The sequence below is a fragment of the Anopheles maculipalpis genome, chromosome 3RL (assembly GCF_943734695.1).
Source record: "Anopheles maculipalpis chromosome 3RL, idAnoMacuDA_375_x, whole genome shotgun sequence".
Classification (NCBI taxonomy): domain Eukaryota; kingdom Metazoa; phylum Arthropoda; class Insecta; order Diptera; family Culicidae; genus Anopheles; species Anopheles maculipalpis.
In genome coordinates this window covers 87,803,400-87,909,861 of record NC_064872.1, presented here as the reverse complement: position 1 = coordinate 87,909,861, position 106,462 = coordinate 87,803,400, and the positions used below count along the sequence as shown (strand labels likewise).

At 43.2% G+C, this 106,462-nt stretch overlaps 2 protein-coding genes across 3 annotated transcripts; both read right to left on the bottom strand.

Moving 5' to 3' along the window:
* Window positions 1–13,133: 13,133 nt before the first annotated feature.
* Window positions 13,134–20,723, bottom strand: LOC126563075 (neurocalcin homolog). The gene is made up of 4 exons (XM_050219685.1): window positions 20,618–20,723; window positions 15,749–15,867; window positions 13,527–13,715; window positions 13,134–13,336 (listed from the first exon to the last, which is right to left on the bottom strand). Exons 1-4 carry the CDS (start codon window positions 20,685–20,687, stop codon window positions 13,142–13,144), a joined length of 573 nt encoding a protein of 190 aa, XP_050075642.1. The 5' UTR covers window positions 20,688–20,723; the 3' UTR covers window positions 13,134–13,141.
* An 8,038-nt stretch (window positions 20,724–28,761) lies between these two features.
* On the bottom strand, window positions 28,762–90,814 carry LOC126563088 (neuronal calcium sensor 2). Of its 2 annotated transcripts, none has more exons than XM_050219703.1 (5): window positions 90,705–90,814; window positions 67,180–67,293; window positions 54,942–55,085; window positions 34,747–34,875; window positions 28,762–29,055 (listed from the first exon to the last, which is right to left on the bottom strand). In XM_050219703.1, the coding sequence occupies exons 2-5, from the start codon at window positions 67,288–67,290 to the stop codon at window positions 28,879–28,881; spliced, it is 561 nt and encodes a 186-aa protein (XP_050075660.1). In that variant the 5' UTR covers window positions 67,291–67,293; window positions 90,705–90,814; the 3' UTR covers window positions 28,762–28,878. The 2 variants fall into 2 exon arrangements, with proteins under 2 accessions (XP_050075660.1, XP_050075658.1); XM_050219701.1 differs by lacking the exon at window positions 90,705–90,814 and adding an exon at window positions 78,788–78,859.
* Between the last annotated feature and the right edge of the window lie 15,648 nt (window positions 90,815–106,462).

Below are 106,462 nucleotides of genomic sequence, written 5' to 3'. Positions count from 1 at the left end.
GTTCAAAATCTTTTACCTCGCCCTATTTCGCTCTCTAATCTCAAAAGGTTTTAACCTGTCCGGCTACCTTGACGTTACTCGCAGCGAAGATAGTTAATACTGTGGAAAATATGGCTTAAAATCATGCAAAAAAAAGCCTTTAATTAGTCAGGTACAAAAGGAACGCTAGATTGTCGTTAAAATATAATTCACCGGTTATTTTAAAGGAAACCAACCATTTTCTAGGTAAACGCTCCGTGGAAGAACAATCGTTCCGGGTAGTTGCATACATCTAGGAGGCTGTTTTTCACTTTTGCAAAACTATCTAACTAACTCTAGCTCTATCAAGAGGTGCATTTATACACCTCAATCCATTTCTAGAATTTAGTTTTGCAGTTTTTTTCTTGAGCAATGGAACATAAAATAAGGTAATGAGACTGACTGAGGACTCCCAGTTGCAGATTAATCTGTCACCGGCCAGCAGGACCTCACCGGCAAGAGAACCTACAGTCTTAGAATGATTAATCTTTCTCCTTCCTCGCCAGAGCAATTATGAAACGAGCGCGAGCTTCGTTAGATGTCTCGTATAAAGCCTCCGATTGCACGATGAAAATCTACAAGCACAGTACTACAGCTACAGTTGAGTTTGTCAATTGCTCCACCCTAACCGATAAACGAGAAATGGAGGAATCGAGGAGATGTGTTGGACAGAAAAATGCGCCGTCCAAAGACGCATCCAACCATATGCAGGTCTCCGATCGGACAAAAAATGAGCGGGAATGTTGTTGTTTTCCGCAATAACTGGGCGGGGGGTGGAAAAATCGGGTTGGGGTGTTCATCAAGACGCATCTAACGTTATGCCGGACGCCAGAATCAGACAAGGAATGACGGAGTTATCGTCGATTTTCCATGAGAATGCTGTTTTTCCGCTATAACTTTGCGGGGAGTGGAGGGATCGGGTTGGGGTGTTCGGCAAAAAAACGCGCGGCCTCAAGACGCATCCAACGGTATGCCGGACGCCAGGATCGAACCAGGAATGAACGAGTTATCAACGATTTTCCACGGGAATGTTGTTGTTTTCCGCAATAACTTTGCAGGGAGTGGAGGGATCGGGTTGGGGTGTTCGGCAAAAAGATGCGCGGCTTCAAGACGCATCCAACGGTATGCCGGACGCCATGATCGAACCATAACTGAGCGAATTATCACCGATTTTCCATGGGAATGTTGTTGTTTTCCGCAATAACTTTGCAGGGAGTGGATGGATCGGGTTGGAATGTTCGGCAAAAAAACGCGCGGCCTCAAGACGCATCCAACGGTATGCCGGACGCCAGGATCGAACCAGGAATGAACGAGTTATCAACGATTTTCCACGGGAATGTTGTTGTTTTCCGCAATAACTTTGCAGGGAGTGGAGGGATCGGGTTGGGGTGTTCGGCAAAAAGATGCGCGGCTTCAAGACGCATCCATCGGTATGCCGGACGCCAGGATCGAAACAGGAATGAACGAGTTATCAACGATTTTCCACGGGAATGTTGTTGTTTTCCGCAATAACTTTGCAGGGAGTGGATGGATCGGGTTGGGGTGTTTCGGCCGGCCCGAGCTACCTACTCGTATGCATGCTCTCCTGTTATTATCAGTCGCTTCTGGTCGGATTTTTGTGCCAAAATTGGTCGGTTTTCGATGCGGCAAAATTTGAACAGGAGTAACAGGAGAGCATGAATTCGAGAAGGTAGCAAATGGAAATTTTAAAAGTGATCAGAAAATTATTTTCCTTCCGTCATGACAAATATTTTTCCGCTCAACTTAAGACTGTTTTCCACATTTCCAGATGTTCATCCTCAATTTTGTTTCTTTCTTCAAATATGTTTCAAAAAGCTCCAAAACCTGATTTTTATTATCGAAGAGGACTAAGGGGGATTTTCCAAAACCCGGTGGTGGGGGAGGAGGGGGAATTCTGCCAGAAGCATTTCTGTGGAAAATAGGAGATAACTCGTTCACTCCTGGTTCGATCCTGGCGTCTGGCATACCGATGGATGCGTCTTGAAGCCGCGCATCTTTTTGCCGAACACCTCAACTCGATCCCTCCACTCCCTGCAAAGTTATAGCGGAAAACAACAACATTCCCGTGGAAAATCGTTGATAACTCGTTCATTCCTGGTTCGATCCTGGCGTCAGGCATACCGTTGGATGCGTCTTGAAGCCTTGCGTCTTTTTTCCGAACACCCCAACCCGATCCCTCCACTCCCTGCAAAGTTATAGCGTAAAACATTGGAAAATCGGTGATAACTCGCTCAGTTATGGTTCGATCATGGAGTCCGGCATACCGAAGAATGCGTCTTGAAGCCGCGCATCTTTTTGCCGAACACCCCAACCCGATCCCTCCACTCCCTGCAAAGTTATAGCGTAAAACATTGAAAATCGGTGATAACTCGCGCAGTTTTGGTGGTCGCAGGTCGATCGTGGCGTTTGGCATACCGTTGGATGCGTTTTGAAGCCGCTCATCACCACTCCGACCCCATCCCGATCCCACCACCCACCATTCAGTTATTGTTAAAAAATTGCGGGGACTAATCAATACAAAAGTTATTTATGTAATCCAAGTACTTTCTTTTTTAATGTTATGTTGTTATCAATAAACAGAGAAAAAGAAAATTTTCATTGCTAATTGGATTTAATATCAAAAATGAAAGAAAGAAATTTTTCATTCCATTTAACGCTTCAATTTGCAGCAAAATTATTTCCTCTCGGCGTTGAGAAAAATATTCCGATCTCAATAAGCGCAATTTTGCACCAAAATTTGATTTCGAGTAACAGGAGAACACACAGTGCAGGAGGTTGCAGTTCGTCGAAAAAACATCGAATTGCGTTGAGCTGGTAGAAAAAAAACGCCGCCTTGTGCTTTGCGCATTGCATACTCTGCGGCGCATTAAAAAAGCTTAGAAATTACAGCTCGCTTTTGAAACGGCCTTTTCAAAGAGCTTTTGAAATATTTCGAATTTTAAAATTTTAAATTTTAAATTTAATTTCGAATTTCAAAATTTGAAGCCTTCTACCAGTTACCTCCTCGAATGCATGCTCTCCTGTTACTACCAAACGCTAATGGTAGGAAATTAGTGCAAAAAGAAGCAAATTATGATGCAGCAAAATTCGATACCAAGGTTGAATGCGTCTTGGAGAACATACCGGGCGAAGAGGTAGCAAAGCGAAATTTGAAAAGGGAACTGAGAATAATTTCTTTCCGTCATGGAAAATATTTTTACGTTTTGTCTAAATATGTTTTGAAATTTTATTTTATTTGTACGCATTGTTTGAATATCATCAGCAGCAATGTCCACAACGTATTTTCTCAAGCCGGGTTTCTTGCAACAAACTTTATAAATATTTGATCTGTTTTCTCTGATCGTACTAAACAAATCCGAAGCCGGTTAAATATTACTTAACATAAATATATGAATACCTGCTTTTGTTAACGATACGTTAACCCCTAAACGATACGAAAACACCAGTTTAAAATATTCTTCTTGCCAAATGTAAAGATTTAAAAAAGCGCTCAAAAAAACAGGTATAACCCCGATTGCATGGCTTCACATGGGTAGCTAAAATCGAGCACTTACCGCACTTAGATTCAATGTGATGGAGGCAGGGCTTAGATTCAAACGGGCCGTTTAGTGCACCTCCAAAAGGCAAAATCTGTCACTGAAAACGCCCACTTTTCTTAGATTTTTTTTCAAGCAAAGCTTCTAAAAGGGTACAAAAAATGTCATCAAGATACCTGTGGACAAACATTGACAATACGGCACAAGACGTCATACTGAAATTCAATAAAAAATAAATACCTGTAGACGAACTATAAATAGCAATAGCTGCTGATAGTTTGTACTCAATCATTCACGAGCAGTGAACAAGTCTATAGCACCTCTGTCTCCAAGCTCGTTCATAGCTAAAAGCAATCTAAGTAAACAATGGAATTGTCAAAGAAAGTGTTGAACATTGGTTCCAGCGGAATTGTGTCCGAGCAGCGCGCATCAAACTATTTCGAAGTGGACAGCTTTCGGCGTAGATTAAAATCCCTCGGAGAGTACAGCTTCATCGGTGGTAATGCATCGTTTCAGCGCAGCCAAAACACACCACCTATCAACGCAGGCAGACATCAAACAACCTACAAGGAGCTTCTCGAGGAAGCGCTGATTCATAAATCACACCGATCGAACATTCGTCGAACGCTTTAATCAACCGGCGGGCGGTGTGTTTTAGCATTAAAAAAATGTTTCCTTACCTAACACTTAATTTTAAAACCAGTAAGCTAGCAGATTGGAGTAGCTAATTTTTAATAATAACAGCTCGTTTCATCTTCCAACACGTTATATGAGTTTTATTGATTTTCTCCGTTAAATTGTTTAACATAGTCGATTTGTTCAAATCATCAGCGCCATTTGTTTTGTTGCCGCCATTGTGTTTTTGCTGTGGAACGTGTGTTTTCGTGTGTTCTTCTTCCTTTGTTACGCTTTACGTTTCGTATCTGTTCACCTCGGTCTGTTTGAAAATTGTCCTTGTCTGTGACGCCTTTTTAGCATGAGCGTGAGCGCCCGTTTAAGAGATTTGTTTTTAAGAAACAAAGAATTTGTGCCTCTTATTTGATCGTATTTTTCTTTTTCCATGACAATTGTTGTACTCTCGAGTTGATTTAAAGTAAAAACGAGACTTAAAATTAAATATATAACTTAATTTTGATACGAGAAACAATATAATGACCAAACTAGGTGAAAGCTGAGTACAAATAAAGCAAAATATATAGATTGCACGGCTTTCTTGGTGATTTTCTTGGTAGTTTTTGCTGTTTTACTTTAAATAAAACTTTCATCTAGTTTTAAACTAACTTTTAAATCAGCGGACCTCTTGAGGACACATTTCCCTTCTCTTTTAACTCCTCGAGAGTTAAATTTCCGTTCTTCAAAACTCTTTTAGGCAACCCTTTCGTCCTGTATTCTTCGTCGTCGTCCTCAAACAGCTCAAACCGCTTCAACATCTTTCATTCCACAGCACTAAGCTTAAACATTATACACACACACACACGCACACACGCACGGTGAACGTGTTGCATCCCCACATTCCTCCTGATTTCTGTTTCCTTCATCCGACATTAAGTGGTTGAGTTTGAGAGAAACTGCCTTGCCTTGTCTTGTCCCCTTTCCCATACGAGCTTTTTTGTGTTTTAGCATTATTTAAAAATATTTGCCTTTCGATAAATCGGTTTCACACTTGTGTTCTTTTTTTTTTGTTACTGTTTTTAAAGGAGTTTTTTGCTTCGTTTTTCTTGTTTGTTTGTTTGTTATTGGTTTAAGTTTTTCTGTTACATCTTTCTGTTTTCGTTAATCTCTATTTTCTTATCCACCAGCACATCTGGCATTCTACTACACAATGCTTCTTCATTCTTGCAAACGTTAGTTAGCTAGTGTTTTTTTTTTGTTGTTTTCTTTTGTTTTAAGTTAGTTTTGAAAAGTTTCGGAAGAGCTGTGCCTTAGATATTGTGCAAGTAAATATATAGAGTTGGTATTTGTTTTTGTTGTTGTTCTCATTTTGTCTCAACGCGTTCGTTACACATTTGCGTTATTGTTTAAGTTTTCTTCTATTTCTTTTTCGTTTTGTTCGGTACGAGTATTGTGGTCAGTAAGTTTCCATTCCTTGTCTCATTTCGTTTGTGTGTGTGGCTATTTGTTTTATTTTTTCGTCTCGTATTAACGTTTGTTCACTAAATCTCTAGGCAAGGTCCTTTCAGACGGGATTATATCGTTTTACGTGTGTCGCGTGTATTTTCTTGTTTCTTTTTCTTTCCTTTGCTCTGTTTTAGTTTCAAAAAGTTATCCATTGTGTTTGATTTATTTGTCGTTTGTTTTTATCTCTCTCTGTGTGTGTGTACGTGTGTTATCCGATTCAACGCGCATTTCTTGTACTAATGCTAAGACTAAAGGTTTTATTCTTCTTCCGTTGGAACAATAATCGAGAAACAGGTAAAATGTAGTGGTAAAACGATTGGTTGTGCATCAAAAAGGGGTGGATATTATCGATTTAAAGATCTGTTTGCTGCTTTAGCGCTACAATAAATCATCCTCCATTCTGCAAGTCGTACCGTTACCATTGGAAAAAGTGGATTAACTTTATGTGTGTATTTTTTTTATTTTCTTTTCTGCTCTGGAACATTTCTTCTTGTTTTATCGTAGCGTACGATAAATATCAAAGTTTGCGCTACGTTCCTACTAACACTCTTGTCATGCAAAGATGGCTGATTAAAGAGAGAGAGAGAGAGAGAGAGAGAGAGAGAGAGAGAGAAAGAGAGACAGCTAGTTTGCCTTTACGTGTTTGGTAATATGCTGTGGAATATTGGAGCCTCTAGCTGTTTGATGTTGTTTAGTACCATTTCGGTGGGCCATAAGCCTTAACGCAGCCCGCAATAAGGGGAAAACCGGATCACTAGGTAGGAAGAAGGGGATGGGGAGGGTAGTACTACGGTAAGAGTAGCCATATGGCAGGCTAAAATGGCGTAAATCCGATGGCTGGTACGCGATCGTCACAGCCAGTCCAAAATTCCTTCGAGCTTCAACAACAGCGTTCGATCTGGCGTTTACAGCAGTATACACTATGGAGTTCAAGAGTAGTACTTTAATGTCGTTCGCCTATCTATCTAACAAGTGAAGTTTATGTACGTGAAAGAATGAGAAAGAAAATAGAAAAAACAAATAAATTTTCCCTTACATTAAATGAACTATTTCGTTTAAATGAAACACCTCTTGCTGTATGTAAAATATCTGTAAAAATCGTAATGAGCAGATAGCAGAATGGCAGACTCCTTTCTAGACTGCAAAAATATACACCTTAAACTTATTACTTACTTCCTTGCTTTGTGTATGTGTATGTGCCTTCCCGTGTAAGCCCACCCAGACTGGGGCGACTTCCTTTTTCCTAGTTTCGTGTAATTCCTCTCACTGCACGCCCACTGGATCGGATATATAATATAAACTATATAGAATAATGCAGTTTTGCCAACAGCTGCAAGTGTGGTGCACTCCATAAATCAGGTAGTTGTGTCTCGCTCTCGCGCCGCCTGCCTTGATCATAAATCGTTTCCTTCCTTACACTCCGGCTATCTCGCACTGCCGCTACTATGGTTACCATTCAGTGGATTAGCCTTTCTTCGTACTAATGTTACTTCCAAAATACTATCTAAATGCATCTGCACACACGCATATGTATTTACACACGCACGCACACATATACACACGCGCGCAACAATTACATTAACACGAAGGAGCTTTTTGAATGAAGTGCTCTTTTCTTTTCGCTGAAGTGCTCACTTCACGCAGTGATGCGTGCGCAGATATGTGTGCGATTTGTGTGGTAATAGCACGTGCAAAGTGTGCTTGCTTGTTTGTTCTTATCTATTTTCAGTTGTATTCTTCTCTATCTGTTTTTTTTTATTACGTTAAATTCTCTCTTTTATGTGTATATATGTATATTTTTGTTTTTTGTTTTTTGTTTTATTTATTCCTGCCTCATGATGATGTAATGTTGACCAGCTTTCCATACCTGATACCGGGATTTTCCGTGTTGTAAAGATATATTAACAATTCATCCGGCGTTACATGTATGCTGGTCCGGGTTTTTCCTTCTTTCTTCTTGCATATTCATTTTTTTTTTTGTTCTTATGGAGTGTTTGAGGCTCGCATACAGCGGAAACTGTTAAACCGAGTGCAAACTTCTTCATGTGTGCCCGTTTTTATGCTTTTGTTTTTGTAGAAGTGAGTTCTGAGATAATAGTTTCTTTTTTTGTTTAGATATTTCTGCAGCTTTCTCTTGCATGCTTACAGCTTAAACATCTTTGCGTCCTAACACGTCAATCAAATGTCACAGAATTGTGTTGTTAATTAGTGTAACCATCATAATCGTTTGTCTTATTATATGCGTTTTGCGTTTTTTTGTTGTTGTTACTTTCGTTCAATCATAATATTCATAATATCCTTTTTTCTGTTAATAATTTAGGATCATCATCTTAGGCTTACTTCTTTTTCTGCTTTCCCGGGACTAGTTTTAGTTCTACATTGATTATTGATCCTAGCTTTCTTCCGGGGCGTTAGCTGTCCCTCGTGCTTTACTTAGGCTGATAATCGTTTAGCTTAAGTGTTTTTTTTCTCTCTATATATCAACTGCATATCTGGAGGTACATTCAATTCAATTGTATGTCTTATGTATATAAATACTTAACCCTTGGTTTATTCTCGACAAAAACGGTAATTCCTGCACGAAATACCAAACGTAGCCAACCACATTCAAACATTCGTCTATTTGGTTATTTCGTATGCCACACGATCGTAAGACGCTTTTGCTATTTACCACCTCTGTCCTCTGTGTTTTGGTTTTGTTTGTTTTCGCCATTCATTTGTTGATTCATCCTAATGGTTGGTTAAAACAAGCCAGACTTTTACTGGGGAGAATTCCAAGAGCGGATATCCCAGCAAGTTCCAGTAAGGGTAGAACGATCTTCAATAGACACAATGGTGTTTTCCAATATTAAATGCGTATCTTGTTCACCGTCTAATGGGCTTCTTCATCTTTTGCCCGTATCTTTAACTCCCAAAATCTGGTGAAAAAGGTATGCAGAATCTGTCTATTTAAAAACATTCTACATAAACTGAAAAAAGCCTAGGACTTCCTCAACCTGAGCTTTCCAATTGTGGATTAAAACGTGGAACTTGAAGAAGAGGGATAATCGATTCTTTGAACTAGTTTTGGTTTTAAAAAGCCATTTTTTAAAAGACTAACAAAACACGCGAGAAAAAAGCCATTTCATGAAAGAGTACAACATACGAGATCATTCCAACAACAGCGTTAAAATCTTGTTCCGGCTGTGGCTGCTACGTGGTCTGTGAGCCGTAAAGCAAGACGTTGTCTTCCTTTGTTACGCTGATTAAAACTTTGAAATTCGAACCTGACTCTCCAAAGCCATACGTTAGGGGGAGGGGGGAGGGGGGGGGGGGCTAGAGAGAGAGAGAGAGAGAGGGAGAGATTAGTAAGACTATAGGATGAAGCTCGGAACACTCGGAAAACACGCGGTACGTATGTATCGATATGTGATCATGTAAAAGCTCTACGTAAATGTTTCTTTTTTATGTTTCGAAAATTTGTGTTGTCTAATGTTTTTTTTATACAATAACGCAGTTTTGATCAATTTTTAAAGAGGAAAGATAGAGATATTGAAGTAGTGAAAATTCTACTGATAAGAAGGAGATAAATAGTGAGTATAGAGTTAAGGAGTTAAAGATAAAACTCATATCCTTTCTCCAGTATCAAGGTTTGCTTATGAATGTTTGTATGATGTTTTATAACAAATCACTATCTAGGAAATACATATCTGAACGAATAATTCTTATAAAATAAAAAGTACAAGCAATCAAATTATGAAGGCAAACAAAAAAGCCAAAATTTCTTTCATTTCTTACAGCAATAAACAACTAAATCTTTCCCAGCAAACGAAAGCCAGCTAGAAAAAAATAGAAGAAAAACGCTTTAAATAAAATAAAAAGATTTAATGTATAATAATCAAAAGAGTACTGTACAAACTTATATACGATCCGTGTGTACCGTTTGTTATTCGTTCTCTCAATAAACATTGTTTTGCTTGCTTTTTTGTGTGTGTGTGTGTGTGTTATGCACATCGGAAGTTAAGTTGTGTCCATCGCTAAAACCGTGTCATTTGCTGCGTTTCATTTCAATCTTTTTTTGTTAAAGTTGTTCATTTAAATTAAACGTTTGTCTATCGCAACAGGAAAATAAATGAGAAAATCTTTCTATAGCTATTATAGTGTTTGTGTGTGAGTTTCTGCGATAGAGAGGAATCGAGAGAGAGAGATGTAAGTAGAAGAGATGTTTTAAACATTCAAACACAAAGAAAAAACGCTAAAACGCTAGGATAAATTCATAAATTCGTCATAAACCATTTCGTTTTCATTCCTGACTGACTCCATTGTTTTTTTCTTCCTTCTGTCAGATCTGTGCAGTTAAATATGTTATGCCTCGTAGTTGTAATATCTAAACGGTTTTACAGTGCAGCAAATCATACACACAAAAAAAAACGTACATTGGTGCGAAGCTAAATACAATTTAAAAAAGGACAAGAATTAAGATCGCAACGACAAAACCTTACACAATAATCCTAAACAGCGAGCATCGAACTAATTCGTGCTCCTTCTTCATGCCTTTTAAAGCTCAAACTCACTCGTTATATTGTAAACGAACATTGTAAACGGAGCATAAATAATGTGTTTTACTTGCAAAACAAAATAAGAGTACACAAAAGTTGTGAAAAGAACTATATAAGTGAAATCGCATTTACACAAAACACCGTATACGGTCAACGTAAACGTGAACTAAACGATAATAAATAATGGGTTGCAAAAAAAAAAAAACGGCGCACCGTATTCGGTGCCACACTGTTTGCGCAGAGAAATCAGCATTTGGATAATAATTAATGATAATCGTAATAATAATAATAATTGTAATTATAATAGTAGTAATCAAACACGCATGACAACGGCGATCGGCCTCAGTCGCTCACGGTTCTGGCTTTCTGTGCGGTCGGTTGAGAGACACAAGATTTACAAAAATCAGGACAAAACGCCGTAATACAAACACGAAACCTTGGAGAAAGGATAGGAAGGAAGCAGTAAAACTTTTTCGGTTTTTGCGGTTTGAAATAAAACCCACGTGAAATATCGTACCGGGTGGTGTGGTGTGGTGTTATCAAAAAACCATCATCGTTACGTACTACATCGGAAGATCAACGTATTTTTTATGCTTGCTTGCATCAAATCAAACCGTTCTGCTGCTATGGCTCAACTATTGTTCTTGTGGATTATTAGTTCAGACAGGCTTTTGGGCATCACTCGCCTCGAGTCACACGCAACGAAGCAAGCAGCACGCACGATTTCGATCCGCACTCACACGCACAAACGAAGAAAAAAAAATGGTAGCAGTCAATTCCGTACAGTTTCCGCAAGTTGTTCTTCTCCCTATTCGGCCGTTATCTGTCGCTACACAGATAGGGCTTAAGCTGTTATGGTGTTTGGTTTTCCTTCGTTTAGCTTTGTTTGTTGCACACAATTTGATTCGATTGCGAAACAGATCCTGGCGGGTTTTTTTACTCGCTTCATGCTGAGGACACGCTTTCACTACACAGTTGTACTACTCTACCATCGGTTGAATGGTATTGAATGAGTGAGTGGCTTGAGCATTAGCATTCTCGACGCTGCTCGGTTCAGGCCCGTTCCGGGCCCTTTCGATCCATCGGGCGCAGTTTTGTTTTGCTAGGTGAGTTCGCGGAGGCAGCGATAAATTCCATTTATCTGTTCCGTGTGTGTCTGTCTGTTGATAGCTTATGAGCAGTATTTGAGTGATTGTTTGCAGTGCGTGTGTGAGAGAGTAGTGGAAGTGTGCTTGCTTGTGTGTTTATTGTTTCATTAGACGCTTTTAATGCTCTTTTCTGTTTCTGTTCCACTTTCGCGATCATTCTTATTGTGGTTGAGTTGAGTTATGTGAAGCTTCAGTAGAACACAGCACAGCACCGATCACCGACCTTCGGGGCGGGAACGTAATAGCCATCACGATTGACTAAACATTCTACACCAAATGCCGTTAACAGAAACGGTTTAATCGTATGCTTTGCTTATGCTTTGGAAGAAGTAAAGGACTTTAAAGCGTTTGGAAGCGAACGATGTAATGTCTGGAGCTACATTTCACACGTCTCTGAACCATCCCGCTTCGTTAACGTCGTTAACCTCTTCCAGCCAGTACAAACAATTAACAGCTTCGACACTGTCTCAACTCAACTAAAACGAACGAAGAAAGCATCCACAGCAGAAACAGAAAGCCAAACAAGCAACAACGAAAAATCGTAACGATCCACTCCTGATTGCTATTGTTTTTGCCTGATTTTGTGTGTTTAGATTAAGGTGGCACGTGATGGTGATACAGTTTTGGAATTAAAATAAAAAATATTAAAAAAAAACACACATCCTAAAATAGCGAACACGCTTTAACCTATCTTATGTGCATTTGAAATTCATCTATCCTGAGATTATCGAAAAAGATTATGGAAAAAAAGCGGAGCTTAAACCTTCGATTAGCCAATACGCATCATAAAAAGAAGTGAAATTTTTTGTTAATCTAATTAAGCAATGGAGAAATTTGCAAAGAGATTTCAATATCATGCTTTGCGGGTTGAAACAAAGCGTAATTCAAACAAAAAATAATAGAAAGAGAACTTTTCTTTTCTGTTTTTAAGTTGTGTTTAAGTATGTAACGAGTTTCACTATAAATTTTATATGCAAATTTTCTTTTTCTTTATACTAATGCGATTAAATCGCACACAAACGCGCGCGCGCGCTCGCTCGCTCACACTATGGACAGATAAAACTTTCGATGAAGAAAAGTTAGCAAATAAGAAGGGCTATAATTTCTGTTATCATTTCCTTGTTTGTTAAATTGATTACAATTATCTGTCGCAGTCCGTGTAATGGTTTCTTGCTACTGCGCTGGTTTTTTGTTTGTTTGTTTTAAAATAGTTAACCTTCCGTTCCTTTACGGCACACGCGTGCGCGCGCGCCTCGCATTAATTAATAATCATTTCTCGTACGAATTATCATCAGCAATTTACTTCCCGTATGCGATGCCGCCTACTATTCTGTTTTTATCGCAAAAATTTACAATATATTAAAACGTTTGAGGAATTTTAATGGAGTTTAGCTAGCCGTGATGTTCCGTTTCTTTCCTTCTTCATCTCGTTTTCTGTTTTTGATTCATATCAACTCGTACATTATAATGCTTTTAAATGTTAAGTTTTGAGTGTGTAAGGAAAAATTATAGATATTATTTGTATGCTTGTATGTATATACTTGTTGTTGTTTAGTTGCTTCTGTGTACAAGACTTTGTGTTTGCGTGTGTGTGTGTGTGTTGTATTTTGTTGCTTTTTGTTTGTGAGTTTGGAAGTTTTGCGTTTAATAGTGTTTGCTGTATATTCTTCTTCCGCAAGCGCTTCTGTGTCTGTGTTGTATTTTGTTTCGTGTTGAGGTGCACTGTTGTGTGATGTTAGGAGCGGTTTCGGCATGGAATTGCTCACTGCGCCTGCGGATCACATTGCAACAGCCGCACGATCGACGGATCACTCTTCGCTCCCTCGATGAACTCCTCCAGGCTCAGCTTGCCGTCCTTGTTGCGGTCCATCTGGCGGAAGATTTTGTCCGTCCGCTTCTCCGGTGTGCTTTCGTCCTCGGGCATCTTCATCACCGAGCCGACCATTTTGTAGATGGCCTGTTGAGCGCGTCACGCCGCGATCAGGAAAATACCAACAAAAGGAATTGAAATCGATATAATCGAAATAAACGACCGCACGGGGTCGGGTCATGTGTGCGTGATGGATGGATTGAATTTGTGAACAATGGCGAGGAAAGGTAGGCAAGAGGGTAATTGTGTATCCGGCACAATTTGCCGACAGACTTACGGTTACAATTTCCAGCATTTCCTGTCGGGAGATGTAGCCGTTACCGTCCAGATCATACATGGAGAATGCCCATTTCAGCTTCTGCTCTAGCTTGCCGCGCGAGGTAACGCTCAGTGCACACAGGAACTCCCGGAAGTCGATCGTACCGTCACCGTTGGCGTCGAACGTCCGAAACACGTGCTCGGCGAACTGGCGGGAAAGAGGGCCGGAGCGCGAAAAAGGAGTTAAAAAAGGAGAAGTGAGAACACATTCCAAGACATCGAGAAAAGACAAATGTGTTTTACGGTGTGTGTATTGTTCCTTCCCTTTCGTTCTATCCCTTTTTTATCCCTGGTAGATCAATCATCATTACTACTCCAATTATCATCGATTTTCATTTCACAAAAGCAACTGAGGGAGCAACATGATTCCTCTTGTTATGTTTTCCGTTTTTCTTGCTGATGTTAGTTGGGACTGCAGCTTCCTTTTTTATTTTGGTCAACGACTTGAGTAACGACTTGGACTGGCACATACCATGAATCCTCGAAATAGTCTTTACAGTAGAAGGTCACAGAGGACAAGGCCAGCCGAAGCTTTTCCCGTGCGAAAAGAAGGAAAAACGAACAAAAACAAAAATGGAGGATTCGAACGAAATGAACCGAAAAATCAAACCAAAACTCGGCCCAATACCTACTGACCCGTGACCGACAGATTTATGATTTTCGCCCCTTTCTTTAGTGGGGAAAACACGAACCATTCTCTCTCCCCTTCTGTTTTCCTTCGCACCAACAAATAAATTGTGCCTTACCGACCTGGGGGAAGGACTGAGCGACAGGAAATACCGAACACACCTTAACTTTTGGAAGGCCCCGAAAATGTAGTGCCTCAACTCTGGCCGAGGGTAAACATGATTGATTGGTTTTAGTATTTTCGCTACATTTTGTGCGCCCGTTTAATGGGTTTACTTTTATTTTTCATTGTTCGACTTTAGTATTAATTATACAAAACGTGCTGCGTTGCACCGTATCCGCGATGGAGGCGCATGGTGCTTTGTATTAATAAATGAATTTTTAATGTCGTTTTTTAAGGGCAAAAGCACTTAATACTGTACTGGGGATGGGAGTGCGTACATTATGATTTAAATATTCACTGCGAACGGTGACTGCAAATGGAAGAAAAAGAGGTAAACTGAAGGTAAAGGGCTTTAATGAGCTCATAATGGAGGCGCCTGGTGTTTTGTAGATTATTGCAGGAAAATCAACCGAACCAAAAACACCAAAAGGTAGCACACCATTGTCGAGATTTCCATTCCAAAGAATTCGCAATTCAAGGGAAGCCGGAGAGCTAACACATTTAAATGAAAAGTGCCAAAACAAAGATATGTATGCGCTAAATGCGCACATACATTGTAATTGGAAACTGATCCGCCTTACGGTAAAAACGAAAGATAAAAAATAAAATTTAATCTCAACCATTCCCAAAGCCCGAGCTAATTACGTGGCATACGGTTGCAGTCAGATTGAATTGACTAAGACCGCCCCGCCCGGAGGGAGTAACCGCGAACGACAGCGAGAAATCGTGCGAGGAATTAGAACTCCGCGTTTTGCAATTCCACCGGGAGCTTCTTGCCAGTCGCACACCAGCGGCTCCCAGGGAGCGAACTTTTAAGCAATCTTCCACATCCTCTAATCCACTCAATGCGAAACGAACTCGACATTTTCCAGTGAACCAATTGGGGATCCATGGCGATGGTGGGCGGGGGTAGATGGAGCGTCGTGAGCGACAAAGATGGCGGATACAAAATACGAGGAAAGTTGATTCAATTTCAAGCAACAACTCCCGTGACGAGATGGACGGCTTTTGTGGTGTTTTTTTCCTTCTTATTTTGCCAGTGCTTTTCGCTGTTTGTGTAGGCGAACAACCACCTGCTGCTGCTGCTGCTGCTGCTGCTGCTTCTGTTGCTAGAAGATGGGAACAAACATCCCGGGTGATAAGGATCAAAGCGGATCGACAAAGTGGCATGCGCGTGCTTATGATACGAGCGATGGCAGCAACAATCGTGCTAATGTTGAATATTGAAGTTTGAATATTTTATCTGCTGTTGCCACATCTTTGGCGTTCTGTTTGTTGTTCGTTCTCTTGCCGTTCCAACGAGGAAGAGCCCGATCCACATGTAGCACAGTTGCTTTGTGAAACGATCGAATGGGAAGGACAAAAGGGAAAACATAACTTTACACACTCACCTTGCTGGCGTCGCCGTAGGGGAAGAAGTTGCCATAAATTTTCTTAAACTCCTCCACCGACAGATGACCGCTCGGGCAGTCTTTCAGGAAGCCTTTGTACCATTCTTGTATCTCAGCATCTGCAGAAGGAAAGAGAAAGAAAAAGCGTGTCCCGCACAACACAAAGGACACGGCGGCGTGTGAAAATTGTAGTCACAAAACAGCTAACCCATAAACAAATAAGGCAAACGACAAAATAAAAATGGCAACCGAACCGGCACCGGTACGATGCATGCCAAACGGGATGGCCATCCAAAATGCGAACGTTATGCTGACGTAAATTTAAATATGATTTCCAGACGGTAGTTTTGTTGTGCCTAGACTTTGGACCCCTAAAAAAGCCCCTTTTTCCCACCAGCTTCCTAAGCAGGCACACAAACACATATCAAGAAATCGAATAACGATTACGTTGTTTGCACTGCCGAAAGCTCCCTCGGCCACAGCCAGCGCACAGAATCGAATTTTCTTGCCGGTCGAAAGCAAAATGAAGCATCGCACAATAATGGCGTATTAAGACGTTTGGGAAATCGGTTCGAACAAGCAGTAAATTTATTGTTTCGAATTCGATTATTTATTTATCTGCATTCTCGCAAAAAAAAAAAACACTCGCCAAGACACACATCACACCGTTGGCGGGGTTGACTCACGAACAGCCATGGCAGGTTTCTTTTCTGTTAGGCATGATACGCGAGAAAGGAGATGAAAAATCTAACAGAAAGCGAAATAGAGCGAAACCCCCCGTTTGCAACGGTTCAGTCAGACATTTCGTTTGTAAATCTTCCTTCGACGGGTTTGTCTTGTTTGTTTGCGAGTTGTGGTGGCAGTTTTGCTTATGCTACGGTTCCCCGAACGACCAGCAGCTTCATGGTGCTTAAGAGAGTAATCGAATTGCTTCGATAGAGTGGCAAACGGATGGAAATAAATATGTTATTGTACGCTTGAATATCCGCTGCTTCGGAATGGAAATTGTGCTATTACAGAAAATTGTTAAAATCGAGCACGAACTGATCCGCTTATCAGCTCCGATGGGCTCCGAAGGCTTAGAATATTTTTCCGGCCATAAGATAATTGTCCAAAATATTTAAAATAATAGCTGACGCATTTCGTGTCCACAAGCGTAACAATGCAGATGATATAACAATATCAGCAAATTATTTCATACAGGCAAAACAACGATTCCGAAGAAGCGCTAACAAATTCTGAAATCAACTAATTCGGTTGTGTGTCCTAGCGTTGCTTGAAATATTTTATCAATTGCTTCAACTGTAAGCCTTTAATTTATTTTTAATTACTTTTAATAAATAAAAGATAAGCCACCAATTTATTACAATTTACTGTATTCCTTGTCTTGAACACAAACGTTCCAAAATATCAAATGAAGCTATCTATCACGTAAGAAACATATTTCTTTTTATGACAAATTACATCACGGTTCAGTGGCCGGTTCGCAGACACACCACCACAATGTGCATTACTATTGCTCAACAATTTACTTTCACACATATCATCGTACGCCATGCGATTCAGCACGAAGCCCTTGGGCTGTCAGTGTTGTTTTGTTCCTGCTACTGAAGTGCCTACTTTATTTTGCCGCCCTATCACGATCCATTTCTTGAGCACCGAGAGACCGAGCACTCCCCGAAGAGGGAGCCCGTCTAATGTTCCGCCGACGACAGCGTTGCAAAGCTGCCGGAAGATGCTTACACATACGGTTACGTACACCATTATTTTTCACCCAGACCATCCTCGAGCACATGTTCTTACAAATTACGAAATGAAATGAGGCATCAACATGCCATTTCGGGTGAGAGCGCCCTCTGTGTGCACTTTTCGAGCGAGAAGAAAGTAATGTAGCAGCGCCCGAGATCCGGTTGAAGTACAAACATTTTGCTTCGAACTTTACCGAATGGAAAGGAAATTGCACACGAGCAAGTGGCAAATTAGCACGAAACCGTACTAACTCCCAGGATTTCCCCGAGGGTGCCCCTATCGAGAGCCTTGCTAAAACCTCCTGAAGAGGCAGAAAAATAGATACCCGGGCGTGATTTATCCTTTTCGTAACGGAACGGATTTTCGGTCTAAAATAGATCCTTCGCCCGGGCCAACTGTGGGGATTCTGGGATGCGCCTTTGTGTGAAGTAATCGAAAGCATACCTTCCCACTGAATGCTCCCGCATCGGTATCGGTGTCTGTTTCATTAATTTTGCCTTTCCAACCCAGGCGAACCGTTAATTCCGCTTCCTTCTTAATGGAGAGAGGCAAAAACCTGTATTTCTTGAATGGAAAAAAGGAAAGTATGGTAGAAAATGAGGAACAGGACTACAAGATGTACATAACACCCTTCTTGAAATGCTTGAGTGTGTGCTGTCCCCTTAAAAAAAAAAAATCCCTTCCGATTTTCCTTGCCAAAGAGAAAATTAGCCTCCAGTGTGGTTCCATTTCGAGGGCACAAGGTCTAAAGGGTAGCAAAACAAGCCGTGGGATGGAATTACCATAAGAGAGATTCGGAAGAAAAGAAAACACTGAGATGGATTTGTTTTGTTATTTGATGATCCAATTCGTTTTCGGTTCACATTCATTAAGAAAGTTGGTAATTAGGTTGCTTAAAAAGGTGCATCTTTTCGTGGTTCTTGAGCTTTACTTCCAACAGATCTGGTGCATTAAGCACATCTTCTTTAGGGAGGGCAAACAACAAACATCATCCATCGAAAGGCACTGGTATCGAATCTGACCAGAGCCTTTCGAGAGTAAAGTAAAATTAATACAATAAACGTGGCGAAAAGCCGTCACGTTTATGCACGGAATCGATTGATTAATAACGACCCGAAAGATGACCACCACCGGTTCATGATCGTCCATGATTCAGCGGAATCATTAATAGACCAAAAGACGCGCCAGTTATTGCACGCCATTATCATTTAGCGCCCATCGCCTTTCGGATCCACTGATTGCCCTTCGATCATAACGTGAAATTGATGGGTCTCAGCCCTGATGTTATCAAGCGGGGTAAAATGGTACCGTGATTCTAAGACGGAATCGCTCACTAGTCAAAGTAGTCCAAGAGCCAACAAAACGAAGAAAAAAGCTTAACATAACTCATCACAGCCACGACGACGACGACGACGACGACGACGGCACCGGAAGAAGAAATGGTAATAAATGGTTAAGAATGGGCACCATGAATCACCACGCTTGGGAGTCACATACATACAGAAAAACCACAGCGAAACCGATTCCGCGACTCGGTGTGTGTGTGTGTCCGGCTGTATGTTACGACGGGAAGACTTTTATGAGCCCCAAAAGCGTTCGATTTAATGAGCCGTATACTGAAAAGCGCACGACACACGGGATTTTACGGACCAGTCAATATGGAACGCTCAAACCTCCATACGGGATTAACGGAAGCGAGTGAATGCGCAAGCGGTGAAAGCTTTTCTTCGCCCAAAAAAAAAAAAACCCCCACCTAAAACTAAACTTCGTTGTGATTGATGATCGAGGCACGTCTGTGTCTGTTTTATTGACCTGATGGAGAGAAGAAGATGAAGAAGAAAAAACACCCAAACGCCATCTTCGCAAGGACACAACCCACAGAGTCCGGTGCCAACGCTTGTCGAAGGTCGAAGCTGATAGAGAGCGGACTTTTCAACGTAGTATCGTGGTAGCGTGTTAGCTGCCGAAGGTAACGGTTCGTCCCGCGTGAACCACACCGAACGGAAACTGGATTTATTTGATTTGAAGAAGATGTCGTTGCGACCGTCCGTCCTGTTGCGGCCACCGATGTGATACCGATACCGAAAAGCGATCGAAATGCGCTATAGAGCACGGTAGCGGCATCGTACACACGAAACGGAAATGTATTTCCTGTTTGAACCGTACCACGTATCGGCCATTGACGATGGCGCGCTGATGTTTTTCGTTCGGGCGAGCATCCGTCGTACGTTTGGTTGCTGTTTTATCGCAACCATTTCAGAACTTGTTTTAAAGTGCGTGTTAAATAGAGGGACTTTAAAAGCTTTTCCTTAAATTATTTTAAAAGCTGTTCAAATAGTATAACAACCAGATGGATAAGAAATTTACTGCAGCAAATGAAATTGCTGCTGTTACTCTGCTGAAATGAACAGAACGCGACCAAAGTTAAGCCCCTCAAACGAAAAACCTCCGACGTAATTTTAATTGAATTGCGTAGTCCATCAGCGGACATGCAATTGTAATGAGCTTTCGCGTCTCCAGCGCCGGGCTCATTCCCGAACCATTCAATTAATAACATATTGTGCGGATAATGATATGATCAAGCTGCCGCCTTTCACAACATGTTTCGCACTAGCGGACAATTTTATAATTCGCACCAATAATTAAGTTATGCCACGGAATAAAACAAAACAAAAAAAAAGGAGCATTACACCGCCCATCAGTGACGGCATCGGCGCCATATTGTCGGTGTGATGTGCGGTCAAACGGTTGTTTTTCCTTTTTGAGAGAATCTATTTTAGCAGCTCAGTGTTTGTCATTTAATTTTGGTGGCATTTTTGTCCTACTACCGTTAAGGTTAAGGTTCCGGACATACCACTCACTGTGGCTCACTTGGCACACAAAACTCTAACCACTCGGCGGTGGCTTAAGAACGATAAACGAGCCAACGAAAAATGCTTCTGGGATCTGTAATGAATAATAATATGCCGGAATGATAACGTCCACCTTGTGTGTCTCCTTGTGCTGCTGCCGAGCAAATCTTCCGGGACGGGACCGAAAAGTTCGCACACGGATTAAGCCTCCAAAAGCACACATACAAACGGGAACGCGCCCGACTTCACCAGTGCCCTCGAAACCTACCTGAGAATTCTGTGTTCTGCTTCAGGTCTTCCAGCACCTCCGGCTTCAGTTTGCTGTTTTGCTTGCCCATTCTGGCTGTGTGTGTATATGTGTTGAAGGGTGTTGGGAGGGGGATTGGCTGGTGGTCGATGCTATTTGGGTGGTTCGTTGGTGCCGTCCGTTGAACACTCTCCTGGGGCGAAGCGCGATGGTTCGCGGAGGTCGATGAGGGTCTTCGTCTTCTCCTGCCTTTGTCTCTCTAGTGGCAAGGGCTTACCACCTTGCAGCCTGTGCTCGACGAGGAAGAAAAGTAAATTTATCTTAACTTGCGTTCGCTTTTTCCTGGACGTTGCGCAGAATGAGGCTTTTTTTTCAGAACAAAAAGCGGACAAGTGGCCGCGGCACGGTTTGGCTCGATGGTTTCAGCGTGCAAATAGAAATGATTAAAGCACCCGATGGGTTTGGAAAATGCCGGCCCCGGCTAGTGATTGCGCGCGTCTTGTAGCGCTTCGATTTCTCTTGAATTTTTTTTTTCGTTGCTTCCTTTCTCTACCTCGTGTCTCTCGTTGTCTGCACTGTTTGTTGTCTTTTAATGAGGTTTATGTGTTGCGTTGTGTAACTTCTGCTCTCGTTTGGCCGTCCGGGCGCTTCTTTCCGGCCTGTTTGTCTGAGCACACTTTTCAATTTCTTAATTAGAAAAGAATAACAACGATTTATCTCGTCCCCGTCTTCTTCGTCCAGCTGTCACTGGCTGGCCCTTGTCCGAGTGTCCCGCGAATGAACACAAAACTTCACCCCGGTACCACACTCCGAGTCGGGATTAGATTACGCGAGGATGTGAAGCTGTGAAGCCAATCCTCCGTGTTGCGTTGTTCGTTGTGTACTCCTTCTTGCTGTGCGTTGCCTTCCCTCTTTCACTGTTGGTGTGATGTTTTGCAGGCCACGTTGCGAAGCCGATTCCACCGGAAACATGGAGAAATGTGGAAGAAAAGAGAACGAAAAATGATATAAGAAAAGCTTGATTGGTACTTTGCTGTTATTACTCCGGTTATTAATGATTTTCCTTATATCTACTACTCGGAATTCTTTTACCAAGTTCGCAAAAACTTGCTCCACTCGAAACCTATTCCGTGTAGAAGGAGCAAAACCAAAAAAAAAAAATACAATCGTGAATTTCCGCCTGTTCCGTTCATTACATTGGACGTGTTCGGGTTTCGTTTAGTGTCGGCTTTCACACGAACAGTACCGCGTTACTGGCGGTATCCCAAACCACTTCAACAACCAATGCCAATGGTTCCGTTTCTTACTCTGTCGCGTTTAGAATTTCTTTCATTTTCACATTTGCCCACAACTCAGCTTCCAAGCCACGGTTTTACGACCATCAGCAAACGCCAGGATTCCACTCACCAACGTCAGGATTACTGCGAACCAGTAATTGACCGATTTTCGTTTAATCATCGTTCCCTTTTTCGGGCAGTCTGAATTGTGGCAAACTGTATCGGAAAAGCTATTCGGATGAATGGGTATTAAAGAAGCTAATACAAACTTAATGCACAGTAAATTCTTGATCAAAAAACAAAAAAAAATGCCAACCTCTTCTGCTAGTGCTTTATCAAGAAACCTCTCGCACTACAATCTGATGATGGATCGGATGTCGCATCCGTTTACCAACATTGTTGTGTATCCGTTTTCATTTCTCTCCGAGGGCTTACGGGCCCGCTCCTATATCATGCGTTGTTATTGGTCTTTGCGAATAAATTGCGTCGTTCCTAGATGAACGGGTGGGTTAATTGAATCTTTAGAGCATTTCCCACCACCCGGGGCTGAAGGTAAAGTGATGAGCTACTTGCAGAAGCAGAAACGCACCGGAAAATGGTGGCCCACCTTCCTCATTTAGTAGCGGAAAGCGGCAAAAGAAAGCGTTGGCTCGATCTTGTCCGCCTTACGATACTGATGAAGTTAGTTGTCGCTGCTGCGGCTTTGTGTAGTTGAAATTCAATTTCCACTAATAACTACGGACACCGCTACTGAGGGTACCACCGAGGGGAACAAAACCCAATCAATTGCTAATGCATCCGCAGAAGTCTAAAGGGAAATGGAGTTCCCGCTTGTGTGTGTGTGTGTGTTTTTTTGTTACAACACTCGGCTGACTGAACAATCGTGCTGAGGGGACTCTCTAGGGGGACAGGTTTTTATGTTTAGTGGAAGCACTATTTCCGTTCCCCCTTTCTGCAGCAAATATGCACAATAAAGTTAGTTTCCCGGATTGATGGTTATCTTTGTTTTTTCTACGCTGTGGACAGAGAGAGAGAGAGAGAGAGAGAGAGAGAGAGAGAGAGAGAGAGAGAGAGAGAGATAGAAAGAGAGAGTAGTGGAGGCTATTTCAGGAAACTTTTATGTTATCTCGGGATATAATGAGCACAAACATGTCAGAATTAGTTAAGCATTGGTACAACAATCGCTCAACAATCTTTGTGGAAAAGCACAGTTCAATTACTAATTTGAAAATAAGCCTGGAAGTATGCTTTTTTTAACAAATAAACGAATTTTGGAAAACTGTTTACTTAAAATTAAAATTATTCATTCGCACGCGCTGTTCGATTACGGCATTGTATTTTTTTTTATAGTTAAAACATGTACTTTTATTTCGAAAACGATTGAAAACAGGCTTTTTTATTTTGTGGAAAAAGGGATGTTCATACAGGCGACGACAGTAACGACAAGATATCCGGAGCCTAGGAATGTGATTTTCGTCTCAAAACGGCATTTCATCATTACATTCTTAGGGAAGTACGCGTTCGTTATGTATGGCGGGGTGTGTAATGTGTGATGTGTGTTTGTTGTTTGAATTTTCCCTTCTGATTTTTGGTTTTGCTGTAGAGTAGTAATGAGTTTATATAAAGTACAAGAAAATAACCAAACACAGCCAGTAGAAAAATGTAAAAAACTAGCGAAAGCGCAATATTTCTTTGTGTGTGTGTTTTGTTTTAGGAAAGATTTTCCTTACCATTTTAAACTTGTTTTCGCTTAATTGTATGTTACCGTTCGCTTTGTTTTGTCTTGCTTAGTTTACAAATGCTTGAAGTTTTGCTTGTTTTCGTTTGTTTCTCTTTTTGTGTGTACCTGTACTCCAGTAATGCTCTGTTTATTATTAATATTATTTTTAATAAAGAAAAAAAAAACAGAAACTAAAACATCCCATCAACATCACACAATGCTCCTATGCTTAAGTATTTGTAGCTCAATTAACACCTTCCTTGCAATGCTTTTCTTTTTTCTCCTACCCTTTTCACTTCGCTTCTAGCTTTATGGACTCGTTCCTAAATTACGGGGAGTTGAAAATTTGGGGATGTAAATTGTAAATTGCCTTAACCCTTTCCATATTTGCTGGATTGATTTTTTTTGTTTTCTTCTCTCCTTCTTCTTGTTGTGTAAGGAATTGTTGCTTTGCGGGGTTTGAGATTTACTTTAGCTTTTTTTTTTTTTTGAAATATAGTTATACGGGTGCCATCTTTACCTTTACCTCACATTACATATCATACCAAAAAAACAACCGAAAGTTGTATCGTGTTTCGGGATTTTTCCTCCTTTTATCTGCTTATCTTTCCATCATTCTACAGTACAGTATCTCGAAATGGAGCTTTTACACATTTAGAAGTGAAGAGTTTTGCATGTGTGAGTGTTTTCTTTTTAAATGTGCACGCTTGTGTCTGTGCTTCGATTAAATGGTTTGCATATTTTCGAGTCATTCGTCACTGTTCGTCACGATTCGTCAAATCGTGTTGCTGTTATGGCCACTCTGTGTTCACCGTTTTGCTAGCCACCTGTGTGACCTAACCACCAAAACCTATGCTCTTGCAAGGGGAAGGATGTGTTCAGCTTCGCGAATATGAACAGGTGACGTACGGGAATGGTTTTATAGCTGCTGCTTAAGCACGCTCATTAATGTTTTTCTTTTTAGTTTTGTTGGTTTGTTTTCTTTTGTGCTAGTAGACACCAGTTAAACTTGTGCAAAAATGAATATTCTTCTCTTCCATTGTTTTTTTTTGTTATTTATTAGTATGAGCTTGCTCTCGAATTTGACATCTAGTATTTGTTTGTTTGTTTTGTTCCTTTGCGTTCGTATGTGAGTGCATATATGTTTTTGTTTTTACTTAATGCTTTGCTTTTGCTTTTCCTTTTCTTGCCTTATACGTTTAACACACGATTTTCGTTTTTGCTGGCTGGCACGGGGGGGTTTTTTTTTATCCGCACTTAGCCCAACAGCAATCCTTAAACGGGGTAATAATGGTTTGATGCTCTATGCTGTGGTTGCTGACCCTTTTGTTTTTGGGGTGTTTTGTTTGTTTTCTCCTTCTGCTGCTGTTTCTGCATAATATAAATATATCAACAGTAGTGCTCTTAGTTTCAATCGATCGCGCCTTTTCTTCGCCGGTGCAGTTTTGCTGTTTTATTGTGTGTGTGTGTGTGTGTGTGTGTGTGTGTGTGTGTGTGTGTGTGTGTGTGTGTGTTTGTATGTAATATTACCTCTTTTTATTTTACTACAACGTTAAGTTTATCTCTTTACGGCCATCAGTTATGCGAAAGTATGCTCCAACATTTCATGTTTTCACCATTTTTAATAATATAATTCGATTCCATACACACACTCGCACCGTGTGTGGACAAATATGCTGCTAGAGTTAATTCTACCAACTAAATGTCAGCTCTTGAATCAGTCGATCATGCTGTTTCTCTTCGATTTGCAAGGGTTTTGTTTAATAGAAGCACCATTAAAGTATATGTCATGTGACAGAACCAGTTTAGGAACCGTCAGCAAAAAGGTAAGAAGGTAAAAACTTGCAAACCAATGACGAGAGATGAGCGTATGCCTTCAAAAACATTGACTAGAATTGATAACAGCAAAATGTCCTCAAAAAATGTAACAAAACAAACCATTAATAATACAGTAACCAGAACTTCTCGCTTGTTTTCCATAAGCATCCACTGGGAACGTTAATGCCTGGACATTCCCATCGCTTTTAACTGTTCGCTTGAACAGTTGATGACAATTTGAAAATATCATTTGATTGCCAAAAACATAATCCGATTACGATTGCTAGAGAGCATCAAATTTTAAAATCAATATCAAAGCGTGAAAAGAAATCATTCCATTGTTTAGCGTCGTTCAATATTTACAGTACTTGTGGACGAGCAATGCGCAGCTACGGCTAAGACTGTCTTGCGATTATTGGTTGAACAAATAATCTCCGGATTGACAAAACCGCCATTAGCTTTGCTAAGGCGCATTTCGCATGCTTTCACTGTGATTTATTGATCGAAACTATACGATTCACTTTGAAGCTGGCATTAGGGAAATTTTTTCTGTAGTATGTCCATTGATGCGCCGGTAACAGTTTTGAAGAATCCATCAGCTGACAACTACAATTTGGGATGATATAATCGTCCACATAAATAGCTTCATTTTCATCAGTTCAGTAGCGAATAGGTGTCATCATGATGGGAATGTAATCTAAATGTTTCGTTAAAATCACACAAGCTCTTACTATACGGCGGGAAGGATATTGTACGAAAACGTAAAAAATAATGTAACAAATGTGAGCAAAGAGCACAGCTACAGAGCACTAAGCTTCAGCAGGAAGAAAGTCACAATAGAAAATGTAATAAAATGAAGTCTTTTTACATACATGCCTCCCGCTAGTGGTTCCATTAACGCAAAAGCTATGCATTTGCCTTGCAGCCGAAGACGTTCAAATATACATACGAATAAATATGAATGAAGTCTTTCAGTCGGTAAAGTTCCATCGTTCTGTTTGGGGCAGAAAAACACAAATCAAAAGAAAGAAAAAAGAAACTCACGCACTTCTTTATGAAGACCCACCAACATTACAGAAACCATACAAAATGGGAAGATGTGAAGGAGAAAACGGGCGTCACCGCCATTGGATGGAATTCTTTTGCTTGATAATGAGTCCACCCAACATCGAGAAGAAACGATCTTCTGTTCATATCCATACACACAAACGCCCCACAAATAACCACATAAACACACACAAAAACACACACCCATAAAAGTCGCACGAAGGATGAAGCTGTTTGCGTAAAGAAGTATTGACAGCCACCGGAACCATCGCCATTGTCAGTACGGTTTGTTGGCGTACTTGTGCCACCACCACCGGGAACTGTGGAAAGATTTCGGCCATTTTCTACACATTTGGTTTCACGCAATTTCATGGCGTCTTTTTCTGTCCCAATGGTGTGTGAGTGTGTGTGTGTGTGTGTGTGTGTCTGTGGTTGGTTTTATGGTTTCGCTTTGGTGCTTTGTGAGGTCCTTGTTTATCTGTCGCTCGGTAGTAGAAGCTGCCTTTCACTAAGCGCCTTAATGTTTGCTTTTCGCTTTCGTTCACTATCCCGGTGCCGTTACGCAGACAAGGCGACAAGGTCCATATGATTAAAGTGCCGGAGTGCTCCCGGTTTTATGTGTTCATTTGCTCATTACGTCCAGTGCGTCAATTATCGTCACGGTTCGCTGTGATAAATATCTTTATAAGCGTGAAGGAAGCGTACAGAACGGTGTGTTTATGTGGTTGTCCGTACCGGGCGCACTTGTGTGTGTGTGTGTTTATGCAGTTTATTTTTCTTGTCATGGGTTTTGTTTTCTTTTTCCGACTATAAAATCCCCATCTTCTTCCACACCAGAGCACACGGCGGCGGCGACGGCGGCTTGTGTCGATTGATTTCTTCCTATCGATGACTAACGAGAAGCTTTGAAGCATGCACCACCCCCACACACGCGCACGCCCCCACACTGTCCCGCACATATCTATCCTAAACGCTTCATTAAATCCCCCCCTCCCCCCCAGATTGGCCTGATTTTACAGACAGCGAAAGAGAAAAGCACACAAAAATAAATGGTCCAATAGCTTTTCTAGTTGTGTGTGTGTGAGAGTTTTTTCCACAAATCAGCTTCTGAGCAATCGCTACTCGATGCTCCATCGGGCCCCAAAGAAGCGAACGAACAACGACGACAAAGCTGTCCTTCCTTTTACAGCCCCGACATTTATCCTAGATTAGATCTTAGCTCTTGTAGAGAGGGGCATTAGATACCCTTCGATTGACTCGCGCGACTAAGAGACGTTGTGGACGTTGTGCTTGCCGGCATGTTGCCACCCGCCTGGGTTCCACCACCAACCGCCCGCAACGCTCTTTGTATCAAATTCTCATCAATATATCATTACATCGTAGTAGCATCAACATCAGCAATGGTTTAAGGGTTTTTGGACGCTTGGCAGGACGTGAGTACTATTACAGCTAGATGTGGTTAGGCGTTCGCACGCATAAATTCCCTAAAGGTTGTCTTTCCGTTCACGAATATGCTTCCCACATGTCGGGAGTCGGGACATTCCATTTTCTTATTAAATTTTCATCGACCCCAACGATACTGGTACACCAAGACACAGAAGGAGGAGAGCGAGAGAGCGAGAGAGAGCCAGCATGCAAAACGCGCGCAGGGAAATGTGTTCCAGACCACACGCACCATCCACCCCAATCACAGACTATGTTGGGTCTATGGTCTCCGTCCACGAACGGGGGATGAGGATGGATTGAGACTAGAGTAAAGCCAAAACACAGATTGAGAGGTGCTGGTTCCCGTAAATGTTTTGCTCCCGTAACACTTTCGGTTCCTTCCTGTTGACTAACAAAAACAAAACCAAACCAAAAACCACACACTGTCACACAGATCGTACAGAGTTGGGAGAGAACGAGCTAGGGTTTGGAATGAAAACACTAAGCCCCGTTTTTTCGTCTGCGATTCGAATCGAGCGCGTGTATCAGGACACAACTGCTAATTGTAACGATCTGGGACGTGTTGCGTGTCCTTTTCGGTGTCGTACCGGTGTCTGCTCTATCATTTCGTATGATGGTTCGAATGGATCTCGTTGCGCTTCCTACATTTCGTCTAAATATATATATATCTCTCTATATATAGTACTGTCATCTTGCTATATTATGCTTTATCTCTTCCCTATTTACTCATACTTCCTAGTTTTCGTAAATGTTCTCTGCCTCTGAATAGTTTTTCCCGTTTTGTGTTTGTTTCCTCCTGTCTTTGCTTTCGCAAATGTTTGCGCTGCTGTTTCTCTGCCTGGCTTGTGGGTTTTTTTTTCTTCTTTTGTTTTTGTTTTGCGCTAGGATGTGTGCAAAAAAGTATGATTGTATGGTGTCTTATATATGGCAATGATGAATGGGGAAGGGCTTTCTCCGTACTCCCCCCTTCCTGCTTAGGGTGCGAGCATTTTGGACAGTTCCTCGTCCTGCAGGCAACCCTTCAGGAACTCGTCCTGCGTCAGCTGACCGTCGTTATTTTCATCCATCTTTGCGAAGATGTTTTTCGCGCGCTCTTCCGCCGAGTCGGCCGGTTTGTTCGACGAACACGCGCCAAGCATATCGTATATTGCCTGCAGGAAAGAAGGAAAGCAGAAAAAAGAAGAAATGTTGCATTAATATCAAATTTGCTTTTCCAGTTTATACATCAGGCATCATCGAACAGAAGAGTGTGGTCATGTTTATCAAACCCCCGGTTCTATATTTTGGTACACAAATCCATCACTGTCGAACGAGATACAACAACAAAAAATGTGTGCGAAGGAAAGCCTCCGGAACTCCGCAGACATAATAATGGTTTTCCAAAATTTTTCTTTCAAGCAACCAGCAGTGATGACCCCCACAATGTTCTGCTAATGACATTCAGGTAGATTGGCGCCGCGAATCGAAAATTTGCCCGTCAAAAACAAATTCCACCAGCCCGCCGGGCATATCATCAATCACACACAAGCGCTTCAGTTCATTGTGGAAAGCACAATCTTTTGGTAAATATTGCACACAGGTCGTCGCGTTCATGGTTGATCCTGTACTTGATCGATTGTAATAGCTTTCACAAGTTTCGAGAGGCTTGAAGGCCGCTACTACGTCAAAATGGCGTCTTCCATGCTTGGGTAAAGCGCGCCAAGTGTGGAAAAGGTTGGCAAACTTTTCGAAACCTTAATAACTTCTACATGAGTTGAGCTTGACAGTTTGGCGCCAGCTCGAAGGACAGTTAACGTAATCGCAACGCTATTTTAGAAGGAAATCCTTTTGACTGTATAGTTACTATACAGTGGTTATAGTGGTTAAGGGAAGTTCGATGAAGGGGCGACAGAAGCGCCGATCTTCACATTCCTGTTCATATTCAGTTTTCCACTTTAATACGTGCTTTAAACATACCAAAAAGCTAATACTTTACGAATTTAAAGCATCACATCATAATCAAAGCAATACATCAACATTGCAACCACAATATCAAGAATATAAATAGAAGCAGCAATACATATTTCCCACATATTTATTTTTAGCTTTGACAGCAACAATTCACAATTACATCGTGATGAAAATGATGCTTCATAATTCATATCCCGCCGAACAGGAAGATTGCAAACACGCACACAACAAACAAACAAAAAACTCGTCCACTGAATCATCGACGAATTACTCAAGATTTCCGCCGAAACAAATATTCTGGCCCCTGTTGCCGCACACACAAACACCGAAGCGGTACGGTTGTTTGTTGCGAGCGGTACTGACACGATACCGAAACAAGAACCATGATTTATGATCGCTGTTTATCTTAATTACACGAGCACTTCGTGGCGTTGGTGTTGGTATGGTGAGGTGATTGCCGTGCCACTGTACTTTACAGAAGGGCTTTTGCAATAAATTTCCATCGTCTTCATCGATTCCGTGTGCGGGTGTGCAACGCATTCCGAAAAAGGGTTTCACGTTTGCCATCCCTCGTGCAGGTGAAAGTAAATTTTCTAACAACCCACAAATAAGTTCTGAGGTTAAATTACAACCCATTAAAATGGTTCGTACATAAATTCATTCACGAGTGAGTGGGAGGGTACGGACTTTAGCGAAGACGGACAGATGAATGTACAGATCGGTTCACGTGGACGGGTATGTGTGTTTGGCTAATGACGACGAGCTGAAATGTGATCTGCAGTGCAAATGTACAGATATACGGAATCCCAAGGCGAACGATGAAATATGGATATGGCGCACTGGGTTACCTTTGATGAACGGGAAAAGAGGGTCAGAGACGAACGGGCGGATAAGCTCGGTTGTTGAAAATGCATAAGCTATATTTAAATTAAATGTTCTGTTTTAAAATTCATGTTATAAAATAGCGTTCGAAGGACCACCAACACACAAGGCTAGGTTTTTCGTCAGTTTTTCAACGATGGGATCTGTGATGACCTAAATCTCGTTTTCAGAAGACTTTTAAAACACAAAACCAGATGATTTGCTTCAATCTGTTATCCAATTTATTAACTATTATTTAAGCATTAATTCCTGTAAATAGTCATTAGATTCCAGAACAATCTGGGCACTTTTTAGATTCGCAGAGGTTGTCCGGTATCGTTCTCATGACGCAATCAACCAACCCTATCTGTACCACCTTAAAAGCCACTATTTTGTCACACACAAATAAAACAAGTTTCTACTTGTTTTCTACTACTAAAACAGTATGATTTCCTGCGCCACGGAACGCACAAAAGCGTGCACACAGTGTGTGGCACGGGCATGCATACTTGTTCCTCAGAAAACACGCCATAATAACAACCTAATCCCTCGGTTTCGATCAAATAGCGAAAGTAAAAGCTTTTGGCACACAACCTGAACGGCATGGCAATGCAGGCACGTACGACACAAAAACTTTAAGAACCATATTACAACCGTCCGATCCAATCGTAACTTGTCATGGCAGCAGCACTAACGGACGGGAACCGTCCCCAACAGACTCGCTACGGCTGGAGCATTCCGGGAGGAAAGCCCCGTAACAGGATGCAATATCGGCTTGAGGAATTAGCTTTTAAGGGAATCTAGTGCTCTCTCTTTCCATTTATCTCTATTTCTCTCTCACACACACACCGTCAACTAGTAGTACACTTACCAAAAGAGCTTTTTTCCATTTCACAGTTTATTTATGTTTTTTTCTCTCCTCTTTCCTCGCTCCCTCTCTCTTTCGCATGACCATTTCCGTTTTGCTAAGGGGTTTAGTGGCGCACGGTTGAACGGCCGGCCGGGTAGCTCTTCATGTCATCATGCTATCTTGCATGGCCGGTGCAATTACAGCACCGGTCGCCTAAAGGGTAAACCTAGAACTCTATGCTCTGTCCATTTTGCGAATGAGAATTTAGATGCACCTGCCACCAGCCAACTGACTGCCACCAAAGCCAAGGTACCCTCACAACTCCATCCGATTCGAGGCTAAAGAAGCTGTTAAAGAGGGTATTAGCTGAGTAGACACGAAAGAAATTGCATGTCCTGCGGGTCCGGTAGTACCGTTGACCGATTTGAGATCACCGAGTGCAATGCATTCATAATTCATTGATATCTATGCATCAGGTGGCAAAGGGGCGAAACGTTCGTTTATGTGTTCACGTTAAGGGATTTAGAGTTTTAACTTGTTTTGCAACCGAAAACGAGCAGCCAACGAATAAATGTGAATCAAATGCAATCGAAAGTAATCTCGAAACGTTGCTTCACGATAAAAATACATTCCGAAGAAAGAAAAAAAAGTGCAGACAGAAAGAAGAAACAGAAACATTACAGCAAAACCCTATTTCTTCAACACTGATTGCGAAAAGAAAACAGAAACCAATACGCTTGTACTGCTCTGCAAAATCAACCGAACCCTTGATAAAAAGCTCTTCCGTTTCCTCGAAGGTTCTGGAGACCCGTACCGAGTTAAAGAACATTTGGCCATTTTGCATGCTTTTTACAATCCCTTTTCTATCTACATCCCAGCACAAACCATAGTCCCGCAGATGAATCAGGATTTCATCAACTATTCTTCTGCGTCGCCATTGCTCTGCTTCTGCTTGGTTGTTGCTCAGGTTTTTCTTTAGCTCGCCAGGTGTACCGGCATGATTTTGCGGATTTTTTACCACCATATCCGAGCTTTTGCACCTTTTTTGTCAGAAATCCATAAATTTTATCCAACAAAGAAACAACGTATAATCCTACGCAGAGGAAATGAGTTCTCTGAAAGGAGTGAAAATCTTTCATTCAGCCCTGCTTGGGTGACAAAAAAGGGTTGATGGTTTCGATTGCGAAACACAGCTCCACACATTTATTTTATCGATAATATTTTGGCCTTCCCTACATGGAATGAAGTCACCGCACAAAGTAAATGCATTTAGTTGCTGATCATACACAAAATGTACACACAAAAAGGATTCCTTTTTTACAAAACATTTGTTAGAAATTTTCTCTTGCCACATTTCAATATCTGAGCTGGTTTGAGGTGAACGACTGCCTGAAATCTGTACCACTCAATTCCAGAATGCTGACTGCTTAAATTAAATTATCTTCCCCTTTTTTTTTTGGAAGGTACGAGTCCACCGTGCGCTGAATAAAACGCCCTGATTCGAATGCGAAATTGCAAGTGAAGTGAAGTAATCGAAGCGAATCGATGGAATTCAAATTTGTTTTTTCCCCTCTACTTTCGTTATTTTATGCTCATTCGAATGAAGGTTTTCCTTCCTTAAGCTTGCTCGCTTTTATTCTTTATTTATAGGATTGATTTTTCACGAGCGGGAACAGTTTTTTTTTCTAACGACAAATGAAGAGTGTGTAGCGGTAGGAGACGATGTGATCTAACTGCCGGGAGGAAATCAATCTAATGCATCGATTTTCCTTACGATAACGTGCAAATCGGAGGCTCATTGTCGGTCGGAAAGAAGCGAAAGCAACGATAAACTAATGAATATTATACGATTTCAATCACGGTTCTGGTGGAGTCAAGTGTGTGTGTCTGTGTGGAGCAGAAAATGAAGCCACTTGATGAACCGCAAACGGAGTTAAACCCTTCATAAAGCAGATCGTCACAAGCGATATGAATTTTACTGCCAAATGCATCTCTACCATCTGAGCTGATAATAAGTATTATAAGATCTGGCGAACCTGACAGGAAGACATTTTATCATCCTTTGAATAAATGAATCTTAATCAATGCGACTGACAACCACGCACACATACATCCACCCCACTAGACAGAATTCAATAAAATTCAATTCACTTCATTGCTGATGCAAATGGTATGCGTAAAAGTGCATTCTTCTGTACGCCCTGTAGCTCCTGTTTCAAGGTGAAGTTTTCCTCAACACACTCAACACAATGGCCGTCTTTCATGGTGTGTTTATACCGAAGGGGTTCACCTTTTATTCATCACCACGGCGGTGGTTTACGACGGTGAATTACAATTGCACCAGGAAAACGCATAAATTTTGCAATCAGCTTTAGCTTCAGAATGCACCTCACTTCGCCGTACCTTTGTTCGATTCTAAAGCGTCGCGTGCACGATGCCTTCACCGTAAAACCTCTTTTTTGTACATTCCTTTTGGAGCGTTCGCGTAACAATAGAGCGAAGCCTGACTGTTGCGGATTTTCACGCGCAAAAGGAGAACCTTCCCTAAAGGTGCCTGTTTCCGATTAATACATGATAGTGAACGAAACCAGTGTGTAATACATTCCTGGTTTTTTTCACTTGCCTTACACTAAAACCACTTAACCGCAGGGATGAGTGGTAAAGGACAGAAGTAGTAGCAGTAGTAGTAAGTGTAACTCGCACTGTTGCTCAAAATGGCGCCACCGTGTCTTCGGGGGGTGGAAACTATCGCACCACCGCCATCTATCGACCGTCATCTAGATACATTCACTCCTGCATAATGATATACACCTCCATCGATCGCAGCACACTAGTGCAGGGATTGATTTTAATGGAACAGGAACGGACCAAAAAAAACCAGCGCTGACCATAAGTCATTAAAACTCCCTGCTTTAACCGGGTGCCGAACGCCATTTTTAATTGTACCGCGATGGCAAAAAAGGTTTATGTATTTTATATTTTACTACACAATTATCCTGTACGCTTTTTTTCACCTATCGGTGCCTTGTAATTATGACACCGACTTTTTTGTCCTTCTCTCTCTATCGCCCTAAGTGGTTCGACAAAAAGTGTTTTGTGGAGCGGCGATAATAAACATGACTTCACTTTAAAGGTGGAAATTTACACCCTTGTTTGTGTACTTGGTAAAGGTGAAACTTACCTGCACTATTTTAGTCATTTCTTGAATGTCTATTACGCCGTTACCGTCTACATCGTACATCCTAAACGCCCATTTTAGTTTCTCTTCCGGTGTGCCACTCGAGGTTACATCAATTGCTAACAGAAATTCCTGCAAAGAAAGAACAGATATTACGAAGGCCATTAATAACACACTTGCAAGGGAGAAATCATACTACAGGTGTGCCATTATCAATAAAACCGTTGTAGAAATATTTAACATACTTTTTTATTCATTTAGACAAGGAAATTACAAGAGATAAAGAAATAAAACAAAAAACAAAAAAAACCTCTTGAACGATAATAAAACGGTAATAAAGTGGAAAATTTTGCATAAACAAAATAAAGAGAAAACGGACTACAGATGAAAATCTCGTTGAAAAAGTTTATTATACACCACAGAGGAAACTATGAAGGAAAATAATCTCTTTTTTTTGCAAACGATCATAAGAAAGCAAACCAAAAGCAAAAACTGAATCACAAAGACGCTAATAACATTAGCGAAAGGCGTGAACAACTAAGTCCTAATGAAATTTAATTTAAGGAAAACATTTTCCGTAATTAAAGCGCTCAATTATGCAGATGTGCTTCAATGTCTGTTCCTTCAACGTACGCCAGACAGCAAAGTCCGATATCGACAAGGTTGAAAGCAGTGCAAGGATCTTTGCATTTACAATGCCACAAACAACGGTTCTCTGCTTCTGCTGCTGCTTGCAATCCTGATTGTTTGCCAACCAACAGAGCAGAAATAAGAAAAGGCTTGGTTATTGTGGAAACTTCTAAAAGATGCCGTGATTCATATCAACCACTGCTGCACGAGAGGAAAACGAGCTCATGAAAGCACAAAAATCCTCACAACGAACCTCTTTCCACAGTGCTGTTGTTTGTGAATCGAGCAAGCAAGAAAGCAACGGTGGCAAACATTGGCAAGGTAAACAGCGCGACCGACCGAAGTTGTGTCGAATGGCTTCATTCTCTGGCTCTTTTGCCAGAAGAAACCCGATTACCGAAAGCGATCGGAAAGCGATGTTTGTGGCACTGTGGCAAGCTATCAAGGATTGTGGTCGATGAGTTCTGAGCTGCGGGTTGCTTCCTTCCAAGACGGGCGAAAGCCATTTGCTCTCTTCTATTGCGAGTTCAAGTTTATAGTGACACGTCTTCAATATGGTAATGCTGGCTCGTCGTAGCTGTTCGGTGTCTTTGATTTAGCAAATCGACTTTTATTCCTCGAACGCCCGAAACCCAACCGATGTGATGTGTGTGTCTGTGTGTGTATGCGGCTTCGGCCCATTCGGTGGGTGAATCATCGATTGAAGATATCTTCCATCCTACCACCCGGAATAGACAACTATCCGGTGCCGATGATGCGATGGTGTTTGATCTGCGTCAAACGATGTTATTGAGCAGATTTTTCCAATTTCCTGACAAAGCTTTAGTCAAACAAACGAAGCGAGACAACCGAATTTCTAGATCGAATCAGGGCTTTTGTTGTTTTTTATTGTGGAAGCACTCGGAGTGAATTTTCTTGGGAAGACTATTTTCAACCCGGAATACAAAATCCTATCACACAAAGCGTACCTGAACCGTGGTTAAAGTTTATTTACTCCACAAAAGAATCAAGACATCAGGTGTATAATTTTGAAACAGTAAATAAAATACTGCACGTACCAGAAAGCATATGCATATCAGAGAATGGAATGTTGCACATGCAATCCCGCTTTTTCCTACTTCCAGTGCCACGGTGCACGTGGAAAGCAAATAGCGAAACACCAGCGCACACGATAAGCTGCCCGTTGCATATTTAACATTCACATTTTCCATCCCATGAATATATCCTACACGACAGGACATCATACTGTAGTTCCGAGAGATAGGGAGGGAAAAAAGAGGTTTATGTGCAAAACTATGGGGAACGAAGCAGGGCAAAGTTCACCAGCATCATCACGAATCATGTTCTTGGTTCTTGCTTACTACAAACCGGGCACCACAAGTGAAGTAACCCTCTCTCTCGCTCTCTGTCTTATGCCACCCTTCTCAGCAGTTGGTCCCAGCTGTTATGGATATTTACGCTTAAATTCTGGACCTGCACCGTAAACACCAGCTACGGGAGCACATTCTGGACGCTGGAGTTCTTGAAATAAGCAGATCGGAATGTACACTGAGGAAGATTTTGGAGGGTTTTAAAATTTTTCATCCAATATCCGGCTAGTTACCGGCTTAAAGAATTGCTTCGCGTGGTGGTAGAAAATATGCATCAAAATCGCCAAGGCACATCCTCTCGTCTACTGCTTCTTTTACAATTCTAAATGGATATTATATTCCTCTATTCTACCAACACCACACACTAGTATCTTGACGGCATACTTACTCTCGCTCAGCTTATCCACTAGTTGGTTTTATTTACTCAATTTTGTTTCATATCTCATCCAAACCACTCCGCAAAGCATGTGTGGCTCTAGTGGAAGGTCTTCCACTAGAGCCAAAAAAAAGTCAATTCCGAACAAAGCGAGTTACCAGCTTGGTGGCTTGGTGTCTTAGGAGAAACACATTATTCTCATATCCGTAAGCTTCTTTTGCAGCTGCAGCTACATTCCAACAGACAGAGCTTCACAAAAAAAGCTCATCCAACAGTGTAGCCCTGTGCTGTAGATGTTCTTCAGGAAATGGACTCGTGTTTTGCTCATGATTGCAAGATCCCATTTCGAACACTCGATGATTTCGTGATCCACTTTGAGCTATTATGTAAACGTTGGAAATACGTTTTACGATCGTAATCGTAACCACGAAACGTCTAACTTCAAACACTGTTTCGTGTCCTTTTCGGTTGTGATGCGCCCGCTTGACAAGCGTTTTGAGGTGTCGAGGTCACAGCTATTGCAGCACGTTCACAGCTTATTGATGCTGACAAATGAAAGGCACGGTGGAAAACATATTCCTTCACTCCATCATCTTGGGATCTCTGTGTGCGTGCGTGTGTGTGTGACCCGGGGAACGTTTTCTCCTTGCCGAGAGGCACGCAATTCTTCTCCGGTGCGCCAAGCAGCCAGTTGACTACTGCGTGGTGTGCTTGTGCGGCAGAGAAGCGCTAGGCAGAAAAGCCGAAAGATCAAGCAGCTCGCCCGGCATGAGTGGTGCACGGGTGTACGAAAACAAAACAAGACCCCACGCGAAGGAATAACAAACATGCTTAAGAGGACATTCTTCTGCTACGATGCTGCGCGCGTCATACTTACTGCTTGCGAGTGAGTATTTTGGAGTACGGTCGAGAAATCTCGGCACCGCGCTTCCAAGAAGTGGAACACGAACCACACACGCGACGGATAGCTTCAGCTTTCAAAGCCGCTCTCCGCTGTGGCATGTGCAACATCACACCAAAGGACAACAACTGCTGGGAAAAGATGCTTATTAGCGTTGAGTTGTTACAGCATTTGCATACATCGCGGCGCCAGCGTGGTTGGACGGTGCACGACGCCTTGGTAGACACATCCTTCCACCACACAACACACAAACGCTCTTTCCATTCAGTTGTCCTATCCACGGTCACTGCTAGACCGTAGACGACGACCAGCAGCGTGCATGGAGAGTAAAACTCTTGGAAAAATGGTCCCATTTGTAAGGAGTGTAAAAATGCTCCTATCTATTCCCGACCTCCGACCACAGCGCTGTGTGCTGTGCAGGAAAATCTGTAAACCAGAGCATTTGTTTTCTTTTGTGCTGCCTTTTCCATGGTCCACAGTTTCCTCTGTTTACCAGAGTTGCTCCTGCTGCAGAATCCGTGCCACCAGCATCCGAAGGGAAAGTGGTTTCGCTTGTTTTTGCTACTTTTTGTTCTACTCGCTTGTTATTATTTGTCCACAGGCTCTTCTCGAACACAATAGGAAAGTTCCCCAGTACCACATACACACAGACAGACGTATTCTTACTGTTCCATTTCGATGGAACGAGCGAGATGCGCGGTCTAAGGAACGGGCGAGAATGGCGGGCTGAGGAAGGAGAGAGAGGTGCGGGGTGAGGAGCGAACGGAAGGCTGTCCGAGTGGCATCTGTTTTGGCGACAATTGTCTGGAACGGCGGCACCCGCAATTGTTGTTCGATCTCATCGACACCGGCCAGGATTCCGCGAAACCCACCGTAGAATGCAAGCGGGCGGCTTGTGTGGTCGGACGGACCAGAGAAGCGAGGCAAGCGAGTTGCGGCTGTTCGCCGGACCACGTTAAGGGGGAACAGAGAGGGAATGAAGAGATAAGGAGAGAGTGAGAGAAGAGAGGGAATTATGAAATTTATTTGTGACCGAGTGGAGTGAGTCAGTCTGATGAAAACCGCGAATGAGTTAAGTCGCAACCAATAAAGTTGTGCGTACAGGATTACCGTGTTCAGTACATTGCGTTAGGTTATCCGCTGAGATATCACATTGGTCCTTCGAACCGGATATTGACCCTTTGTGCTTTGGATATCGGTAAAAATCGCATCATCATGACTCGAACGCCTCGGACGTCTCGCACTCCAACCGTAAAGCCTGCGCCACAACCCGGTTGGGTGGATGTAATTGTTGCTGTAAGGCCGCATGTGCACATGCGTGACCTTGCGTATGGCGAATTGATTCGCATAAGGGACAACATTGTGCAGGCGAAGGAAGAGGGAAAGGCGCTGACCGCGGTACAGTGCAAAGTGTTCGGGAAGAAGGCAGATAGTGCTTTAGAAGAACACAACAAACATTATGGTGAGATCATAAAACATGACGAAAGTGAAGTGCATGACGACAAGTTTAAGGAGACAGTGAAATTGCATGAGGAGGTGATGATGGAAATAGAAAGTGCATCTGAAGCCCTTGCGGCACAGTCCATTTCACCAAAAGCATTGATACCTGCTCCTAGCGTTTCGTCAGTGATTGTGAATGCTCCGCTTCCTCGGCCAATACCTTCGTTCAGTGGCAAGTATGAGGAGTGGGCGCGGTTTAAAACAATATTCAAAGATATTGTTGACAAAAGTAGTGAAGATTCGCGTATCAAGTTGTATCATCTTGAAAAGGCCTTGAGTGGTGAGGCTGCCAAGGTAATAGATGAGAAAACAATAAACGACGGTAATTATGAACGTGCGTGGCAACTGTTATCCGAACGTTATGATAACAAACGGCGTATGGTAGACTTACATATTAGTGGACTTTTGAATTTGAAAAAAGTGAATGAGGAAAGTTATGTAGGTTTGCGCGGTTTGGTTGAATCGGTTGAAAGTCACGTGGAAAATCTAAAGTATTTAGGTGAAAACTTTACCGGTCTGTCGTGTGCGATGGTGATACATTTGATAGCGAATGCGTTAGATATTGAAACAAAGAAACTATGGGAAGCGAGTGTCCCTAGAAACGAACTTCCTTGTTATGAAAAAACCTTGTGCTTCCTAAAAGAAAGAGTGTCGGTTCTAGAAAGGTGCCAAGGAAATGTTGCAGCAGGGCAAAGGGGACGTTTTGTTTCGAAAGGGCCCAGCTCAAGTGGTGTTACGCCTATGAGATCGAATGCAGCTACAACCGTGTGCAGTGTAGTTGTGTGTGAATTGTGTAAGGGTGCCCATGAAACGTTCAAGTGCTCTGAGCTGATGCGACTGCATGGAAAGGATCGGGAAAGTTTTATTAGATCGAAGCGTCTTTGCTTAATTTGCCTAAAACCGGGACATTGGCGAAATCGTTGCAAATCGCATTTGAAATGTAACAGGTGCCACAGACCACACAACACGGTATTGCATTGGGACAACGGTCCAGAACCGGTTTCAAGGGAACCCGAACAAGTGAGCGCGAGCCAGCATGTGAACAATACCGATGCGGCGGGAAGTATTGTTCTCTTGCAAACCGTCTTGCTTTACGCGGAATTACCAAACAAAGAGGTGTTGTTGTGTCGTGCGATGTTGGACAGTGGATCGCAAATCAGTTGTGTGACTGAAGCGCTTGCAACGAAATTAGGCGTAAATTTGGTAAACGTGAACGTACCGGTTAAGGGGATTGGCAACGTTGAATCTTCGGTGAAGAAAAAGTGTACTTTTACAGTGAAATCTCGGTGTAGTGATTTTGCTATGGACGTGACATGTTTTGTGTATCGTGAAATAACAGGTAGAATACCCTCTGTGTATTTCGATACGTCGAAGTGGAATTTGCCTGATAAATCGATGTTGGCCGATCCATATTTCAACAATCCAAGTTGTGTAGACATTTTATTGGGAATGGATTGTCTTTCGGAAATAATGGCATCTGGTTCAGTGAAATTGGCAAAAACACTTCCCATGATGACGGACACTCATTTCGGATGGGTGATAGGTGGACGTGTTGCGGAAATACACAAAGAGCGTGAGGTGTACACAAATGTTGTGACAAAAGAAAATTTGGAAACAATAGTGCAAAGGTTTTGGGAAGTTGAAGATGTGACAAGTGAGCGTTCCGTGAAGGTGGAAGACGAGATATGTGAAGAACATTTTGTGAAGACACATTATCGTGAATCCAGTGGCAGGTATGTTGTGCAGTTGCCTTTAAGGGAATCGATAAGCCAATTGTGTTGTTCGCGAAGTGTAGCGCTGCGTAGGTTTTATTTGTTGGAAACAAAACTGTTGAAAAATCCATCGTTACGTGAACAATATCAAGCGTTTATGAGTGAATACGAGGAGTTAGGGCATTGTAGAGTGGTTGATGAAAGTGAGGACGATGGCTCCGTGAAAAGGTGGTATCTGCCGCATCATGCTGTATTGAACCCGGCCAAGAACACTACCAAGTGCCGTGTGGTGTTCGATGCTTCGGCGAAGGTAAACGGCTTGTCTTTGAACGACGTTATGATGACCGGCCCTAAGGTACAACACGACTTACTTTCCATCAAGCTGCGTTTTAGAATGCCTCGATATGTGGTAAGTGCCGATATATCTAAAATGTTTCGACAGATAAAGGTGGATCCCTGCGACAGCCCGCTACAACGAGTATTCTGGAGAGCTTCGCCGAATGAACAACTGCGTGTGCTTGAGCTTACCACGGTGACCTACGGAACGGCAGCAGCACCTTTTCTAGCAACGCGAACGTTGTTGCAGCTAGCGAGAGATGAACGAGAAGGTTTTCCCTTAGCCAGTCGCATTATTGAAGAGAATTTTTATGTCGACGATGGATTGTTTGGGGCAAATGATATCGAGACTGTCCATGCTGCACAAGTGCAACTCATTGAGGTGTTTAGAAAGGCGGGTATGACACTTCATAAATGGTCAGCGAATGATGAAAGGCTTTTGGAATCGATACCATTTGAAGATCGGGATGCTCTAACAAAAATCGGCGATTGTGAAGCTAACGAAATCATCAAAACGTTAGGTTTGATGTGGAATCCGATGAATGATGAATTTATATTTTTGACAAAGGTACCGTCTAAGGGCAGAACACCTACCAAACGAGAGGTTCTGTCTGCCATTGCAAAAATATTTGACCCATTGGGGCTTATTTCTCCAGTGGTTGTGTTGGCAAAGATTTTGATGCAAAAGCTATGGTTAGCAAGGTTGGACTGGGATGATCAAATTTCTGAGCCGTTGATAGAAGAATGGGATAATTTTTTGGAAGCATTGCCAACAGAAAATCAAGTTCGAATTCCTCGACATGTAGTAAGTACAAATGCAGTTTCATTAGAGATCCATGGATTTGCGGATGCTTCTTTGAAGGCATATGGAGCCTGCGTCTATATAAGATCAATAGAGAGGAATGGTGAAGCGCAATTGAGATTAGTGATCAGCAAATCTCGGGTTGCCCCTTTATCGAACGTGACAATTCCTAGAATGGAACTGCTTGCAGCTTCATTGCTTTGTCGTCTAGTGAAAAAGGTACTGGAAGCATTAAAGGATTTTAATTTCGAAACGATTAACTTGTGGTCGGATAGCCAAATAGTTCTGGCATGGTTGAAAAAGCCGATAGAGTGCCTGAATGTTTTTGTACGAAATCGTGTAGCCGAGATCAACGAGAACCGAGCGTTCATTTGGCGTTATGTTCGGACACATCAAAACCCTGCGGATGTTATATCAAGGGGTCAATCGGCGTCGCTACTGGTTTCAAATGAGATGTGGTGGAATGGTCCGGAGTTTTTACGTACTTGTGAGATACCAAATGTTTGCATCGATGAACTAAATGATGATGAAATTCCGGAATTGCGCAACGAGGTTATCTGCAATGTTATCGTACCGCTGAAAGTTCTCCCAATTTTGGAGAAATATGAATCCTTTAGAAAGACACAAAGAATACTTGCCTACATCGTGCGGTTCAAACAAAACACAAAGCGTCGCAAGGGCGAACGCATTAATGATCCAAACCCTACTATTCCCGAATTGCGAGAATCGATGCGTTGGATCATTAGAGCAATTCAGCATCAGGATCTACCGGAAGTAGTTTCGGCCGTAAAAAATAGCAAACCGTTGCAACGTTATCAAGACCTTAACCTTTTTTTGGATGGTGAGTTACTGCGGGTAGGAGGTCGTATAAGACATGCAAATCTGGCTTTTGGAAACAAGCATCAACTTCTTCTTCCAAATCGAAATGTGATTACACATCGTTTAATTGCAACAATTCATCGTGAAAATTTGCACGTCGGGCCATCTGGAGTGATTGCGATTCTTCGTCAGCAATTTTGGGTTGTCAATGCGCGATCAACGGTTCGAATGGTTCTGCATAAATGCATTACCTGTTTCCGAAGCAAGCCAACTACTTTGGAACAACAGATGGGTGATTTTCCTAGCTACCGTGTAACAGCTGCTCCTACCTTTCAACGAGTTGGGCTTGACTTTGCTGGGCCAATTATGCTGAAATCCGGTATACGTCGTGTTGCGGCAACAAAGGGATACATATGTGTATTCGTGTGTATGGTGACTAAGGCGATCCATTTGGAAGCAGTGGAGGACTTATCAACTGGTGCCTTTCTCTCAGCTTTGAGACGATTTGTATCAAGAAGAGGAATACCTGAAGAAATCTTCAGTGATAATGCGACAAATTTTGTCGGAGCAAAAAATGAACTACGAGAGCTGTATGAGATGTTTAGGAAGGAGGCGACAGGCCAAGGCATTTTCCAGTATTGCCAAGAAAGGGAGATCGTATGGAAAATGATACCCCCTGGTGCCCCTCACTTTGGAGGAATCTGGGAGGCAGGGGTCAAGAGTGTTAAGAGTGTACTGAAGAAGATTTATAAATCTGCATCTCTAACAATAACTGATTTTAGCACGCTTCTATGCCAAATTGAAGCCATCTTAAACTCAAGGCCATTGTATGCTCACTCAAATGATCCTAACGATTTGGAATGCCTTACTCCAGCTCATTTTACAATTGATCGTCCCTTGATTGGAGTTGCAGAACCATCCTATTTAGATATGCCTGAAGGTCGCTTGAATAAATGGCAGAGAATCCAACAACTGCGGCAGCAATTCTGGAATAGATGGCAAAGGGAGTATTTGTGCGAACTGCAAACTAGATACAAGTGGACCAAAATAAAGGACAACGTAAAGGAGGGAGCATTGGTTCTAATAAAGGAGGATAATACGCCCCCGCAATTGTGGAAGCTGGGACGCATTGCAAGGGTGTTCCCGGGCGAGGACGGATTGATCCGGGTAGTGGATGTGAAGACAAGGAGTGGTGAGTTTAAACGTCCTGTTCATAAATTAGCTCTTCTTCCAGTTATAGATCCGTAGCATCAACCTGGCCGGGAGGATGTTCCATTTCGATGGAACGAGCGAGATGCGCGGTCTAAGGAACGGGCGAGAATGGCGGGCTGAGGAAGGAGAGAGAGGTGCGGGGTGAGGAGCGAACGGAAGGCTGTCCGAGTGGCATCTGTTTTGGCGACAATTGTCTGGAACGGCGGCACCCGCAATTGTTGTTCGATCTCATCGACACCGGCCAGGATTCCGCGAAACCCACCGTAGAATGCAAGCGGGCGGCTTGTGTGGTCGGACGGACCAGAGAAGCGAGGCAAGCGAGTTGCGGCTGTTCGCCGGACCACGTTAAGGGGGAACAGAGAGGGAATGAAGAGATAAGGAGAGAGTGAGAGAAGAGAGGGAATTATGAAATTTATTTGTGACCGAGTGGAGTGAGTCAGTCTGATGAAAACCGCGAATGAGTTAAGTCGCAACCAATAAAGTTGTGCGTACAGGATTACCGTGTTCAGTACATTGCGTTAGGTTATCCGCTGAGATATCACACTTACCTTGTAAAGTTTCATTCTTTAGTAAAAGTGTGTGTGTGTGTGTGTGTGTGTGTGTGTGTTTTGAAGGCACGCTCGGTTAACACTTGGTAGAAGCAAAATATTTCTTTAGTATAATATTTTATAATATTTGACAATACGGCATTGGACCGTCATAATCAATTGTAAATAAAAATTTTATAATATTTTGAAGCCGTGCCGAAAAATCCCTTCGTTTGTTTGTGAAAACAGTGAGCGGGCAGCAGAATTGCAATCCGCTTCATTGGCATTGACACAGGGCTTTCCTTTCGTTCAAGATCTACACAAAGAATAGCATCCCACCTAGAATATACATCCAAACATACCACCTTTTATCGATCGTGCCCTACTACTATCTATCCAAAAATTGAGTTCCTCTTCAAACCATTCACAGCTTTAAACACTTCATTCACGCATGCGATTAACCACGCTGCTGCTCGGAGCGTTAAATCCACTGCCATACACCAAAATCCTTCTCCCGGTGGAACACGTCAATTTAAACGCTCTTTCCACTCGGAAAATCCACAGCCTTGGACGAGTGCGTGTACGGATCGTCAAAAACATCAACCCGGGGCCCGGGGACGCTATCTACATCTTTCGTCCCATTATTTTGCCGTAATGCGAAACGCACACAAAACCACACACACACACACACATATGAATGCACAACCATCATGGGAAGGGTCTCGCGCGACCTGCCCGCCGGCGATGAAAATCCGCACCGATTCTGATTTCATTTTCGCACCGACTAAAACCTCTCGAAAATGTCGTCGCTCTTCCCTCGGGTGCTATCCAGGAAATCTCAGTTCTTGTTTTTCTTCTGCCCGGTTTGCCGAGATTGGGGCGAGCTTGGGATTGGAATGTCAACCCGGCGTAGGATGTGCTTATATCGGTGTATCTGAGTGAAGGAATAGCTTTACACGTGCGCCTGGTAAGAACACACGTGGGAAGACACACAAAACGAATTGATACGTCTTCATTTTTGTGTCTTTTTTTCTTAGGTAGATCGATTGAAAAGTTTTCTTCAAATACTGTCACGAAAAATCACGGTAGCAGGCGTATTAGCTCATGCTTGCTGAGCCAGTAAAGTTTTGAACGAACCATCGCCAAATAATAATGCTAGAAATGAACCATTTTGAAGTGCTTGCCTTGCCGAAACAGTAAGAAGTCTGTAATACTATGACTGAAGAAACTTGGCAAAGATATTCGACTAATATTGAACTTTTTACTATGTAATATTTTAAGGGTTTTTTGGACGTAGTGCATGAATTCGCAAGGGTATCCTTGCCAGCCCCACAAGTCACTCGGTTGTACTTATTTCGCACAAGCTCCCTAAGTTATGCAATTACAGAAAGACATTCTACTCTACGCGTTCTCGACAGGAGAGAGTTTTTTAAATTTTAAATCGTGTCAAGCATGAAACAACATAGAACAAACAGAGAAAAAGAACATATAGCTGCCTTGAAGATTAACTCCAGTTCCACTGGGTCAAGTGATGTTAAACATGCTTGAAGCAAATGCCGTTAGGACACTAGGAAATCGCATAGTGTTACCCGTACAACCGGAACCTCCTGTTGACCTTGAACCATCTCAACATAGATATTTCAACAAGCAGCGGAATGGAACAGGAACAAGCCCCCTTCCCTCACACACAACATTTCAAACCTTGATCATTGCTCGATGCTGTGTAATCGGTTGCGTGATCTATATTTATGAGCCACAGCACCGCAACATGTACGCCTCGTCTGTTCCTTGTCCAATAAAACGGCATTACCGAACGCTGATGGTTGCTGCTCCAGGTGATTTCAGTGCCTCGCATCAAGCTACTGCCTGTAACAACCTGTAACAATCGCAATCAATGTCCTGGAAATGGAACGCCTTTTTGCGACTCCAGGGAAAACGATGCCTTTCCGTCTTCCTTGGTCATTTTCCGGCTTCCCGAGGATATTAGTTGCTTCGGCACCGATTCCCTCACACAAGCTTATCGAAAAGTAATAAAACTTTCCTAATCTAAGCGGGAACGCCAGCAGTGACACACACACACACGCACACTAGCACTGGGCATGCGAACATAAAGTGGCCTCTCGACCTTCCACTAACCTCAGCTTAAAGGCACAAACGATTTCGCTGCGTCGCTGCGGTGCGACAGAAAAAGTTTACCTTGCCACCATTAGGCCATCCTACACGGAATGGTTCTCGTATGAATTCCCATCCGGCAAGAGGCAACATATTATGCGTCGCAACAAAACTTACCACACGAAATCGTCCAAAAGTTCTATTTCAATTCCACAAGAACAATCTTCCAGCTCACTACCTTGTTCTCGGCGGTGTTTTTCTGTGTGGCAGGGCTTTGTTCAATAAGTGTTTTCTATTCGGGGCGAATGTTTTGTGCAAACGAGTCTAGGGAGGTTTTTTTTTTTGGCGGGTTCGATTTTCCCATCAACGGTGTAAGGTGAGGCGGATGAAGATTACAGCCAAACTATTAACAAACTAGCGACAACTTGTTAAACTTTACTTCGTGTGGTGTGCGAAAGTTTCTCGATAAGTTTCGACAGTTCGAGAGACCGGTAATGAAGCAACACTCGCCGAGGTTGTACACGGCCGTGCCAGTGTCAAGAGCAATCGTTTGCCAAAGTATCGGATTTTGGCTACGTTAAGCTTCACCGCAACAGTGCGCTTGGAGCTGTGAATATCGATGAATAATTTGTTTGCCTTTCTGGTGCTACAAATAGCTTTCTAAATGGAGCACATTATTAAACAATTATAATGCGAAAACTGCTAAGAAATAATAAAATGCCTCATAAATAGTAAACTTTACACAGTACACGATTGAGAATCGATTTCAAATTTTATTCGACATCCGATGTAACCGCGACATTCGAGGATGTACACGAAGAAGCCCCCAGCGTGGCTTCTCCCATTTGTCATTATAATTTGTGCAAACTTGGAGCAAGAAATATGAACCTCCATAATGTGGTGTCGCTGGTGCTGATGGTGTACAACATGCCCGTGAACAACGAGGAACGTGCGGAGGAACAAAATGTCTCAACCACCCATCCATTCAACCATGAATCATTTGTTTCACCGCAACGGCTGTCTGGGCAGCTTGAGCAAGAAGAGATCCCTTTGTTGTAGAGCTGAGATACATCCCAGGATAAAGTAGCGGCACATTTTTGCGTGTCAAAGAGACTAGAATGGTGGAAGCACCGTTACCGGTAAGCAACTGTATTGAGAGTAACACAATTCTTTAGAAATAATGCTTTCTTTTTATTTGTGGAGAAATATCGCAAGGCCTCTGCGATTCGTGGAAAGCACGTCGCTTTTTTGGAGGAAAAATATTCCCTGCACCAGAACCACACTCGGGCACTCATAGAACTGGGAAATAATTTACAACCGTTCTGCTCTACAGGGGTTGTCCTGCAAATCAGTTATCCATCCCATTCATTCACCCACAAAATTTGAAGCATTTAATGTCTTTCGACGCGGCGCGAACGCGTCGGAAAATTGGAGACAATAGACAGGAAGGGACGCGTAACGTGCTTTTCATTTTTAAGCAGCAGCGTCCCTTGGAGTTATCGTCATTCGGTTTCGGGCGACGGTCACCATCATATCTTTTGCCTGAATTGAATAAATTAAAAGCCCATCCTTTTGGGAGCGGAGGGAAAGGTGGAAGGAAAATAAATGGCACTGATGCTGATGCTTGGATGGTCCCGGATGGCGTGTTTTGTTTTAAAGGAACGCAGCAATATAACGCTTAGTGACGCTTGTTTCTACGATGGTACATTTGGTCGGTTGTCACGATGCTTTTCGTCGGTGTTTTGTTGCGCTCCTCGAGAGGATAGCAACAACCCATCTGTCTAACATCGCACCGAGAGTTTTGAAGCAAACAAGGGACAAACATAATGCGAATCGCTGGCGAAATAACGCTTTCCACCCTACGCATGGATCATAAAATTCTCTTTGATGTTGTTTGCTGCTTCCCAGAGAAAATGGTTCACAGAAAAGCACGCTACTTTCTTCCAGAACCGGTCGTCAAAGCAATCGGTTCAGTAGAAGAACATTGAGCCGCAACTTGAAATCCGACAGACAAAGAGGATGGCGTCTGGTGAGGGCGTCTGTTATCTTTAAAATTATGGCTTTTTGATCGATGTGTCTCTAAAAGCCACATTATCATGCCGCACAAAGCGGAACGAGCTGAGCCGGTATTAGAGTGATGTGGGAAAACGGTGCCAAGACTACGGTGAAAAGCTGGCAAAGCAGCGGTGCAAACACATCCCATCGCAATGGCGGGTTTGCCACAGTAGGGTGGCTGTGGAGCTTAAACACGGTTAAGACATTTTTGGGCAGAAATTGTTCGTGCGCTGATTGAGGACACTTGAGCCGCGTTTTAGCGTTAGGATTTGGGAGGCGGAGCCATATTCTTCTTTCTGGCCGTCTAATAATAATTCTACAAAAGCACGGGATACGTCAGCCGGTGATTTAAGGCGAACAAATGCTGCCTAATTGAAGGATTTCAACGAAGAACACGAAATTTTGTAGCTGTCAGTTTGTTGTCACAATTTGAGCTTAACAAAGGTGTACTTAGCCCTTTGCCTTTGGTCCTAAGAGACATTTCTTAATAAAAGCAACTCTAAGCAATAAGTCAACTTGTCTTGCCTTCTATTAAAATTCCGACTCCTCCATCTATCGATTTAAATCACTTTCCAAAAGGATGCTGCCTGTTTTATATCTGAAGGTATGTCCCCCTTCATGGCAACACATTTCACATTGCATTACGGCTAATTGAAACATTCTACAGCGAACGATCAATTATTCATCCTTTATTGCATAAAGATGCTCTCCTGCCGTTTAGTGAATAAATTTACCAGCTTCCCGCAGTGTTGGCGACCTTTCGAACTCATGAAAAAGCAGCACGGAGGAACGAAACAAAATAAGGGAACAGAAGTTGAACGAAAAAACAGTCTGATATTACAGAAACGGGGAAAACAAGCGAAGCAATAAAGCCATCCTGTGTGTCTGTGTGTACCCTTACACGGGCAACATGGACGAATGGCGAGGAGAAGCTTGGAGGAGGACTGTACCGAAATCCTCCCTTTCAGAAAGCCAATTTTCAACGTTGACACGGTTGTCGAGATCGTCGACGATAGGCGGTGTTACTAAAGGGTCGCCTAATGGTGGCCATTTCTTTTTCCTCTGCTACTACTCCTATTCTAAAGCAACATTTCCCGTAAGCGTGCGATCGGGTTCATTTCTCCCACGGGTGTACCATGTAAGCAGATGCGGAGAGGAAAGCTTTAGCCGTGACCCTCGCCAACAAGATTGATTGTTGTCTGGATCGGGTGACGTGTCTACAGGCGTACGGTTGTACATGTGCCCGTGAGTTGTTGATCCTTGGAATTTGATGCGTAGGACACATTGTGAGCGTTCAATATCTAACCCATCGCGTGCTTGATTCATCAATCCTTTGACATCGACCCAAATCCATTTTAGCCGTATCTTTCGTCTACCATCTCCAGCATTTTAGACTTTTAAATGTTGCTTTCTTTTTCTCAGATTTTTTAATATTACATTTCTCACCACAAGTTTGTCATTACAGTGACGAAGCGAAGCATCGAGAGTGAGCAAAAAATCCCCTTAAGCAAGCATTACACTTCATCAAAAACAGCTCGCATCCCTCTGCTAGAGAAAATGTCAAATTAACAAAAAGACTCAAAAGCATTTGCTCTCGATCATTTTTTATTTTGCTGTCCCCGGTGAAACAAGTCCTTCCCAATTAAACTTCTAATAGAAATGGTACTCCCTCACTGGATGGACTACGGGACTGTGGACCACCCGTCTCCACAAACAAACACCAGCAGCAATGGCCGCGCTCGCGCGCGTTCAACGATGGAAAATGGAATGAATTATTATTGTTGTGTTGCAAGCGACCACAAAATTAATTAAACTTAGCCTTGAGAAAAGCTCGGCAAGACTAGCTTGGCCGGCTGCCAGCTACAGCTTTCCTGCGCGCTCTTTCGCTGTCCACACAAAGGCACTGGATTGGACCGTCCCGTTCCGCGCTGTTCGAGAGTGAAAAGCCACTTTCACTTTCACCACCACCACAAACCAAGCTGAGGTTTGTTTCTCTTTCATTTGACTTTATACTTGCGTTCGCTTTACATCCTGCTTGTGTGCCACTTCTCGAAAGGACAGAATCCTTTCGGTTGAGGTTTTCCATAACTGGCGCTTTGTGTATGTGTGTGTGCAGCTGTGTGCCTTTCGGAGTGTTTGTCATTGGTTGAAGAATGTGTTGCGGTGCGAAAACTTTATCCATCCTGTCCATAATCAGTGGCCCACTCCTTTTTCGGAGAAAATACGGAGTGTTTTCACTAAAATCGGACACAACAGAAAGTCATCGAACTCGTGGTGCCCGTCTCGAATGATGGTTTCGAGTGATGGTTAAAAGATTCTTGATAAAGTGCCAGATTTTTCATCTCAATCACTACCGTTTTGAGCAATATTATTTATGATTTGCTTATGATTGTGACTAGACAGCATTAGCTTGTCGGGAAAAAACGGGAAATTAATTTCAACTTATGGTAGTGGAACAGTTCATCATGATAAACCCCTAAAGGTTATGCAATGTGCACTACAAAGTGGATTTATTAATATTTAGATTCTCTCGTTTTAACCAGGACAAACAACCATGCTCAAACATTAAATTATCTGACAACCACAGAATCCCAACAAACCACATCAGACAAAAACAAATGACACTCCAAAAAATCCCATGACATAAATGTTCATCCAACGACCACAGTGTGACAAACTAATGGCTACCAGGTGAAAAGATGAACCTCAGCTCTGCCATCCAATCCGCCACACGGTTCGTATTTCCATAAAAAGTTATTTTTTCCACTGTTTACTTATTGGTCGGTTTCCCGAAAAAAAAAAACAGATTCCAGGCCAGTGGGTCTCAATTTGTCGACATCACATGAAAGTGTCATGTTTTTAGTTTGGTGCGAAAATCGTCACACTTCTCGGTGCAGTTGACAGCACAAATGGATGGTAAGTGAGTTGCAATCCCGACGTGCTGAATTCTCTGGTACGATGGAGCATATAGAATCGTCTACCTTTCTTCGTTCATCGTATATTTCCATCGATCGTTTTTACTCATTCCCGTGCCCGGGACATTTATATATTTTATGCAGTTTTTCAAACGATAAAACGACACATCGAAGCTGTCAAAATAGCAACCCAACTGAGTACTGCGGATACGTTCGTTAAAGCAAAGACTAGCTTTTCGCTACCGTAAGGAGTAATTTTTAAATTTTGTCCCCAAGTGAAACGTACCTTCACTGGGGTTTGCAACATATTTCAACTCGTTTGCCATCCATCGGTAAGCCTTTTCAGCGGACATTTTGGAGCATAGCACCACAGCGAGAGCAAGCAAACCCCGCCCCCGTTGGGCTTAAACATTACGCTGTTACGTTCAGTGTAAAACCGTGGTACCGGTCATGAAGCGTCCGGTGCGTCAGAAAATGAAATCTTTTTCCAGCCCGAGTTTGCTAACGAGGAAAATGTCGCATAAACTTTTATTGCATTTCGCACCTTGACAGCTTGACCCACTTTCCCGACCCCCTCCCACCCTCGGTTGCTGCCTGATATTTAGCAAAAGGTTGCAACGACCAACCGAGCTGTCCTATTTCAAAGCAAAGCCAGCTGCGAGAAGCATTGGGACGAAAAATGGAAACAATCTCTAAACCGATTATGAATAATGACAAACGGTGAACGGCGTAGCTGTAACTTCCGCCGGAACGAGTGAGGAAGCAAATTCCGACCTATTTTTTTCTTTCAGCACAAAACCAGCTTCAGTGCGCAGCGAAAAATAGCCGGGATCCCTCGGTGAATGTGTGATATTATTAGGAATAAAATCCAGTTATAAGGCTTTTGCTGCTCAATTTTGTTGCCGGCGCTGTTTTTGTGTAAGTTTTGCTCAATTTTTACACGGATCGTATGACGTCCTCGTGCTGTGCGAGGTGCGATAGGACCTCGAGTTGATGAATTTCGGCCCGGTGAGGGGAAAACAATATATCTCGCGTCGCCGACATTGGGCAAAATGGGGGAGGGGGAGGAGGCACCGTTGCGGGATATCGTTTTTTTACGGACTTCATTCAAGCCGACGTTTTGATGAATGTCATTAATCAGTGTGACCGGCGTCAAGCGTCACACTCGGAGCAGGGAATAAATTGAAGTTTAAAGTACATGTAGTGTGTGATAGAAGTGAAGGGTACGTTCTTGGCAATATAAAACCTTAAAAAGTTATATTAAATTTAAAAACTCCTATGGTATAAAAGCAAATACAAACTAGCAATGACTTTGCGAAAATGCACATTCAAAAGGATTGCTTCCTTCTAATTCTGCACAAAAATCACTGCCAATACAACCTTCACTGTACATTTGATAATAACAATCGCTATGCCTATGTTCCATCAGCTTGCAAACATGGCAGTACGCCCGAAAGCTATAATACTTTTATTATCCATGCTTGCTTTCCTTTGATTTGCTTTCCTTCCCGTTGTACGCTTCCCTCCATACAAAGAGCCGAAACAAGCGGTCAAGCGGCAGTCCAAGTGAAAGCAAATAAGAGCGTCCCTCGCGGGACAAAGCGCGAACGGATGCGAGTATCAAAAACAGGCAATTAAAAATCATTACACGTGAAAATGTGAAGCGATGGAATTTAAAATTTTATTCCCATTTCCGGTTTCAAGCTGGCAAAACTCCATTTGCTGGCTCCAACAGTGCTCTCTGTCTGATGTACGGTTTGGTTTAATGATGTGCGCGAAACACGTTTCTACTTTGAGCCTTCGCACGGAAGTGAAACATTTCAAAACCTGACCATATACGACCGTTCGCAATTTTCATCGCATCGTTTTTATGTCGCTTTTTTATATTTTAAACATTTTTACAGCGACGATGAGATCATCACGACCGTGTTCTACGATCCAGCGAGAGAGAGGGGCACAGTTGAAGGGGAGGGAAATGGATGTTTGAATGGAGCAGCAGATGGCCATTATGAGGGGAATGTTCATTCGACCTAAACCGAACCACCACCGGTAACAAGATCGAAGACGAAATGGGTAACGATGTCGATCACCTGGCGCCTTTCAACAGAGCTCCGATGTGCGGGAACAACGAGTGACTAGGTTTTATTATCCGAACACACATGGCTTGGCAGGGCGTAGAAAAGGATCTGCCATTTTATAGCATTTGGGAAGGGAGCGAAAAAAAAAGAATACTTTCAAACCAGGCAGAAGCAGCATGCGACAAGGTGAAAATGGGCCCTTAAAGATGGTGCACGGTTATGCTGTATGCTTCATCGCTTGAATAGCGAACTTTGCGAACCATTCGGTGTACTATGTAACCGTTTTTATTACACTTTGAAAAGCAAACCGACTGCATACTGTCGGTGGGAAAATCGTTAAATTTTCCGGATCATATGCTTCGTATTTCTGCGCGAGCCAGCGCAACGATGCTTCGTGGCGATCTTTGTTTTGATGTTTGGAAAATTTTGACATTCTCCAGACCAGAGATGGTGGAACTTTTCTCAGTCTATTGCGCCGTCTTTATGGTGCTATACATTGCATAAATATTAAACAATGTTTCTAACTGTTAAATGGTGCCATAAATTTACGATTGATATTTATTTCTCATGCGAGGTTTACGATCTAACTAATAAATTGGTAAATGAACTCCACAAACATTGTTTCCTGAATGTACATCTTGACTAAAAATGAATTTATGTGCCAATTAGAATGCAATTAGAGACTCAACACGAGATCAGTTACTACCACGTGAAAACCGATTTCAAAATTGCATACTTTCAGCCGTTATTAACACAAAACTTCCAACCAATGAATATCTTTTGAACAGAAATTATAGAATTATACCAAACAATAGTTTAAAAAAAAAAACATCAAAACAATTTAACAACTTACCTTAAAATCGATATAACCGTTCTTATCCATATCGAACGTTCGAAAGACGTGATCGCAAAACTCTTCTGCATTGCCCGACGGGAAGAACATTTTGTACATATCTACAAACTTCGCTGGCGTTAGCTTGCCGTTTGGACAATCTTGCTGCAAAAGGAGAAGAAAGAAAAATCTTTAAAAACTAGTTCATTCAAGCCGGTGCATAATAAGACAGTCATTATTGTTTGTAACTGCTGTTCGAAGCTTTTCCAACCGCGTCCTATCAGCGTTGACTTGTTTTTTGCCCGTAACGTTAGGGGAAGGCAAAGTTTCTTCTCAAAACAAACCCCGAACCGAAGGCACGAACGAAGTTTGGCGAAAAACAACCGAATTTTATGACCTCCAATTTTAGGTACGGAGCAGATTTTCCACGACCGCAGCGTGCAGTGCTTGTTTCAGCTTTTTGTTTCTCGTTTGCCGGCGGAAGGTATGTAAATGTAAAGCATTAAACGCTGTGTTATTGCATGCCGGCCTTCTCGTGGGCTGAGTGTTTTCTGCGAGAAGATGGTTTTCGAAGTTGTGGCTTGAGAAACGTGTGCACAGTTTCCTACTTGCCGCCGGCCAAAACTTTCACTACGAAGGAAATGCGCAACAAAACTCTAGAAGAATGTCACTAAATGGTGCACAAAACCGCCGAAAAGGAACGCTCAAAAATGGGATGGGAGCGAATTATACCAACACCACAGCGAGATGCCAGGCCAGTCAGAAAGTTTCAACAGTTAAAATAACATTTTCACAACAACTTCTGGGCAAAGCAAGATTGAGAGGCCGAGAGTGAGATGTAGGCGCGTGGTGATGCAAATTGTATAAAATTTGTGCGCCTCCTTGACGCTTCCCGCTGATCGCTTAAATTTCCTTGCCGAGCGTAAGGAAACAATAAACAAGCCTCCGGTTTGCGTTATGCTAGCTCGTGCATTAAAGTTTTCTCTTTATCTCGACCGATGCTGCTGCTGCTAGTGTTAAAGGAGAAATGGTTGAAAAATGGCAGCAAACCATGTGGGTTTGCATGGGCCGTTGGGCTTAGACACAGACAACGCTTTCCCGCTTTGCACACCGAGCCGAGGTTGATAAACACGTTGTGCTTGGAAAACTTTATAGTTTTCCACTTTCATCCTTGTGCTGGTAGCGCTGGAAAGCGCCTGAGGCAAATTTGAACCCCTCACCACACCAAGTGTGCGGCAAATGGGCATGACGAAAGTACGAACGTCCACGGGGTTATGCAATGTGATGTAATATTTGCGGGCTACGGAAGTGTACGTTCCCGACCCGTAGAACGCGGGACGGCAATTATCTTCAAACCTTAATGTCATAATAAATCAATGCTCAGCGTTGGAAGAAGGCACAAAGGAGGCACTAATTTGGCTGGCAGGGAGGATGTAAATTTAACCTCTGCGAAATAAACTCGCTAGTAATTATGAAACGCCTTAACGAAACGGGCGACGACGCGACCACGGAACGTTAGTTTGTGCCCATGTTTCTGACGAGGTAAAGTCATTTATTGCCGTGTTTCAGGACTTTTAATGTTGCTCGTTGAATCTTATTTTGAACTTTGAATCGTAATACTGTCCCCAATACTGGAATCGTCTGTCTGGGATACGGAGGGGGACATGTATTCCTTAATTTATGATTGCAAACTTTACCACGGTGATTAGTTACTATTTACTAAAATGTTTTTCATCAGCCTAAAGGTATGCAATTCGCAAGATACCGTTCAACGTTTGGCATATCTAGCGACGTTTCACAGATCTCAAAGCCTCTTTAGGTTGTCAACCTGAATATTAAGAAGATTTATGCTTTCCACAGCTACGCCACCGTCCATCGTATCGGAAGAAAATATTCCATCAAATAAAACAGCCCTTGTTTATGCAACTCCCCTACAGAACAAATGCAGCGTAATGTGTAATGAATTGCAAATGTAGCAATCATGTTAACATTTATTCAAGTGCTCAATAAAACCTAACCATTACCTTGTCCTGTATGTCTTATTGCTTCCGTCGTTAACATCGTTTTCCTCTACCCCTGCGAAGGAAATTCCATACCATTTCCACATTTTGCTTGCTGCTTGCTGACCTTTCCGTGCCAATTGTAAACGCACAAACAATAAATGCAAGACGTCGTCGCTGTTTGTTCCTTTCGCACGTAAATCGGGACAATATGGCGTCATGGATATGACGTAGGAGTACACATAAAAAACAACGGACAAGGGGGTATTAACACAGACCAGCCGCCCAATAGTCTCCCGTATTAGCAGAAGGCGGAAAATCATGAATCACCTTCGGACGCCGAACGAACACGACGCGTACATTCATACGTCGAGGCCATCAATCAAAAAAAGCGTAAGCCGTTAGTTTTGCCAACCTACCCGGCAAGGGAAACTTTTGCCCTGTCTGCTATCCTTCCTGTCGGCGTGGGAAATGTGTGGAAAATTCATACCCGCTGTTGGGATAATAATGCGCAGCGTATGGAAAGGCAGGCACGTATGAAACTTTTAACGCAATCAACATTAAATTAAGTCAATTTAAAAACATTTTTCACCACACGCTCGCTCGCCGAGCAAGGCAGCTAGCACAAACAAAAAAAACGTACCAAAAGGATAAATCTACTACATTAATTATTTACATATCAATTACACGTTTCATTACTTCTTCCCAACACTGATCTAACCGCAGGATCAAAATTGCAATCAAACCCTCATCACTTACCGCAGCGATGAGGTCTCCGGGCAACATCAATCACGCCAACTTTAAGCTATAAAGGAGTATTAAAAAAAACCCCGTGTTCCAAGCCTACCGCCGACACGCACACAAACTTCGCTATAGAATTTTCCGATTTTCTTCTTTCCCTCGGCACGATCAACCGAAAAGCCCCGTTTGCCGTGTACACAATCCTTCCGGTTGTGCTGTTTTACTTCGATTTTGCGAAACATTTTTCATGCTCCACTCACGCACACGCACTCACCAGCAGAGATTGATTGATGAAATACTACCACCTGCTGCTGACTGACTGACTGGCCGAAACAAAAAAGTTATAAAACCTTCGAAAGAATAACACATCCAGACATAATATTTCATATTAAACATAAGTCAATTAAAAACAGCAACGGGATGCTCAATTTTTTGCTCTTACATTTTCTCGCGCGTTCTGAAACGCCGCGACCAGCAAAATGGCTATATTTTGCTGGTATGCTCATGATTGAAATTGAACGCTCTCACAGTCAGACCGAACGTCTGCCGCGGTGCTACAGGTGCGCGTAAAACCCCGACTGACTGACTGGTGTTGTCGTGCAACATTGCGATAGGAAAATATTTGCTCACACGTCACACTAGGTGGGCTCTCGCGAGCGTCATTGTAGAAGGTGCTCAACAACGGCTGGTACAACAAAGCCAGCCCGAAACGCACACTTGGCGTGTCATACAGTGGCACAGGCAAGGGCTTTTTTCCCTCACCTTTTTGCTCTTACCCACCAAAAAGCCGACAGTGACGTACGAATTGTGGCGAGTGTGATAAAAAAGGGGAACAAAACAACACAACACATAATCGAAATGATCGTCCGCTAGGGAGCAGTGGGACGTGTGCTCTTTTGCTAGAGGGAGCAACAGCAACGATTCGTTCGTATCGATTTTATTCTAATTTTATTTATCAAGCACCCGTGTACCGCACAGGACCACCACGGGTGTGCTGAATGTCTCTCCTCGATGTGGGAAGCTTTCACGCACTCGTACTCCATGAATAAGGTAAGAGCTTTGCAACCTATTCCTGGCACACGATTCGACCAGCTAGTTAGTTCAATGCCACGAAAGAGATTCGCTGTGAGCAATAGTCTCGTGTTTGGCATTGTACTCAAGCACAATGCGTATCAAGCCAACTCTTATCACAAACAACTATTTATTTAACTTGTTTTCCTTTTCCTTCAAGTATACACAAACCGAAGGCCCTAAGAATGGAGTGCAAAATAGTCACGCAAATGAGCCTTACAAATACACACGCATCAAGTCAACCAAATCGGAGCACTACTCACACAACATACCATTATACAAACATACAGAAACACCTAAACTTTTACCTCTCTGCAAAATATCGTTAAGAAGTCAAGTTTATTTTTCCAAGAAAATTTTCCGATCGACAATCGAATCATCCTCATCATCATCAGCAGCGCTGGTACGCCGCCTTCACAAACCAGGCAAGTGAACCTTTTTGCCAGCGGTATCGATTCAAACACACCAAATAGGCAACCCTTAGAATGGAGACCCTCGTGCACGATTGATTGGTAGAAGGCGAGAGATTTTTCGTGAAGGTTGTACCATTGTTATACTTTTCACCACTGTGTTCGTGATGGTTGGTAGGGTAAAAGAAGGCAGCAGCAGCAGCAACAGCAAAAGAAAAAAAACACACAGAAAACCTTCCTCCTGAAAGTCATGCATTTTGGCTTTTCTTCCGGTGTATTGATTTTTTGTCTCTCCTTCGCAAAACTCATTTCGTCAACTACCTCTAACTAGTTTTGCAAAGTATATGTTTCCCTCCTTTTTTTGTCGCATTTTGATGAAGGATTCGGTGCTTTCAATACAAGTGCAAGAAGAAAAAAAAAAGAGAAAAAGATTGGCCACTCAACCCCGAGAGAAACGGCAAAGAAAGGTGAAAAAGGTGATTGAATTTGTTAATTAAAAATTTCTTTTCCAACGACACGGCGCAAATGTTAGGCAAAAGTTTTAAAGGCAATGCGCGAAGGAATAGAGAAAGAATGGTAGACGTGATCTTTCCATGTTTTTAAAAGAAGGCAAATTCAAGGTTATTTTATTTAACTTTTACTAGTTTTATACATAAAAATAATAATGATACAATCTCTGACTTATTCGATTTATTCAAAAACTATAACTGTTGCTCTAAATATAGGCTTTAAAGTGCTCCTAGTGGGACAATAAATTATAAAACAAAATTATGTCTTTAGGATACAAAGTCAAACACAATCTACTATCGCCTAATTAATCTGTGCACGAACCAGAACCTCCTGGGACTGACCAGCGCATGAAAAGGGCATAAACGATCCATTTTTTATGTCTCTGCCTAAAGCAACAAGCTCTAAAGCCATGCTAAACATAATTTTGGTTGAAAAATATGTCTACATCTAACCATTTTATCCCTTGTGCAACACGGCTTTTGGGAAGCAGAGTGTTCCATCAGCTTTTCACATTCCAAAAGCTTGGTGAAAAATCGTTCCGGTAGTTTCTGTCACATAAATTGAATTACAAAATAAGTATAAAACCGAAATGAAAATATGTATGAGAAAGTTCCCAACTCTGGCTTCAATTCTCCTCCGCTCTAAACCATCAACCTCCAGCCGTCTCGTCTCGCTGATCCCTTGTAGACATTGCGGGAAAACCATACATTTCCGGAACCATCACCAACACACCACGACCATGATGGAATAAAACTATGCACATTTCCTGCTTTTCAACAGTGAACCGGCCCCGTTGTTTGGCTGCCCGTGTTTCTCCGACAAAGGCAAGGAGAACATTTCAGTGCAACTTCCCAGGTATTCTCTCCCGCATCTCGCAGGCCATCCTGCAAGCTGATGCACAAAACGGACCTTTATTGAAGTCGCCTTCTTATTTTGCTGCAACGAGCGCATCTGGCACGATAAAGTTTGCTATTGCGGATGGTGTGTTTCGAAGCATACGGGCACACCGGGAGTCACTGGATGTAGGCCGGATTTCACACCCAGGACACACACACACAGCAAAAAGCTTTGACGTTTATGATCATCATTGTTTTCCCTGCATGATTTCGTGCCGGATATGGACATCCTGAACTTCACTCGCACTCGCTTGCTGGCGATAAGCGGACACTGTGGCGTAAAATGTGTGATGTAAATTAAATAAAGCTAATAGTGTGTCCTAACCGCACGGCCAGCGCTACCTCTCCTCTGACACGCCACAATTATTATTTGTGGTCATACACATCGTCGTCGAACACAGACACACAACGGTTCCAAGTGGAGACATTTCTCAAGAGCCACCTGTAAAGATTATTTCTTCCATGGACCGTATGCCACTCCACTCCAACTTGCTCCAAAGCCAAGACACTTCACTGATTGACATTAGCAGGCCGCCTCAAGATGAGTGTGTCATTTCGATTATGTAACATTCCCACAACTATTTAACAAAGGAATTATTGTCCCAGGTCCCAGTTAAGGGGAGGGAGGAGAATCCCAACATCAATGTTTTAACCAACAAGTTGAAGTGTCTTGAATTATCTCCGTTGTCGGTACAAAGCCGAGAACAACAATCGGTATTAGCACACATACACACACACACACGCCAACGGGACCAAGCATCCAGAGCACGTCCAGGACATGCTTCCTTTCCCACGCAGGACGTTTCCATTGGGCGTGTTACGGTTTCTTGTGGTGAAAAGTAGTGAAATCTAATTTCCGTACAACCAGTCTTAGGGTGTTGCGTAGGTTGGGAACGCTTATCCCCAACAATGCAATTGAAATTTCACACAAGATTAATGTGAGCGTAGTGTCCTTGAAAATGGAATCCCCACAATCGCATGATAAGCCTCGGTAAAAGGTGTGCCGAGTGGGTGGAGCGTGGAAGCAAGCAGCATCCTTTCCCATACTAGTGACACAGAGCGTTGAAGCACAGAATACAGAGCGTTAAGCCAACTGTACTAATTCTGCCCAGCTTTGAACCGCACCGTGATATGATGGCTTGACCTTACAACATCCATCGCACAACAATTGGTTAGTGCTGGAGCGTTGCCGATGGAAAATGGTAGTTGCGGCTTGTGTTTGCAGTACGGCCAGTACGGTAATCATGTTCTGTCTAACCGATAAATTATTCCAGTTGAACAATGTTGAGGTTTAACCGGGCGCAACGACTCGTGTATTGTTGCGGTGCATTACACAAACAAGCAGAACCGATAGAACCGGTCGATACAGTTCGTGAATGATTGGATTTATCAATAAGCCGTGAAATGTTTGTTCTACCACCATTTTTACATTCCATTTGTCATTTTGGGTTGGCATTAAATAATCAGTGTCTCGAGAAAAAAAAAATGGAGGATTGGATAGTTTATCGTTTTATGAGCAAACATGTGCCATAAATCGAGATGATACACACATTACGTTAATCGTTCAGCTGTTCCTTTCCACTTAATTTATGCTTAAAGAGAACAGATGGACACTTTCCTCATGTTTTTTTAACCGGTCTTGTTGTTTGTGAGGCCTTTATTACTGTAAATTTCTGTTTTTAATTCAATAATGTAGGCTAGAGAGAGAAGAAGGTTTTTTTTTGTGGTTTAGGGTAGCCAAATTTTGGGAAAATTTCATACTTGTGGCAATATGTTCTTGTAGCATGTTTAATAAAGGTTAAAGGACGCGATTCAGATACACCAATACGCCCTAGTTAAACATTTTCCAGAAGCTGCTGTACTGTGAGCCTTGCCCTAAACGTGATACAAACTGTTCTATCGATGTGTGTTGTTCTTTCGTATTTCGTGTATTGCTATCATTCAAGAGGTTCATAAAGGGTAATCATTCCTTTAAGCACCTTATTTAAACTTTCGAAAGCAATATTCATCACACTCCGAACACCAACGCACGCAAACCAATCCTGGAAAATTATTATCTTACGCTCCACTGGCTGATTGAACCTTTCAAACCAACGGCACAATGGTTACGCTACCAATTCGTAAAGAAATACCCAATGATACCGCCCCACAATCGACCATAATTAGCCATCTCTCTGCGTTTGCGGGTCACATCTCCGGTGGTAGGGACGTAGCAGTTCTTAATTAGCCTACCGTAACATGAGCCCATCTTGGACTAAATAAAGTAAACTAACCGGTCTCCCGCTCTACCCTTTGCAAAGCAACCCTTCGCCAATAAAGGCCCCGGCATGCTAGTGGCCAAGTATCGATGTCAAAGCGAGCGAGGATTAAAGCTCGCACAGGATCAGAGCGTAACAGCAACATGAACACGCCAAGCACGCCAAGCACGCCAAAACTCCATGAAGCCTTGGACTGACATCGAAACGGAAAACGTAACGAAAAGGATGTTTAGTGTTTTGTTTTGCCTAATGTACGCACAAACACACACACACCGTTTACTATGCCACCAACCACGTGCCGTTGTTAAACCGGTGCAGAATTGGTGCCCGAAGGGACGCCCGGTCCAGTAGCGCAACAAGCGGATCTCCGGCACATGGATATTGGGGTATCAAATTACGTTTAATGCTTTTTATACACACTTTTATTTCGCACCCTTCTGTGCGATAACTTGTCTGCCCTGATCAGCTACCTGCTTCAGTGCGGATGGGATGAGTTTGAGTTAAAGGTAAGAACACGGTGGAATAACTTGTGCTTTTTTTCTACAAAAACAAATGTACATAATATAATGGAAATTTACAAGAATTGAATAATTTATGCTAAATTATCATTTTGCGATCTGAACTGAACGACGGCTAAAGTCATTCGCCTCTGTTACTTCTACTCTAAGCTAGTCAATTTCCCGCCCACACATAGAAGCCGAAAGGATTAAAGGATTAGCTAAATTGATCCGAAATTACATCCACTGTCTGGGCGACTTAAGCGCACGACCAATTACCATCGCTTCGAGAAGAAAGTATTCTCATATCCGGCTATTCTGGCATTAACCCTTGCAAAGAGAATCTTTTTTTTCCCTCATACAATTGCAAATAATTAAATTATCTGATATACTATTCATGCTGACATTTCATTTAACATGCTTTTTATTGGAAAACCAAATAAAGCTTTTCAACTAGCGAAATCCATTAAAGCGAGGCATTATTCCTTTCGCTTCATGCCTGCCATTCGGTGGCATATGCAAGCAGATGGCGTCTGCATACATCATCACGAGGATTCTGACATGATGTGCACTCTCCGAATGAAACACACAAATCCAATCGTCAACCGTCCATAAGCATCCTGAGCAGCGAGAGAGAGAGAGAGAGAGAGAGAGAGAGAGAGAGAAAAAAAAGAAGCTCCAAACGTCCGGCAAAGCAGCGACGGGTGCGAAATTAAATTTTCATTATTGAACAGTGTACCGACGTACATTCCCAGGGCGAAAGCCCTGCTCAACAGTTGGCCATCTATTATCCGCGCGTATTGCTCCTTTCCGGTGTCTCACGCACTCTTCAGCGTTCGATATCCTTTTCATCATCGCAATGAACCACCGATAAGACACTCACAGGCATCGGTTCCAAAAGCATCCATCGATCGGAGAATGTGAAAATTTAATCACCATCTCGGTCTGGTAAGGGCGAGGGCGAGCGTGCGAGTGAGTGAGCTGTGTAGCCTATCGTGCCTGTGGATCGCTGTCGAAACACCCGGTGGCTCGGTTCTAGTAGACGGGAGAAAAGCAGCACAACAAAAAACGGCCCGCCTTGACGAAGCGATTGAAAGTTGTGGCCCGATTGTGCTGCGTTGGCATTCTTCCAGCGGAAGCAATTTTGAAACCAAAGCACTTAAAGCCGATTACATCATAGTTCATTTTCCAGCCGACAGAACCGTTGAAATATGACAGTCTTTAAATAGGTATATCGCATCATAAACCGTAAGTATCTGTTGTTGTTACCACCGAATGATGGGTAGTACACCTTTGCCACCGTACGAGCTTGGAATAAAAATAATCCCGCTTTATATAGTGTGAACTGTAAAAAAAAACATGCCACAAAACTCGTCCTGTGCAGAACAGATGAAAATGCTTTCCTTTACACACCGGGGGCGAATGGGGAAGAAAAAACTTTTAACTACTGTGAACATATAACGTGTGGAGTGTTACTGTTGAAGATGGTAGAGATTTTTCTTTTCATCGAAATTCCATTACAATTTTTCTTTCACCTCTACCCGTAGTACAAGCACATGCTGCCACTTATACTGCGTGCACCTTCCTAACGAGCTGCTGGAAGAAAAACTTGCCCCATTCCGAAAGTTATGAGAATGCGCCGGAAATGGAAGGAAAAGATGTTGTGATCTGAGCAAGTTCTTTTCCATGAAACGAGCCGGCGGGCACTAAAAAGAAGTCAGCCTGCCGTGGCTACCGGGCGCCTGAATACGATGGAAAAGTTCCTCCTCTGCCATTCGCACACACATACAAACGCGCACGTATCGCCTTCGTGGTTGATGGAATGGAAAAAGGAGTTAAATCCTCAAAAACCACACTTACAATCATAAAAGAAAGTATGTGCGTGTGTGTGAGTGTATGTGGTAGGTATTCATGTGTTGATGCAGCTCTGGCAAATGAGGGAAAATAAATGCCATCTTCAGTACAGTCCATTCAGGGAACCGGTTTGCTTAGCTTAGATGAACTTCAGAGTGAAGCAAATACGCTGAAAGGAAATAAAAAACCAGTCTTAAAATCACCATAATATTCACCACATCCACACACACACACGAAAGTTTCGCACTCGTGCGAGAATCGTAAAACAGTTCAGAAATCAGGCACTTTCCACAAGCGCGTATCCTGGTCACGGCCACCACACAGCAAGACAAAAGCAGAAAAAACCTCATACGGCAAGGAGGATCGCACTTTACTTTTCCTTTCTTTTTGCTTCTTGATGCCGACAGAAAAGAGAAAACTTTTGCTCTATAAGAGCAAACTTTGCTTAACACAATGCATTTTTCCTCAGATCCGCACATGTGCCACACCTTGTGCCACGCTTGATGTTAGGTAGAATAATGAACAACGAGCAGCTTCTGTTTGAACGAAAGAAACGCTGGCTTTTCACTCTCAACCTGACACAGTGCATGCAACGAATGCACCTTCAGCTTAGAGCAAGCGCCGTGTACACGTGTGTACGTTAGCCGCCTCCGGTAGTTACCGAAGGGAACTTTGTTAATTGAATAAGAGTAGTTGCATCTTAGAGGGATCCGCACACCGACTGATGCCTGTGCCAAGGGGGTGTTTCAGCTAGGCTTGATTGTAGCTGATTATGTTTGCCATAGAATGAAGCGTACCGCCTACTATCGTTACATCTCCGGCCCTGGCCAGGGCCATAGTCTAATAGGATACGAAACCTGACAGGAGAACAGAAATAGCGTACGAGCTTCGGCAAACGATCCGATCTCGCACCCACTTTACCCAGCCCGTGTACCGAATGATGGTCGCATCGCCGCGTGCGTACAAAAGCGCAAGATGGTGCTTCGGTGGCATTAGCGTCGTGGTGTGTAATTTGATTTATGGTTTCAATTAAGTGATATCGGAAGGATTAGACATTTATCGCTCGAATGGGGACGCGACGCGGCTACATTCGTACGGTGTGTGTCACACTTTCGGTAAAGATTGTGCTCGAAATTAATTATGAGGTTTCGGTTGATGCTGGGGGCTTAGGATATCAGCGAAAATATTGCACGATGTCACAGGGATTTCTTCGGGGGATAACTAACCTAAGCATCCGCTTTCGAGAGTTGATCATTTGTGTTTAAGTTGAGTTTAATATTGAACCTGTACAAAGCCCGATTCCGATGGCTAATTAGAATTCGATTTGACTTTTCTATTCCTCAAACAGATACGCAACTGTTGTCCAAAGAAACCAAAGAAACTTTCGACGGTACAGCTGTCATTCATTTAATCAATTTCTACCAAAAAAAAAAAAAAACAAGCCATTTTATTTTAGGGCAATTTGTCCTCCCGAAAAGCAAAGACCGCATGCTGCTCTAACATTCCAAGTCACTTTGATGGGAAGATACAAAAAAAAAATTACTTCCTTTTACGCAAAATTCAATTACATCCTGGACATTGGACTACCGTGGGACATCACGGAACCAGGCGCCGTTTCATCCCAGCACTCAAGCACACAATAAAAGCCAAACTGAAATCCATCAAACTGCCGCGCACAAACGCGACATTTCACCGCACGGCCAAGCACACGCCGCGAACCGGCGAGACTAAGCCAAAACTAAGAAACGAATCACAGGACGCGAGACTTTGATCTGTCAGCCTCTGTCATTCTGCTAAGCCGGTGTAAGGTGGAAGTAAATTGAACGCAAAAAGCCCCCTTGGCTATTTGGAAATTAGACGTGCTCGGCCGTGACGCGCGTGAACCAACCGAGGCAATGCTTCGCTTGAAGGTAAAATACATTAGCCGCATCTTAGGCTGTGAACATTGTTCCTTCCTCATTACGTCAAAGTCAACGAGACAGGTGCCAGCGATGGGGTGCTGCAAACTTTTAACCCACTTACCTTGAAGCCTTTATACCATTCCTTGATTGTGGACTCATCGTACCGGGTGTGCGATTTGAGAAAGTCCATATCCTCCTTGGACAGGCGGTCTTTACTACCTAAGCAGCCCATGTCCTGTGGAAATGGGAGAAAATCGGTAAAGGTAAAGAACGATAGTATTATTTCAATAGAAAAGACGCTTTTTCGACGATCGAAAAACAAGATAAACGTGAAATAAAATCAACAACGACGCAGCACTAAAGCAGCATTATTTATGTTTTGAAATTGAATTGAAAATTAAAAAAAAAAACATGTCATTATTTGCCCATCAATTTTCAAAGAAACAAATTGTAATCTGAGTTTTCAAAAATAATAACGGAACTATTTACAAAAGTTTACCATCAACTTGAAAATAAATTAAAAAAGCATCAATTTTGACAAATATTTTTCAATTGGTTTAACACATCCACAAAGCGTTAGGGTAACCGGAAGCAATGAAACCATGCAAACATGCTGCAAACAAAACGCGACTCAGAACAATATCCATCATAAATCTCAAGCGAGCCTTCTTTAGTCGCCGACACAAGATCTCTCCTCATGTGCAGAGCGAGCGTTTTTAGCAAAGCGTTTCGTTTTCCCACCTTCACGCAAAGCAATGTATCATCGTCCTCGCGCGTAAACGGATTGGTGTACGGATCGCCGACCGTCGGATCGGTCAACGCTTCACCAAAAAGGACGAAAAGCATCACACCGAGCAGTAGTAGCGTGCGTGGCCATCTCGTCCACGATCGTCCACGAGCGGTACGTAGTGTGGCGTGCGTGTTTGCGACCCGCGAGACACATTTTGGGCGACCCGGCATGGTGTGAGGTGTGCTCGTGTGAGTAATGTGATGTGATGGTGATGGTGTACGGGCACGTAGTGGCACGCACGCGGTTTTGTGTTGTGCCAAAAAAAGAAGTGTTAAACGGTGTGTGCGAGTGCGCTAAGCGAAACCAAAACTCATCTCACTGCAAGTGGGCAAGAAAATAGAAAGACGAAAGAGAAGGTCAAGAAAGAGAAAGAGAATGGTAAAAGATAGTTGGAAAGTGTTGGAAAAGGATGCTATAGAATGAAGAGAAAAGGAAGTGTGATAAAGGTTGTAGTTGTTGAACGATCGACAGGAAACTCTTGTTAAAAAAATGCAACCAAAACGAGATACCAACAGCAGTTAGCAAAAAAAACGAAGATCTCCCTATGACCGAGACCCTTTTTCGGTACGACCTGAATGGAGAGTATAGAAAAGAATACGTCTCAGACTGACAAGTAGTCAACCTAGGTATTTGTCCATCAACCAACGGATTGATTTCCTTCAAACTGGCACTGCCATCGAAGCGCAACAATATAATGGGTACGGTTTACATCGTGAGCTTTTGCCCGAAAACCGATACGCTTCGGAAGTGTCAATAGGAATAAGACACTTTTTTCTTGCGAGATACATTGCGCCTTGCTTACGAAAAAGAAAGTCAGACGGACGGGAGCAGAAGAAACCCATCATTCTGGAACAACGACAGCCCTGCCCGTCCGTACCTAATCCGATTACGCTCAAAGTACGCTCGGCTGTTCGATCAATTCTATTTCGATCAACAAACATTCCGGTTAGTGTGAGAAACGAAGATAAACGAACACGTTTTTCTTTTACTAAGCTGCACAGGTTCGGATAGGGACAGTTACCTTCTCAAAAACAATGCAAGATTGCCAGATATGGTTAAGAAAAACTGTACTGACTTTTTGAGAGAGAAAACAAATGGAAGAAACTCGTTTGCAATACCCCCAAAAAGCACAATAAAATACCATCCAATGGAAGTAATCTCGTCTCGCGCAGGTTTTGCAACGGACATTATTTTTTATTTGGAGCTGTTTGCTGAGCACCAGCTCTTGCGACGTGCGACGTGCGATGTGTGATCGTGTAACGTGTCCCCATTCGTATCAAACCGGCTTTGGTATTGGTAAGAATCGCATAAAAGTTCTATTTTTAACATCTACTTGTTCCAATCAAGACGTTTATTTGCGGATGATAGATTGATGCACAATAAGCTAAAGGAGCCGGGGTTTTAGTACGTTCCCATCCGGAGATAGGGTGGGATTTGAATGGGAAACAGATAAATTGTTTTGTCAAAATAAATATTTTATACAGTCTTAGTTTTCCCTCCAAATATGCACCAAAAGTTGCTTCACAATACTGTGAAAATGACACCAAATCAAACAACCGTACGCAAAGCATTTCTAACTAACTACTGATCCGATTGCTTAGTGCAAATCAATTAGAGTTGCATCATTGAGTGTACATCCCGAATCCGATTCGAGTTGCCCACTGTACGGTGGTTTTGGTTTTCGGTTTCGATATGCACTAATAATCTCTGCCCCGGCCAAATACATTTATTCTGCCTACCTGATGCTCGCTCTTTAGTGGGCGGCCTTTGGTGGATTAAATGAATTACCAGCAACAGCCATGCTCTGGCCATTGCTTTGAGGTTATTTCTAGTAGAACAAAACACAAATCACAACACTATCCGTGTATTGGTGTGGCATGTAAGCAGGAAAAAAATGACAATCTCGTAGGTGTTACGAACGAAGCTACGACTCACACAAAAAGCTCCTCTACATATGGTACATACATAAAATTTGCATTTCCAGCAATCTGTCACGCTGTGTGCTAAAATCACTAGAAATCACTCGAACGGGCTGACAGCAGCGCTATTGGTGGCGGTTGCAGCACTGCTCCATTGCTGGAATAAAACTAGATCCACCTTTCTAAAGCCCTCTAATCACCTCCAGTCTCTAGTGTCTCCGATGCTAGACCAGACAACGATTGCCGAATGGAATATGTTTTGAATGGTAAATCGAAACGAACCTCAACAAGCACCGAACAGCTCACCAAGCACCTAACCGCTCCAACTACTCGACTGTGAGTGTGGTTTTCCAATAGTCAATCGACCGCTTTGACGGAAGGGCCAAACCGCCTAGCGCGCACCAACGGGACCAGCATCGCACTCTGGCTAGGGAAGAACTGTTGCAAAATTGAAAAACGATTCCCCGTCAATCCTTCTCACTACACCACCACTACTACTACCGGTAAAAAAACCCTCGGCAGTCAGAAGCACCAAAAAGTTCCACATTCTTCTTTTCCACCTCTCCTGCAGGGATAATCGTTGCTGGAGCTGTACCGTAGCTGGACCAAAGCTGGTTTTGGTCAACCCATTTGGGATATTCGTAACGTAAGAGCGCGCAAACGCACGCATCCGAAGCATTTCCAAATTGCAATCCTGCACCCGGGTTCGAGAGAAGGGGAAATGGGAAAAATTGAAGTGGAACTGGGTGGGATTAAATGCACCCGACAGTCCCGTTTTCCCTCACCTTCTGTAGGTCCACTTCAATACGGACGATCTAATTCGGTACAGCAACGGGGGATAGGGAATAGGTGGATTTGGGGGTTTCGTTTGCAGTTAGTAACCCCTTTACCAGCAGTCAGGCCCCAGATGCATCTCACATGGGTGGTGGTGGTGGTGGAGGTGATGCACGATTTTCATTTATCATTCCATCTAGCAAGAATCAGCAGTTTGATGAGCCGATGGAACAAGCAAGTGAACAGTGTGTGTGCACGTTGTTCGATTTGCTGATGTAGATAAAAATTCAATTTACTCTCATCAATAAACAAAACTAAATGAACATCAGCCCATAACCGTACCTCCGAAACGGTTCGTTTGCAATAAAAGCACTATTTCGTTATGAATACAAGCAATCAAAGAGAGGTTTATAGTGATTTAAAGCTTAGATACTACAGGATAGACCTGACAAAATATTGACCCTATCAACAATGCGCTTTTGTCGGTATCATGACTTCCTTGCTTCACGCAGACATACGTGAGTGACTGGGCGCCTCCATTGATTTTGCAATGATACGTTGCTTATATTGAAACATCAAGCTTCTGCGCTTTCCTATCAACCAATTAAGCTTTATGATCGTTAACATCAAAAGTGTTTAGGGTTTTCGATGCGGTAAAACACTTTTTCAAACAATTTTATGATAAATTTGTAACAAATCTATTTCATACCGACCAGGCGTCTCCATTTTTTCCTACCAATAATGTTTTCCTCATTAATAAATCTTACGCGCCAGCAAAGCAGTGCACAATAAATTAAACCCAGTTCCGGTTTATTCTTAAATGACATACAAAATGTTTCCGCAAGCACAATACGGTACGGCCATCTACAAAAAACGTCAACACGACTACAAACACTTCCGAGAGGCACAAGAACAAAGAGACGAAAAGTGAAAATTAATTTAAGCAGTTCTGCCTACCCACTCACTCACTGACCACATCGAAAACTTCGTTCCTCGCACGGCAAACAAAAAATGCTACATGACGAGAAAAATATTCGCATTCACACGGTTCCCCTGACAGCAGCCATGAATGTTTTCCAATTTGCTGTGTTGCCGTTGTGGTGTGTGGAGATTGTATTTTTCTCCACGTCGAAACCTTGCGGTAAGCACAATTGTCCTCGTTTTCAACAGCATACGTGAGTGATTAATGTGTGTGAATTCTATCATGAAAGCGGAGTGAAAAGATTTTTGTAGCTTGGGTTTTGCTTTTCATACCAAGCGGATAACAATGGTAAACTTTTTTAATTTGAAAAAAAAAACAACCATAATTAATATGATCAATTGACGGATTGCACTTCATTTAATTTGATTTTTGTTTATTGACTTTTCAGCAAAACAAGTTTCTGTATTTGAGGGAACAGTTAACAGTTCTCGTATGTACACAGTCAACGCTGTACGTCTGCTGTACTCAAACTGATAACCTTCCATCGTTCCCTCCATCAATGCTAAATACGTAAAACGAAGTACCACATCATTAGCATAGTGAATAAATAATCCATGCAAATTTCGTTCACAAATGAAACATCCATCTTGATTATCGTACACTACCGAGTGAGATACAGAGAGCGAGAGAGCAAGGATCGAAAAGGACCCCGTTGCTGTTTCGTCACAATAATTTTCACAACCCTGTCTGCCTGTCTCCCCATTTACCACAGGATCATCCAAACAATTTTCACCATTTGCCAATGGAAACCACCCGTCCATTTCGTCCAATCACGTCACGACGTCGGGAAAGTAATCCTTTGCCCTGGGTCAGAGGACTCCAGGGAAATGGTCATCTTCGCACCAGCTGCCCCAAGCTCACCTCCGTTGACCTCCACCATGTCCCAGTGGAATGTGTAAGCCTGGGCATGATTAGAGCACCGGTTAAGGCGAAGGACAACCCGAAACATAAATAACCAAAGCCAATGGAGCGTCCCAATAAAAGGGAGTATTCCTGTGGTTTCTCGTGGTAAGACAAAATGCTCGACAAAGAAGTCCAGTCTCGAGTGTACGACAGTAGAGTACGGGAGCGAAACCCAAAGAACTGACGTGTTGGTTGGTTTCGCAACGGGACCAGTGGTTTTCGGGTTTTTGTGCCCAGTTTATGGTTCCTTGTAGGATGTTTTTCCTATCTTTACGGCCTTTTTTTTGTTTTGAGCTGTTTTGGTACATTTCCTTGTACACCGAGCAAAGTGTCAATGATTGTACGTGAGCTGAAATAAACATGTTGCTCGAAAGCCCTTGACTAACGTGCTCGCTCCCGATGAAAATATTGGCAGCAAGGACCCATCGCTTTGGCATTTTTTGTTGTTTTTGTTTCGGTCACTCAAGCAGATAAGCATTGAGATTAAAACAGTATCCAAAAGAAGGCTTCATTGACTATCCAAGGAGTTCGGACACCTGCTCGTGACAATTCACCTCAGCGCTCTCGATATTTAACGTATGCCTGGCTGTTTTTAGTACAGGATACCTTTGACAAGCAACTGTAACATTTATGCACTTTGCCTGTGCGTAGTTACAATAAATTTTCTACAACAAAATCCTCAATTTCAAAACATATTCTTCGCCGTAACTATATCTTATGTTCGAAAAAGAACCCTCTTATCTTACAATCTGAAAAAAACAGGCGTAGCAAGTGGATCAAATAATTTATACCAACTATTTTCCGGCTACTTTTGCGACAGCATTGACATGGGTCTATCTCTCCAGTGTGCAGAAACTACCTTCAACATACCTCCTCGGTCTTTCATAAACCTTCCAACATATATGGCAATGTTGAGTTTTTGTTTCACAACACACAGACACAAAAAAAACCCTCACTTGTACATACCGTGTCCATCGTTTTTTCACCCAACAAACAACCCGATGAAACCATTCACCGTAATTTATACCTGTTTTGCTGCTCCCACAATAAAACACAAGAGAAACGTGTGCAGCATTAGCATTATTATCTTGATAATGAAATTAAACCCTTTTTTTTTGAGCCAGCAGAACATGTTTGTAAGGTGCTGGAAGGCATTAATCCATGCCGTAAATTTATTGTTGTAAAGAAAAGGGCGACTATTTAGTTGACAATTTTTCTACAAATAAAAACTAGGTTGTTTATGCTCAATTGTTACCAAATATCAGATTATCGCTGGTACAATTTTAAACGACACTCAAAACCGATCGCTCACACACAAATTGCTTTCAAATAATGTTACAGTCGTTGCGCACAAAATGTCGTGAAAACCCAATTTTCCCCGAAACCCCGCGTAGAATCTTTTCCCGTACCCTCGTTTTTGACCATCGAAGCGAGTCACATTCAGTCTGTTACAAGGGTGCAAAGCAAAATGTGCTGATAACTCGCCTCGCCTAAGCGGCAAGCAGTCGACTGCGATAAAGGCCTTACCTACTAACCGTTACCTTCGACGAAAATTCGTTGCATCCGTTTTTGTAACAGTCGCTCCGAACCGGTCGGAGTAGTTCTCGGCGCACTGCATCTGGCAAGCATCGGTCGACAGTTAGATTCAATTTGAAGCAATTTTGCGAAGAGTTTCATGGTGCATGAAAAAAGCATACATTCCTCTCGAATTGACTCCAAAAACATACCGCCTCCGTGTCAGACCTTTTCCACATTTGGCGCTGGTATCTCTGGTTTGTGTATCAGCGCCGGTGTACTTTTATCCAGTTACGATACAATTGTAACGATATCAGCATCGAACCATCGCCCCTTCACTGTGGGTAGGTGTGCCACGAGGCAGGTGGATTTGTTTTCTCTATCAGCCATTTGCCTACAGCTTTCCTTTTCTATGCATTTTCCCTTCCTCTGTTCTACTCCAACCTCTTTCGATGCCCATAGTTTCGCTCACTCTTGTTTGGGATATTCATTTTTTTAACATCCCAGCGCATCTGTTTATGTTTTGCCCATTTTCCAATAACGTTAGCAAACATTTCGCTACATGGAACACGCCGATGTGAATATGTGTGTGTGTGTGTCTCGTTGTTTGCTAAACGAAAGGTTAAACAAATAGAACCGAGCATAAACAGGTTCGTTATACACACAAAAAAAAATGTACTGTACAAATACAACGGTAAAACCAAAGGTCAAATGTACATGTACGCTTGGCATCGTTATGGAAAACATTATTACATTCGAATATCCCGTATGTCATAGAGAATTTTTAATAACTCGCAATTCTTCTAATGTGTAACTTGTGCTTTTCTTTGATTGATTTCTTATCTTAATAACAATTTTTATTTATTTTAATAACTTTCTAATTGAATTTGCGAAGCCTTCCCTTACAAACAATTCGTCCAATGTAAACAGAAACCCCTAATTGCTTAACCTTCAGCGTTCCTCACTGAGGTACAACTTACATTTTCGATGATACGCAACCACTCGATCGAGCAAACAACTCATCTTCATTACTAGCGATGCGGTTGTGGTCATTTACAACACACACACACAGCGTCGTTATGTAGCTGGCGTAAAATAATCTTCAAATGAAACCGAACACCAAACCTCCGCGAAGGTATCGTGTGTCTTGTGGAGCAGTAAAATACGCTCAATTCTTGAAGAAATGGTACCCCACTTGAAAGTACTTTCGAACCAGAATTCTTAACTTTCAACGGCTGCAGCAAGGCGCTGATGATGGATCGAAAACCGTCCGTCATCGCAGTCTGCTGACAACACGTTGGCACGGAGCCAAACACAACGCACAACGCGTTTGAAAAGCCACATTTTACCCTACGATTGATGGTTTGTATTTGCACTCACTAACGCCATTCTTCATTGAGATGTTGTTATGATAGTCAACAGAGGTGTAACGAATTTGTATTCAAATGCCAGACAGAAGCGGTACACTTTATAGGCATTACAATTGCGTTGAGTTACAATTTTAAATTTTTCGTCATGCAAATTGCATACTTTTAGGTCGTTTTTCTTCTTTCTTAACAAGGGAATAAACACTCTCCATCCAAAACAATTCCAGTAATCGCGACCCTTCGTAGTACATTTATCGTTTACTATTTTACACGTTTGCGGGAGGTTTGAAATAGCACTTCTGAAAAACAGCCACTTCAAACGATCAGTAAACTGAGTGCAAAAAAGCATAAACATTTCACTATGCTTGCTTACTTGGCAAAGACTTGTCAGTTGGCGGTTGCATCTTGCATCTTTTGAAGTTGGAGTTGGTGGTTAAAAGTGTACAGAATACAACTTAAACAAATTTTCCCGCGAAATACAAAAGTTCATATTTTTTGTTTCTTTCCAAAGTGAATAACAGTACGAGCAAGTAACATAATTTCACCAAACTCAACTATTTTTAACAACTTCCCCGTGAGGATGTTGATAATTGCACTGTTCGTTGATTCGGAAAACAACGAGTCCGGAAAAATCCACCACTCAGCATAATTTCAACTAAACGCTGGTAGAATGCTAGCATAATGATACAATTTTCGGACAACCATCAGTGCTAATTAGGACAACCCGAAAAGTGGTGAACAAGCACCGGATATGAGCGCAAGACGGTGGTCTAAAACGATTTCCCCTCGGTTTTGCTAGAGGTAATAATGTTGGATAGTAGTGGTAGCACACTTATAGCAGGACTCCAACAAGGTTCATTTTCATTTCCTTTCGTAATGTGTTGTTACGTTCAAATGTTTTTCCTGCCCTGCAACCGGGTGGACTGCACATGCGAAATGTTCTGTAAGTGTTCACTCTTCTGCTGTAAGTTGAACCACTCCAATGGCTGCGTCGCCGCTGGTGACACGAAGTCCGTTTTACAGGTGCAAAGGAACTACACCATTAATCGTGCGGTGCAACTACCAGACGCCATTTAAAATTAATTATCTACCAGTACTACTACGACTACTACTACTCCTGCAGTAAGGACCAGTACCGAGCAAAATGGCAGGAACATCGATAACAAGCTCAAGGTTTAGGTGGCTGGTGGCTAAAAAGCAGTATGTCCCACAACACTGGTTGATGATGCTATAAACACTAACAAACACACACACGTGCGCGTTTAGAAACTGCTTCGGGGCGAAAGCTTATTTACGGGATTCATGTGCGCTGCGATGATGATGGTGATGATGGACTCGCTAGAAAAAGGACTCACTGGTCGTATACCTATCCGAACACATCCGGGGCTTCTGATGTGGGTTATGGGTTTCGGCACACAATTCCTTTCACTGGGTAATGGTGTGTGAGTGTGTGCGTGTGTACATATGTGTGAGCCTGTGTCCCCTGTAAATAGGTCCGCACGTCGTGTCAAACAACTCAGGGACAACAACTTTATTCAGCAACGGAACCCGAGAAACGCATGCCTTACCCACAACACTGGGTCGTCACCTGGGTATCTCGTTGCAGGAAAAAGAAAAAACATCTCCATCCTTCACAACCAGCACAGGAACCAGCTGCCGACAGGTGGAAGTTAATTTCAACGGCTACAAAAGTTCGTACTTCGCACCTTTCGCTTGACGTTTTGCCTGTTGCTTCGGGGTACGGAGCAAGCTTAAGGACCCAAGGATGGACGACCGTGTGCAGTTTTTACACGATGTCATAACATCAGCTATAATCGACAGCAGAATTTATCGATTTTCTTTCTCTTTTTTTGGCAGTGGAAGGGCGCAAAAAAGGATTAAAAACTTTGTCGTCCGATGAGAAGCTTGTGGTGGTCGGGTGTATTGGAGATGGGATTATCCTTATCACACTACGTGGAACATGTCAGAAAAGATCAATCGTGCTGTTTGACTTACAATGGTTTTAATATTTTGAAAATTAATACGATCGTCATACAAAAAGGATTATTATGGGAAAACAAGCCCAACATGAACGAAAAACCAAAACATATTATGAGAAAATATTATTTATTCTTACCCTTTTGCGTTCAAAAATTATTATGTCTCAATTTTGCAAAAATTGTCCACAAAATCGATCGGAATGCAAATTCAACCCACAAAGGTAAGCAAAAAATACAACTTTACTTGCAAAACACTTCGGGTTTGGGGTGATTTTTTTTATTCAGCTCAGCCTCAAACAAACAAAAAACGGATCCTCTTCACCACCCACGTCAGGTTTTAATCCTTTGAAACAGACGAGAGAGTAATTGAATCAGAACCGTTTAATACCGCAAATCCTTCTGCATCCAGCGCATATTGGCATCGCTTCCCGAACCTTCCCCCCCACTCGGCTGACGACCCTTAAACCCTTCCCCCCCTTAGAGAATCCGACAGCCTACATCTTCTTTGTTTGCTACTTTACGGCACACTGGCGGAGTTTTGTTTGCAAAATGGCGCTTGTCAAGTGATTCATTATGCGCTTCAAAATGTGAAACCTTACTTGACGGTGCGAGATGAAAATTGGAAAATTTTGATTTTGTTTTGAATTGGTATAATATTCTAAATAAATGCTAGATGAAACTGTATTATTGTTGAACAATTTACAATCTATTTCACACTCACACTAAAAGTATAGTTTACACAATTTTTAATCTAATAAGGCCTACGATGGGTTTAGCTTTTTTCTCCAAATCTTTGACCAAGTATAGCTCATTATCAAGGGGATTTTGGTATGAACCCTATTTGTAACCGACCCAAGTATTTTTTTGTTTTCAAAAAAAGGAAAAAAAAGAAACATAAAAAAACACCAAATATTCGCGAATGTTTTTCAAGTTCACAAAAACTTGAATCTTTTTCGTGACAAACATTGGCAAAAAGGGCCCGGTCAACCACAAAGGCTCGAAGCCAAACGGTCGCTTCGTTCGAGAACAAGTGAGAAAAAGTTGTTAATTACAAAACAACTACAATAAAAGTGAGCAAGTTAGCAAGAGGGAAAAACCTGTATGAAGTGTTTACCTACACACAACATCAGCCACACGCACCAAGGTTATTGGTGAGGCAAAAAAGGGCCATTTTTTCTCCTTTTTTTCCATGCGACCGAAAACAAATTATACTAATGAGATTTTTTGTTCAATTATTTTTTCTTCCGTTTACTGAACTGCATGAATGTACTTGGAGAAGACTGGTTTAGTAAATGAGAAAAGCGGCGACGAGGAAAAAAAGGAAACTCTTTATGAAAAATTAAAATTACAACAAGTGTAATTGCAGAGGTTAGTGTGGATCCTTCCAGGAAGAACAATGGATTATAAAAAATACACAAAAAGCATTCACAAGCGTTCATAAGAGAATAAGATAAATGAGAAGTTCTAAAACCAAATGTAAATGGCAAGTTCGTAAATTACCGGTTTGTTGTGCTTTCCGACGGAAATAGGAAACGGATTGCTCCAAAGAACACCTTCAAGTGTGACACTGCAACACACTGCTCGCTTTCTCTTTCTACCTACTAGGCGTTGCTAAAATAGCCCACAACAGTCACACTCTGCACTCAAACAAACTGCTTTTTTTCTGTACTTTGTTATTACTCTACACTTATTCACTTGTCAAAATGTGCTGTAATTGGAGTAAAGCATATCATCTACATTTTATTACAATTTTCATATAACAACATCGACGGTGACGTCACAATTTCACTGTTTTGCTTGGCGATCGTTAGGCACTTCTCGAAGTTTCCACTTTTTCTCCATTTTCCTTCAGTTTTTTGTTCTGTTTCACAGGTAGGTGCCACGGGAATTTATTTTTGCACCTTGTACAATTTTTTATCCTCTCACCGTACACAATTTATTATATCATAGCCCAACGACACGACATAAAGCGGCGACCCATACACGATAGGGTTCCAAAAACATAACCGCAAAAAAATAACAGGAAACAGAACCGACATAATTTTGAAAATGAAACGAAAAGAACCAGGACAAAATGAAATGAAATACAAAAAAACAATAGAAATATGTGCTGCAGTTTGGCAAATTGTTTCGGGTTTTCTTTTTTACTCTCATTCTTGATTTACTCTTGCTGGTACCAACTACCCCACGTGGAACTAGTAATGTGTCCTTTTTGTCCGAGAACGGTATGACCAAATAGTCGTGTCGCCGATATGGCGACCAAAATAGATTAAAAGCGCTTTTCCTGCTTGCCTCATGATCCAAGATGACCAGGTCTGACCCTGCTGGTTAGCCATTTTTTCGGGACTGGGCGTACATGAAGCTTGCGAACTTTGGCTCGACTGTTGGCAAAGTCCTCTCGATCGTGACCTCAGGCCGGTCGGCACCGGTACGAAGGGAAAGCTACTTCCCCGTCCCTGGAGGAGGCAACCCCTGGCCAGGCAAAGCACGTCCATTCCGTACGCTTCTCCGTTCACAATCAGAATCATGCTTCGAACCGCTACTACAGCACTATTCCATTTCTGTTCGAGTGATTCGAGTGTATACAAAAGCGAGAACAAAATATTTATCCGCAGAACGGATAGAACACACACACACAATCACACCACGATAGGGAGAGAGAGCAATTCTGCAACGAGATTCTTTCGAGCGCCTCTTTATCCTTTCGTGGCGTCCATTTTTAGCAGTCAGCAACCAACAAAAACACAGCCCCATTGGAACCTCAAGCAGTATGCGCGGTGACCACGCCGGTACTCCTTATGTTTGTGGCATCGGTAACAGTTCGATGGAGGGAACGAGCAGAATAACTGCAGAGGACAACTCACAACAACAAGCGCTTTATGTTTGGCTTTTCCTTTGCTCCTTCACACTCCACAACAACTATGCCAAGAGACGGGAGTCTGAAGTCACTTGCCGCTTGGATTTTTGTAGAAGAAGCAGGACAAATTGAATTTCGCAAGACGCAGCAGATAACGATTGTCGATTAAGAAGCACGCTACACCACACTCGGTTCGGTTCGGTTCACCTATCGGCACCAAGGAAGACCCTATAGCATTAGCTCGATTATATTGAGCACGAGAAGCGATGGATTGAGTTAGCAGTGTACTAGGCCAACAGCCATCGCCAAAAAAGAAGAAACCTTTTGCTATTTCCGTACAATGTCTCCACAAACTTCCGGGTGCGATAAGAACGAACCCCTTTCATTGGCATTTTTTGGGCAACAGCTTTGAGCTGTTGAAAAACGTTCCAAACGTGCCTGCTCATATTGTTGGCCATTATGAAGGTTGTCCGCGCGGGAACTTTTCATTCCCATAACCGATGTGGCGCCATTTTAGCGATTAACTTGCCGATTGTTTCTGTTGCTTAGAAAATCGGTATAATGGAAACCATCATAACATACTGAAAAGATTACTCTCTATTTTAAGAAGCCCAATTCACGAGAAATCGTTTTCATGGATGGAAAGAGAAATAGAATTAAAAATACTTGTCTCTCCACAAGGACTATATAAATCCTGAGCGAACGTAATCGAGCGACACAAAGGTAGATTTTTGGGATAAATCACACACGAAACCAACCTTTTCCGCACAGCTACTGCAGACTTTGAGCTCTACATTATGCAACCACCACCCAAATACACCGCTCTTTAGCGTGACAGCAAAATGGAATTCTCCGACGCGAAAGAATGTGTGCAGAGAATGAAAAGAACCACGCTACAAAGGACTCCGCCATCAATCCGGAACGTGGTGGAGCCTACGATCCGCATCACAGGACTCGTCGTAGTCTTCCACCGTTCCTCCAGACTGCAAGCTACTGGCGCAATAAATCGTCTCCATTCTAGACGTGCGACTGAGTAGCGTTCTTTCGACGACTTTCGAGCCTTGCCCCGGATGAACCGGACGAAAGCCTGGTACAACCATTAGTGCAGCACAATGTGTCACCCGGTGAGTGTCCGGGTCGGTTGACTTCGGGGCCTGGCTTGATCTTGGGTGTATGCAAATAATGGCAGAAACACTTCACGAACGTCTGTCTCGGTGCAGGAAGGCACTGGTGATGGGTCCGGCCGGCTTTCATCATCATTCTTCGACGACCACGACGACGACACCTCCATGTGTACGAGGGCACGTGCGAATAGGGAACACCATCTTGTCACACCAGCACTACAACAAAACACGAACCAAAGGCTGGCGCAAACGTGTACCAACACAAAAAGTCCCGTGTATGGACACCTGTAAATGGGCAGGCCGTTCCTTTCGTTGGTTCCGCTCCCGCCACCAACCTGAAGAATGCTGACGAAGCATTAATGCAAATTTCTGATCGTACTTCCCTCGCTCGACAAGTGGACATACACACACACACATCTCTTTCAATACAACCCAAAGTGCCTTTTCTGTCTATTGTGCCGTCAAAAGGAATGCTTTCCAGGCGCGATACGGGATTTAATTTCTTCTCCTATAACCTCCCGAGACTGGGGCGGGCGGGAAAAGTCCTGTTTCCGTAGGCCACGAGCCTTTTTATCATCGAAAAAGCAAGCAGGCGTGAAGCTATCCCCACCGGCGACGAATGTCGAAATCGGAATAAAGTGTACTGCTGCGAGACATTTGTCACGGGCATCGAACAATACACATGCGATGCCACGATTCCCGATGGTCGCTCGTTCCAAACTCGACTGTGTCGATGATTTTATCTCTTCCTTTTTGTGTTCACGGCATCCCGGGGTGGAAAAACACCTGCAAAATATCGATCAGATTTCCACGCGCGCGATGATGTGTTGAATTTTTGATTCGCTTCTTGGTAAACTACCACCATGGCCATGGGTAAGGCGGGCAGCGTAAGGTTTTCCACCGTACACATCCGGTGTCAAACGGTTTGTGTCGCGCGTAGCATTTTACTTGCATCGATTTGGGAATCGTCAACCTGTGTGTATTCTCGAAAGGCGAAGAAGCACACCAAATCACTCCAGCACCAGTGACTTGGGGAGTGTTTTCACCGAACGCGCTTGACACATGGACTGTTGTTGCTGGAAAGAATTATTTATGGGCGAGATTCGGCAAGATGCCGAACGTGATACAATTGAAAGTACGATGGCGTATTTCACTGTGCCAGTGACAGCACACCGAGCCATGATACATAAACAAATACTTCATACCGGAGCCGAGTGGTTTCGTTTGATTTTTTAAAACTTTTCTCCTCTTTATGCAAAGAACAATATTTTTCAAAATAAAGAGAAAAGTCCCGCCCGTGTTTCAAGCGGGTTTATTATTCTGTCATGCAGAAACTCACACTTTTGCAAACTGCTTTTATTCAGCAATCAAAACTGTTTGCATTCGAAATTGAGCAATATTGACACACACTCACAAATACGCAAAGAGTTAAGTGGAGCGCTCGGGTATCCAAAAATTCTTAAGGTCACGGCAATGGCTTCAAACAACTCGCCAAACAAGCAGCACCTGGTGCAGCAGCAAAAGTGGAACGCCAAAATCACCGTCAAGTGGTAAAAGTGCCGTATACACGGATCGAACCCAGGTGAAGGTGCACTGAGTGGACGCAAAATAGCGCGACAAAGTTAAACAGTCAAGGACGCAACACGCCGACTACGCTGAACGCAGCAGCAGGTCTAAAGTCAACTTTCAACTCGTCAAGCGTCATTCCTGAGCGCTGCAAGCTACAGCAGCTGACAACCGGTTGCGATAGAGAAAGGTAAAGGTTCCTCCTACCGTTTACAGGCTTCCCGTAAGGCACTAAACTAGTAATTGAGGGGAGTAACCGGATCGGATTAAGAACTTGCAATTTTATTGCCAGTTAAACGGGGTGTATTGAATACACCTGGCAAGGTCCCGGAGAGTTGATTGTTGTTGACTTATCGTGCCCGGGTATTTCGGAGTCATTTTACTCTTCTGCTGAACTGAACCGATTTTTCTCGAGAATCTATCTATGGTTTTCTGTCCAGGAAGTAACAAAGAAGCAACAAATTTTAAAAGGAAACAACTGAGATTGTCTTCATCACGAAGGTTTCGCTATCAATACTGCCCTGGCCTGTCTATCAAGATCAAGACCGGTTGTGCGAAGGTGAATTGATCCTAAAATAGTTCTACGTTCCCAACGTTCCCTACAGGCCTGGAGACTGCAGACGATGTTAATACAGCATGATCCGCGTTCCGATACTCCACCATTCACCCAGGGGACCGATGCTCAAGGCACCGTCATACTACATAAAAAGAACTTTCTTGCCGTTTTCTTGATACACATTCCTTTAACCACTGATGAACCTTCCAGCGAAAAAGGGAACATCTTCTACCGTTAAGGTACAACGTACCCGACTTCACTAAGCATTTTCGAACGTACAAAGAAAAGCGACGGCATGGGCAAGAAATCGATCGCAAACTTGCTCACCCAACCTTCTACGTGCACTAATCAAGAACGGAGAAAAATCATAACCACCCTCTCTCTTTAACTCTCTTTCGCTCTCTATTGCCGATAGCTATAAGCTTTTGTACCATTATTTATTTATGAAAAAAAATGCTACTGTAAGAGTTGTTGTTCGAAGGTTCGGTACCAGCTGTTGAGGCCAGCCGAACAGGAGTGGTGAAAAAAATCAATTTCAATAACTAGATCTACACTGCTCAATGATGAGCAGCGGTAGTATCTGCAACAACAACAGCAATGGGGTGACACGTTTCAGGGAATGGACAAGCGCACACAAATGTACACCAGACGGCAAGAGGTCGCCTTTCATTTTTAATAGAAGGTGTCTGCATAAACGATCCGCACCCATACCATCAGCAGTTGCACCCTGGAGATGAAAACCCGACGACAGCGGCCACTGTACAGCATACATACAGAGCGCCCGTACGTGAGGGAGTCGTAGAAAAGATGAGATGAACTCCAAACCAAACCTTAACCCATCGCCGACGTATCGCTTTGCAAATGAAATAGGCAGCGGGATTGTATGCTCATTGCTCACCCTCCACTCCAAGCTGCCAACCAACGGTCGATCAGTAAGGAACGATGGAACGAACTAGTGGATCTGTGATGATTTTCCAAACCGGACAAACAGCACAAACCAAACCGGAGGACACAATACACATCCGATATGGGATACTGGTCTGGCTTGCAAAAAAAGGGGCCACAAAGCAAATGCTATAGCAAGAGGAGACGGTTTGAGGATTCGCAACGGGTACGGGAGACGATACACCACTTTCGGGTGCACTGGAGAAGCCCTGGAAGTTAGCAGTGCGCTGGCATAGAAAACATAAAAGTCAAAGAGAAAATATGCTTTTCATTTCGACTGATAGCCATCATCTGTTGGAGAATCTTTCTGCATGTAACCTAGATTGTTGCTGGCGTTGGATGCACGGGCATAAATCCTGGTGAGGCTATCTATTCATACGGCAAAGCTTTTTATCTGCGTTCCGGTAAGTATTGGACAGGGAAATGAGGGTATAAGGACAGGGGATGTCCGATGGACTCCGACGTATTTAGCTGATTTTTCCGGTGAGAATTATAACAGAAATGGCTTCTAGCATACTGCCACAACTAGAGCTATTGATTCAAACTTTCCGGTCAGGTTGAATGCATGTGAGCTTTAGTATTTTTTGTTGATCCCATTATTCTTCTTTCGCTTACTTTTTTTCATCTACCTTTTCAAACCCAAATAGAAAAAAAACCCGGTGCTACAGATACATCCGCTATTTAGATAGCGCATCACAGTATCAAGCTTCATATCGTTGTTATTCGAGGTGATGAGAGTGAAGGACTTCTCGATCGGCCTTGTAGACACCCATTGCCGATACGCCATAATTTAATAGACAGACAGCCATCGAACCACCATCATCATCTAGATCGGCTGATGCATGAAGAACGCTTCAATAATGCGTGAGGTGAGAATGTAACAGCAACAGAAAAAAAAACCAATTGCATCACTAGAACGGGGCATTAGTGCCGGCACCCCTATTTTGCCCATTACAACGGCGACGGCTCACGTGCGTTTACAAACACGATACACCTACCCCCCCACCACCCTGCACGATAGACAATAGCAGAAGCAAGTAAGGTTAATTGAGGTTACTTTTCTCAGCCATTCCTGGGGCTCCCGTTTCCCGAACGTTCTTTCTCTCTTCCCCCTCTCATACTGGATATCTAAACTGAACTTCCGAACTCACCAATATCGTAGGTTAATTTACCACCCGTCAGAGAGCGATGGAAGCGTCAAAACCGGGGTGCTAAAAAATTGGTTTAACGACCGTAACGAATAGGCGATAATGTTGAGCTTTTTAGCTGCTTTTGTTGCCACTTGTTAATGCAGCGAACCCACGCTGCAAGTTGGCTGGTTAGGCAAATTGGTAAACGTTACAAAGTGGCGCGCATCAAACCTCAAACAGAAGGCATACGGCGGCTCATTTCGTTTCCCTGCCCACCGATAACAGGCCAACGAGGCACGTGGAAGGGAAAACGACAAAGCTGCAGCACATTTGCACAAATGTGTCGCGTAATAGTTTCTGTTTTAAACCACACAAACACACGAGAGATTAATTCCAATCAGGTGACAACGTGGCAAAAGACATCTCCACTCTCTATGTGTGCTTACGAGTCACGTACATAGAGCGACGAAAGCGTACCACCATGCTGGCGGTACTTCAATTATTCATGGTGCACCTACGCTTTGCGATACGGAGGGACGGTGCCTGGTCCCTGGAGTTCCCCGCTTCTGCTACTGTGATCGAGCCTGGGTGTCGAGTCGATGTACGCGCTATTTTTAGTCAACCGAGCGACCCACGGACGCGGGAGAAGAAAAGTACCAACGGCAAGTATGTAAATTGGTCCGGATAGCTCACACAACCCTCCGTCTTTGGGTTGGTTTGGAGCTGGATTGAGAGGCAATATTGGGGATCGAAAGGTACCGCACCGCTCGATTCGATTTGTAATCATGGCACCCGTGTATCGAACCTGGTGGTGTGTATACACACCACATGGGTTTACGTAGAGCGTCGGGTGCCGTGGGGGTGTGTATCCAGACGTTCCACTAAACTCCGATTGAAACTGGCCGCACTGGCTGGTGCGCAAACAAATGCGACTTGGACGTCCATCCAGGAACATCCAAAAAGGCGTGAACGGATGTGAAACATACCGGTTGGTGTGTTGGACATCTGGCGAAAGGTGCGGCTATGCGTGTGGGATTCACCAACTCACACCGGCAGTGGGCAGATTGTCCCAAACCAGCCCGCAGAAGTGTGAACAGACAGATGTGGGAGCAACGAACATGAGGTTACTTTAAAAAAAACATTGTTTAGAAATTTGTTGTATTGCTCGTGACAGAAAGCAACCAGAAAGTACCTGTCGTACATCAATGGGGATCGATTTCTGCCACAAATTTACCACTTAAAATGATAGTTTAACAAATTTTCAAGCTAGTACCTAAAGAGTGTCTCTTTACCCCATGCTCCCTTATCAGTAACGACCTATAAACTATCCCACGTGTTTTTATGTTGGATGTGCTTCAAACTATTATTCATTTTCTCGGTCGATATCGCCAAGATATCTTCAACAAGCTGACCGTTTATGCGTCACTGTTCAAGGTCATCAACGCATCAACAAACAATAAGGTGAAAGCCGGAGAAACTGTACCTCAACCGTAGCTTCAAGCACAAAAAAGTGGGAACCCCCATAATGGAAATGGTGAACAGCGTGTAGAGCGTAGAGATTGCTGGAGTACAAGTTTAAACTGTAATAAGATCGGTTGATAATGCTGGTACGCTACCTGCCACACTGTTAACACATCCAAATTGCACACAATTATAATTCCATGAAAGATGTAATCATCACAACCTCACCCCCCCCCCCCCCCACACCACCAGGTTGGATGGAAAATCTTACCCTTCTACTCATGCAACGTACAACACACTCCATTAAAACCGTGTGACCTTTCACGGCTTGCCACCGATGGCTTGCATATTACGCCAGGCCAGGCCACACCATTACACGAGCGTCTCATCGTGCCGCGATTAAATACTAAACGATTGCAGCCAATGTGACAAACGATTTGATCTATGACTATTAGTGCGAATTGATCGATGAGTATGAGGAATTGGAACACCCAAATATTGGTTCCTACTTCCCCCAAAAACTCGCGAGCTGTTGATAAGGCTTGCACTACACTCAGCCGAGTGACTCAACACGTTCACCGCGATAGGTTACACCCCACAAAAGGGACCACCTTATTGCGCTATCATTTTCCAAACGGCGCCCATTACAGACCTCCAAATCCGGTGAAGCAAATAAACTGCGACCGGAAAACTCCTATCGCGGCAGGCGAAATTCGATTGATAGCTTAGCCTGTCAACCGAAACCGATAGCTCACGTCCCCCTACACCTGCTGCAGCATTCGCTACTGGTTCGATTGGATCCATCAAACATTCCGTACTTATTACGATGGGTATACAGTTTGCTAATTAACTTTGCTGCATGTTTCTGAGTTGGGTGCCCTGAAAGGGGGGTCTCGATCTCGCTTTGCCTGTTGAACAACGCTGAGAGTGAAGGAAAAAGCTTAAGCTTTTTCCCTAAATCTGTCAGCCACAGCCAGCTGCGGACAAACTTTCATCCCAAAATCACCCATCAACGACACAGCATTCGGGTGGAGAAACAAAATCGATGCCAAAAACAGTGTCCCATGAAGGCTAATGCAAGAAGCCCTCTTCCCTTTTTTCCCCCAATTTACACAGAAAACGTTTATGTGTTTTTGTGAGCGTCGAAATGGTCGCTTTTGATGCTTGAAGGAAAAATGTTTTCATTGCCTATTGCCAAACACCGACACAAAACAGTTAGATAAGCACGACATTGAAGCAAAAAGGGCAATTTCTTTTACCAATAACGATCACCATCTACCCTCCCGAAAAAAAAAAGTCATGCTCTTACAGCCCCAGAAAAACCTGTCGATTATCGTCTTTTTATAACCTGCGCCTCTTCTTATCGATGGCTCGTGTGCGAGTGTTATGGAACACAATCGATTAAACAATTAATAATGCTTCCCCATTGGCCGAAGGGTAGGAAGGCGGCACAAGGGTCGTTGTCGCTGAACAACCCCCTACCACCACTTGACGTACGTGAACCTTCTCACCCCTCTTCGGGCGATGTTGGCGAGGTAAAAAGTTGCAACCAAAACATTGCAAAACATGAGCCAACAGAAGGTTCTACGTCACGGTGAAAGGAACCTAGAATGTCCCCGTAGGGGATATTGCCTGCCAGAATGGGCTGAAAATTAAAATATTTCATGCCAAGAAGTGATCGTTCCAATGGGTCGCTTTCTCTCACTCTATCTCACTCTCCTTTCCCCCTTCATTTCCCCTTCTGGTTCCTCATGGTGGATTGAGTAACATTAATTTACACACAAAGTGATTTAATTTTTTCCTTGCGGCCGTCGCCCATTACCTTCCACATTTAACAACCGGCGGCGGCGGCGGCGGCGGCGGGAAAGAACATAAATTTTCCACTTCATTGGTGTGCGTGTATGTGTGTGTTGGTAGGTGTACGAGAGAAAAAAAAAGGGGAAAAAAGAGTGTAGGACAACAAAAGTCCGACAATGGTAAACAGGTTGTACAAGTAGGGAAACAGATAACGAAAAACACCAAAACTAACAACATATCACACCCGATAATTAACAACATAAGGGACTGTTGTGCCTGCATGAGAACACTGGAAGGAAAGCGCGGGACACGAAACGTCTGATGGTAATAAAATATTTATCGATGTTCACGAACGCGCCCGTTCAGTTATTGACTTAAATCATGCTTCGTTCGCTATTTGTCCATTTCCACCGTGGCCACATCTGGATCACACGGAAAGTCATCGTGTCGGTGAGATTTATGCACCAGCACGAAACCGATTCCTTCCGTTTCATCCCTCTGTCCTCAACATCCGCTTCTCATACGTGTGTTCCAAGGGGGTACGTACGATTCGTCACTTTTGTCACGTAAAAATTTCCCTAAGCTAACCTTAAAACGTCACTGGTTAATAGCGTCGCGTTTCTGCACGACAAGTTTTGTTCGACCGGAAAAGCGACCACCACAAACCACACACTGTTGAAGTCGGAGGGAAAACCGCTCACCAGAGTCGGCAACCAAGCGCCTCCATCGTACATACAGACGACGATGGAGGATTTTTGGACGGATTTGGTTCCTTTCGAAAGGAACGAAGAATTGTTAAGCAAACACTTATAAAGGTAGGAGAGAGAAAAAACAAACTATTTCCACGACACAATAAGTCACGACACGATACACAAGGATACACAGTCCTTTTGTGTTTGTTGTTTCTTGCTGTATTTTTATATTAAGAAATTACTTTGTTTTCTTCACCACCGTTCAAATGTCGTGATGGCTGCTGTTTCTGCTCACATAGTCGAACCTGCACGAGCAAGTTAGTGATCGTATCGATTTAAAACTAATGCTTTACGATTCAGGACTTGATTCGATTGATGGTCACCTTTTTACTAAATGAACTTCAACTTCTGGTGAGTGAAACTCTTATTCCCGCAAGGAAACAACGCACAACGAATCGGGGGTTGCGAACAGATCTCCGAACGAACCGATTTATCGACAATTGCATTCACATCCACACACACGCATACACGCACACACACACAGAACACAATCGACGACGACGTTCCAGCGCGGCAGCAGAGCTCCGTACGGTGCGAAACCTCCTCAAAGACTAAAAATAAAGTGCGTGCCTATCGGCTACCGGACGCGCTCTTCGCTACGATGCTGACGAGCAGATAGGTGGACTCGTGCGGAGAAGCACGGTGAATAGCAAATGAAACGTTTGGAGCATTGCGCGCGTGTGTGCCTGTGTGTGTGTGTGTGTATGCCGATTGCGTGCCCGCGTGCCGCTGGAGGAGCGAACTTCGTCTATTCACGCGTGCATTCGAAAGCTTTCGGAGCGAAGCGTGAGAGCTTTTTTTTCGGCGAGCGCAACAATCGAGAGAAGAAGAGCGTAGCAACACGTGAGAGCAAAACACAGCGCCACGAAGAATGAACACGATTCGTGTTGTTTTTCCATCGTGAGACAAGTTCTCCCTCTCACTGAGACAACGGCTCTGCTTTCCTCACTTCGGAGCTTCGGAGCCGCTGTGTCTCACCAACACACACACACACACGCGCACGGACAGGATTTTCCACTGGGTCTTACAATGCTCTTCTCCACCATTAACCTGCTGGAGTGTCCTGTCGTGTTACTGTACACCTTTTTCTCCAGGCATTGATCACCTTTTCCACCATTTCTACCCATCCTTGCTTCTCGCTTTGGTTTACAAGAATTTTAAAAAAAGAAACCCCAAAACCCCCACCACCTGTTTTACAAATGAATGAACACCTAAGGAAATTGGCTAACCTGTGAGATGTTGATGTACCTGTGTCCGGGTTAATCCACCTGTGCCACCACCAAAATACACTCTGCTTACACGTTATAAAGATGGAGATCTTACAAACCCTTGATCAATAGCTTGAAGATATTGAACCTTGGTCAACCACGCGTTCCACACCAAACGAGACGGTACGTAGTACTAACCCGAACTTCCAAAACTTCTACTTGTAAAAAAAAACGGCAGAAACTCACTACTCTTCGTGCTGCTCGTTGTCGTTTTCGTGCAACCGTGCCGACGACTGTGCCGCGCCAAACTGTCGTCGAACTGTTACCACAAACACTCGTACATTATCCACTTCGCTCGAAGTTTGCACCATCACATTCATGCGAACGTGCACAGCCAATTCCTTGCCAGATCTATTCTACATCCGCATGGTTACAGGCTCCAAGCAGTAGGAGTACCGCCAGACGGTGTAGGTACAGGGACGCTGACGCTTCGAGAGGGAAAAGCTTTCTCTTCGGAAAGTTTCATACCATTCGACGTTCATCTGACACGGCTGCGCACTCCTGCGCACCGCCAGGGCAAGCAGAGTTTAGAGCTTAGAATGGAAGGAGCAGGAGCAGGTATACAAACACTCCAAGAAAAAAAGCTTCCGAAGGTAAATACCTTGGGGAGTCAGGATCAGAAAAATCGTCCTGAAGAGCCTTTTCAAGCGTGAAAGCTTTCGGAAAAGGATGATGAGCTTTTAGTCGACGAGAAAATGCCTTTTCAGAAAGGGAGGCTTTTTTTATTTCTTCTCAATCATAGCTACAATGAGCGAAACGTGTACAATGAGCGAAACGTGGAAGTACATAATTAAATTTCAAGAATTAATTTGAATTCCTTTCAAATCTCCTCATTTAATTCCACCAAAACTTTCATTACTGCAACTAATGAAGTTTGTCATAAAGGATAAACCAAAAATAAGTACAAAAGATCCAAAACATCTCTGCAAACAGAACAAACAACACTGGTAGCATCTGTTCTGAGAGACTCCTTTTAGTTCCTTAAACGACCATACCAATATGGCCCCGGATCGGCATACTTCATCTCGAAGTCATTCTAGCGCCGGTAATGAGCGTCCCTAGCAGAAAATTCCTCTGCACAGCTTCACCAAAACACGCTCCAACAACGGTCGGGCAAACACGGGTACGGTATGTCAAGGTACGGGACGGAGCGATCCGGTTGGTGTTGCAAACTTTGCTAATATGTCTCCTGAGCCTACTGCTGGTATTAATTTTATTGGTACCAACGACGGTTGGTACGGTCAATGCGAACGATGGACACTACCGACGTAATATTCTTCGATACGGTCCATGAAACGAAATGTCCGTTGGGAGGTCACAAGTTTGATGTTTTTTCCCTTTAGTCCCCAAAACAAAAACATGCCTGAGATGGTCGACGTGGAGTTTCGCATGCAGCAAAAACGTATCACATCTTAACAAAACGATATACAATGCATTAGGCATTCACAAAAAAGAAGGCAATAATTTAATTAAATATAAAAGCGAGTAATATTAGCTTCATATTTACCCATTCTGCTCATCCCAATTATTCGACTTCCTTACCTGTAAAGAGAATGACAAAGAATTAGTAGAACCAATAGCTGGATGAAATTAAAGGATTATATTATTGTGGCGTGTATGGCGTGGTAAACGATTAATGGATATAAATTAAATAATTGTATGCTTATAAGAATGGTAAAGCCAGTTAACCAAATGCGATTTGCTCTGTAAGCATGCATTTCCTCAAATACTCGTACACTTTTCCATATACATATTTCACATTCATTAACGTATTAAATTGCAAATGATGAGCGATATCGATATTGCTCTTCCATCTTCGTCACCCAATCACGAACACATCTGGATAGCTCGAAGGTTGCTAATTCCGAAGCATGCGTTCACACGCGAAACTGTCGCCAAAGCGGGACCGCAAGGAATGGCGCCATCAAACTCCTCTCCCTCCCCGCTCGCCCCCTCCCCCCCGACAACCTATAGCTCCGAAAGTTTAGCAACGGAACCAGCGAGCAGGTCAGCATGTGGCGGTTTTAATGGTTGCGGTTAGGGTGTAGATAATGATGTCATCCGGAAACAGGGCAGGACCCCTGTGCATGCCCGAGATATGTGCAGATGGTTGATGCACGCAGCCGGTAATGGATTTCGATGGACGCAGCCAACAAGACGACGTCCTACCATGACGACAATGCCGTGATAATGTGTACAACGGCATTGCACAAGCTGATTGATATTCATAACGCGCTGGATACCCGGTGGTCCCGCATTCTCTGCCCGTGGTGCCGCGCTAGGAGGAGCCACGGCCATGACGTCCGGCCTCCGGAGACTTGTGCTTCGTCTTCTTCGACGTGTCGGGCAGCACAGATTGTGGACACAGGGTGTCAATCGTCGAGTGACACGCATTCTCTAATTACGATGCGTGTCACCGTTTTGCGGACCGTCAGGTTTTGCATCGTCTACATTCGCGTTCGTCACACGACCTTAACGTGGATCACCCGGGCCCGAAGCGTCGAGCGAACGACGTCCAGTGGCGAGTTAAGAATCACGTCACACGCGCTTGGCCTTTATAACATGGTGTAATTATGCCGGAGCAAGGAGAAAGATTACTTTACAGCTCACTAATGGACGGCGAGCTGGAGAGAGTCTTTTGATTTTTCCTCGTTTATTATCCTTGGCGTCAAACTAATGAGGAAAAATCGTACCAGATGAGTGAGGACGGAATGTAAACAATTCATATTACTTTCCTATAAAATGAGTTCAATTTTCTTCGTTTTGGAAGGCGTACCATGTGTCTAGTTGAGTCCTCCCATGAGCAATCAGCAAGTGTTTTGATTAATACAACAGAAGATAAAGATTAAAAACTTTAAAAAATCTACGACCTCTAGTTTCTCGTCAAAAGCTGACACAACAGCAGAAGTGAAACACAAAAGCAAATATATTAAGAGGAAACCAACACATTGTAACTATTTCGCCTATGCTTTTGAAATATTTTTTTTCCAGACCAATAAATCTCTATCGACACATTCCCAACCAGTTGAACAAACAATACAAGCGCACGTCCATAAATTATGCTGTGCAAATAACACAGTACATAAACCAAAACCGCACTCATTCATCAACTCGTGTGCCAATCGATCTTACAATTTCAATGCAACTGAAAACGAACCTCCTGAATGTGGCGCAACCCTTCTAACGTTAGTCTACGAGCTGCAATCGGCAACAGTAAATAACAACCCAAGTATGCATCCACGATTCTCAACGCAAGGCCAAGGCAATGCAAGCACGTGCTGAGAGAGAAGATCCTGTTTGAGGTCCATCAGTGTGCACCAACTCCCAACGTAAAATCCCAGCAAAAACGATACGAACGATGTGATGGAATTATGAGAAAATAAATAACCGGATAGAGCTGACTTAAAATGTCATCCACGCCTGGCAGCGGACACGCGGCTTGCTTCCCCATAATTCGTTAGCACAGGTTGGATAAGAGGCGATGGCTCAAAAACGAGTTCTAACCCATCTTTTTCCAACTACACGAACGGCAAACCAACATCAACAATTAGGTGAAATCAACGCTACTAAACTCGTAGGGCGAATTTGAAAGAAAATAAAAACTGGAAACTTATGTGACAAACTTTCCAGCAAACTTTTCGCTGTTCGTTAGCTGCGTTAATCTACGCTTTCCACAACAGCTTTCGCTTGGTGGTTTTGCTTCGCCACCGCACCACAAAAAATGACAGCCAAACACGCAAAGCTATCAACTTTGATAAATTTTCATGTAGACATTAAAAGCGTATACTTCAAAAAGGATAATGTATGGTGTGTATGTATGTGTGCGTTCGTGTCCGTGGCGCTCGAAAGAAAAACCTTGGAGGGAAAGACTAGCAAACGAAAAAAAGAACCAGAAACCCCGAGGAAGGTTAAATTAGATCAAATTAAGCATGATAGAAAGAGAAAGAAGGGCAGCGGGAACCACTCATGCCGCCATCAAAAATTAACCGAAAAAAAATTGGGCGAACCTCACCTTCTGACAGTGTGTAATAATGACAACTGTCCACCCCCGGCGCCCGGTTAAAGGTTCCGTCCAAGGATCACACTACACCAGCACGAGCCACACCACGTAGCAGCGTGGATCGTGCTGTAAAGATTTCACAACCCCATGTTCCGACGCTAATTAACATTCCCATTTGCTTCACGCCGGTAATCAGTGCACGGCGCGGTTGTGTTGGTTGTGCTGGATGACTTACGCTGGCCCGAAGGTTGCAGGTATGCGTGCTTTGTACAAAAAAAAAAAACTACAAGAACTTGCCGGCATTGTATTGCAGCAGGATGAAGTTTTCAAGGATAAGCGCGCAGTTAAATGGTGCGCTCCAGAGCAACCATCATTAGTAAGGAGTAATTTAAAGCTTCTTCTGGATTACTCGTACTGCCACGTTGATGATTGTTTGACTCGTGGTCAATCCCATCCAAGCACGGAGACGTGCTCGTAGCGTTGCGGGTTAATTTGTTTCGACGTGTACTGCAAGGTTTTTCTTTTTTTGAAGAGTACCGAGTGGGCATACTAAATAGAGAGTTGCCAAGATTATTCTTCACCGTGCGAAGAATTTGCCACCTCAAATCGTGATTATTTTGCACAAGTTCGCAGAAATCCTACTCAACAGTAAAACATTCCAGGAGTCATCCTTGAGCGCCACCACTCACTATTCACCAAACCACAATTAATCCATCAACCGATTCACCGTTGACTAGCAATCAGCGAACCGATTCGTCAAACAATACTCCAAAAAGGAGACGAACCATCCCCGTACACTCACACACACACACATAAAGCTTCCTTTTCACACTGAAAACGGCGAGTGAAATAGACGAAAGCGAAAGAAAGTCCATTGTTTCCCACCTATTCACTAAAACCTGCCGCCTCATCAGCAGGAATGATGACACGATGACAATATTTATCGTCACCCGACATGAAACATCAATAATCCTATCCTTTAGCAGTGCACGAGCTTCAACAATCTGCCTGTCAACACGAACCACGAACGGTTCGGGTTGTGGGCACTGGGAACAGCAATGGAATAGCCGACAGAACCTAGACCAATGGATGCGTAGGCTGCATCGAGGATTTGCTCCATCGTTCGTTACTGGCTGCGGCATTTACTGCTGCGGTTCTACATGCACTAGCGTGTAGGGTCATGTTTGGCAAAATGGAACGTCCATTTTCCAAGCGTACCCCCCCCCTCCCCCCCCCCACACATGGTTTAGTGGGTAATCCATTTATTTGGAAAGTGCCTAAACTGGACGAGGCGTTTGAACGTGATGATGATGCTGATAGCTACACTGGATCATACAAAATGCAGGCTTACAGGCATCCAGCACATGTCGGTGAAATCGTTTTGCCCTCCAGTCAACGAAATGTGTGTGGGAGTTTAATTAGTCTACATCAACTGCACCGGAAATAGGCAACGTTCAATGATGATGTCTCTCCCCAGTCTAGTGAGTTGGAGTTGGTCAAAACGGCATCACCGACAACAGAACAAACGCTGGTACGCTTCACACTTGTTATCATAACCCTAGGGATACCAGGCGACTCCTACCATCCTGCACCATTTTTGGGAACACTCACTCGAAACTGTCAGAAATGATAACACTCGCACCGGAAGTCATCAACATTCGCACCTCGCATACTGCAAATGTGCAAGCACACCTTTATTGCATTACCTTGGTGCTAATGGTCAATAGGATCTCCCTGCCGGCCGTACACCCCGTACGGATGGTCAATTTTGGAAACGAACACGCGTGACTTGAAGTGCATTTCAGCAGTCAGTCCCACACAATAGCACACCCTCTTTCACTGGAAAAAAAGGTATGCGGTCGCGTTCCCACATCCCCTCTCCAATGCAATTTTCTTCGCACGGCCTTAGACTACGCAATAACGCAAGCAACAAATGGATGGCCGCGTACGCAAATGCAAATGTGACAGGCAAGTCTGGACGGGGAGTAGATTTTCGTGACCGATCCGTGAACGATGATGACGCGAAATGATGCAAACGGAGAACCATATCCGCACACCACGGGTCACATACAATGGAGCGATTAAAAGTGGTCAAATAAAAGATGACTATGAAAGTGATCGTGTTCGGTAGAAGCACACACGTCACGTCGCGCTGTTCGTAACGCCTTCTGGAGGGAACTCGGCGCAGTAGGTTAACTTCAAAAGTACGTACGAAGCATTCGCAGGAAGTATCCAGTTATGGTATGGCTGGGTCGTTACCGCTGTGTGTGAACGCTGTGCATCAAGAAGGCATCATTATTCGCGTACGGTAGGGAGTTACGAATAGCTTAATGTTGACTCTGATAACTATTAAAGTAACGAATGTAATAACGTCTCAAGTCTCAAGTGGAGCTCATCGATATCTCTAAGACATTAATCTAATGAGGACCTAAGCTAGCAATAATAATATTATTCACATACCTTATCCATTGCTTTTTACAAAGTTTTCTTTCTTAACTTGCACACTCCAATATCTCCCGGCCCTTAAGGATTAAATAAAGTTTCAATTTCAACACATTTCCCATTCAGCAACACACACTCTAAATGTGAATCTTTACGCTATAGAAAGCTACACAAGGAAAATTCAAACAAAAGCACATCAGCAAAAACAGAGTACGAGAGAACAGAACTAACGCGCTTTTACATGAAGTAAGTCGGGAAAGAGAGTAAAAACTGAACTGGAAATGTCAGATCAACCGAACTAAACAAAAGCCCCCGGAATAGCCGGCCGGATTGTGTAGAAACATGGCTGGTACAATGAGGCGAATGGCGAAAAACTTCCACGCACTACACACAAACACACTTGGAAGCAGTCAGATACAGTCAGATCGATGTTAAATCTCCGGGATAGAAGCGCACAGCATCGCTACATGTATATGGAGCACTCTAATCGCGGATGTTGCGATGCTGAGTACGGCCGAGAGTACGGTGCCTTTTTCCCCTGCACCGCCAAAAGCTGCCCGAAAGGCAAACGAAAGCACACCAAAGCACCCGGAGGCTTGATGCCCGAGGAATACCACTCACTGCGAGAGAGACATACTTTTGCCATTTTTGCCTCCCCAACCCCTCGGTGCGTACAATGGGCATTCGGTTCCGCGCGCCGCACATTCCCTACCGTGATATTGCGGTAACGTCGGACTCGATTGCTCCATTTTCGGGATCAACTCGTACTGGCGTGCTATGTGCGCGCGGAATTCTCCCTTCCCTGTCGATCGATCTCTCGCCTTTGACGGCGCACGAATTGTATTAGACGATTGTTTTGGATGATGTACGAGATGTGAGGTTAGGTTCAATTGCGTGCAACTTCACGATGCTGTGTCGCTGTGGTACATGTAAGCGCACCACCCGAAGGGCCCACGCCGTCATCGATACATCATGCGACCCTAGTCAAAGCCCACCGGGAGAACACGGGCTGATGATGACGTCCGGCAGAAGGTGCACCTCCGTGCAGCCCGCAAATGAGATAAATGTAATCATCAACCACAACTCGTTACCTCGAGTGAACAGAAGGCAGGGACGGGAGAGGGAATGGTGATATTTTGAGCTCCAAGTCCCCGCAGCGAAACTACGCAATATCGACATGGCGTCCATTAGCGAGAAACATTACTTACGGCAATGTGTAAAGGTAATAAGATGATTGTTACCCTTTCTACCGAGGGTCAGCACCAGTTGGTATTCAACCGAGATTCGCCCACTCGCCTTCCCTGACTTGTATCAATCGCACAAATAATCGGTGGTTGATTGATTGAAGTCGTAGGCACAGTCATCCGCAGCATTCAGACCTCACCGATGTACGATCTTTCCAAAGGATGGCCATTAATTATCAGATTAACTGATACAGTACCGCCGCACGTAGATACTCCACAATCCGACATACGCTGCTCACGATTGCCAACGGAACGGCAGGTCATGACACGCATAGATAAACGTATCCCCATATCCTGCCCTAATCATCACATTAATACTTCACATCCACCTGGGCTCGTAACGCTCGCTCTTATCGCCGTTTGGTACCAAATACCGTGGATACCTCCCACTGTCTTAATACACACCGAAATGGTAACCACAAGAGGAGTAGGGAGGTGTAAGGCAGGAGGGTGAGAACTTGGTAGATAATTACAAACTAAGGAAGTAGCAAATGAAACTAAAACACTGAACCCCCGGGAGTGTGCAAAATATTTACATTAGACAAATACCAATCAGCTCCACCGTCTGCTTCTCTTGCTTCTGTCCAAAACAAAACAACAGCTAAAAAGAAGTCGGCCAGCTCTCTACTGCCGACAAGCGCTCCCAACAAGTGCTATAGGGCATGAACTTCTGCCAAGGCAATATCGGGGGGAATCGAATAAAGCAACACCGAGCAAATGCTAAAACGAGCTGCCGTTGTAGTGAGTACAAGATAAATATTTTTTTGCTCTCTTTTTCGAATGCTCATCATATCGCACAGTTGGAGGTGGAAAGATAAGAAACTGCAGGACTTGGTGGAAAAATAAAAATTCCTGCTCTACGACTTCGAGGTTGCCGGAGGCTGTGCGTTTCTTCTAACGCTCGTTTACGCTTGTTTTGTTGTAATTGAACGAATGAGAGAACGTGAAAAGTTGGTGCAGTGTTTAATATGCTGATTGAAATAATACGAAAGCCCGTTAGCGCATACGTCAGCAAACAGTAAATGCATGTGAAGGAAACAATGGAAGCAAGATCAGCCGAGATCTTAACATATTCTAGCTATTTTAACGGGAGCTAATACATTAACGCGTAGTAGAGATAATTGTTTGTGACTTGCAACATTACCATTCAGCTTAAAGCTCTCCGGAGATCGGAATACAACCGTACTGGGTTGATTTCTAGGCATCAAATTTCTAATTTCTCTTTCGAACTCTTTCGCACGACAGTGACACATGTCCGTATGACTGAATGCATCACTAGCATCTCCAAAACTACACTATCCAACCGAACGCACCGTGCATCGAGTGAATGGATCTAAAAATAATCTACATCAAATGTGCAACACCAGCAACAGAAATAGTTACCACCGAGCCCGTATCCATTGTGGTCGCGTGATTGAGTAAGTTATTTTAGTACGTCGTACACTGTGTGGCGGCATACGGACGGACGAGGACAGGTTTAAAACCGTTTTTGCCAAGAATCTTAATGGCCACTTTCACTATTTTTTGCGAAAATTTCGCTTCATGCGCTCTTCAAATGTTGGAGACGAATTTTGTGCAGCACATAACAAAGAATGGATCACTTTGCTGATTGTGACATGAAATAGGACTTTAAACGCGCTCTGTATAAATATTAGATTGTACAAGTTGGCGTGCAAATACATTGTATGTTTACTTTCGCTTCGCCCCAATAGAATTCACTGGTGCAGTTGAACATTGTTTTAAAAATAGTCAACAATTCATGTTCACCTACTTTTTTGGTTACGTCTCATCACATTCTACGCCTAAAAATACGCATCCACGCTGAGCTCAAATCAACCGTACTAAGAGCGACCGATGCAACATCGAATTTATTCTCCGAATGGAATGTAAGTGGGTTGGCTGAGGTTTATAATTAATGGCTTGTCACAAAAGCGCTCGCACACAGCCGAGCTGTTTCCAAATCAGCCTCCTTTTGACCACCGGGAGTTTATTTAAATTCTAGAGCTAGAATACAAATCATGGTGCTTGTTCATCCCCTTCGCTTATACACGCCAAGGTCGTGTTTGCCTTTTATCATGAAGCTAATCGTCGGTTACGATAACGCACGTAACAGTGATAAATCCCTAGCAAAATTGATCTCACCGAAGCCTCCTAGTGACTTCCTCCCATCTAACATGTAACGTCTGCTATTTACAACACATAGACACAGACAGGCCGTAGTTCGTTACCCGTTAGGGGTGAGTAAAGGATAATTGCGTCCTATAACGTTGGAGCATGCCCCATCGGGTGGCAGCAGCATATTGTTTGAGGCGATTCATCATTTTGGATAATTTCGATTACCACACAAGTGACAACAAATTAGATCTCGGTAGATAGCAATCTGGGGAATGGAACGGAAGATGGACGATGACAGGCAGCAACATAGGAAAACAATCCGAGAAACGCAACAAAGCGTACGCAAGGCGGCTGAAAAAGATGACAGGTGTGCTTGACCGCAAATGCTTCTTGTGGCAAAATAATTACAAATAGCTGTCGACTATTTATAACACTCGTTTCGTCCTTGGGGTTCGGAGCTGGATCACATGGGATCCCTAGGCTCGATCGTCATTGGAGCTTGGCTAAAACAGCCTAGCAGAAGGTGCTGAAAGGTGGAAAGAAAGAGTTCTGATGCAGACTGTGAGGGTGAATTATTACCCCGTCGTACCCTGTTGTCAGGTAATATTAGACCACGCATGATACTAGCCAAGTGACAGCCTTGTTAAAACCGATAAACAAGCTAACAAAAATCATCCTTTTGACGTGCGAATTGCAGAACTATGGGCTGTTTCGAGTGGAGCTTTCGACACAGCTAACCGAAGCACACGTATTAGAAATCGCCAATTTGATGATCGGGGTTCGGTACTCATCCTGCTATCCTCTCCTTTTCTCGTCCTAGCGTGCGTAGCTTCACTCTTATCATTTAACCACTTGCGGCGGTTCTAGGCATAGCACCGTTGGATCTACATTCCAACACCCTGTGTGCATTCCTGCCACGATTCTTTACCTACCTCGGCTCACACAGAAAGTACACCAAAGTCCTGTTTGTCCTAACAGCAGCATACAGCAGCCAAAACGAACCACATCGTTTCGATGCGCACCACGCATAGCTTCCAGGGCATTGCTGATGAGAAATTCGTATCTGCACATACCATCGATAGCTGTCCACCAGCATAAACACACACGCACGCACACACATACCATCGACACTGTAATTTCATTCTAATGTCGAGCTTTTCTTCTCGTACCTTATCGTCCCTTTATCCTGTTGCCTGCATCTCAGCTGTGTGCTCTGTTATGGATTTTATCCAATGTATTCCCGACTTCCTATGGAGATTCCCTCAACTAAGCACTATGATCTATGCCGTTTAAACGATCCTGCATTTCTACTCGCACGACAAACCAACCAACCGAAGGTGGTGATTATGGTAATAACCCATTTATTAGCAAACCGGGCGAGGGTCAAGGTTTCGAACGGCCCTTCGATTGTTGGCGATTTTCATCAACGGTCAGCAGCGCTACAAACTACCACGCCTTTTCCCCCGTACGGCGTTTGGTGTGTGGTAGAAATTGTTGATAGTTCAAACCAATTGCACACCGAACGAAAACGAACCCGCCAAAATTATATGCAAAATTAGGATACCATGGTGGCTATTTGTTGCAAAAGGAACCGCACTGTGCAAGCGGTCAGTTTGGTGCGCGGTACGATGGAGATGGGGTTTCGTGTAAATATAAATATACTGCTTAGCGGTGCAACAACGGTTTGTGCAACAAATCAACGCCACCATAAACGTGCTGTTAAGTGCATTAACGGGTTACGATTGGTCGTGATTTATGGGGAGCGAACCTATATTTCCCGGTTCCCATGGTTCACTTCACACAGCAGAGAATCCGGTTATTGTTTGGTAGGAAAATAATTACCACCTGTGCGTTGGGAATCTATTCTGAGGGATATAATTTATCGGATACGATTATTTTGGTTCATTGAAACCGATCTTTGAAATAGAAAAATCGGAAATAGAACTAGAATTAGATGACTTTATGAGAACACTGCCTTCTTTAAGGCTCTCCCTCTCTTGCTGTTTCAGTTGGCTAAATCTTCGTTTACGTTCGTGTCGTTTTTAATTATAATACCCATCAAGCTTAATGTGGTCTAAATAAATTTAAAATGCATACTCACACGAGGATGCACAAGCACTCGTGCAAATAAATGAGGCAAACCTCCGAACGTGTCCCACAGTGGTGGCCGCTTTTTCAAATTACTCACTTAAAAATTCATTCGTGACTATCGCCATCAAAACTCGCCGTGGCATTGTTGACTCCCAATGTGAAGAAATTGTCCTGACTGTGTGTGTGTGTGTGCATGGCACGCAAATACAAAAACAGACGAATCATCATACAGATACAGTGCTCCATGGAGAAGAGTTCTACCTTCTACCGTACTGAAATCAACCCACCAGAGGTGCACTCCATCACACATGACGACAAAAGCCCGTGTTGTACTAAGAGAGCTCGGTCAAGCACCGTGCAGGAGCCGTGTGCCGCGATGTATGTCAGGAACCGATCCACTCACAATCTCATGCGGAAGGACGACGAATAGTGGAAGAAAAAAAGCAGAACAGAAGTACTTTCATAATCCTGTGCACCATGCACCAACACCTCACTCTTTTGGGAGCCAGCAGCCATTCTATGTAGCCTAGCTTAGCGTGAACGGTAGTTGACTCACACTCTCTTCCTGCCGCGAATCAGAACCCACCCTGAGGAGGTGCTTTCGAGTGCTATAATTGTTGCCTTCACTCGAAAAAACCACCCAACGGGCACACAACACACACACACACCAGGCAGCACACAAATTGCAGCCCAGCAGAGTGTTGCAGGCAGCTCACGAGACGCGAGGATTATAAAGTAGTAAAAATAAAGCATTTCACTCGCGTGACAGTCGCGCTTTCGTCATTTGTTTGTCAGACCAGGTTTTGTGTGAGCGCGCGCGCAAGGGTTTGGGACTTTTGGCGGCCAACGTGCCAACATCGTGCCGACCCGGGGGTTCAAGCAGGTTGGTACGGTTAGCTGTCCGTGAGGTTTTTAGGCGATTTTGTTACATTTATGGTACGAAAGAAACGTGCATAACTCATACACAAACGTGTAAATGTAACACATTTGGACGTGGAAATAGTTTTGTCCATTCTTTTCAGCTTTCAGAACTGTGGCCAATCACCAAGGTGCCTCGAATTATATACGGGATGACAGCTACTTTCACTACTGTAATAAAACAACTCTTTTTGTAGCGTTTAAAAATTTCGTTCCAAGAACGTAACCTATACACAGAGAATGCGAAAAAGATTTGCCAGAACGCTGTTGTCCCCGTTTGAGTTGGTTTAGTTGATGACCTAAGGACTCCCCCCCTTCTTGGTTAAGCGTCTCCAGTGGTCCAGAAATTCCTGGAAGAATACTATAATGCATCATAATCTCTTCAGTTTTCCAGAAGCTGGACACAGGACACCACCAACAGGGGAACACAGTAAGAATCCACCACAAATCACAATCCCTAGACAGTAGGAACTGCAGCTAGCCTCCAGCGGAATCCGTCCAGTGAAAAAGATGCAACAACAAAAAACCTCAAAACCACCCCACGATTGTGTCACTGTCAAAGGAATGAAGAACCTCACCACCACCACCCACAACAAAACGGATCGCCTGAAGCATCCGCTTCCTGTTTTGGTCCCAATGCTCCGTAAGCTTTATTTCATTGATTCCGTTTGCAGCAAAATAGGAAGCCTCACCACCGGTTCCAATCCCATTGAAAGCCAGCCATCCCTGCCCGAGGAAGTATTACTCAGAAAATATGCTCATGAATAACGATTATTAAATTCGGTTTTCATTTGCTTGCTTTATTGCATCTTTTGCCGCACCGGGAGCCTCTGGCTGGTTTCTGACTACTGGCTGTACGAGCTTCAAGCAGCTGCCATCATCATTCGATGTCATTTGCATTCGACAGTCGGTGTGGAGCGTGAAGAGTACACCAAATTGTTCATCATTGTCGTACGAACCTTCAACTTTTGCATCGTTTTGATAGGTCCCGTGTGCTTCCACTTACCAGAAGGTCATTTAGTAACTTAGACCGCACCACAATGGAACAAGTACGGGACATATTATTAATAAAGCGAATTAGTTGTTGATAGCTTACAATTAGTTTTGGGAAATAACAACGAGAAATGAGATTCTCGTTTAATCCCTATTGGATAGAAATTGACGAGGACATTCTGCTTTTTCTGGCTTAACAATCTACTAGGTTAGGCCGGTCATCGAATGGCTTACTAAACTCATTGCTATCGCATAATTTAACAGTCAATCCTCACTACCAGGGCAGAACGCTCCGAATGAGATTTGAGCCCCGATCCTTCGAGCCCTGCCACGAGTCAAAAGACACCACTATCTCATCGATAATCACGTGGTACATAATCACAAAGCAAAAAACGAAAAACAACAGCAGAAAACAACCTTTAATGCGGCGCTATGTTCATTAAGGAAAATTTACCTCGCACGAACAACATCGAGCCATCAGTAACTCGCCTTTGCTGAAAGTTTTTATTCATTATGCGATCCAACAGCTAACGCCACCACGGCGTACAGAATAACGCAGACAGTCCTAACCGGTCCCAGGTCCTCCTCTAGCACGCGCGCAAAGAAAATATCGTTTCCCACAAAGTATCCGATTATGTGCTGCCAACTTCTAGTAGCGACTCAAGTTTGGCGTGAAAGTTTGCCGGATCCATTCGGGGCACCGTCAAGTCGCTCCCGCTTTCCTGCGTACGGCAGACACCCATGGCAACATACACCCCGTCTGGTAAACAGCAATAAAAAGATAACTACATAAAGAAAAACTTCATTTCACTGCAACATCGTTGCATTCCGATGGGTAGAAAAGAATAACAGACACACACACATACACACACACCGGGGTCTGACCTGATCAAGTAAGAACCGAGTGAGGTACGCTGAAATCTGGCTCCTGCTATAGCTGCTGCACGTAGAATTTCTAATGTACGATTATCCAACCAACCGGGAGGATATGACGAAGATATGATGATCGAACATAATCGACTTCAACGACTTTCTGTTGTTTTGATCCTTCCATCGTTGAAAACAAGCTTAGAAAGTCATCGTTGGACAGAAAGCTTTTCAAGCGAAAGGTGCAGAGCAAATATGCAAACAAACAATCCCATTTCCGAACAAACCCGGTGTAAAATGTTCTGCTCGGTATGCTTTTTTTCGTCCAGGTATACCTCGCTGATAAACAACAAGAATCGTTTCTTGCTCTAGTTAGGATGCACAAAGGAAAGCGTCTCTTGCGAACCTATTCGTGAGATTATTTCGTTTTTCTTTATTGGGAACAAATCTGCAATATAGAAGAGGCTGTGCAGTCTGATAGGGTTTTGAGGGTTGAGCAAAAGGTGGGCTCGGGAGACAATCTTCTTAAAAATCCATTATAACAAGTGAAAATTTGTGGTCATTCTTGCAAAAAACGGGAAAAAAAAACGCTGCTCGCCTTGCTTTGAATACAGTTCATCTCGGTGTGCATATATCATCGACACGTCCCGGACAAGGCTGTTCTTTTTTCAGTTCCTGCATCGTTCAAGGACTCACAAGCGTACACACGAACGCAAACACCAAAGTACTAAGTATGCACACGTGTGCGTCACACACAATAATGGCAACTGTGCTAAGCTCAATCTCGGTAGGGTACACACCACACAGAGCAGTGTAGTTGGTTCATTTGGACCGGCTCCAAGGGCTTGAGCGATGCGGTGTCAAGTACTTGCAGTGGGCTTAAGGAGAGCCTCCTATCTTTTCATCTACTACGGTCGGAAAAATCATGCCACAACTGGGGAGTGTGAAAGTAAGTAAAAAACCGAAAAAAATACTGAACGTAACGCACTAGGGGTGTGTTTCAGGGGCATCTGTGGATAGAAGGAAACACCAAGGCACCAGAACTTTGG

Bases quoted from the DNA above. Each gene is read 5' to 3' on its own strand.
- LOC126563075 (XM_050219685.1), bottom strand. From the start codon at position 20,687: ATGGGCAAGCAAAACAGCAAACTGAAGCCGGAGGTGCTGGAAGACCTG. The intron at 15,868-20,617 runs GTAGGTTTCGAG...TTCCTTCTGCAG, and splicing joins GCAGAACACAGAATTCTCAG to ATGCTGAGATACAAGAATGG. The intron at 13,337-13,526 runs GTAAGTCTGTCG...CGCGCTCAACAG, and splicing joins AAATGCTGGAAATTGTAACC to GCCATCTACAAAATGGTCGG.
- LOC126563088 (XM_050219703.1), bottom strand. From the start codon at position 67,290: ATGGGCTGCTTAGGTAGTAAAGACCGCCTGTCCAAGGAGGATATGGAC. The intron at 34,876-54,941 runs GTAAGTTGTTAA...CTTTCTTTGCAG, and splicing joins ACGGTTATATCGATTTTAAG to GAATTTCTGTTAGCAATTGA. The intron at 29,056-34,746 runs GTAAGTTTCACC...TCTTTCCTGCAG, and splicing joins AAATGACTAAAATAGTGCAG to GCAATATACGATATGCTTGG.